General features: G+C 39.9%; 3 protein-coding genes across 3 annotated transcripts in view; 2 read left to right on the forward strand and 1 right to left on the reverse strand.

Annotated features, from left to right (window-relative positions):
* Positions 1–3,889: 3,889 nt before the first annotated feature.
* Positions 3,890–121,232, forward strand: LOC137258014 (protein unc-93 homolog A-like). The gene is made up of 4 exons (XM_067795548.1): positions 3,890–5,070; positions 32,426–32,561; positions 117,284–117,415; positions 120,870–121,232. Exons 1-4 carry the CDS (start codon positions 4,057–4,059, stop codon positions 121,166–121,168), a joined length of 1,581 nt encoding a protein of 526 aa, XP_067651649.1. The 5' UTR covers positions 3,890–4,056; the 3' UTR covers positions 121,169–121,232.
* On the reverse strand, positions 32,928–73,974 carry LOC137258583 (probable alpha-ketoglutarate-dependent hypophosphite dioxygenase). The gene is made up of 10 exons (XM_067796292.1): positions 73,921–73,974; positions 72,736–72,839; positions 68,853–68,898; positions 65,356–65,424; positions 63,086–63,162; positions 61,829–61,915; positions 60,759–60,845; positions 59,734–59,862; positions 58,317–58,496; positions 32,928–33,011 (listed from the first exon to the last, which is right to left on the reverse strand). Exons 1-10 carry the CDS (start codon positions 73,934–73,936, stop codon positions 32,928–32,930), a joined length of 879 nt encoding a protein of 292 aa, XP_067652393.1. The 5' UTR covers positions 73,937–73,974.
* Positions 121,233–141,597: 20,365 nt separating the features above from the next.
* Positions 141,598–144,179, forward strand: part of LOC137258116 (uncharacterized) — a 115,615-nt gene continuing 113,033 nt past the window's right edge. The window contains exon 1 of the mRNA XM_067795677.1: positions 141,598–141,898. The gene's annotated coding sequence lies outside the window, so the exon portion shown is untranslated. The remainder of the gene's footprint in view (positions 141,899–144,179) is intronic.

A 144,179-nucleotide genomic window follows, 5' to 3' on the forward strand; every position in this document is an offset into this window, starting at 1 on the left:
AGTCTTAAGCCTATCAATGGGCTGACATGCTGCGAATAACAGAACAAAGCAACGTTAAACCTAGATCAGCCAAAACGTTTTAAAGAACGCAGGTAAAAAGGAAGGCCTGAGTGTTTTCATGATTACAAGTGTGTTTGTGTCTTGAAATTTGTCTTGTCAAGCGGTCACCGTCACCGTCAACATCTCATTATATATCAACAATACTGTCATTAATTTGATAAGGGTAAGTCGGCGACGTGAAGTAGGTTCACTCTTATTACTACTACTACTACTACTACTACTACTACTACTACTACTACTACTACTACTACTACTACTACTACTACTACTACTACTACTATTACTACTACTACTATTACTACTACTACTACTACTACTACTACTACTTCCATACCAATGACATACAAGTCAAGGTACGAGATTACCTTTATGTTAAAATATTTAGAACGGAATACCACTTTCAGGATCATCTTTCATGAAACGTGTCATAGTGTAAAAATCTAAGTATCAGTATAATATCCAGAACAATGGACGAACGTAAAATCAACCTGTAATATAGGCTGCTGATACAACACAGTGGAGATCAGTTATAGTTGTAGCTGATTCAGCATATCTGAATATGCCCCTGAGCTTAGATGAATCTCGAGGACCCAGTTGAATTAAAGATAGAACGTCAGTGCAAATATGTACCTAGTCTAGACTATCATCAGAAACAATTTCCGGTTATTGTAAACGAAAATTAGCTGTGAAAATTATAGGAATGATCGCTGACAGTCAGTGATGACACATCACTGTCAAACTACTTTGACCTGGATGCATGTTTTGGAGAGTCACTGACCTCATTATTTACCTGTTGCTTATCGTGCTCAATCTCATAAACATAAGACAGGGCACTGGTTTAATTTCCTATCGGAAATGAGCTGGTTTATTTGCTGGATAGAATAATGAGTACACCAATGTTCTGACTTTCAGAGAGTGGCCTTTCCTGTGGATTGCAGCGAGAATACCAAAGATAAGCAGAGGGAAATGTATCCAAGTCTTGACTAGCTTCTTGAGGATTCCCCGACAGGGTAAGTGCGCAACCTGCTTCATGCATTGATTTAATTTGATTTGCCGCCAGCGCAAGACATGTTTCATATTTGCCTTGACAACGGTCTCATTATCTCGTCATCATTACCTACGTGTAAATACAGTGTTCTGGCGGAGGAACAAATCTTTGAAGCAGAGTGTCGTCCCCTGCTGTGTCAGGAACATGGCATTTTGGGTTAAAATCCCGGTTCAGACTAACCAAAGGTAAGGTATGTCAGGACTAGCACCACACCCAAGTCATGAACTTCAAAGACCTGCAAATATTGTCCATACCATCGTGTAAGTCTGCTCTTTGTTGCATACGAGAGCAAACATATCGGCTTAATATTTTTCATACGATGCCCTGGGGTAAAATATCACTCTGTTATGGTAACGTGACTTCTTGAACAATGCCGTGACGTCAATATTTTTTTGTGACGTTGCGTTGAACATGCGGGGACTCCGGGTAGCCAGCCCATGTTTAAAAGCAGAATTTGGTTTATTTTCCTCAAGTTAACAGCTTCGGTACTAAACAGAAAATAATATTGGTGCCCATAACATACTATGTAACGTGTAAGTCTTCTTTGTAATGTGAAAGCCTAGACAGGAGTACATGTACTCTAGATAGAGTCCATATCGGATGTCAATTTCCCAAATAATTATACTGGAACCTTGTTAACATTAGAATCTTTTCACGAACGATTTTTCAGTATTCCATGCATATGTTATTGATAGCTATGTTTCTCTTTGAACCAAACGGAATTTCTTTCTGCGGACAGTGCGCTAACGTTACTAGGAAGTCGCTTCTTATTATTAAAAAAAAACGTCTGAGGATGTTGTGGTAAACCTCATGTTGATTCCTCATCTTCAGTTCAGGTGCATGTTCATACATCTACACAGGTATGACATATACATTACGAAACGAGGGCCCCTTGGGTTCCACATCTATTATAACGGCTGAATTTCAAAAGATGCTTAACGAGCGGTGTTAGCAACCTTTCCAAAAATATATAATAGCTGCTGAAAAGAGTAATGCAATTAATAATGTATGCGTACTTAGTACTCACTTGAACTAGCATGTTATCGTAATTCAACGCTGACATAAAATGTTATTAGTCTGAGAACGTTCGAGGGTGATTATCGATCATAGACACCACATGATTTGCACGCAGCGGAAAATGTGTTTGCAAACATGGTTCAATACGTGTAGAGTCATGTGATGTTCGCTAGTTGACCACATGCTCATAATAAAGTAAAAACGACTGTTTCAAGATACGCACATTTAGGTCGTAAGTTATCATACTGATGAATGCTCAGGACATATTACTTTTCAGATGAAATGCATCAAGTGGTAAGCATTCTCTGTACGTTTCTGATGCTACAAATTTTAAGAATCTTTAACAGTTCCTACCAAATGTGTCTGCAAACATTGTTCAGTACGTGTAGAATCTAGTTCTGTCATTTTTAAGAAAAGGGGAACACATGCTGATAATAGAGTAAAACCGACGTAATAAGCCGTAAGCCGACCAGTTGATGAATGTATTAGAGATACTACTTTCTTCTAATAAAGGTGTCTTGTAGTCATTCATTGCTTCTCCATAAAATACACGAAACTTTAACATCTAGCATACAGAAGTAAGAGCCATTGTGCTCAGATTTATACGCCTTCTCTGCAGTAGATCTCAGGAAACTGTAAAATGGCTCACTTGATTCCAGTAAACCATGCAGCCACAACTTTTTGTCGTTGACTTCATTATAATGACATATACATTACGAAACTTCATTATAATGAAGTCAACTCGTAAAGATCCAGGTTGAGTTTGGCCGTTTCGTAAGAAGCAATTCATTTAATTGGATCGGGTGGCTGGGCTCGTGGACTTGCCATCGATGCAGGACATCATATTTCAGTTACGGAGTGATCGATGGTTATGATGTCATTCAAACGAGCACATTATCGTAGATATTGAAAGCACAGTTGCACTGTGTGACACCAATCCCCAAAATAGTTTCGTCCGCCCTTGATGTCGATTACACATTGTGTATTAGATATGTATTATCATTAAACGGGAGATCTATTCCTTGGCGAGGAAGAAAGCATTTTATTTCATGTGAAGGCTCAATGGACATGACTGCAGTTTCGTGATAAAAATAACAACAGCATTTTCAAATACCTTTAACATTTAAAGTTTCAGAGAAACATCGTTTCCAGAAGTATCTGGATTATACATAGATTGTAAAACTTAAATGTCATACTTAAACGTACACTGTTCTACCCACTTGTTCATTGTTCCACAACGTTGTAGTGGCATCTTGAGAATCAATACTGGGGCTATCTAGCGTACATAACTAAGTTATGTAGCATCTCTGGTTCACAGACTTCCAAGTCACAAAACACATCTTCCCCTGACATTGCTTTCCATCGGCACGCTGCAGTATAAACTCAGTCACATTATCAGTTGGTTTAACGAACCCTACGTTTAGACTAAATAACCACTTAAGGCAGGCAATTTTCAGACCTTGAGCAATAACGCATCTTGCGTCGTAACATTAGAGGTGTGTGCGTGTTTGCCGGTCATCCAAACTCAACATTAACACATATGCAGTGTTATCCCAATACGGGTTGCAAAAACAAATCCAATGATTGTTGAATTCTCTCTAAGAGATTTTGTTTCTGTCCACAGGCAGTTTGGAGAAAATCCAATCAAGCTAATTCCTGTTTGATAGTACGAGTGAATATTCCCATTACTACTCGCTATCGACTGACGACTTGAGCCTCATTACTGGCGAGCCTCTGCATTAGCTCTTCCGCGACACGAAACAGCTTGGAGGGATCCCTGACGGAGCGAAAACCAATCAAAATGACTGTGGTATGATCGGCTTCTCCGTATCCATGGCAACAGGAAGGGTACTTCCCAGCAAGCATCTCTCGTGATATTCTACTGGCTGTGACAAGATATATTTAAGTTCGAGTACACACCAACCGCTCAGATGGCAGTTTGGCCACAACAAGGTAAAGAACCCCCTCTGAAGCTTAACTTTAGCAAAGAGCTCGCTCTCCATAGGAAACTAAACATGAACGCGTTAGTAGGAGACGGTTCTTATAGTGGGATTGTACCATATGAAAATAAACGTAAGGGAACTTGGAAAAACTTTGTGATACTGTGCTTATCAACCTTTTTAAGTTTCGTGGCAGTGTTTCCCTCACGGAATCTGCAAACAAGTATACACAGTTCATACCGAATGGGAACAATATCTTTATGTGCTTTGTACGGATTCTATATCATCGGGTGCCTCACATCTAACATCTGCATCCAGCATTTCAGGGCGAAATGCCTTCTGTTGGTAGCGTTGATCTTTCACGTGTTATATTCAGTGTCCAACGTCATCCCTTCCATGTATACGCTTATCCCAGCGTCGTGTTTACTGGGCCTGTGTCAGCCACTTTTCTGGAGCATCCAGGAGATCACCCTTCTTGGATACGCTTTAAACTACTCTGCCTTCTCCAATATTAACCTGGATAGCTCGCTTCGTCTTTTCCAGACCCTAATAGTGATAACTGTCCACTCGGCCCAAATCTTAGGGAACCTTCTAAGTTCCGGTCTACTTTCCCTCTCTGATGTCGACTGTGCTGATATTTGGTCAAATGAGTTTTCCAATGGAACAGAACTTCAAGAAGTTGGAGCGTTTGCTAAATCGGAAAGATGGACATACACCTTACCCTTGATCCCTGTACTGACCCGGAAACTGTCCGACCACCCGGGACCAATCAACTACTACCAATTTCTGACAGTCCTCTACCTCTGTCTCGGGGTAGTGGCGATGGGTGGGGTCCTGATATTCTTTGAGAGCCCTGATATACTTCTGAAGAGGAGATCTGGCTCATGGAAAGAAAAGATGATAGAAGTAAAGGATACAGTGTGTGATGCCAAGGCATTCCTTGCAGGATTCGCGGCCATATTCACTGGATACATTCAAGGAGTCATCATCGCGGATATACTGAAGGTAAGAACTGAAAATTGATCTAATGTATATTTCTATATATTTGAAAACAAAACATGTATTAGTTTTTAAAGTAATATTTAATTGTCTTTGTCCCAGTTTCCAAGACTACAAACAATTGATTACTTGAAGAATATTTCATATCCTTATGCAGAAAACACGAATCAATGTGAGAGGTGTATGCTGATATGACTCTGCTTAGGCATTTTATTACACCCCAATAGATACCCGAACATTTTGATTAAACGCACTGAAACCAACTATTTAAAATTTGGAATATGTTTAAAACAGATTCATTTCAGAGCAAAGGAATAAACTATTGTTGTAACTGAAAAACAACATCTATAGTTTTTTTGTTTATTTCTATGTCTGTTAAAAATGAAAATTGTTAACGCATGCGAAAAACCCGTATCAAAATAAGTTCTTCTGAACTTGGGTGACGAAAGTTGAGTAAGACAAACAATGCAGTAGTATTTGCATAGCTTCAAAACAACGAAACACCTGCTACAAACTATCGGCACCAAACCTGCTTTCACCACAAGGTTTTATTTCAAATTGATAACGTTTTTCTCCCGCTGCAGCAAGGTATACGCGTCGTCTCCTATAGAGCGTAGTGATTTTGTAGATTAGAGGAATCCCTGGAGGCTTACAGGGAAATCTCAACTGATCTCCATTCTTTTCATCTTCATTTCTACTGGACTGTTTAGTTCTCTGTTTGAATAAACCTCTGTCGCTTTTTCACACAACTGTCTTGAGACTTTCTTGACCTTCAAAATACAAATAACGGATCGATTTCAGCAAAACATGGAATTTAAAAACATTTTTTTCTTTGTAAGGGCTTGTTAGAGCAATTCAAAGCACAAAATTAACCCCTAAAGAAATGGTAGCACAGCCTGGTATTGGACTGTTCACGATGAAGCAGAGGCAATTCTAAGATGGATACTTGTTCTTTGGGGAAAAGTTTTTTACCTTTGATTTCCTCGGATACTCGGAGAGCGGTGTCAGTGGCAAATGGGCAAACGCAATTCTGAGATTGAAGTATACCTTAGAAACATATTACATTATCAAATCATTTAGCCTAAACGTTGTACTTTGAATTGATCATTTAAAGTTACCGACACTAGGGTTAGCTTCATGTTCATGGTATTGTTATCATCATATTGCAATGTTGCTTTTTAGGTAACCTTTACACTATATCCATATGCCTATGTTTGACGTTCCAAACATTTTACTCATCACACAAGTGGGTAGCATCTGTATATGGCAACAATCTTAAAGGAGCAATACATAATGTGTGCACACAAACATCAAGAAATTCAATTTGGCAACCTCACAAAAAGTCCAAAAGTATCCGCTTTATGATATCTTTATTTGTTATGGATCTATCAGAACCATAGTGAAGTATGGCCATTTCTTCCTTACTCACCAGACCTGGTAAAATGAACACAGGTGGTTCATGACATCAGTGACTCCCAGGACACTACAGTTTAATGTTCCTCGACCAGACGAACAACCCATCTGAATCAGCATCGTCATTGTTGTTTCAATGTTGTTCGTCTTCGGAAGAAATCTATAGGTTCCGAACGTCACTGCTGTAATTCCTTACTACCACATAGACATTCTTCATGTAACGAACTCAGTGTCCTCGCTAATCCTTTAGTGTACTGACTTGTAAATACTAGTATGCGATTGTCTACAGGCCGACGACTATTTGCATGAGCATTGTTTGGCAACAAACCAGCTCCTAGTTTTTATGCAAAGAATGTGAATGGCGGGTGCCACCAGCTGTCATCGCCAATATTCAGTCATCCATTTATATTTTCTCATCCCTATTTTGTCTAGCACGAACTAAAGATTATGATGCGATACAGAGTCCATACTGATTGTTCTCCATCTTTGACGTTATGTATTTAACGTAGGTCTACTTCTTGTATTAAGGCATTGTCCTGATTGACTGGTGCATATGTACTTCAGGTGACTTAATGCCGGTATCAGTTCTTCTAACACTTAAGTTCCATGTTTCCCATTTAACTTATTGATTTCTGGAGATGCTCACACACTAGAACATATACTAATATTACGTGTTCTTCAACTGAAGCTATAATTCCGATATATGTCCTTCAGTTGGCTCATTATTTCCCATATACGTCCCTCACCATGTTCATTTGTTCCACGCGTGTGTCCTTCGCCATGTTTATTAGGTCCCTCGTGTGTGCTTCATCATGTTAATGTGTTCCCAATTGTGTCCTTCATCATGTTCATTAGTTCCCACGTGTTTCCTTCACAATATTCATTAGTTCTCACGTGTGTCCTTCGCCATGTTCATTAGTTTCCACGTGTGTCCTTCATCATGTTCACTTGTCCCACGTGTGCCCTTCATCGTGTTGATTTGTGCCACATGTATCCTTCACCATGTTCTTCATTCCACTCATTTAACAGGAATGTATGTTCTTTATCTGATTCATTAATGTCTACATATGTCCTTAGTGGGGGTTCATTAACATCCAACTGTGTAATTCGTATTGCTCACAATTGTCCATATTTGTTCTTCATGGAGCTCATTAATGTCCATATATGTCCTTCATGGAGCTCAGCAATGTCCACATGTATCCTTCACCCGCTTCAGTTATTCTCGATGTCCTTTATCAGGGCTGCTTTGCTTTTGAACATGAATTTCAGATCAATTCTACAAATCGAAGCGTGAGTTTAAATCCATATTTCGATGGTAATCTGAGAACTGGTATGGTAGCTCTACATTTGTTCAGGGTTCCATCTACGCCAGACCCGTGAAGAAACAGGTTAGAATTGGCCTTCAGCAACTCATCCTTCCGCAAAAGGCGACTGATGTGATTGGGTGATTAGGCGCACTGACTAAATTGACATACGCCATGGTAACCCAGTTGCGTAGAACGATGTTCATGATGTTGATCACTCAATTATACCTCAACTAACCCACACTTTAAGCACATAAACGAACAAATATCCTTTGATGCACTGAGACAAATAGACGCGGGGCAAGTATTGTATCACAACATCTGATCACTCCCAATAAGTCAACTTTCAGTTGGACACACACATGTGTATATCAAGGCTTATGGCAACCGTCACGCAGTGTCTTTTCTCATTGGAATGCCTCCACCACAGTACTCCTTTGATATCAGATAGGTTTGAATACAATCCTATTCAGTTTGTAATCCTATTTCCCAAACGACATATTGACATGTCATGTTTGGCTTCATCTTCCATCGGTGTTAAGGTGATTCTCATTTGTATGCCAAGTCATCAATCATCAGGGTCTGGATGGTGCCATTTTCGTTTTAAAAAGACAAACAACTGGGCTAATCCATTGCATTCGCTTTCCCTCTTTAAGAACCGTCTTTTCTGTATATACGTATAGCACTGTTGTCATCAAAGTTTCATATTAAGATGATGAATGATCATTGACCGTCTCCGTGGTAGAGGAGACCGGATAGGAGAGGCCTGGTGTTTGATACCTGGTCGCTCTCCAACATGAGACGTTCACTGATGGTAATTGTTGATACCCTGCCTGAAGATCGGCATATAGAAATAAGACAGGTCTAGCGAAGTGTATGTAAACGGATCAGGTGGTATCGATGATATACGGCTTGGAATCCCGGTGGGTTAGCACTATAAAACCGGTATTAGGTCGGAATAACTTAAGCAGCCAAACACACGAGTATGCATGCATGCATGCATGCATGCATGCATGTATTCATGTATGTATGTATGTATGTATGTATGTATGTATGTATGTATGTATGTATGCATGCATGCATGCATGTATCTACGCGAATGTGTATACATGCACGTATAACACTTTTTTGATTTACAAATGTTTCTTTGCAGTTTACAACTAAAGGCTTACATGATTTTAGCCATTAATAGATTAATACAGTTACGAATAGTCGTATGACAGAGGACAATCAAACCGCTGAAGAAATCGGGTTTAAACTCATTATATCTGGAAACGTATGCTCAAGTCACTTACGTACTTACTTACTTACTTACTCATAATTTTCAAAATATTATATCACGTGTTTGAACTTTACATTCCGCTAAGGATCACCTGCAGCTGCAGTACTTGCAATGTAGTACTACAGCTGTAGAGTCCAAGCAGTGCAATACAACTTGTACTATTTTCGTTTATAAAGAGTCCGACAACTGACAAACATCGAGTTGTTTACTATCAAAGTCTGTGTTGTCGCGATCATCCCGGATATATCAGCACATCACGAACCGAATATTTCAGGACATGATACATCTGATTTTTCAGTGTCTGGACTTAAAGATGTATTGGACATACGTCACTGTGAAAATCACCGATAAAAACAGAACCCGAAAAAGTAGGCGTGACGAGCGAACGGTTTATCCCGAAGGCTACACCAACCCTTTTAGATGAAAGTTACGTCAGAGTTCTTTGTCGAAAGTTGTATACCGCCTGTGTCGATTTATCACAGCTGACCCATTCAGGTCAGACGTCATTAATGTGCTTACTTTCTAACAAGATTATAGACAAAATCACACAATCCAGCATACACCAAATATGACAAAAGTAAAACAAAGGCAACTTGACAACTGAAAATTGTGCCTCAAAGGTGGCATTTTCGGGAATATGAGTGGGTTGTAAAGGAAACAAGAAATCAAAAGATTGTTATTTTTTGTTTTTTATACCACAGAAGGAACAGGATTCAATACGTTTGACATTCCTTGAAAACCACCTTGCAGTGTATACTGCTTGCCAGGGGAACCAGCATTCAGACAAGTAATCTCTAACATACATATATATGCGTATGTTTACAAACTAAGGGCAGGGAAATATATATTGTGGGTGTGTAAAGCCTATTGTTGATTTCATTTAAAAGGAAATGAGCAAGTTGATTTTGAATGACAAACGTCAGCTCTTAAATCAAATACGTTTACAGCTAGACTGAATCAGGCCTGTTAAACGTATGTGCATTATCAGACGGTTGCCATAAGTGGTGGGTGGGTGAGTTTAGTTTTACGTCGCACTTAACAATATTCCAGCTATATGGCGACGGTCTGTAAATAATCGAGTCTGGACCAGACAATCCAGTGATCAACAACATGAGCATCGATCTGCGCAATGGGGAACCGATGACGTGTCAACCAAGTCAACGAGCCTGACCACCCGATCCCGTTAGTCGCCTCTTACGACAAGCATAGTCACCTTTTATGGCAAGCATGGGTTGCTGAAGGCCTATTCTACCCCGGGACCTTCACGGGTCGTTGCCATAAGTTACGGCATCAAATATTTATGTTCACGTAAGCGCACCACGAAACAATGATGTCATAAAGAGATAGAAGAAACCGCCCACAAAATCTCTGCTACATTTAAATGGCATACTATCTGATAAACAACGAATCAAAACCCAATACATCAGGATTCAAATCCTAGTAGTTTTGCCCTTAATTCTCTATAGGACCTAATGAAAATGACAGCGTGATAGTAAAGAATCTTTTAGGTTTAGAGAGTTCAAAGCGATGCACTTCAAGTGATAACAAATTGTGTGCCAAAGTAATAAGATAGTCCATGCAAGCATATAATCGCAGCTCCAATTCTCTTGATCACAGCTTGCATGTATTGGTAATAGTGTTGGTGCTGGCAGTCACAGGATGAAACAGCTATTCAGATGTGTTATTAGATTCTGTAGGCTGAAGCTAATACAACTTGCAAGACAGCATTGTGTTAGAGCACCAAACGAAGGGATCATTGCATAATCGAGACATACTTTCGTCAGTTAAGAATCATTTTATAGTTACTGGAAAGATTATTTGTTCACAGTGTCGAAAACTGTACTTTTCGTACGAACGGGCAATGCGAATACTGTATTATTCCTTTCCGGTTTATAACACAATCACTTACTAGAAATATCGATCTGACCCCGATTTCTCGAAACAAACTTAAGTCTGAGTTTTGACTTACCTTCAAGTTTTTGCTCAAATTTGAGAAAATGCAGGAACATGCATTTTCCAAAATGAAAGGAAATTGGTATTCAGCTCAAACATAGTAAACAATCTGAATTTGGTGGACATATTTCTTTAGTTGTTTGGACTTTTTTAGTCTATAAAATGCAGTTGAGATAAAAAATCAGCTGTTTCAAATTGTCAAACTCAGCCTAAGATTGGAGTTAAAACTTAAGTTTGTTTCGAGAAATCGGGCCCTGCAGCCGTCCCAAACACCACTCATTCTCTAGGAAGATACTAGTTACAAATCATGGTACACATTTAAACGGTAGATTATATTCATACATGGATATCTGTGTTGTGCAAATAGAAAAAGCATATCTTCTTCGTCCTTGGATATTAAGATTGTTGTTGCTGTTTAACGCCGCAATATTTCGACTATATAGCGGCCGTCTGTAAATAGTCGAATCAGGACCAGGAAGCTCAGTGACTAGCAGCATGGGCATTAATCCATACAGCTGGAATACAATGACCCAAAGACATTAGGTTCTTCTTAGTTACCTGAGAAAAGTGTGCGTAAAAACTTTGCTCCCTTTTGATAGTTTCGGTCATGTTCTGGTTCAAGTTGCTTACGTGCGTTCTCGTCGTTTTTAACCTAGACTACGAATCCCCACTAGGATACCGGTTAAATATCAATGTAAGCGGCAAATAATTGTCCATAGGCATAAAATAAATTTGCTTGGACGATTCACTGCACGTTTAAATTTCCTGAGCAAGTTCAATTCAGTCAAAACGTGAACTTACTTAAACTTTGCATACCTGCTATTCCCCTTTCACTATACCAAACGAAAGGGAAAACTTCATTCCTTGATAGAGGGGGCTTTGTGACTTTAAATGCAGTGACATAGCTGTCATTTTAGGTTAGGGCCCCACTTGTACATAGCAATATCAGCGAATTGTCTTTGTGGAGTTTGTGGAGTCTTATCGCTAATGTCGTTTTGTGAAACCAGTCTCCGATAAATACACAAATGACACATATTGCTGCTGAAACAAGATGTGAAATGCTGGACGTCAACCTTGATAACATCCATGTAATATATGGAGATAATTCGTTCCGACAAGAGCCGTTCCAACATGCACAGATTGTGTTTCTGTTCTTCAGGATTAGTTTCCTTATTACATGAATATGAACTTCTGCTAGGATTGGCATAGCTATGGTAATTTCTCTGATTCCGTCACGAATAGAATACTGCTGCAAGCGATTTGTATCCTACGTTTCCACTGTATGGATTAATTCATTGTATATATAACATCAATTAAACAATGAAATAGCAACCCCTATCATTCTGCAATATTGCTGATTTACGTTAAATATAGACAACTAAAACATACATACACATGCACGCACACACACACACACACACACACACACACACACACACACACACACACACATATATATATAGTCTGGTTCATAATTATTGAGAATTTTTCTTCTTTCTTTGAGCTATCCTAACACCTCAACTGATTCACTGATACTTAAAACTAAGTAATGGTATAAGGGAGGTAACTCATCTTGGCCTACTGAGTATAGTACAATTAGAGTTACCTCCCCTGAATTTGTAGCAGACGTCATTTTCCTCAGCACTGTCAACAATGTCTGCTGAAGATAAAAGAAGGTTGATTTTTGAGTTGTGTAATCAAGGAATTGATGATGTAAATACATTGGCTGAGAGAACAGGAACTCCTCTTTCTACTGTGTATAGGATTAAGAAGAATTTTAAAGAGGGAAAGGATTTTGGGCACCAGAAAGGAGCAGGGAGACCCAGAAAATTGGACTTCTCAGATCGCGTCCGGCTGGGAATTTTAGCGTCTAAAAAGCAAAGGGCAAACATCTCCAACATCAGGTATGAAATGATAGAAAGGGGATCAACAGTTGTATCAAAATCTACAGTTAGAAGAAATTTGATTGATCTTGGATGGGAGAAAAAGACTGGAATTCCTTCTCCTCTCATGAAACAAGAACATAAAGACAGGCGTGTTGAGTGGTGTTTGGCACATGAAAACTATGACTGGGAAAATGTGATTTTTACTGATGAAAGCTCAATATGGGTATATCCCAATAATGTGAAAATATGGACAAAGTCTGCGTCAGCACCGTTGTATCGACGACCTAAATACAGCCCAAAGTTTCATGTATGGGGAGGGATATCCTTATTAGGAACGACCCCGCTGTGTGTGTTTGAGGGAAATCTGACAAGTCAACGCTACACTAACATATTAGATAATTTTCTCCTTCCAAGTGCACGTGTTTTATGGAAATGACTGGATTTTGCAGCAAGATAATGATCCTAAACACACCACAAAACATGCCAAGCAGTGGTTTCAGGAGAAAAATGTGACTGCATTACCATTTCCTGCCTATAGTCCTGACTTAAATCCCATTGAGAACATTTGGGGGATGATGAAGGAATGTGTGAATCAAAAGGGGTTGACAAAAATTGAAGACATGAAGAGAGAAGTGGTCCGATACTGGGACAGCATAACTCACGAGACACTAACCTCTCTGATAGGAAGTATGCCTACCCGTCTTAGACTGTGCCGTGAAGCTCAAGGAGACTTGATAAAATATTAAATTGTTACCTACACAACATGAAAAGGTCAGTTCACTTTCACAATACATTCAATATTATCTGATTTGTTCTCGTTTAATAATATGAAATGCTTTAGCTATTCTCAATAATTTTGAACCATACTGTATATATATATATATATATATATATATATATATATATATATATATATATATATATATATATATATATATATGTATATATGTATATATGTATATGCATATATATGTATGTGTGTGTGTGTGTGTGTACACATGTCTGTGTGTTATGCATTGATTTACTTAAGTTTTAACCAACATAACAAAAAGCGTCATACAATAAAAGACACATCTTTCTCTACTTAGATGAAACCGTGTCTGCTGAGACATGGAATAAATGCCTTTAGATGACGACTCCAAATAGCTATCTGATGGTCACAACTGCTGAGTGCGATGTTTCATGGAACGCTGCTCGACAGACAAGGCAACGTCTTAGAAGTGCTTATTTTCTCGAATGTCTGGATATCGACCGACAAATACAGCGGTTGGGAGTGTTTAGCATCGATACTTTTACGTTTGCTTATGTTTGCTTGATGCTGAAAACTTGCCTCACTCATTATAAAACATAATGACGATATGTGAAAGCATCGATTAAGTTTAAATTTGAAATGTTTGTCCTTGGTCATTGGCCTAGATGCCTTGGGTAGTCTAGTTGTTAAAATGTTCGCTTGCAAGTTTTATGTCCAAATTTGAGTCTTTACATACACTAGGTACCAAAAGGTACGTTACCCTCCTACCTATATGAAGTACTTACAAACTGTCAAAGATATGTTAGAAGGTATTAGTTTACAAGAAAGCGTAACAGCACAGCTTTTGGTGACTCTTGGTTCCATATTGTTTTTCTGTAAACTGCAGCAGAAAGTTCATCCTCAATTGAATAGATTTGAATAAGGTACTGGATCGTTAGGAGTTTGTTTTCAACGCAGCAGGAATTTGATAGGTAAGTCTGGAACCAACTGGCAAACACTGGTTCGACCACAGACAATTTTTCAGTCCAGTAGACCCACACACGTGTCCGAGTTTTATTACCATTGTGTCCGTCATAGACTCCGAGGAGTAGTTGCTTTCTTGCAAGTGTGTATAACGGCGTTTGTAGAAGTGATAGGATGAAGACAGGCGTGAACAAATGTCACCACCGTTGGAGCAAAAGGACCATTATCGATCTTCCCTGTGTCGACTGATACGTAGCTATCGAACCCCGAGACTTTCAGCCAATCTACCCAGCACAATACTTGTCCCCGACCATAATTGCTGATGCGACAACAGACAAATTGCATTTGTACATCACTTAATAGGCAATGCAAGATGAAGAAGTAGATTCAATTTCGATCAGTGGTATGTGTACGTGAAAAGAGCACCAATCTAATCATATGATCAGAGCGTCCCCCAAATGTTCGTTAGCAGGCGAGCATTGTATCGGGCTGATGCCATTGATTATGCTGTTCGCAGACAAGTGTTCAAATGGGAGTTATAGAGCTTCATCCCTGTCGCCATCTATCCAATAAGGTCGACATGAAAGCATATATTTGACTTCATAACAACTACAAACTACCAACTGCATGCATGTTTAACAAGCCCTTATTGGTTCTCGCATAACACTGCATTGCGCTGGGTCGTTTCAAGCGAATCAACACATCTGGCAATGTAGTGTTTAGTTTGTATTGAATTCTCAGCAACCTTGTTTGAATAAGTGTGTGTTGCCTTAATAGCTAATTAGTGCAAAACGTATGAATGGCTGCTCTAGGGCAGGTTTGTGGATTTGAGACCTACTTGAAAGTTAAAAGTCGATGACTAATTACAATATTTCATAGTTATGTGTAGAAAGCTGTCGAGAAAAATGAGTCGAATTTTTTTTCTTTTGGGGATTGTTTGTCCGCAGTTTTGTAAAACCAAGAGACGTAACAATTGACATTTTGGTCGGAGTTAAATATTTTAAAAGGGACAACGCACACTTTCTGTAGCAGAACATTTTCTTTTACACATTATTGAGCATTAATGTAGTCTAATAATATAACATTCCGATTTTCCACTTCTGTTTCCATAAAATTCGTCTCAGAATGTCAAAAGATGAGTCTTCCACGGGATAACTACCAAATCTGGTATCGATGTTCGGGTAAAATTTATTTCCGTTGAACATAACACTCATTCTGTATCCTAAATTCCGAAGATATTTACTGCTTCTTACTTCGTTTCGCATAACGAGATTATTAATACCGACTGTTTTCCCTTTAAAGCTGAATGTGATGAAACATATCCTAAAGCGTGGGATTGTACAGGCGCATATCTGAAAGCAGCGGTGTTTACTGAAAGACTTCCTATTTCTAATAATGCAATATCTTGGCAACAAAAGAACCTACGTTGTCGACATAACGTTATAGCTGGCGTGACGGGTGTGTTCAACCTTTATGGCTGAACAACACGTGTTAGACAGATCTCCTATATGACGCATTCTATGTCACATTGTGTGGTTTCTTCGATGACGTTTAACCCGTGACCTCTATTTCCATATACAGGAAATTAAAAGCATTGTTAGTTCCTTTGTGCCGTTATGAAGTGTCATAAAGGATAATGGGATGAGAAATGACAGTACAAACTGAAGAAAGGAGGCACTAGGGCGGACATGTTATTATACTTGAGCTTTGGAATCTTTACAAATGATACCAGACACAGACAATAGACATCTGAGAAACTGCGTGTCGGTTTCGGCGACGATAATCCTGCAACAACATGTCTGAGAACCTAATTGGAGTGTCCTATCATGTCCAGTCTGCTAGACTTACAGTTCCGAACGCATCCGTGACAGTAATTGATCTGGTGCAATTCACTACTTTGACTTTTCTTGTGTTTCTCTTGGACAAAAATTGTTTTTTCGCTTGTCATCCCTTTTGCACGTTACTCGCACGTTTTCGGGAACACCTGGTGTCATCGCTTTTTGATTGTGACTTATAAACAATGACACAATGGGCTTGGTGCACTGGATCTTCCCATTCTTTAGTTTAATTGAGTTTTTTTCCTATGTTATACGGTGTATCGTTGCTTTTATCAGTTGATAGTGATGTAAGTTGGTAGTGAAGTATGTCAAACCAGAAACAGACTACACTCCATTTTTAAAAGAAGATATTCTATAGACAAGGGTATTGAAGCAATAAATTTACACCAACAAGTTCAACTAATTGCCCAACAGCATTTCAAACATTTTCCTGAACACACACACACACACACACACACACACACACACACACACACACACACACACACACACACACACACACACACACACACACACACACACACACACACACACACTCACACACACACACACTCTCTCTCTCTCTCTCTCGCACACACACACACGCACACACTCGCACACACACACACACGCACACACACATACACACGATATGCAAAATGTTAATTAGGGTTGGTTCGTTTGTTGTTTTGCGCCGCACACCAATATTCCAGATATGACAGCGGTCTGTATATAATCCAGTCTACAAAGACAATGCAGTGATCAACAGCATGAGCATCGATCCCCGTACCTGGAATACGATGACATCTGTCAAGCATGTCAGCGATCCTGACCACTCGATCCCGCTACAACAAGCATAGGTAAATGAAGACCAGTTCTAGCCTTGATCTTCACGAATCTGTTTAATTATTGCAACCTATTGTTAAATGTTGCCTTGGCAGCTCACGACGTATATTCCATTTATCATATAATCACAATTTTTCTGTTGTTGACAATAACAACCTTTACCAGTTATTTTAACAAATAATCACAAATAACGTCTTTCTTACTGGGATCAGATCGTTAATAACAAACTGGGTTACGCCAGTGCATGATAATGTCATGTGTAGAAGGTATAGAAAACATCGGGAATATAATTGATATAAACCTAGTTTATCATAGCCAAATGTCATCCAAAATCTTGCTGCCCTACATACTTTTTTGTTGTTTCCACAGACAAGGTCTTGAATAGTGATTCATAAGCACGCGCTCCTGTTCTAATCGGAATCGTACAATCGACTATTCTTTCAGCAGAGATATGAATATGGAACGGTTCTGTCACTTTTATCGCACCATCGTGAAAAAGGGTTTAAGGTTGGGTTTAAAATGTAAAAACGTCATGGGCATGGTATGGGCATCACGTGTCTATGGATAAAACCATCAAATGCTTCGTTGATGTTTTTGAACAGAATCCTAAACATCTTTAACGTTACTGGGTTCTGCTTTCAGAATAGATCTGATGTTATTATGCAAAGGGATTTTCCTTTCAAATAAATATCCCATGCATTTGTTACAGAGGAATTTCACCTAGGGGTCTACGTCAGATGAAATTGATATCATGTCATAAAACTGTTAAAAACGTCATTTTGAATAAACTACATTCAACAGAAACCACAAAAGTGGCTCTACACACAAATCTGTGCAAGGTTACTGGGAGTGAAAGAGTGAGTTTTGTTTTACGTCGTTTTAGCAATATTACGGCAACATGACGATGAGGACACCAGAAATGGGGTTCACACATTGTACCCATTTGGAGAATCGAACCCAGGAGTTTGACGTGACGAGCGAATGCTGTAACCACTCGGCTAGCTGCGCACACGCAGAGTATCATTGTTGGGATTTTGGAGAACAACCTGGGTATTATCCTGAAAATATCACGTTCGTTGTTAAACATCACACTCAGGAATAACGGCATCTGCAGGTGCAGGGATACTATTTATGATGTAAATAAAATGGCTATGTATTGTGTCCGATAAAACATAATTTAGAAAGTAACCTCCAATAGTGTTACATGAAACAAGGTCATACAGTGTTATTGTGTAAAGCAATATAGTCATTTCGTAGCTACATAACAGCTACATGTCACCTCTAGAGAGTAACCCATAACCACTTGAGTAAGCATGGATTATGGCTTGTAAATCTTACGAGGCGCTACTGCCTGTACAAAGCTGGGTCCCGGCTCCCTTGAGATATGCGAGACTGGGCCCAGTTTACTTCCGGCACAAGATATCCGGTGTATATTCAAGAACCAGTTCTGGTTCCAAATTGCGCGACCGCAAGATATGATTCTCCTAGACCGGACCAAGTGTATGTTGTTTGAATACTGAGGTCGCCCCTGTTATCTAGATCTTGGTTATAGAATGCCAGTAAAGGTGTTGGGCCACACAAGATTATACAAAGGTATTTGAACTGATAGTTTATTGTTTGCCACCGTTTCAATATAAATTTGCATATTACTTATAAGCTAATATTACAATATGGTAATAATAGGATTTGCAGATATGTCTTAGGCTTACCTACGTGTGTTGGTGTGGGCTTTTAATGGCTCGTCGTCCAGTTCCGTACAAATATTGCATCTGATGTAATGTTGCAATACCTTGACATAAGAGTACTGATAGACATGACAGAGTGACTTCGCATCAAAGACTCTCACCTATTGGTGATGATAGTTTTGTCTCAAGTATAAATCAGTAATAGCTAAAAAGCTCCCTTTGGTCGTAAAGGGCAAACCAACTATGACAATGACGTGAAAGGGTATTGGAAACTCGTGATGACACCGGGTATTCACGAAACGGGTGTCCTGATTTGCACTTAACACCCCGCACTCACAATGACTGCATAAAAAACGTCAGGATTTGTTTGTAGTCTGAAGCCATAAAGTAGTAACCCTACTATAAGACTACCACCTGTAAACAAACCAGACATGTTAGTACAATAAGAGGCTGATTCTCATTGATCATATTCTCGTTACATTATGAGATATGAACTATGGCACCTTTCTCAAATTGGAATAGTGTTAATTTTATTCTTTATGTGATAACAGGCACGGGCGTCCAAGTTGCCTTGATGGCTACAAACACACGACCTGGTTCAATTGCATCATAAGTGTGTGTGAAAGGTCAAGGAAAGCCAGTATATACACCCGCCTGTACGTACGGTGGCCATATTGCTTAACAGTTGCGGTACTCATCATCGGTAAACGTAAATGGCAATTAATACATTGCTGGTTGAACAGTCATGAGTTCATGATTAAGAGGTCACGCTTTGTGTTAGCCTGAGCAAAATCTGTTATAGTTCATTTATTATATATAAATTAATAAATGCTTACTATGTCAAAATGAGATCAGCTGCATTTGACATACATGCGGGTGATATTTTTTAACTGGCTCACAACTGTTTCAGCAAACCGAACGTTTTACCATCCAAACATTTTTTAAAATAAAAAGCGGCAATGATCGGTGTTCGTCTTAGCACGTCCTGACCGAATTTGTTTCCCAGTTTGTAACCATTTCCTGTCCTGTTCAGAAAGCGTATTTGTTGTTCAAGCCACGCGCAACAAATGAACAGCTCTGTCAAGGCGGTCTCTAAATAATCGCGTTTGGACCACACAATGCAGTCACTATCATCATGAACATCGATCTGCGTAATTGGTTTAGATGACATGTCAACCAACTCAACAAGCCTCACCATCCGATCCCTGAGGTAGCTTCAGTCAGCAAGTATGGGTTTCTGAAGATCAATTCAAAACCGGATCTTCAGGGTTCTGAAAGAACGTTATACCATACATGAACACTTTAAGTGACACTTAAGCCTGACAAGTAACATATGATCGACCGATTAGACACTAACCATGTACTACATACAAACCGTGCCTAGCACGCAGGCACTTAGGCAGAATGCGCGTAGCGATGTTCTGAGATTAGCTATATATGGCATTATGATCTCAATACTGGTGTGCATATCTTCATATTGCAGTTTATTTGAATTGACTTGACAGGATTTAGATCACTAAAGATTGAACACGGTATCATGGAAATTAACTCGCCGATCTCGTAGATATGGCAGTGTCTAGACTACGAATCTCTCCATTAGTCATAGACGATGTACCTGGTTCAGTACATTCATCAGGCAGCACATTTCTAAATTCTAAATAATTTACTTACTTGGTTGCTCATGCAAACAGATTTCACAAAGTAGGCGGGAGAAAATGGTAACTCGAGGACTGGAGAAACGGTTTAGGTTAAGCTTTGTGTGGTGTTTTTTTTTTTGATAGCTCGGGGTTCAGTTCCATGCAAAGGATGATGATTACTCGCTTGTAATTATCCATCATGTTGAAACGTTATCACAACTAAACAGATGTCTTTAGCTATGAAACACGGAGTAGAATTACCTCTGTTCTGTCTCAAACTGGATTTTCTTGTTAAAGGGGATAAAGGGTCTGAGTATCAGTAAGTAAAATTATTATTGAAAATCGGCATATTCCCTTTCGATATGATCCCTCTGTAATACTATCTCACTGAAAGATGACATCAGCGAGTGTCTGTGAGAAATAGAAGCGACAAAACCCTTTCCACATACAAGAGAAATCTCTGCTAAAACAGGGTCGATTGCACAATTGTGACGATATCATGAGCACATATTATTCAGCAGCATTACAGCTGTGCAATGTTGTTTGTAAGCCAGTGTAAATACACTATAAATTTATAATGAAATTATTGATATACATATCATTCAACAATAACGGTATCCATCACAATGCATGCAAAGACACGTCAAATGTTCACTTGAATTTAAACCACGGGGACACAGGATACAAGTTAAAAAATATCGGACTTCATCTTAGTAACTGATGCGTTACGTTTAGAAATATCCAAGGCACGTTTACTAAACGACCGTTAGAAAGCTGATGGCTTGAACGTATTCATCCTCGATCAAACTTGTGACGTTCTCTGAAATCTTCAAACAAGGAGCATGCTCGGTTGTACTTCAAAAGTTTGTAATGTGAACGAACACCAAACTTTGGCGTACTGAAGGGCATGTTGCCTGGATAGTTTTTGTCGTTCTGGTTTTTACGGGTATATATGTAGCCGATGGTGCGTCTTCATTGGTGTCTTTAATCTGACGTGAGTAAATCAGCCAATGGGAATTGGCTGATTCACCATTACTGAACAACGTCTGATCGTCAATATAACTTAAGTTTCTGTTAACGTCTTGTCCAAAGTTTCCTTGCTTTGATTTCTTATCTCAGTTTTATATCGGAACCTTCTGATATGAGTCACATGTCTTTGGTACATGACACAATATTACTAGCATTTCATTGTTTGTAATATTGGGCCATACAATCGAGTGATTATTTTCATGAGCATCAGTCTACGTAATTGGGACTGGCATCAACTGAGTTGGAGTCAGGATGCCTGAGCTCTCAGTTTTATTGGTTGACTCTTACGACAAACATGGCCTGTTGTAGATCAATTTTAATGCAGATCTGAAGATCGACACTCGCCATTGTCTTACACGTCCTCTACAAGGTTCAAGCATGCTTGATATTAAACAGGACAATGATATCATGAAAAAACCACACTGCAATTCATCAGTCAGACAGAAAACGGTCGATAAACGTTTCAAACTCTTAGGCTTGCCGAGCTGTTTTAAACATCTATTGACAAGTGGTGATAGATGTGATGTCCAAAGAAGCAAGTATGAGATTCTATTTATCATACAAACCCATTCTTCAAAACTTCTTTGTGAAAGTTTATAAACATTAACAACCAGCTTCGGGGGCTAAGAGATAAGTGATTTCGGGTGACGTCTGTCTGTAGTTTCATATGTCGCAGTTTCATTTAAGTAATGTCAGACGAGGTCAGGTCTAGTTGATAGTTGTTATCAGTGTTATAATAATTTCTTAATTAATTAAGAATTTTTCTGATTATGATGAAAATGACTGGGTTTCAATTTACTTTGCTAAGATACTAAGTGTATTTAAGAGTAGTTGTTTTGTGAAGAGATTACGACAGGGGATGTTTGTGAAGAGATACTCATTTGAACCAACATCTCTTTGTGAGAGCAGTTTGAGCTGTTAGTGCTGTGCTGTAGGTCATGATATCTAAAACTTACAAATATGCCTCCCATGAATCTAAATATTATAATAAGATAAGTATAAATACGTGACACGTCTTGTCACACCTTTTATCCTTCGATGGCGAAAGTTGCGAAAGCGTGACGTCATGAATACCGTATTGATCGTCAAAAGAAATTGAGTTTTTAGAATGTGCATGTTATCACAGTCAATAAAGGAAGCCCCAGTGCAGTAATTACACATTGTTTGATCGGCATTCTAGAAGTTAGTGAGTCAATGAAGAAGCATAAATCAGCACCGAAACGTCGCTCTGTGAACAAGACTTTAACAATTATTCATTTGGCATGGTTGTTGACATATAGTTTCACCATTTTTTTCAATATCAAATCGTTTTCGCCGCTTCATTGCTGTATGTCAGATGTTACCTATGTCGGTTAATAGCTGTTTTCTAACCAAGGTTTTCTATTTTTAGAGTCTCATCATCTTGAACAAAGTAGATCAAAACCATTTTGATCTCTTCATGTGAGATCAAATTACTTCACGAATCCGTTAAAAATATACAGCAGTGTAATGTTTCAAATACAAAGACGACAAATCCTTTTCAACAGCCATAAGATAACTCTGCTAAGAGTACTTTGATTGTATAATCCCGACTGTATCGTGTCTATGAATCGCTAGCTAAGCAGCGCTGGCACCAGATGTTCGCGAAAAGGCGAGCGTGTCCTTGCCAAACAGCTCCAGACACTTACTGTCTGCCCATAACGCTACACAAAGTTATAAAACACTACAGCAAAAATGCTGTATTTTCATTGTTTATTTAGTGCTTTATGAGCTAACATATTGCGACAGTGTATTCCAATATTCGACCACCTCTTTCTTCATACCCTCAATATTTGTAATTCCTTTTTGATTTATTCTGTCCTTTTTTGGCCTCCACACATTCATAGCTGGGTTAAAAAATGACCCGTAACTTTAATATTTTCGTCCGACAACCACTGTTTTGTCTACCTCGCAGTGTATTTGCTGGCCGTTGGAAGGATGTGGTCGCTTAACATGTCAACATATCGTTTTTTCGTCAATTTTTCATTGAAAATACACCACGGCGTCACTCCAAGTGATTATATACCACCCCTTATATGATGTTACGTGCTATATTTTGGGCGTTGGTAGACAGGTGTCATGGTATATTTTGTCCAAATTGTCACACAGTTCTAGAGAGGCTAGACAGAACTTTTATCAGAATCAAAGGAATGCATTGTCCCAGTAGTGATTTTCGTGAGCCCTACACCACTTTAAAAGTCTTTCCTTGTCTGCATCATTCATCTATAGTGGGGAATATCCTGGCCTTTTCACCCAGATAAGTCTTTTGGATTCTTGTCTAAGGTTTTCATAACATACATATAGACTTCTTCTATTAATCATCTCATGTTTCATATTCTCAACGCTTTTTAATTTCCCCCCACGTACAATCTGACCAGGTCGCCAGTGATCTATAGTACTGGACTTTCTTTGTCTTCCTGTCATGTGCTCAATGATCCTCAATCTCAACTCCTGACTGAATAGTATTCAAAGTTCTATATACTTTAGACAGAGGAATGCACTGTCTACCAGCTAGCTCTTTTGCATTAGTCACAGCCGTTTCAATAGCATCAAGAACCAACTTACGTTTCTCTTCTACTGTCAAATCTGCCATGCCAACAAAGGAAGTCGTCTACTTTACCAGGGGATATAACTCTTGATGTAGCAAAGTTAATTCTTAAGCCTACAAAAGTTGCCTCCCATAGTAATTTACCTTACCTTACCACGTAACGCCTGTTTTAATTATATTATCAGTATTAGGAAACGAAGACTCTCTCAATAATTTCTGTGAAATCTTACCACAGTATGTCATGAAAGACAGCAGATTAGCATTAAGAACAGGAATATTTAAATAATAAGTGGCACATAATTGCTTAATGAGGATGATTGGATGAGGTGAGGAGGGAACTAAATGGAACAAACAGCAAGATGATGAAGCAATGAACAGGAGTGATGAAGTAGTAAAACCAAACTGCTAGGGTGCAGTGATAGGGTCTATAACTGATTGTTTCTTCGTAGACCGATTTTATGTAATAAACAAGAAGCAGTCATCCATGAACTGACTATATCACCGATCCAACAAGCTGTACGGTCCCAGACAATTATGTATCCTTTCCCAATACCCCCAACTCCACTCATAGACCTCAAACATGTTAATTGGTTCGTTTCTATTTTTGGCACCTAAAGACAAGAACGACCAATATCCGTATGTCAACACCTGGAAGCTGCTGATATAATGCTCCCTGCCATTCCCGTTGTATCAGAGACAATGGTTATACATTCTAGCTGTATCCAGATACCATCTCATTCAATACACTATTAGCGAGACTGATCCATTAGCACTGGTAATATAGACCCGTATGTACAATGTTGCATATGAAAATAGAATTCGACGTTATCAATCATGGAACAAATATCCCAGTATGTACAGAGAAGCCCATTTACTGTGTATGATTAGATTGTCAGTATTTCATGGCCGTGTTTATCCAATGACGCTCATGTCCATGAATAACAATGTATAGGGGTTTATACCGGTTGTTTGATCATCAGTCAAGGTTGTGTTCTCTGACATTCATTGACATGAAGTAATGATACACTGTTGGACTCTACATTAGAGTTCTTATATCAGGACGTCACGTGAAGAAGTGAGGGGGTTCGGTTTTACGCCGTTTTCAGCGACATTCCAGAAACATCACGGCGGGGACACCAGACATTGGTTTCGCACATAGTAACCATGTGGGGAATCGAACCGGGGTCTTTGGTATGCTGAGCGAACGCTTCAGCTACTGGGCTACCCTGCCGCCCCTAAAAACAAGTTACGTGAAGTTGTTACGTATGTCACAGGTGCTGTAGGGCATCTTACGGTTCAGTATTTACTAAAGCCGGCGCTGACCGTTCAGCTCCAAATATACAATAATGAGTAGATGAATCGCTTTCCACACCGTGGCAATGTTGATCGTGAATGGCATGAAAAGCACAAAAACCGATGAGGCGAAACGTTTTGCTTTTGCTATGAAAGCTTGGATCGACAATATAAACACGGGACGTTATTTCTGTTTGTTTTTCAATACACTCCCTAATGCAACTAATCTTTAATACCTAGATTACATTGCTAAAGAAGGGATTTCATAGATCTTATATATTGCGTTTTACAACGTTCATTTCCGCCTTTCAAAAGCTCTCTCCGTTTAAGAAAAACATGTTTTCCTCAAGCAAACTAGAAATTGGTTCAGCGAGTCCTTTCAGAGTCAACAGTTGTTCGTCTTGTTTCATCATCTTTCGGACTCTTGTTAAGCTGAATACTTGACGTGGCTTTACATTTGTTTGTGATGGTAACAACTAATATATTATATTATTGATTAGTAAACGCGTCCTGCGAATGTTTTTTCAATATGTCTTTCGATTATGGAAAGAGTATCATATCCCACAAAATTCCAAAGATACTGTTTTTGAACGAGTAATGCCAAACACTGGTGATATTTGTATAAACATTTAGAACTAGTTTAGAATGGTTTCACTTATGTCTGTTTATATTTGTTTCTTGTATACATTGATTTCCTTTGGTTCCTGATGGATGCGAGCGACACCAATATATGAGGATATTGATAGAAATATCTTATGTTCGCTGGCTCTATCAAAACAAATAATGAACATATGAATATCCTTAGCATTCATTTCGGAATTTTGAAAATGTTTTGCTTTATTATATCAAGTAGTAGTTCATTTCGGAATTTTGAAACTGTGTTGCTTTATTATATCAAATAGTTCCAGAACCACCTTTAAAAGAGATAAAGTTTCTCATTGAAATGTGTCCATATCAAGCATGTCCAAATTTACACATTCGTCTTGACATCAACGTCCTGGTTAAAAATGGCTCTGTTTTATGTAATCTCTTATGAGCATCTCCTTCCTAATGAAAACCAAGTCTAAAGAGTAAATATTTAACTTTAGAATTGCAGTTTATCCCCAGATTATGTCGCTGCATGAAGAATCGTGATATTGCTTTGCATTCTTAGAGTGCACAAAACGTTAATCCAAAAATTCACAGAACGAGTACAGTTAAAAAGACAAAGGAGTCTCTGAGACATGTTTCGGACAAAGGAATGGTCCAGGCCAGCTTGTGCGATGAATGAGTCTTAATAGTTGCAGCATAATCTAATTCTGTAGGGAGGTATCTGTCCTTTGAAAAGGACTGGTAAAACAAACAGTTTTTTAACTAACTGATTAGGGGGAAAAGTTATGTGTAATAAATACACCGTACAGTGGCATGCATGTCCTGCTCCAGAAAATGCTTAGTGTTTACATAGCAGGAGGCATTTACAGAAATCAATATGGAAACATGTGTTGGATAGAGAGCACCATGTTTCTAAATTTTCAGAGAATATGTTACCTCCATATTACCTCCCAACTACTCCAACTGCACTGCACTTCGAACTAAAGATTTTGGTACAAATGGCATATTGAGTATGCCTGAAAAGTCGAGACTTTTAGCTGAGACGCTTTAGCAGACTCAATATTTACGATTTTTTTTATTTATTGTATGATATTTATATATATCGTACATGTCCACGCAGCTAGTACATGCTCTAGGCGCTTGTATTTTTCCCTCGATCATTGGATGTCAGTCTCAACGGCACATCGTATTATCAGTCTCAAATCTCTGAGGATGATATAGCTCTTGCAGCCACTAGGCGCACCGAGTTATCGCGGCTTTCCTTCCTGGGACACATAGTGACAGTATCTTCGTCAAGTTTACTGCACGATGCCGTAGTTGTAACTAGGTGCTTGCACGTATTCATGTGGCCACCATCTGGTCATATATCAACGGATTTGTGGATTCGTGTACTGTACACGAGTGGTCATGACAAAACTGAAAGAGTCTGCACACACACACACTCGACTCTATGCTTTTACACCCGGTCACAGAGGGTTCGACCCCGACACCTTACACTTACTGGATCACTAGCTTGGCGCCTTAGACAGGTCGCCCACCATGCCCAACAAAACATTACATGACCTGAGCTCAACGGAAAAAAACCAATATACTTCATGAATATTAAATAAAAAACAAAATAAAACGATTTAACAGAAAATAAGATAGAGGAGTTCATCTGCCAAACATATCATACCTATGGGAGACATTCCCCTTTCTTGAAAAGCAGAACGTACTTGAATTGGACACCTTTTGTCCTACAAGAATGTTTCTGCTCACACAGCAATCCGAGTTCTGTCGATGAAATGTCTCCCTGCTCTGTCAATAAAAAGCAATACACAGAATGAAGCCTGTAATAGTGGAATCGTAAAAGTCCCATAACAGAAAAAGAACAATCAGACTTTGAAAACAGAGGACGTCATCTCCAACCATAATATCTCAACTATGCTCAACTGTGTGGATAACAAGTCCTCCAGGCCTAGCCTTGATGTGTTGTGTTTGACCATTGCTCCGATCAATGCTCTTAGATTGTACTTCTCCATCACCCTATCAAGAGAAGTCCCCGGCGCTGCTGCGAAGGGCCTGGGCTGAGGCGGTGTTGACGTGCAATGTACACATGATTGACTGAAATAACTATGCCATCAATACCATTTGCAGAACCAAATTGAGTTACTGTGTCTGCCTCATGTAGGGTTGGATTGAAATGTGATAATTGTTACAACATGATGACATTAAGGGGACCATGATGCGTCTATCATGTTGACAACGTCAGATTAGATGCACGACATATACCTACTAATTGCTGAAACTAGTCTAGGGTTAGCAAGGCTTAATGTTTATGGGTTTAATGTAAACCAATATTTATACAATATTGCTCTATGATAATTTCGAAGTGAGTTAGTGACCTATTATTTCCTAAATGGAATGATTGCATGGATACGATATTCCTACAATTATGTTTGCAAATAACATATGTCATTATGTCAATAACACATGCAAATATGTAGAAAAGGATATAATATAGATATCGTCGTGATTCTTTAAATTATACAAGACTTTAAGGATCCAGAATTCAAAGGCACTGCAATAGTACCAGTCGGGAATGTTGATCACAACATCAGCACAAATGGATCATATGAGCCCAACAAAAGCTTGGTGACACCTCGCCATACTCTTACATACCTGAAACGTGGCATTCCGAGAAGAACAAGGGAGAAGTAGAGAAAAAGCAATTTCAAATACAGTAATGTTTTACATGATTCTATATTCGTTCCCAGCGCAGGACGTCCTTTGGCGCTCGACGAACACCCGGTTCTTATCAGAGCAATTGAACGCTCGTTCTGTCTGTCTGTCTCTCTCTCTCTGTCTGTCTCTGTGTGTGTGTGTGTGTGTGTTTGTGTGTGCGCGCGTGTTTGTGTGCGTGTGTGTATGTGTGCTTTTTTGTCATTTTATTGTCTATGTGTGTCCAAAATGCACCTTTTCTTTTTCCCATTACGCATACTAGTTTTAATAGACTGTATGACAATATGGACTCCATAGGCTTGTGATAATAACCTACGGCTTTCTGGTATTGAAATCCAATAAATCAAGCCATTATGCTTAGGATTAGAAGAACTACACATACATTTACTTCAAGAGGCATTAGATCAAAGTCTGGCGTCAATGGTGTAACTCCACTCCCTTAATGGTTTTTGAACCTACGTGTGAAAGGTGATACCAAGCATTTCTTGTGCAATTACAAATTGCTGTTACCGTGCCTCTCTACACAAGATTAATCGGAGACTTACAACTGAGAGGATTCGGGACATTAAGGTGATGACTAATCAGGGCTGTTCAGTCTCCTGGATCAATGTACTTCCAAATGTAGGCTCCTATCTCACGTCGGCGGGAATTTGCCAATAACCAATTCATAAATCTGTCATCCCGTGGATAATTAACTCCGGAAGTGACAGGTAAGTGGCGTGCTTCAAGAGTAGATGCCGAGACTAGACCATAATTATGCCAACGCATGTCCTTTTCATATCTCAGTCTGACACTGCTTAGGTTGTTCCATCTGGTTCCAATCATTACCATTTTGAAGGCAATAAGCTTTGGTCATATGGCACTAGATGTTTTTGAAAGTTCTTGAAAAGTGAAAAGGGTTGAAGTGACTGTTTTAACGCTGCATCCTGGATGTTTTAAGACGGTCTGTATGGAATCGCATCTGGACAAGACAATCCAGTGACTGACATCGTGAGCACCAATTCATTGTCATTATGAAAACAGATAAATCTCAGATGCATACATTTCGTTGGTACTGTACAGAAAACTCTTGGATATAGTTGAGGTTAATGCTTTGACGCTGTATTCGGCTGTTTGCTGGATGTTTTTAAGGCGGTCTGTATGGAATCGAATCTTTACAAGACAATCCAGTGATTGACATCATGAGCATCGATCCATCGATCCATTGCCAACAGATAAACACAGTAGAAGCATTAATTCCCTTAGTCATATCAAACGTAAAAGACAAAGAGAAACCGTTGAAGCACCGATTGATTTATGGGAAAGATAACATGGACAAGGAAGGACTAATCCTAGCAAGGTAATCAATCAAGTTTAAAAGTGGACAGATGCAGAAAAATATTTAATGTGTGTTTAATCAGCAGTAATATATGAAGGTACACGCTTTCGACGAATGATGTAACGAACTGTTAACTCCTACCATTAACTATGTATTTTAGTCGAAATGTACATAAATACGATTGTAACGAAGTGAAAGTAGTGTTTGTTAGTTATAAAACAAATTTCATGTGTATAATAATCAACAATATTTTGAAAAATAATCTACAATTAATTTAAAGACGAAAAAGAGAACTAATGTGGTTTACGCAGACTCACATTGCCATGATATGAGGGGTCACCAATATCTCAGTGTTTGTTCTGCGGACAGTGAGTGAGTTTGGTTTTGCGCCTTCTTAATAATAAGCGAACGCTTAACTGCTAGGCTCCCTTCCGACCCATGTAGAGAGTGTGTGTTTCTGAGACGTGCTCTAGCCGGAAGAAATATATTTCCAAACATTTTTTAGATTTAGGTAACTGGGTCGACTCCACAGACTTACAAAATAAGAGGTAATGTATCTGTTAAAAGTGGAGTAGTAGCTTGTTATGCGAATTTCCTGATATCTCCCTAAACTATCAAAAGAAACATTGACACTTGATTTACAAATTTCCCTGATCACTGTCTCCCCCTGAGGCTTGCTGTCAAAATTTCACATAAAATACCACATATCGACATCATCCATATCTGAAGCCTGGATCAATATTAGATTTGAAGTCCTTTTACAGAGATATTTCAAGTTACCCCTGAGCACAGGGGTTAATAATAGTAATAATCTCTTGATGGCAATTCGGCATATAGAAAGAAAGTCCCATTTCCTATGAAGATTATATTGACGGTAATGTTTGCAGTTTATAGTGACGATATTGCCTATCAAAACAGTGGTTATCGGGATTCATTTAGTACATGAATGTGTGCGGGAGGACATTTCCTTGTAGCTATCGATAAAGGGGGTCTTTGTTAAAGTGATCATGAAGCGGTCCGATGGTTTATTTTAGGACACTTTAGGCACTAAAAGCTATCTCTAGGTCATAATTACACAGGAGCTGTTTTTATTTTTTAAGCCTCGTATCACATTTGCAATACGCTGGATTGGATAAGGACCTTGCTGGCCGTGCATTGATCATTATCTGCGCAAATAGCAAGCTTTTATTCGTTTTACAAACGTCATCACATTTAAATTGGAACAAGGCTTTGTGCAATAATTTGACATGGCTGTTACGGGTATTTTTCAAGTGTGTCGAAAAGACCGGTTTATGCACATAATATTAATTGAGTTTATTGCAATGTATTGTAATATACTGTAAACCCATCAGGTAGGGAGTCGACTGACAAGCGTCGATAAATACAAAGGAGCATTACGAGGAAAGGAGCCGGGCGACCTGGTTGTCAAAGGCGCTACTATTACCTGTGGGAAGAGGTGTCAGACGAACGAGGTGGAAACAATGGTCCAAGCCTGACTATGTTTGGACTTCTCCGACTGGCAACACTTGGCCATGTTATTTTATTTAAGTTTGGATTCATTTACATCGATGTTCTGACGTTCAGTAATGAAGTGGGGTTGGGGGTTGGGGTTGTCAAATGGTGGTCAAATATCATAATCCCAAACTCATTTCCCATCACTACAAGAAATGAAGGGGTGATGGGGGTAGCCTATTGGCTAAAGCGTTCGCTCGTCACACCGAAGACCCGGGTTCGATTCCCCAGATAGGCCGAGATATTGTTAGAATATCGCTAAAAGCGGCAAATGCCAAACTCACTCACTCATAAGAAATGAAGGTGGCCTATGAAACCGATTCATCTGTTTCATATTTACATCTAGTCACGGACATCAAGAGTGACAAAAACCCCTCTACAATACAGCATGATAAGATGCAACTTTCCATAAGTCAACTTTGTTTTCATGCCGAGCAATATTCAAGTTGCTTTAGTGTTGTTTACATTATCCAACTTTTGAGAATTAATCGACTATGCTGTTATATCATTTCTACCAATGCTATCTGACTCCTGCTCAAACGTTGTTTGCTCAAATAATGTTCAAAACGCCATTGAATTAAACTAACTCGTCCTTGAGAAGGATTCGACGAGACAGAACAATCTAGATGACGTCCCTGTGATCAAATATTGCCGTTAAAATCTCCATGAACGTCATCCAGTGTCGCTCTATCAGCTGATTTGCGTCTCTGCAAGTCCTCATTTCTATATTTAGCATGGATTTAATGTTTATATCTAGAACGAAACTGACTTCAATATCGTTTTCCATTTGACAGCAATATGGCACCGACGTCTTTGGCTGCTTCATAGTCGGTTACATGATGATGTGTTTTGGCACGGGGAATTTGGCGTCCATCTTGGCATTCGACAAGCTCAAGCACTACGGGTTGTCTGCCATCTCACTCTCAGCAGGTAAGATTGCAAATATCCTCTTTAGTAGACCATCAATCTATTGAATCACCATGGATGTGGTTACGTGTAGAGAGGCGCATGTTAACTGGCAGTGCAGTAAGGAGGCAGTCGCTATGGAAACAGCCATAGTTTGATGCCATTGGTGCTGCAGAAACCAAGGCATCGCATGTATCTTCCTTACATTTGTCGTGCTTTTTCAGTGGAAATTGCAACAAGAATTTGCTGTGAAGCATCCCGAAATTGTTTGGAATTCCTACTTGAAGAGTGTTTGTATTTTGTTTGGTTGAATCCTGCTCCTATTTATATTAATATATATTTAGTTACATACGTTATATGGCATATGACCCCATCATAAGATTCTGAACATTACACAATGACGTCATCATGTGGAAGGTCGTACAAAGCAGCACTTTTCTTGAATTCATCCTCATGCTCTGTTGTGTCTTGGAACTGGAACAGTTTGACCAGTGGTGTCTGAACCACTTTCAAAAAAGACTTATTTGCTCAGTTTTTTATTCAACAAGCAAACCTTTTGTTCAAATCGTACACCAGATTGATGAAGATATCACAATTAACTGGGGTGAGTAAGTCAGTTTGGACAAACGCAACATTGAACAATATTCCGCTGCCGTCAAGGCGTGATTGGAGGTTTAAGTTTAAGGTGACAGTAAGCCCTGTTATGTCATCTCCAATAAACCACACACATAAATCAGCTTTCAGTGTTATCAAAACTATTTTAATTCTTTGTAAAAAGTATAATTCAAATATTTTGTGGTGACTTTGGCGACCAATCACCAAAAATAGGAGACTTTTCGATTGCAAGAAGATTAGGGCTTCCTAAATTTAGCTAAACATCATAGAAGTAATAAATTTGCGAGGTCTGTCTTACTAAGATGGCGAAATAAAAACTACTTGATCACCCATGGCGATTCAGGAGAGGAGGATGGGGAAAAGGAAACATTTACCTTTGCCAGATTAGTAATCAGGCTCTGAAATGCAAAGAGGATGAAAATTGGAAAGTGAGGCTTTGATGTCGTTCGTTTCATGTTGACTAAGAGGCAGAAAGTTGATGTATTTGAACTACGGTAAACACAACCATCTTATCGCGTAATGAACACACAAACAAATGCCCTCGGGGTGTTTGGACATCTTTTGACCTTGTGTATTCTACGCACTTGTTGTTAGTGGTCACTCTGGACGTAATCGAAGACATGGCATCGTGAACTTGCGTCCATAAATCAATCTGCTCAATTTTAAACGTTAATTCAGTGTACATTAGGACTGAATTTGGCTAAATTTATGGCGTTGACCAAGACCATGTTTGATTGCGGAGACATCTGTGGACATAGGATTTCCCTAGAACTCTACATTCGGGTTGCAATTAGGATCCCAGCCACGGTTGTCCTTCAAGAATGTGATTATGAAAACATGAATGCCCAGCTTAATGGAGAAATTCGTTGGGTTGCAATGGTATTTTTGGATCGACATCTGCTCCATTACTCTGTTAGACCTCATAAAACGACCCGCAAGAATTATTACAGGTCGTCTGAGTACATGTTATTTCAATTTCACCAGATGAACGAAAAATCACATTGAAAGAAAACTCGATGTTCGGTGACGGTGTTCATTAAATTGTTTTCAATTGAGAGAGAGAGAGAGAGAGAGAGAGAGAAAGAGAGAGAGAGAAAGAGAGAGAGAGAGAGAGAGAGATGCACTACACCTTTAAGAATTCCCTTCCCATCCAATAGTTTCACTGAAACGGACGCACACATCCCTTAGTTAAAGTCATTATCACAATTCAAACACATCCCAAAACATCATAAACCACAGATTAGCTACAAATGAATGCATAATTGATGCATGCAATGCATGTTTGACAAATATTTATTCATGAAAAAGCAAGAGAAATGAACATATGTTCATAAAAAGTGAATGTGAATATTGTATTCCACCAGTGAAGGTTTGCCATTAGTTTCTTTTCGGACTGTGTTTTTAATGTTTTGCAATATGAAAATGCCTTTTCGCCAGAAACGCAAGATGCATTAAGATCTAATGGGACCCATTGACGCCATGTCTGAATACGCAATGACGTTAACGTCAAAATACAATGGATGAGTAAATCAGCCTACAGACATCCATAGAAATCATCCCACACCCAACAAGCACACGTACATAGGCGGCCCTGGTTGCTGCAAAGGCATAAGTAATGATGAAAGGCAATGCAGTCCCTCCCACGTGTGAAACAACTGACACACAGCAACAAACTGCATTGAACTAATGCTACCGAAGTGTTCTATGTCGTTCTGTGTGAAATAAAATATCATTGATTTTAAGAGATGATTCATACGCATTTGTGGCTGTATGAGCAGAAAAGCCAAGCTCTTAAAATCATAATCTCACATACTTGAAACATTACGACATTACCATTTCAAGCATAAGCTCTCGTGTACATTCAATTTGACATAAATCGGTTCAGGTTTCTCAACTCTTCAAGTAGAAGGAGCTCAGTTGCGGCCATTACCAGCATCCTATCTCATTGTGAATCCTTCCCCTACCTTTTGTATTAAAGACAATGGTCGATTGCCCTTGATGTCAGTAAATTTATGTTTATTTCATTGCATAGCCTGCAATACCAGATTACCCCGTACATGCTTTAGTGTCCGGCTGTGTCAACGGCTGGGCGATTTTTGTGCAATCCATGATAGCTTCATTGACACTGACTGTCAAGCAAAGTGAAAGTCCTGAATTTATCCTCAGCTAAGATAATGAATCTGATACCTTGGCTTGAAAGATCCGAACTGTCGATCATAATCATAATGAAAATGTCACACACCTCTGATCGCCTAACTGCAGTGTACACAAGGTTTACAGAACTGTTAGATGGAATGTCATTACATACTTTCGCTTTGACATTAGCACAGTGGGTGATGGGGTTTCATTTAAACGACTGATAAAGCTCATAAGTGGGTAAAAGCGTTAATGAATATGCAACAATGTATTGCTAGGTCTTTGGCCTATTGCTGCAAACCACAAACGCCTAGTTTCGTCAGTCAGAGCAATGCCAATCCAGTGAAGGACGAGATTGCAGGGACGATACTTGAATGACTGATAAAGCGAAACAAGACTTAGTTCACAAGTACCTGAAAGCGTTAGTGAAGATATAACATTGTTGGCATATTGCTAAAACACATCAACTCATTGTTTCTTCAGTCGGAACAGAAGTAGGGCACAACAAACAGTCATTCTGAAAGTACTGTTTGAATGACATTAAGGAAATCATAGTTCGTGAAATAAAGGGATTAGTCTAGAGAAGGGATCAATGTGCTAAGCCTAAGGTCAGACTGCCATTCAGTCTAACTCAGATGTCACTCTGAATTAAAACCATATGCGGCACAATGACGTATAGGGACTCTATTATTATCAGGAGCGGCTTCAGTGTTGTATCAGAAACGTTTTTAGCTACAGAAGTTGACTGGCTCCGGTGTCTGCAATCTACATGTTGTCTTTGACATTGAACACTACATCTAGTAAAGCCTTACACCTCCGTGTTTCATCTATGGAATGAAGGTCTTCACTCTACACCTGCATGCTTACATTGCTATCATCACTGTTATTTCATTTGCATTGGCAAGCGCCACAGTCAACCTTTATCAGCAAAAAGATGTTCTTATAATCATTGTACACACCAACTTTCCATTCATAACAAATGACTGACTGCATGTATAAATCGTAAAAGTTAGCCGACTTTGGATTTTATGCTGCTTTTACAGACAATCGATGTAAATGATGTTAGCATCCACTTTTAACAATTTCGGAATTTGAACCGGCACTTTGGCCGTATCAATGGAAACCATAATTGCAGGATTACTTATTGCATGGTCATCACAATATTTGGGGTGAATCATAATGCATTTTTATAAAGTTTGTTTGAGAAAACTTCCTTATTACCACAAACAAGGTAACAAGTAAATGTTACTTAAAAAACTTGACATGACCCAGTGCACATGTACTCTAGAGTTATCAGTTGACATCTGAATCTTCAGAACATCATCTGAGTCCGGTTCCCTGATGGGTATGGCCTTATGGCCTGATAGACGAGGATTGCTGGCTCGGTAGTAGCAAGGTCACAACACTTCGTTAGAGGTAAACTAGTCTTTGAACACACTCAACAAACCACATTGCACACGATGATAATCGGAAAGAAAGGCTCCTGTCACCGTTGGCGTTTGGTAATGCATCTCGTCCATTTCCATTTACTCCTGTCTTCCCAAAGGCAGCTTTAGGCTGTAATACGAATCGAATGTTATTCCAACAGAGGGAATGTCTTTGTTGCAACTATTGTATAAGCCAGGGGCAAGAGATCATGCTAAAATGTACATAGTGGTAAGTGTTTGTCCTGATCAGTTTCACCATCACAGGAGGTCATTAAAACAACGCCTTCACTGACTACATATATGCATGGCTATGATTTATGTCTATAATTAGAACGCAATTAACCTATTTCTATAATCATTAGGAATATGTCTTAAACGGCACAGAGAGATTATGATAATGGCGGTGAAGAGGTGAGCATATTCTCCCGATCGGTGCACCCGTAAGATATCCACACCATTCAAAGGCAACTCAATCTTCATCTGACAAAGACCCCGCAAAACAAAAGGGGCCCCAAAACAGTAAAACTACTAACAACACACCAACCTTTAAATGACATCATGTTTTGTATTATGATATATGCATTATGACATAGTTATTTCGCTTTTCTAACCCTGCGGGATGAATGGCAAACTCGGACCTATACTTACGAAAATATTCGTAGATAGTTATATTTTTAGCAAATAGAGTCAGTCAGCGACAAGGAGCACACATGCTTGATCATCTCAGAAACTAATTTCACAAGGCGAAAGGCAAAATGGCAGTGAAAAGAATATGAATACTCACTAAGATTCTGCGTTAACACCAGGTGTTTGAAAGTTACGATTCCAAAACCGCACTTAAAAATAGCTTTTACGACCAGTAGCCTGGAGGCCACCAGGGACACTCCGGACGTAATGGCTGCTTAGTTGGTTTCCATTCCGCATTCCCATGTCATGGCAATGGAATGTAATCCTTCTGGTGCCAAGAGCATTATCGTAATTTTCTTGCTGTATCAACTCTGAAGTGTTCAAGGAAGAGGCGACAAAAAGTCCAATTCCTCCTGACTTTGAAGTGCATTTACTTGAGCACACAAATAAGCTTCTTCCACATAATTCGTGTCTAAAACCTGTTTCTGGTTTTAAATGGAGCTGTTTATGAAGCAAGCTCATACCTAAAATTGAGTCTCTGGCTTTGTAGTGCGGTTGGTTTATGAAACAACATACAATGAAACCTGTCTTGGGTAGTTGTCTCGAGGAAATGTGTGGAAGACAGAACAAAATATTCACTCATGTAACTAAGTTTGCAGGTCTTTGGGCGTTTTCTTTCTTGTGGCTTCTCTTCACCGTGTTATCATTTCATGAGTGTGATACATTGAAGACGCGTTTTCAGTGAATTTGTGCACATCATTATGAGTGATGTCGAGATACACTCTGGTAAACATATCACAATATAGATGTTGCAAAACTGAAATTAAAAATCTCATGTCTGTCAAAAAGTATTGAGTTTTCGGTGTAGTTTATCCGCAGATTCAACCACGTTGAATCATTTAAAGCGATATTAAGATATAACAAATTCCATTTAGCTCACAAATTGTTTCTTTTTTCCATACAACGTAGCATATCATCCTTCTTCATGTGTATCATTTTTCTGTCCAAACTATGTCGTTCTAAGAAGCTTGGATATTGGTGTTAATTCACGGTTTCATTTCATAACCTATAATGGTATGCAGCACTCTTTCACAATGCATACACGTCTCCCTCTGGTCTTTTTACTGATTTGGAGTATCCTGTATCGAGCATATTTCATATAAAAAGTTAACTTTGAATTAAGACCTATATTTGTGAATGCGTGATGACTTTACCTCCTATACTCTGAATGAGTCAGACTACAAATCTTCATAGTAAGCATCCTACATTTAACAAGTAAACGTAATTACCTGGCTTGTTTCCTGCACTACATGATTAATAATGAAAGGCCATCCAATTACTCCCACCTGTACAAGTCAGCTACCACACAACAGCGGTACTGTCTTTTTGTGGGATCTGAAATACCATTTATTTTGAAAGATGCTTCCTATACAAATGTTATATTAACAAAAAAAAAGAGACACAATCTAGGAAACATAATCCCACATTTCCATTCCAAAGCGTAAGCTATCGTGTGCAAGGAAGGTGAAGTTGATCACGCGAATGTTCACGACTGATACCATGAGTCATTTGTCAAGTTAAAGGTGCTCACTTGCGGCCATTATCAGCGTTCTATCTCATTGTGAATCTTCCCAGTTCTTTTGTATTTCAGACAATGGTCGATTGTCCCTGACGTCAGTATAATTCATGTTTATTTCATTGCCCAGTCTGCAATACTCAAGTGTACCGTGTACATGCTTTAGTGTTCGGTTGCAATAACAACTAGGCGTTTTTGTATAATTCATAATGGCTTAATTGACATTGACTGTCACGCAAAATGAAAGTCCTGAATTTATCCTCAATGAAAATTAATAATCTGATACCTTTGCTAGAAAACCGCTGCTGATGGTGATGATGTGGACTTTTAACATAATATGACAACAAAAGGTTTATGGAAAGGTTAGAAAAAATGCCAGCCCATTAACCTAAATTCTTATGTTAACAAAGTGAAGGACGAGATTGCAGGGACGATACTTGAATGACTGATAAAGCGAAACAAGACTTAGTTCACAAGTAGCTGAAAGCGTTAGTGAAGATATAACATTGTTGGCATATTGCTAAAACACATCAACTCATTGTTTCTTCAGTCGGAACAGAAGTAGGGCACAACAAACAGTCATTCTGAAAGTACTGTTTGAATGACATTAAGGAAATCATAGTTCATGAAATAAAGGGATTAGTCTAGAGAAGGGATCAATGTGCTAAGCCTAAGGTCAGACTGCCATTCAGTCTAACTCAGATGTCACTCTGAATTAAAACCATATCCGGCACAATGACGTATAGGGACTCTATTATTATCAGGAGCGGCTTCAGTGTTGTATCAGAAACGTTTTTAGCTACAGAAGTTGACTGGCTCCGGTGTCTGCAATCTACATGTTGTCTTTGACATTGAACACTACATCTAGTAATGCCTTACACCTCCGTGTTTCATCTATGGAATGAAGGTCTTCACTCTACACCTGCATGCTTACATTGCTATCATCACTGTTATTTCATTTGCATTGGCAAGCGCCACAGTCAACCTTTATCAGCAAAAGGATGTTCTTATAATCATTGTACACGCCAACTTTCCATTCATAACAAATGACTGACTGCATGTATAAATCGTAAAAGTTAGCCGATTTTAGGCTGCTTTTACAGACAATCGATGTAAATGATGTTAGCATCCACTCTTAACAATTTCGGAATTTGAACCGGCACTTTGGGCGTATCAATGGAAACCATAATTGCAGGATTACTTATTGCATGGTCATCACAATATTTGGGGTGAATCATAATGCATTTTTATAAAGTTTGTTTGAGAAAACTTCCTTATTACCACAAACAATGTAACAAGCAAATGTTACTTAAAAAACTTGACATGACCCAGTGCACATGTACTCTAGAGTTATCAGTTGACATCTGAATCTTCAGAACATCATCTGAGTCCGATTCCCTGATGGGTATGGCCTTATGGCCTGATAGGCGAGGATTGCTGACTCGGTAGTAGCAAGGTCACAACACTTCGTTAGAGGTAAACTAGTCTTTGAACACACTCAACAAACCACATTGCACACGATGATAATCGGAAAGAAAGGCTCCTGTCACCGTTGGCGTTTGGTAATGCATCTCGTCCATTTCCATTTACTCCTGTCTTCCCAAAGGCAGCTTTAGGCTGTAATACGAATCGAATGTTATTCCAACAGAGGGAATGTCTTTGTTGCAACTATTGTATAAGCCAGGGGCAAGAGATCATGCTAAAATGTACATAGTGGTAAGTGTTTGTCCTGATCAGTTTCACCATCACAGGAGGTCATTAAAACAACGCCTTCACTGACTACATATATGCATGGCTATGATTTATGTCTATAATTAGAACGCAATTAACCTATTTCTATAATCATTAGGAATATGTCTTAAACGGCACAGAGAGATTATGATGATGGCGGTGAAGAGGTGAGCATATTCTCCCGATCGGTGCACCCGTAAGATATCCACACCATTCAAAGGCAACTCAATCTTCATCTGACAAAGACCCCGCAAAACAAAAGGGCCCCCAAAACAGTAAAACTACTAACAACACACCAACCTTTAAATGACATCATGTTTTGTATTCTGATATATGCATCATGACATAGTTATTTCGCTTTTCTAACCCTGCGGGATGAATGGCAAACTCGGACCTATACTTACGAAAATATTCGTAGATAGTTATATTTTTAGCAAATAGAGTCAGTCAGCGACAAGGAGCACACATGCTTGATCATCTCAGAAACTAATTTCACAAGGCGAAAGGCAAAATGGCAGTGAAAAGAATATGAATACTCACTAAGATTCTGCGTTAACACCAGGTGTTTGAAAGTTACGATTCCAAAACCGCACTTAAAAATAGCTTTTACGACCAGTAGCCTGGAGGCCACCAGGGACACTCCGGACGTAATGGCTGCTTAGTTGGTTTCCATTCCGCATTCCCATGTCATGGCAATGGAATGTAATCCTTCTGGTGCCAAGAGCATTATCGTAATTTTCTTGCTGTATCAACTCTGAAGTGTTCAAGGAAGAGGCGACAAAAAGTCCAATTCCTCCTGACTTTGAAGTGCATTTACTTGAGCACACAAATAAGCTTCTTCCACATAATTCGTGTCTAAAACCTGTTTCTGGTTTTAAATGGAGCTGTTTATGAAGCAGGCTCATACCTAAAATTGAGTCTCTGGCTTTGTAGTGCGGTTGGTTTATGAAACAACATACAATGAAACCTGTCTTGGGTAGTTGTCTCGAGGAAATGTGTGGAAGACAGAACAAAATATTCACTCATGTAACTAAGTTTGCAGGTCTTTGGGCGTTTTCTTTCTTGTGGCTTCTCTTCACCGTGTTATCATTTCATGAGTGTGATACATTGAAGACGCGTTTTCAGTGAATTTGTGCACATCATTATGAGTGATGTCGAGATACACTCTGGTAAACATATCACAATATAGATGTTGCAAAACTGAAATTAAAAATCTCATGTCTGTCAAAAAGTATTGAGTTTTCGGTGTAGTTTATCCGCAGATTCAACCACGTTGAATCATTTAAAGCAATATTAAGATATAACAAATTCCATTTAGCTCAAATTGTTTCTTTTTTCCATACAACGTAGCATATCATCCTTCTTCATGTGTATCATTTTTCTGTCCAAATTATGTCGTTCTAAGAAGCTTGGATATTGGTGTTAATTCACGGTTTCATTTCATAACCTATAATGGTATGCAGCACTCTTTCACAATGCATACACGTCTCCCTCTGGTCTTTTTACTGATTTGGAGCATCCTGTATCGAGCATATTTCATATAAAAAGTTAACTTTGAATTAAGACCTATATTTGTGAATGCGTGATGACTTTACCTCCTATACTCTGAATGAGTCAGACTACAAGTCTTCATAGTAAGCATCCTACATTTAACAAGTAAACGTAATTACCTGGCTTGTTTCCTGCACTACATGATTAATAATGAAAGGCCATCCAATTACTCCCACCTGTACAAGTCAGCTACCACACAACAGCGGTACTGTCTTTTTGTGGGATCTGAAATACCATTTATTTTGAAAGATGCTTCCTATACAAATGTTATATTAACAAAAAAAGAGAGACACAATCTAGGAAACATAATCCCACATTTCCATTTCAAAGCGTAAGCTATCGTGTGCAAGGAAGGTGAAGTTGATCACGCGAATGTTCACGACTGATACCATGAGTCATTTGTCAAGTTAAAGGTGCTCACTTGCGGCCATTATCAGCGTTCTATCTCATTGTGAATCTTCCCAGTCCTTTTGTATTTCAGACAATGGTCGATTGTCCCTGACGTCAGTATAATTCATGTTTATTTCATTGCCCAGCCTGCAATACTCAAGTGTACCGTGTACATGCTTTAGTGTCCGGTTGCAATAACAACTAGGCGTTTTTGTATAATTCATAATGGCTTAATTGACATTGACTGTCACACAAAATGAAAGTCCTGAATTTATCCTCAATGAAAATTAATAATCTGATACCTTTGCTAGAAAACCGCTGCTGATGGTGATGATGTGGACTTTTAACATAATATGACAACAAAAGGTTTATGGAAAGGTTAGAAAAAATGCCAGCCCATTAACCTAAATTCATATGTTAACAAAGTGAAGGACGAGATTGCAGGGACGATACTTGAATGACTGATAAAGCGAAACAAGACTTAGTTCACAAGTAGCTGAAAGCGTTAGTGAACAGTCATTTTGAGAGCATTCTTTGAATGACATTAACAAAATGATATAGTCCGTGAAATAAAGGGATTAGTCTAGAGAAGGGATCAATGTGCTAAGCCTAAGGTCAGACTGCCATTCAGTCTAACTCAGATGTCACTCTGAATTAAAACCATATCCGGTACAACGATATACAGTGACTCTGTTATTACCAATAGCAGTTTCTGAGTTACATCAGAAACCCTTTTCAACTACAGAAGTGGTGGCGTGTGGCCCTGTGCATGAAGCTCAGGTCACAATCAGGTGAAGTTAAGTAACGATTGGTGAGGACAGTGCTCGGATGGGTGACCAGCAGCTTGACTGGGTACCCGGTGAGATAAGTCATGTGACTAACCTTCTAGCGCCTAACAGGCAGCTTGGGTTATCCAGGGTAATAATATGCTTTGACTGTTAGCCCTATGAGCATTCACCTCGTGAGTGGGGTTTAGCGCAATATAAATGAACATATTATTTATTATAGAAGTTGAGTGGCTCCGGTGTGTGCAATCTGCACGTTGTCAAAGACATTAAACACTGCATGTGATAACAACTTACTCCACCTGGTTTTGTCATTGGAATGAGGTAATTTGCTTTATTACCCATACAGGGTAGGGTAGACAGGTGCTTATTTCGTGATAACTGAACATGTGCTTTTCATTGATTCTCAACGTTGATCAGCAAAACAGGGAAGAAATATGATTGGTTCACGGAACTGCTTTTCCCGAATTAAGTTTATCGACTTTTTTTCTGTTTCATTGATAATCAGAAAGTGCCTTCTCACACATTTCGAGATTAAAAAAAAGAGGTTATAGAATATGAACACTCTTTCCATTTGACATTATTTTGCAATAACGTTGCATTATAAATAGTGTTTGTTTAAGTAAAAGACTTCAGAAAAGAGACAACAGTCGTTTGTATATCGCTTGTAAACAAACATGGCCGCCATTTGGCTAACCGTGATCCCGAAAACGTCTCATCCATACCCTCTCTGACAATGGTGTACCACACCAAATCATCTGGGCCCAAGAATGTTGAGTCAATAAACAAGTACTCTACTATTATTGAAAAACAAAATCAGCCATTAATAAATTGTTGTCAAACCCTTTAGCTCCACCAGTCTGCCTACTGATCCTCTACATCAGACTGTCGCCATGACGTCACAGTCTTTGTCACAAGCAGTATCCTCAGGTCCAGTTTATGGTGGTGTATTCAACTTCAACATCTTGAGTCCACCACTGCCAGCCGACCTCCTGCGCCATGTTATTTTTCTCCTATAACAAAATGTTATTTAATCTTTTAAGTTGTTGCCTTCCTTGACAGAAAACTTTTTAATCGTTGACTTCCCCCAAAACTGACAGACTTTGACATACGTCAGACACGTCAGTCGTGAAAGAACGATGTTCCGGCGTACTGACTTGATGATCAAATTACGTTTTAGCTGCAACTTTGTTCAATGATACTGCATTTAAAAGATCATATGAACAAACGTTGATGAATTATCTCATAAAAGATATTTTTGTTGCATTTTAAAGCGATTGTACAAGGTACTGTTTGCCATAGTCCAGTTATGTTATTATTTCTGGAGAAGTGAAGTTTAATACGCGCATGAATACGAATCAGCTGTTTGTGGTCCCGTCGCCGGGTGTTTTTCATTTCAGTTTTTTTTAAATATCATTAGGGAAATAGATAGCATAACCAACTAGGTAGATTGATTACGGGAAATATACCCCCATTAAAATAATGTTCAGTGCCTTTCCAAGGCTCGGCACTGTGAACATTACTTCAACTCGGGTGCACTTCCCATAATCATCTATGGAATGTAGGACTTCACTCTACATTTGCATGCTTATATTGTTATCATCACTTTTATTTAATTTGCATTTGCAAGGGCTACAGCCAACCTTTATCGGCAAAAAGGCATTCATTTTATAATCATAAAGCATACCAACCTTTCACTAATAACAGATGACTTATAGCCTGACTACATGTATAACTGATAAACGTGAGCCGAGTCTGGATTTAGGCTGTCCTTATTGATAATCCATGTAGATGAAGATACCATAAACTTTAACCATTTTGGATATCCAACCAGCGCTTTGGACATATCGATGGAAGCCCTAATTACAGTTGCATGGGTCATCAAAATATTTGGTGTAAATCAGCAGCCATGTATTTTCAGAAGCTTTATTTCAGAAAGCTTCCCCATTACGAAACAGGCAAATGTTCCTTAGATCCTTAGTATGACCCTATTTGTTCAGGAGTTATCATTTGACGCATAAATCTTCAGAGGGCTTAACGACCAGTAGCCTGGAGGCCAACATGGACATTTTCATAAACCCTATTTCAAAAAATTTTCACATTACCATACAAAACAAGCAAATGCTATTTAAAAGCTTAACCTGAAAATTTGTTTTCTGGAGTTATCGGGTGACACTTGAATCTTCAGAACAACATCGGTCTTTGATTCCCTTGGCGAGTATTGACTTGTCTAGGCAATGGTTATGGCCTTGCAGACGAGGATTCTTGACTCAGTATCAGCAAGGTCACAACACTTCGTTAGAGGTAAACTAGTCTTTGACGGCACTCAACAACAAGCCACATTGCACACGATAATGATCAGAAAGAACTGCTTCAGTCACCGATGGCGTTTGGTAATGCATCTCGTCCATTTCCATTTACTCCAGCCTTCCCACGGGCGGCTTTACGCTCTAATACCGATCGAATGTTATTCCAACAGAAGAAATGTCTTTTTTTGTGAGATATCTAATAAGCCAAACGCTAGAGGTCATGCTAAAATGTAAATAGTGATACGTTTTTGGCCTCATTAATTTCACCACCACAGGAAGTCATTACAGAAAAATATCTTCATTGACATCATATATGCATTAGACTATGATTTTTGTATATAATTAGAATGCAACAAAACATTTTTCCATGGTCATTAGAAATATTTAAAAACAAAAAACAAAACAAACAAACAAACAAACAAACAAAACGGCGGCTAGTTTTCAATGCATAAGCATGCGTTTAAAAAATACAAAAACAAAAAAACAAAAAAAGATTAATTAAAGATGACTTGGGGTTGGGCGGATTCTGCCCTATGGTGCGGCCGGCACAAATAGTTTAGTTGTGGACGTCATTTTGCCTCCAATCTGTACGATCCGTACATCTCTTACACATCAACCGCAAATGATGATTCTTTCAGTTTAATTCTGATGAAACAAATTTTGAGGATTGACGAGAAGCACTCGAAGAAACAAACCGACTTTTAAATGACATCTTGTTGTACACTGAAATGGTATAGATATTTCGGTTCTCTGACCCTGCAAGATCAAAGACAAGCTCGGACATATACTTACGACAAAATTAGTAGATTATTATGATTTCCTTTGCAAATTCCGTATGTCAGCGAGAAGGAGCACACATGCTTGGTCATCTTCTGAAGCTAATTTCACAAGGCGACAGACGAAATGGCAGTGAAAAGTATTTGAATACTCGCTAACATTCTGCGTTAACACCAGGTGTTTGAAAATTACGATTCCAAAACCGCACTTAAAATAGCTTTTACGACCAGTAGCCTGGAGGCCAACATGGACACTCGGGACGTAATGGCTGCTTAGTTGGTTTCCATTCCGCCTTCCTACGTCATGGCAATGGAATGTAATCCTTCTGGTGCCAAGAGCATTATCGTAATTTTCTTGCTGTATCAACTCTGAAGTGTTCAAGGAAGACAAAAAGTCCAATTCCTCCTGACTTTGAAGTGCATTTACTTGAGCACACAAATAAGCTTCTTCCACATAATTCGTGTCTTAATTCTTGACTAAAAATTTGTTTCTGGTTTGAAATGAAACTATTTATGAAGCAAATTCAAACCTAAAATTGAGTCTCTGGCTTTGAAGGGCGGTTGTTGCACTGTGAAATAGGAAGTGCGCATATGGTACATTGTCGTTATTTAACAGCATGCAATGAGACCTGTCTGAGGTAAATGTCTTGAAAAAAAAAAAAAATAATTAAAAAATATAAATAAATAAATAAATAAATAAATAAATAAATAAATAAATAAATAAATAAATAAATAAATAAATAAATAAATAAATTATAGCCATCAAATGAGGTTTGCAGCTTTTCGGGTATTTTTTCATTATCATTCCATTTCATTTTTAGTGAAGTCGTCCACATCAGATATACATATATGCATATATCAGAGCCTGGTAAACATATCTCTGTTTAGACGTTGCCAAACAGAAATCAACAGAAGACAAACTGTTGTGTTTTCTGTGTAGTGTATCCGCAGATTAACCTACGTTGAAATATATTTGAAATCGTGTTAAAGACAGAACGGCACTCTGGGATAAAGTAAACCTCAAATTGTTCAATTTTATCCCTGAAGCTAAATAAAAAAAGACTTTTGGGTTGATGTATGTCGTATATCTGCATATCGTCACAAGTAGCTTGAATATGGTTGTTACTCCTTTTTATATCCTATCATGGCACTTTTCATTCTGTCAGAATATATAACTATATTTCCATTTGTCTTTTTGTGATGTAATACCTCTGACCAAGTGAGCGTTTGTTTTGCAAAATTTAACTTTTAACTGTCATTTGTGAAATAGAACATAGTATATAAATTTTGCTATTACTTAATATTGATGATTACTGGTGTTAAGGGGTAATGTCCACCTCTAGTGCCACATGTCACAAACACATGCACAGTCAGGTTAATTGCTCATCAGGTAAAACATGAGACCTATGGAACAGTGTCAAATATAGGATTATTGTCATCGATGAGTCGAATCAATGTCCTCCATGTGTCCACCATAAAAGTTTTGAAAGCACTTATACGTCTTTAAATGCTGCAAACGTATATTACTAAATCACATAAGACATATGGATACCCTTACAAGTAGGAACGTTAGGCAGGACATCACCTTAATACTTTCTGCACCACATTTGATAGCCAGTAGCCAGTCTTGCGGCGACTGAGTGATGACTGGTATCAGAAGATAAGTGCTACTAATTGCACAGAACAGTGAAGCTTCACTTCTGGATGCTAGTGTATATGGGCGACTGTTAATGATATAGCTGGCTGTACGAGGTCTTCCGTGTGTCAGCGGATATATATCCCCAAACTCCTATGAGCAGGAGACATATTACTATCCTCTTGGTAGGGCCATGCAATTTGAGTGATCCTGATATTTTGTTAGCAAATGACCACTTCCTCAGCGGCCATGGGTCAGTGAGTTTGCTTTTATGCCGTTTTCAGCAATATTCAACCAACATCACGGTCGCGGTCACCAGAAATAGGCTTCACTTATATTACCATGTGGAGAAAAGTACTCTGGTCTTCGGCGTGACAAGTGAGCGCTGTAACCACTTGGCTACCCCAAAAACCTTATTACAGTGTACGCAATGCACATGTACAATAAACTCAAAGCGACAAAGACTTGTTTTATTTGTTTGGTACTGTAGATTGGTCGATATATGAAATTATGTGCATGTCAGAAAATAGAGCCCACTACCCTCGCTGTACCCTTAGTCGTTTATAGCTCTTTATTATAATGGGATGAGTGCGGTGTGATTGAGACTGTGACAGAATTCTATTGTGCCCTCTTGCTCATTTATTTTTCTGATGATCCTCTTACGAAGCATGTCAATGTTCAAGGCATTTCACAACTGACATAAACGCGTCAATGATGTGAGACATAAGCTCAATGTCAGTTTTGAAATTGTTGATGGTCCTGTACAGCTGGACAGTTCAGAAATGACTTCAAAAGCAAGCGAAGTGTCATATGTTAAGTCTTTCAATGGAAGTATCTCCTCTCCAGTGTGATGGGGAGAAGTGCAGCCCTGTTGTACCCTTCGTTGGGATAAAGTCGACTGACCTAAAAGGTGAAACAGAAGGCATTCTTCTTTCTACTCAGGACCAGTCACTGTCCACACAAAACGGTCCATTTGTGACTTATCTATTGAGACTTTCCATAATATTATCAGCAGATGCACCACCTTGGCGCAAACAAAGCGTGGCTCGGTCGTTTTAGGCTCGCCTTTCCCTGCTTGTGGTTTTGACACAGATGACCTGTCGACCATCAATAAGTATAGAGTGTCATTTAAAATGACATTTCGTGGTCAGACGTATAGAAACCAGCAAACCTAACCTTGATAAATGAAGCTGTCTATACTTTCAATTGTGTGTCACTGTAATTGACAAGAGTCAGGAAAACACTGCAAATATGCGGACATCGCCAAAGAAATATGACGCTTGCATCCCAAGTACCAAATAATGTCCATTGCTTCTGTTGCCTTAGGTCTGATATCTACCAAGCTCTTGATTGAAACTGTAAGAATATCCGGTCTTGCTTCCAGTAAAAGCGCTTACTCTGGATAATGCAGAAGGCTCCAGAGACTTCATAACTCCGGAAAATTCTTTCTGGGTTCTATTAGGAAGGGCTTCCTGGGAGTTGTCCTATTCGCAGTCTGCGGTAGGTGTAAAGAGGGCAGGTGCCCTGTGCTAATGCTGATCCTAGGCCTCTTTCCTGCACTCATTTATTTAATTGTGTAAATTATAATAACTTCCGGCACATTCTCACTTAACAGATAGATCAAGTTTTGTCGATAATGTCTATGTACTTAAGTGACTTGTAAAGTGATTAGATCACATAAGTGACTTGTAAAGTGATTAGATCACATAAGTGACTTGTAAAGTGATTAGATCACATAAGTGACTTGTAAAGTGATTAGATCACATAAGTGACTTGTAAAGTGATTAGATCACATAAGTGACTTGTAAAGTGATTAGATCACATTATGTGCGTGTTTGAATGACGTGCATCAGCATCTATACGACTTTGAATGTGGTGGGTGCTCTTTCCGCTGCAGCAAATGATTTGTTGGAAAAAACGTTTTGGCATAATTTTAAACGATTGAAATATGTATTTATGCAATTTTATCACTGTACGAATATGTCGTGTAATCATTTTGAGTAAACGATCGTGTTTTGCTCATCACATTAAAACATGAATATATGTTGTCACACGAGGATGCGTTGGGGTGAAAACGTGCCCTCAGTGGGGAATGAGCATTTGCATTTTGCGGTCCGTGGTACTTTATCATAGAATCGTAAACTCACAAGCGTGATAACCCTGTTATCGCAAATCGTACTTTCTCAATTCTAATGTAATAGTTATTGTCATATTTAATCTCTCTCTCAAGAGCTACCTGAAGATTGCACCGTATCCTGGAATGTGCACACCAACAGAGTCCATCACAGTCAGTTGGACATACTTCCATCTACTACACTTCCACCTAACACATATTTGTAATCACTGAGTGCTATTAGTTTAATGATAGAATTATACAGTGTGTTTTGACATTGGCTATAAGTGGGATTACACTTTCTCAATAATGTAAAGTACTTTTGAGAATTTGAGTCACATACGAGATTCGAAGCCGGGCTTTCAATACCAGGCACCTACTCGCCAGCTCACAAGGTCAGGGGTCTAACCTGACCTTTTGGCCACCATAACAAGTCTAACTGGAAACATTCCCATTGTATTGATCTTTGCATCTTTAGATCATGATCTTTCTTTCTTATCCTCAAGGGCATTGTACACTAATGTCGAAAAATATTTAATATTGTGTTCACGTATCAACCAATATGTTTACGCGTGAGCAAAACCGTGTAGGGTTTAGCTTGTGTGTTTAAGAGTTAGTAAACTCAGTTAACGGTTAGTGCAATTTGCATTCGGATTAGTCTGTTTGTGACGTGAAGTCACTTTGTGGGTAGTTTCGTAATATAGTATATGTTTAACCAAACTGAGGTTCATTTGATTATGAGTCAGTGTATGTACGGGTTAACAGTTTAAGTGTGGGACAGCCTGCCTGTGAATGAACGGTCAGCTAATATACTTTTCAAAAAAGCTTGGATCTTCATCTTTTTTATTTACAACTGGAAATATTTCGGAGATTTATCGGAGTCAATCAATGCTGATATGATATTATTGAATGTTTTGAGAGTGCATCACCATCTGCAATTCCTTACAACCATAGTTATTTGGAATGTTATTTTATTTGGATTATTATTTTAAAACAAACGACTAGAAACAAACACTAACAAATGTGTGATGCAAGATGAGTGCCAAAATTAATGTTCTAAGTGATTTATCGACTTTCTTTGAAAATGTGTGAAAATCAAGAATGGGACGGTGACCGTCACCCCATGCATGTGTATGGGGCTACTGCGTTGTGGACGTGCATATCATGCGTTGTGTTTAGGGGTGGTAATAGACGGAAATGGTAGTGCGTTCATAAGATGTCTGTCCTTGAAACGTTTGTTAAAGTTTACACTTCCTGTCCAAATTGAAAGTTCGTTATCCCCTACCTTTTTTGAAGAGTATATATGTATGAACGGGTCACTGTGGAAAACGAGTTGCCTAAGTCAACGGGTTTATTACGATCCTCCAGAATATGGCAATCACCGTTTCAGTTGCAACAACTCCCTTTATCACAATAAGCACCATTACCATCTTTACCACTACTCGAACAATCATCCACAACATAGTAACTTTGCCGCAAACTCTGTCTAAAGTCGTCTATCCCTTAAGTACAAACACCCCCGTTGCAGACAAAAATCACACAAAACACAGTTTCAGAATAGTTACTTCGGGAAAAGTCCATATTGCAGAACTGCACAATCCTTTTGATTTTCTCACTACCATAAAAACAAAATTAATTCCACTGGATTACCATGAGGCCATCAATTCTGTCAATAACGTCATTAAAACAGGATAATCACTTCTGTCAATATCATCGCCTGATTCTTAATGAGCATTCTCTCATTAAGACAACAACACAACCTTCTCACATAAAGGCTTGATATTATATAACCATCGCCTGTTTTTAAGATAGCACTACCTTTATGGGCAAAGTCGCCAATATAATTTCCATCTGAAAATGCAGTAATCCTCCTCGTTGTCCACAAACGAAACAGCTTTAAAAATTAGAACATTCACCACGATTTCTTCCCTTGGGCCCAATACACGCTATGTAATGCTCAATGTGAGGTGATCAGAAACGACGAGTTCATTACGGAAATTAGAAGACGACTCTTCTGCAGTGCAGTATGGTTTCAGAGAGACCCTTATGACTTGATTTAAGGAGATGGCAGCCTTTGATTTTAATTGAATCACTGAAGGCGCCGTAAAATTAATCAAATCATGGTGGAATATCGGAGATAAGAGCCTTATATTCTGTTCCTGTCTATCGAATACAGTGGATCAAGTGGCGATCGTAAAACTGCCATAACTTGAGCACATGGTGTAACATTGCTTGGATAGACGATGTAAATCACGTGAAGGCTTCGCTGGATCTATGAGCTGAAACCCCTACACTGACAGTTAGCTTTACCGGGATAATAGGAAAATCTGTACCCATGTTATCAGGCATTGATGGACTCTTTGATGGTCTCATATAAAGTTGCATCAGAATGGAATGAATATGTATACTGTATGTGTTGGCTGGCGTAAGTGGTTTTGGTGGAGTGCAGTCTTTCAACGGCTGTGCCAAATTTACATCACTCGGTGGATTGAAATGGGATGTGCATATGCCTGGTACAGGTGGTAGAAAAAAGTCACTGACAAATGATGTTCAAAAAACCTGTAAGACAATTAAGTGTGGGGACTATTAAACTTATATATTTGATGAATTCAATTACAACCCTGCAAGACAGACGCCATTCCACTACAGTCCACCCACGAACAGGATACGTGAAAAGCTGCCCATTGATGTTGCAAATTGGTCCTTTTTTAAGCCGTCGTGCGTTGAAGCCAATATATCCCACTCCTTGTTTTAGTAATAACCGAGCTCAGAATAGTACAGTGGAGTAGTCAGTTAAGACATCAATGCAAGTCTCTTGGAGCTCTGCATGCGCAAAAACCAGTTTCATTACCTATGTCAATCCGTAGTTGCTGGCCGAACCCTCCGGTCAGTAAATTAGCTGCGACAAACCATAGTTTATTTCTTTCTTTTTCAAGCCCCTGGGTGTACTGCCAGCGTCCCATATCTATATAACCTTTTCAGGCATTACTTAGTCTCGATGAAACATGTTTTACGGATAAAATACAGAGTCCAAAGTATCTAATAAAACCAACCCGGAGTCTATCCATTAAATGCAGTAATGTTTTCTTGTTAGGTAGGCTAATTGAAGTTGTTGCATGAAATAGCCAAAGGGACCGTGGAGCACCTCGTTTTTAGATGTTTATTTCAAAGAAGAAACCGTAAATCTAACTGAACGTCAAGATCTGGATCAGCTTTTACACGAAGACATCGGTGCTTGTCGATAAGGGTAAGGATGATGGAGACTTAGAGGGAGGTACCAAACCTGGCTATTTTGTGGAGAAAGGTATTCAGTTAAGACCACTATAAGAAGATTGAGCTGTATTCCTGTGCTGAGGCCTGAATTTGGATTGAGTTATATGCTAGAGGGTAATAGTGAGACTTGGGTGATAGAAGCCAATTCCATTTTGCCCTTTATAAGACAGATGATATGTAATATACCTTGTTGTGTAACAGGGCGTCTGGATAATGTCGATAATGGGAAAGGCTTGGAATCATGGCTAATATAGATTATGTTATGACGCCTAGTTCTACAACGTGATCCTTGATCAAAATATGCTTTGACCTAGCAAGGAAAACATATTGCCACTTTGCCAAATTCACATGCATGAACCAAATTTGCGATGCCTGCTGGTGTAAGTGATACATAGGACATTATATGATATCAGTGTTGTGTGATAAAAGTAAATGTCTACCCCAAGTTCATCGAAAATACGAATTTATATATTCATCAACATACACCATACATCATTGGAATGAAAGGTGAACCTGGGTGACATTTTCCGGAACGTTTGCCCCTGCGTATTTGGTAGGTTTCGGTCTTACAAGAATTAATACACGTTACCTGTGGTGTTTCCTGAAACACGAGACTGTTCTTGCAGCAGAAAATGGGTACCCGGTAGTAGATAATCTTCTATGGCACCTCAGTCAGCTTTGGATGTATACTTACTTCCTTCATATGATGATATTGTTTGGTACCATTGACCAGATAGCAATTATTGTTTCAGATACAGTTTTTTCCGCCCTATGACTGCAGTGTTTTAACGTTCAATTTGAATTTCATACATGTTACCTGCGGTAAGAGAAGGAAACAAAAGTGCATTTCAAGGTACTATCTAAACTAGTTGACTGTGTCACACATAAGCGATACCTTGTTGTGAGCTTCTTTGACAAACTCATTAATCTGGAATGTCAGCATTAAAGAAGGCTATTCTCGCATGCCAGTTTCCAGTTTTACCTGTCAACTTAAGTGGACAAACGTACTATAATTGGTTTTGCAAGCGCCTCTGTTGTGAATGCTAGCTTATAACAAGGCAGTAGAAGGGTAATGTAGTCAATTAGAAGAATTGTAAAAAAACACCCGTAATGACCGACGGTTTGACAGCATACTGACATAGGATTTCCTGTATTATGAAAGCCGACGAAAACAGGTATTAAGCATAAAGTTCACGCCTAATAACTCCACAACATTGGGCTATGTTTGCGAGTTTTTGAAGACATGGGTCTTCCAAAAGATGAGTATGATTAGGTTTCCTGGAAGTTGAGTGATCGCGAGGGTTCCTGTAATAATTCAGAGGATTAAATGGACAGTCGGGGTTGTCCAGTAACAAGATGTTTGTTAATTAGGCCGGAATCTGAAGAGAAGCCTGACCGAGTTATTTTTCCTCCTGTTAAGGCGGAGACATTCTTCCAGATCTGTTCAAGGTGTATGTTTAGACGGGGGATTGGTGTTCTTGTCCTTGACCCTTTACCTTTGACATTTAAGGTTTCTGGTTGTTTATAAGTTGAAAATGGAAGAACGATTGTGATTTCTGTTTATTTGAAAATGTGACATAAATGTAATTTCGAACTTTGGAATTGGATTTGGTATCGCGAAGTCTACATCAATATATTGATTTAACGCATGTCAAATATTTGGGTCCTCGTTGAAGAATGATGTCTCAGGGTTTGTCTTGCCATCCATGGGTTTGGCCAGTCATGAGTACACTCTTCAGACCCTGAAAGTAATGACTTGTAGTATGAGAGGTGAGATAGAAGTGAGGTGAGATAGAAGTGAGATAGAAGTGAGGTGAGATAGAAGTGAGGTGGGGAGAGGTGGGATAACGTGAAACATGCTGCGATGAGTCGAGATAGAAGTTAGGTGAGGCAAGCTGAGGTGAATAGTGGTGTGATGAGTCGAGATGGAAGTGAGGTGAGATGAGGTGGAGCAAGGTGTATTGAGTGCAGATAGATGTGAAGTGACGTGAAGCATGGTTTGATGAGTCGAGATTGAAGTGGAGTGAGGTGAGATGAGGTGAGGTGAAGCATGGCTGGATGAGTCAAGATAGACGTGAGGTGAGGTGAGCTGAAGCATGGCGTGATGACTCGAGATAGAAGTGAGGTAAGGTGAGGTGAAGCATGGCATGATGAGTCGAGACAGTAGTGAGGTGAAGTGAAGCGTGGCTTGATGAGTCGAGACAGAAGTGAGGTGAGGTGAGGTGAGGTGAGGCAAGGTGAGGTGAATAATGGTGTGATGACTCGAGATGGAAGTGAGGTAAGCTGGTTTGAAGCATGGTGTGATGAGTCGAGATAGAAGTGAGGTGAGGTGAGGTAGAGCATGTTTTATTGAGTCGAGGTGGATGTGAAGTGAGGTGAAGCATGGTTTGGTGAGTCGAGATAGAAGTGAAGTGAGGGGAGAGGAGGTGAGGTGAAGCATGGCGAGATGAGTCGATGTGGTAGTGAGGTGATGTGAAGCATGGCGAGATGAGTCGAGACAGAAGTGAGGTGAGGTGAGGTGAAGCATGGCGGGATGAGTCGAGATAGAAGTGAGGTGAGGTGAAGCGTGGCGTGATGAGTCGAGACAGAAGTGAGGTGAGGTGAGGTGAGGTGAGGTGAAGCATGGCATGATGAGTCGAGATAGTAGTGAGGTGAGGTGAGGTGAGGTGAGGCAAGGTGAGGTGAATAATGGTGTGATGACTCGAGATGGAAGTGAGGTAAGCTGGTTTGAAGCATGGTGTGATGAGTCGAGATAGAAGTGAGGTGAGGTGAGGTAGAGCATGTTTTATTGAGTCGAGGTGGATGTGAAGTGAGGTGAAGAATGGTTTGGTGAGTCGAGATAGAAGTGAAGTGAGGTGAGAGGAGGTGAGGTGAAGCATGGCGAGATGAGTCGAGGTGGTAGTGAGGTGATGTGAAGCATGGCGAGATGAGTCGAGACAGAAGTGAGGTGAGGTGAGGTGAAGCATGGCGGGATGAGTCGAGATAGTAGTGAGGTGAGGTGAAGCGTGGCGTGATGAGTCGAGACAGAAGTGAGGTGAGGTGAGGTGAGGTGAGGTGAAGCATGGCATGATGAGTCGAGATAGTAGTGAGGTGAGGTGAGGTGAGGTGAGGCAAGGTGAGGTGAATAATGGTGTGATGACTCGAGATGGAAGTGAGGTAAGCTGGTTTGAAGCATGGTGTGATGAGTCGAGATAGAAGTGAGGTGAAGTGAGGTGAAGCATGGTTTGGTGAGTCGAGATAGAAGTGAAGTGAGGTGAGAGGAGGTGAGGTGAAGCATGGCGAGATGAGTCGAGGTGGTAGTGAGGTGATGTGAAGCATGGCGAGATGAGTCGAGACAGAAGTGAGGTGAGGTGAGGTGAAGCATGGCGGGATGAGTCGAGATAGAAGTGAGGTGAGGTGAGGTGAAGCATGGCATGATGAGTCGAGATAGTAGTGAGGTGAGGTGAAGCGTGGCGTGATGAGTCGAGACAGAAGTGAGGTGAGGTGAGGTGAGGTGAGGTGAAGCATGGCGTAATGAGTCGAGATGGAAGTGAGGTGGTTGAAGCTCAGTAAGATGAGTCGAGTTGCAGTAAGGTGAGGTGATAGGCGGATTGGGTTATACGTCACCATAAAACTTACACAGCAAAGTACGTGTGTGTGCGCGTTCGCGTATGTGCATGACTGCTTGTGGTAACCTGGACATATGCCCGGTTTATACCGTCAGCCCAGGAAGATACCATGTAGCAGTTTCATGCATAGCTTTAGTGTGATCAAAACAAAACTGATCCCGTCATCTTCCATGCTTAGTTTGGAAATGTCTACGTATTCGATATAAGTCCGATATGCCTCCGCTGCCATATAGCTTTAATATTAATGAGTACGGCGTAAAACTAAACTCACTCACTCTGGCATGGCTATAATACCTACAAGGAAAGAATACGGACTCAGAGCGCCTCGAGTGATTCATGATATGATACAAATATGATACTAATAGATATTGAGTTAATGAGTAGGATACGTTCGACGCATGTTAAAATAATGTTTCAATATATTGTTGAAACTGGAGGAAATATTATACAAGTCTTATACGTTGTCAACATCACTGGAACCCAGGATGACAGACACAGTGCTGACAAACCTAAAATATCATTGAGGTGAACTTGGATTCGAACTCACAACCATATTTCTGTGAGTGAGTGAGTGAGTGCCGCACTCAGCAATATTCCAGATATATGGCGGCGGCCTATAAATAATCGAGTCTGGACCAGACAATCCAGTGATCAACAGCATCAGTATCGATCTGCGCAATGGGGAACCAATGACGTGTGTCAACCAACTCAGTGACCCTTCGATCCCGTTTGTCGTCTCTTACGACCATTCTCTTCCCACAGAGGTTACTCCTGTCATATCTTCCTACGAAGAGAATGCTTACTACAAGCATAGTCACCTTTTTGGCAAGCATGGGTTGCTGAATGCCTATTCTACCCAAGAAATTCACGGGTCATATATTTTTGTGAAGTAAATGCCTTAAAGCAACACAGTGTATGTAAAACTGGATAAGTCAAATAACATGTAAAATGGTTACAACAAACAGGATCCGCAAAAAGGTCGACAGCAAAAATCCGTCATAAATACATTATGGACTATTTAACTTCATATTACCATACGAGTATGTCATTTTGTACAAGAACACGGCTGTTACACGTTACAACTTAACAGGTTAGGATTTAAGTATGAATATCTCAGTTTGGAATGAATCGTATCTAGGACGTATTAATTTTGTTGCAGTACTCATAACATTAATTATACATGAATCCTTTTTACTATGTGTGTGTCCTGAAATTGAAATACAAACCCTTTTTCCGTGGTCATGACCCGCACGTACAAATTCTTTCAACATGGCGGCTGATCTGTATGACGTCACAATAGCTCGTCTCATTTGATTGGTTGTATTGCCACATGTATAGTGCAGCGTACGGGCATGATGAAATGTACACGACCCAGCAGGAATTTCCACGCATACCATGTCGTCACTCTGGGAGGAAATAACAAATACATTGAACACTTCAATCGGAACCCCTACGTGTATTTAAAAAAAACTGAACAAAAGTCTCTTAAAAACCTGAACAGATTTAACCTGGTCAGACCATCAATAATGCGAACATAGCTGAGTTGCCAAACAACGATTTAAGATCCTGGTATGATGAAGGGAGGTAATTGGAACGACACATAATAATGGTCCCATAGAGTGAGTGAGTGACTTTAGTTTTTCGCCGCACTCAGCAATATTCCAGCTATAAGGCGACGGTCTGTAGATAAACGAGTCTGAATCAGACAATCCAGTGATCGACAACATGAGAATCGATCTGCGCAATTGGGAACCGATGACATGTGTCAACCAAGTCAGAGAGCCTGACCACTCGATCCCATTAGTCGTCTCTTACGATAAACTTAGTCGCCTTTTATGGCAAGCATGGGTTGCTGTAGGAGTATTCTACCTCGGACCTTCACGGGTCCGTATAGATGATCGGTTCACCGTGTGCCTACCAGGTGAACCCCTTTATTTGGACTGACGTTCTTAAAGAAACGTCCCACTGACTAGTGGGTTTAACTGTGTTGACACTAGTTAGAATTAACAGGTTAATCTCATACGTGTGTATGTTATATATAGTTATATGCCTTTAAAGGAAGGGTTGAGCTTATTCCGGTCAAATGAAATATCAAAGAGACAATTTCTAATAACGGTGCAAAAATTATGCGTCATGTTCAAATTGGAACAAAACTGAAGTCCAAGGGAATGGATCAAATGAATGTTTAAAACGGATTTTTCGATCTTCAAAAGAACATATAACCATCAGCCAATTTGAAAACCAACATGTTTGCTGTTGTGTGTTGGTGTACATTTAAAGCTACATTAAGGATATTTCGGGGACTGAAACATTTTTCATTGCACATCACTTGTACTACAGTTCTCACGCAAAGTCCAACTGAGAGTATTCATCACTTGCAGATATGTTTGCATAAGTGAGTCGCAGTACGCATTTACTGATTTCATATTTTCGGGGTTTTTATTAGCTTTAAAGTGTAGTCGATCCATATCATCTTTGATGCATTTGCATGTGGACAAACACTACAGTTTCAAACTGAAACTAGCTGACAGACTAGGCTTTGGAGAACGCTTTCATAATATGACCTTATTTTCATACGTTACACCGTCACCACTCATGTTAAAATATATTCAATATTGCAACCACCAAACATGTTGACAATACCTCATATGTTTCGCAAGAAAGAAGATGACACCCTTCTTTGACAGGCGTGTGTACACGCAACATTCCCTTATGAGATCCTCTCCCAAACCACATGCATCCGTTGTCTTTCACGGCATTGTCTAAAGATGTCTGTCAAAGAAACAAAACCTCGATGAAGTCTTAAGATGACATCCCTTTTGGGACAAGATGGAGTGACGTCTGTATCAAGGGTCTGTGATTTTTTTGTCAAGTCTGACAGAGCAATTTTCCCCCCGTGCATTGACATGAGAGGGTTTAGTTCTAGTTGGAAATATAAATTGGATATGTCATGCCCATTTTGTTCAGGAAGGTCGGTTCTGGTGTTTTTTACGCATTGCAAAGATCGTATTTCATTTTCAAGCCCATTGAGACCGACTTTTATTGTTTCAACTTATGCCAGCATATTGCATGATGTGACTGGTTGGAGGTTGCTTTTTATCGCTACGAGAGACGATAATGGAAATTGCGTCATTCGGAGCATTTACATACTTCCTATTGATTTCATTAAGAAGAATTTTTTACACGTGACTGCGTATTGTGAGTGTGTATTGTGAGTGCGTATTGTGAGTGCGTATTGTGAGTGCGTATTGCTTTTATGGGTATAGTGCTTCCTCCGACCAATCAGTAATTGTATTCTAAAATGTTGTCTGACACGAAACATGACATATTGCAATAATCCGACTTTTGTTGTACCTTCCACCAGCCCGGGGAAAGATTGGTTTTCGATCAAAGCAAAAGTATTTTGAAATATGAAGCCGAATTTGTGGATAACGATAAAGGTTCATGTTTTTAATTGCCAGTTCATGTTCTCAATTAACAATAGTTTTACGTAGGTAATCAGCACTTCTTGCGACCTTTTGTCAGATCGTGAGAGAAACCATTTCCACCATGATTATTTGTCTCACAGGCCTCAAGTTGATAGTTAACACGTGAAATATATGTTATCGATTGGAGCATAACGTTGATCAATTACGCCATGTAACATAATTAGTACTACTTTCTACTACCCAACACATGAGAGCTCTTTTGTCCGCCACATCAGGCCAATAGGCTTCGTCTTGATGCCAAGGGGTCATCGTGTCGGTGAACGGCGCCTACAGCAGGAAAACACATGCATCATTCTAAATATTGAATTATGAACAATCCCCTGTGGTAACGCAGGTTAATTAGGACCTCTCGTCAGCGGTGAAGTGTTTGAACGGTGATGGAAAAGTAGGTGCCGCACGAAACAAGTTTTGTGTAAAGAAAGTCGGGCTTTTTGCTACAGTAGCTCTCATATTTACCGAAAGCGTGTAAAGATTTTATTGAAGATTTTATTTGAACTTTGCTGAAACTTTCATTTTTGTAGCGTTCTTTTCGAGCTCACTACAGACAGGACTGAAAGAAGGTTGTGTCAGGTATTTTCCTGTATCGTTATAAACGGTCAGAAATGGGCTTCACACGTTGTGCCCACATGGGGGATCGAACCCAGGATTTTCGGCGTGACAAACGAACGGTTTAGCCACTAGTCTACCCACCGCCCCACTCATCAGCACCAAGGTCAAGGCCATGGGAAAATACCATGCAGTGCATGTAGAATCGTTACTGACAGAAAAGTTTTTATAGTCGAAAGCAGATCCTGTTTATTTTTAACGGAAATCATGCTAGGATTTATGGTCGCAGGGGAACTGTTGGCGCTAGCTGCGTGCATGTGGGAACGGCCGGGTGATGTTTTAGGGAGGCATGTATTGCCACCAACTGGCGTGACTTTTAATCATCTGCGACAACCACCAAGTAGATCCACAGGAATGACGTTCTTCAATCCTTGGTGCCATTCCTTCGCAAGGAGGAATGAACACTCATACAACCTGACAAGCCGCACGCTTCAAGGGTGATTCAGTATTTAATAGTTGCTCAGAACCAGCTCCCAATACCCAGCTCCAATTTTCAATCACTGAACAGTCAGGTGAGAAGACGTGAACAACAACCGCAGTATCGTCCACAACTGGTCAGCAGTGAGGAAGGAGTGGCGACAGACTGACCGGAACCAGAATACCTGCAGAATGCTTCCAGAATTATCGCCTAGACGAAACTTTACCTTCGCTAGAATCATATCGTGGTCAAACACGATGTCCTCCCCAAGCAGGCACTGTGCGATAGCCAACACTCGTCTATGTACAGGCCCCTGAAACGATTACCATAGCATTCTGGGATTAACAAACCACTAGCGGGGAGTGATGTCCATTTGTGGTGGACATTAATAACCCAGATGTGTCACCGAAAGTTTCCGGACTTTCAACGATGTGTGCTGGCTTTAACGTCGCGTTCATAAGTGGTTCAGTCATATCAGGGGAGAATCAGGTTGATGCTGACAGCCTAAAGTGATGCTGAAGTGATCCTGAAGTGATCCTGAAGTGATGTTTGACGTGTACTGTTGACACGAAACCTTTAGACTCTATTAAGATGCATTCGAAAATATCATCATTCATCATTCGGAATTTTGCTCATGGCCATAGGTGCCTCGTACACCAAAGGGAGGCAACTCTGGATTACAATCATTTTTCAATGTAGACATGCCAGAACCGTCTTCCTCTGTGTGAAAGATGTAGCTTACACTGCCCAGAATCAATTCAGCACTACCTCATCGAATGTCCAGTTCATGAAAACCCACGTAGGGCTCTTAGAGACACTGTGCTTAACGAAACCAAAAATACTTTTACAGTGAACCTTATACTAGGAGATAAGTTAATGTATGGTTGCATACGAACTGTATTCGACTTCCTCGTACAAACAGGTAAGTGTAACGTAATTTAACTGGACAAAAATATACCAGTTTGTTAAGTGATGGGCGCATATAGGCCTCTTAGGGTCCAAGGTGATCCTAAAACCTTTCAATGAGCATTAAGAACGACTGTCAACTCCTATACTGTGTTTATATAGTCTAATTCGAAACAAGTAAGGGACCGATAACAGATCAACCTCAACCACATGACGTCGTCTCTAACTAATATATTCTAGTTAAGAAAATACATAGAGCAACCTGTCTTTATTTATGAACCTGATGCCTTTAACGCGTGTACCCAGAATGAAACGTTAAGCGCCACCCTATTTCAAAACTAGGATGTGAAGCTGTGGAAATGTTAGACTGAACTAATTTGGAAGACCAATCCACATTTAGATAAGGTTCATTTTGTACAACACTATTAAACTAAGGTTTAACGCAGGTAAAAGATAATTTCAGTGATGATTTTGTTTCTAAACTGAAAAGTACTTTCTTATTTGAACCTATGTTGTCAAAATAAACTAGGTGGCGCTTAACTTTTTGTTCCTGGTATATATCATCATCTGCACCTACCTCATCTAAGTGCCTCACATACATGCTTGGCCAAAGTATCTGACAAATGTTCTCTATGTACGATTGCTTTTGTTCAGCTGGAAAAGAATAAAAAAGACATTGATCGATGAGTCCATGCTGCAGACTATCTTTGTTGAAAAATATATGAGGAAAAAATGAAGTTGGATTTTCGACACAGGAGAAAGTACAATAACAACTTGTGGAACTGACATTGTTGAAAATATATCTTGGAAGAAAACCACGAATCCACGTAGGGTGTCGGGATAATATAATTCTGTTAAATCGTTGAGCTAGGAACAATGTGCATATAGTGAAATCACACATTTGTGAAGACATAAAAGCAAGATGAATTCCCTCTATACATTCCTCATCAGCGTATACGTTTGGCAACGTTAGATCTATCTAATGCTGCAAAACTCGTGAAGGTCCCGGGGTAGAATGGGCCTACCTACAGCAACCCATGTTTGCCATAAAAGACGACTTTGCGTGTCGTAAGAGGCGACGAACGGGATCGGGTGGTCAGGCTCGCTGACTCGGTTGACACATGTCATCGATTCCCAATTGCGCAGATCGATGCTGAAGCTGTTGATCACTGGATTGTCTGATCAAGACTCGAATATTTACAGACCACCGTCATATAGCTGGAATATTGCGGCGTAAAACAAGACTTACTCACTCACTCAAATGCTGCAATGAGTAAGTATGGATTTACGCCGCCTTTTCCAATATTCCTGCAATAACGCTGCGGGTGATGCCAAAAATGGGTTTCACATATTGCACCCAAGGAGGATGGAACCAGAGTTTAACCACAAGACTATCCCACGGTCCATTTAATACTACAAAATGTATTACTGAAAAAGGAACTACGTTTTTGAGGTGACATGACATGGGGTTGAACATATAGTTGACGATCATTGCTCTTACGAAGACAAGTTCATGCATTGTATCTTTGCTTGCACAAGTCCGGTCTAATGACAGTTTTGTATACAGTCCCATCCCATTGGGTTCTGATACCAGAGTGTAACATGGATACCCACTTAGACACATTATACTATATTAAACATTGTGCTCTGTTCTTGTCAAAAACTCATTCCTGACGGAACTAGTTGCGTGTTACAAATGGATATTATTATAGCATTTTCAATTCTCAAATGCGTCTTTTGCATCCCCACATAGGTACAATGTGAGAAGCCAATTTCTGGTGTCCCCCGCCGTGATAGCTAGGGTGTCTTTAAAAGCGGCGTAATACTAAACTCACTCATCCAGCTTCAAAATTTACACTTGCGAGTGATATCTGTAGTGTACTATTTTTATTACTTGTTAGTAGTGATACGTTAGATCTTTGAAGGGCATTTAGAAATGGAATACATAAGAAAAGCAAGACTTATGGATGTCAACTTTTTTGTTGTGAATAACACAATGTTTCCCAACGTATGCTAGCTCCTTCATCACGTGACACCCATAAACTTGCTTTTCCTACTACCTATCAGGCACTAGCTTACACCGATGACCTATCCGGTCAGTGCAACACACCAAATGATTACACTGAAAGGGTATCTCCAAAGTGATGCATATCTTGTACAGCCGCTCTCTCATGTGAGTCGATGGACGATGTCTGAGCGAATCTTGGTCAACCGATTCGTCTTCTCAAAGTGACTGTACCTTTCAGGGAAGACGCATTGAATATTTGAAGTCGTTCATGGTCAGTCTGTTGTTTTCAGGAATACAGCTAAATTGCCTCTGTTGTTCTCAATGTGTCCGAGTTAACTGATTGCCACGTTACCAACGTTCCCCTTGGGAATGTAGGCCAATACAGGTTTCGATTCCTTGGTAGTCGTAAGAAATTACGGCAACGATCGGTTGATGCAAATTGTAGGAACTGGAGTACAGTAATTGTAAAAAGCCGAAGTCAATAGTTCATGCCATGCACTACAGGCCCAGCGTATACTATCGGACAAAGAAACTATACACTTGAATATACCGCCTTTGCCCCAACAGGTTCCTGCTTTCATTAGTTCTGGCTTTTGCTCTCTGAATTAGAGAACGCCAGTGTAGACCTTAAGCTTAACCCATTTATACTCTCTGACACCCGTCTGAATATGTATAATGTATTGTGCAACATTCCCTTTCCCTGTGGAGATACACTAAATCTATTTTACTACAGCTATTAATGGGAACGCTCACCTGTAATTAAGGTGGCTATTTATAGCAATTCGTTAATGCGGACATGTGAAGGTACAAATTTTATTCTGTAGAGAAAGGTAACTCACCAACGTTTCCAAGATCATGTCTATGAGTAGCTGTGTCGATGTCACCTTGGATCATCTTAGTACAGACATCTTGAAAAGAAATGGAAACAAAACACATGATCTGCCGCAAAAGACTTCCTTAGGCACATTAGGCAAACGCATGTACTGAATAATTCAATGACACTGTTGCACGTTATACTTTTTCCGAAACTGTATGTTCATCGTAAATTACAAGTAAATTCTGATTTTTTCAGGAGAAGAAACCTACATAAGAATTTTGTTCATTCTGATCAGTTGCCCATAATAGCAGTCTGTGTCTTTACTGGTTCGGACCCGATCATGTTGAGACCGCCTAAATACAGCTTGAATGTTGTTGGTCAGGGTGCCTAACATCAACAAACAAGACATAACCAGGCCAGGGTCCAAGGTATCAGTGATGGGTCTTACGTACATATTTGACTCTACATTCGAGTCATTAATAGCTTCAAGAAATAACATTTGTTTGACGACTCCCGTTGAAATCACATAGCATAGACCGGTTTCCGACAGTCGCAAATGCAAGTATGGTTAACAACAGCAGATAATTGGTATATGTTGTGATCATGTACATGAACAAACATCTGCTCAGCTAACTCATTACTTTAGTTTGGTGCCAATACAGTTACATGGCGTTGTGTCATCTACCGAGAGCCTAGGATACAAATCAGTTTAAGTTAAGCAACTTTGGTCACGGTAGGATCCTGGATGGTGACCGTGTTTGGCAGTCTGCTGAGAGACTTTTGGGGTCTCACATTAGATAAGTGAGTTTGTTCACAATTGCTTCTCTTTACTCAGCAGATAATGGGTACCCGGTGGGACGAGTCGTATGACTATTAACCTTCTAGCGCCTCACAAGCAGCTCGGGTTATCCCAGGTTATAATACCCATTACGTGGTATGCCCTTAGAGTTCAGTGCGATATAAAATGGCTTTCATTTTAATTATACAGTTTCATGTTATGGGGATTCTAGACATACGTCCTATGTTGTTAATCTCCCCAACATGCTTAAGTCTATACATCCGTGATCTGTGACGATCTAGCGTAGCATCGGTAATCGTGATACTTTATCGAACGATAAATATATCGATACTTTTTTGTATCGTGATACGTATCGTTGACCTCAAAATTGTTAATTGTCACTAGAAACACACTGTTATGCCAACATTAACATTGTTACTTGATATCAAAATATACGTTTCTAAACAAAATAACTGAACATAGCATATTGTGATGTGTATCGAATCGTATCGTATCATCCCAAGATATCGCGATACATATCGTATCGTGAATTGTCTGTATCGTCACAGCTCTAATACATGCATTACACATTTTCTGAATAGCACAATTTACTGATTTTTACTTGTGATAGTTCTGTATATGTTAGAGTTGAGGTGTCATGTTTAGAGCACTACTGGAACATACCAGACTACGAGCGGATGATCAGCTGTACCTTGCCAAAGGACTCCCTCGTGTGTTCATTAAAGTGTCTGTGTAAGACGCTGCAGATTAGCGTCTGACAAAAAATATTGCTTGGCTGGTTGTAAATATTCGTGGTGAGGGAATGGCTATTTGTAAACTATCTTTGGAAGGAGTTTGACTTTCAAACTGGCTCCATAAATTACTTTGAGTTGATGAATGCTTAGAGGGTTATGTGAGGGTTAAGACGTGTCTTTGTATATTGACCTGTCTTTTCAGTCTTTTACGCCAGACCAATCAGTGTAAAATGTCCTGGATATGCTCTGCCCGAGAACAACAAAGACAGTCAATGAGTCTACTGAGACCGATATTGATACGCCAAATAACAGTGTCATCCTTAATATTTATCACACGGATCTAGTTTGAAGTCCGGAGCATAATTAGCTACTCTACACAAATAGACAGAGCCTGTACTGATGTCTTTGAAACTTGTGTAGCAGGAGAATGAAAAAGTAAGGTCACATTAAGTCACGCTTAACGGTTGGCTGGGCGCCTGTCTGACTGTTGGCGTTGACCGATGTCTCGTAGGCTGCGATTGGATGACAGTATAATTCATTGGTCTTCGTTGAACTACGGGATGCGCTAGGCAAGATGTAAGCAGAAGTTTGATTTCCGCCCAAACCAAACCTAAATAATATGAGCATTTCTCCATTTGATTTAAGACGTGTAATCTGTGCGCCTATAATTTGATATACTATTTTGTCCTTTTTGTGGCGCTCAATTTTAGCTAAAAGCTTTCAGACTGCTGAATGAACCAAAGTTGCAACAGGTTTAAGCTGTTGGCAACGCAGGCTCTGAAAATCCTGTTACCTTACTGCTGAGTAGTGAGTGAGTATGATTTTACGCCGCTTTTAGCAATATTTCAGCAATATCACGGCTGTGAACACCGGAAATGGGCCCCACACACTGTGCCCATGTGGGACTCGAACCCGGACCTCCGGCGTGACGAGCCAATGCTTCAACCACTCGGCTACCCAACTGCAACGTAACTACGGTCAACGTAACTACGGTTCAACGTGGTTACGGACTGCACTAATCTATCTCCACGCATCACATTTATCACCTACATTGATATCAAGGGATGCTTCCAGACTAACGATGTCGAGCTGAGTTATGCAATACACCCATGTTCATTGATTCTTGGTTTATCTAAATGACACGAACTTCCACAGCAACCTGTTCCGGCCGTAATGGGATCAAATGGATCAGGCTAGCTTCCTTGATTGATTGCACGTCATCGTATTGTGATGGTACGAATCAGTGTTTCCATTTCGCTTGATTGCCTGAGCCAGGTTATGTACAGGTGAAAAACTGAAAGTGTGACTCTTAATACGTAGTACCAGAGTTAGGCAATCAGCCACTATAGACGACGGCAGACATTCGTTAAACATCGGTAATTTCCGTATATCATGGGCCGGAAAGTGTGTAGTGCCACCAGTGGAGCATGATATATTCACCTTTTCCCAACACCTGGTGTCTTCACCATTTGAAAGTGTTTCACAACCACATACTCTCTCGTCGTACTTCATAGTGTCAAACACTGGATTGTCTGGTCAACAGAATATTTGTGGACCGCCATTCACAACTGTAATATTGCGGAGTGCGGAGTTCGTCACACAAACAAACAGAAATGCTTCTGGTATGGTCGTAATCGGACCAACAACTCTGACTTTAGCAAAGAATTTGTAGGGTTTGGGCACTTAATCACAAGCAGCCACCATTGCTGAGTGCAGCATTAAACAACGCTCAAACCTAGCTGGTCTTCAGTAACCCATACTTGTCGTAAGAGGCCAATAACTTGATAAGGTGGTCAGGCTCGCCAACTCGGTTGACACATGTCATGGTATCCCAATTGTTTAGATCGATGCTCATGATGTTGATCATCAGATTGTCTATTATGGGACTCATTATTTACAAACAGTTGTTTTTACAGGGGAGAATATTACGGAGTTTGAAACAACCAACGCTTCGTTTTTTTATACAAACAACATACTATACATTACCTTGGTAAATTTCAAGCTCCGCCTTCGTCAAAAGGTCTTTCACAACCTATAATGAAAAAAGGAGAGTGAATGAGTGAGTGAGTCTAGTTTTACGCCGCTTTAGCAATATTCCAGCAATATCACGGCGGGGGACACCTGAAAATGGGCTTTACACATTGTACCCATGTTGGAATCGAACCTGTGCCTTCGGTGTGACGGGTGAACGCCTTAACCACTAGGTCGAATGTCCCGTAAGAAAAAAGAGCGATCCGCGAATCGCATTAGAAAATGTAAATAATAGTCTTGTTTTGTAATAGTATTTATTCATCAGAAATCTGACACTTGATATATCTCTTTCAGCAATTTATGGGAAAGATGAAAATGATGTATGAAATGCGGTTTGTTTTATTGAAATATTATCTAATGCATTTCCACTGTGTCCTCAAGCAAAGAAAAAAATGAAAATGCAGTTATACGATACCATTTTGTGTTCAAATGTTTCTGCAATTGCTGGTTTTGGAAAATGCAACAGTGCTATTTTTCCATGAATATAAAACATATCAATTGTCTTGTGACGATTACTATTCTTACATTTGCGATCACACTTACATTTGTCTATACATTTTCAATTGATGTGATCGTATTGTAAATGCTGTGTACGTAAATTGTGTCTTAATGCAAAACATGCTTGAAGCACCTATAGTGTACAGTGTAAGAAATAGGTGTTCCCAAGCCTGAAAAGAATCCTCTCTTGTCATCACCTAGGCCTGTCACCGCACATTTAAATTCTTATAAATTCCACTCTAGTAGTACGTAAAATGTGTGCAGATGTGGATGAGCTTAATAAAGATTTGCTGTTTCCCCGGTGAAATACACTATGCGGAGATGTGCAAACGAAAAGGTGTAGTCCGATTATAATTGAATAATTCTGCTATACTATGGAACGTTGTTATACAATATTCTGCTGTGGCAATCATGTACCTCATTAAAATTACACTTGATGTTTCTCGAACGATGCATTTGATGAAAAGTTCCAGCTCTCCTGAACTCCGGCGTGTTCACTCAAATCTCACCCCAGTCCCGATATTTCCACTCCACCCTGACCTCAACCCTGCCATCCCGCTACACTCACTCCACAACCTCGATGTGTCCCTTCCACCCCCACCCCAACTCCGACACCCCCACTCCACCCTCACCAGGACCACAACATCTGAATTCCACCCTCACCCCAACTACGACATCACCTCTTCACCGTCACCCCTTCCTCGAGATCTCAGTTCCACCCCCACCTCAACTACATCACCTCTCCACCCTCACCACGAACTTGACATCTCCACCTCGCCCTTACCCCATCCCCGACATCTCCTCTCACCCCCACCCTCCACATCACTCTGTCCTCCCCCCAACCCCGACATCCACACTCCACCCCAAAACGTAATATCTCTACTCCACCCTCGCCCCATCCCCGACATCTCCTCTCCACCCTCACCCTCCACATCACTCCGCCCTCCCTCCAACCCCGACATCCACACTTCACCCCAAAACGTAATATCTCTACTCCACCATCACCCCATCCCCGACATCTCCTCTCCCCCCTGACCCCAACCCCAACATTCCCGCTCCACCCTCATCCTAACCTCGACATCTCCACTCCACCCACACCCTAAAGGCATCATACCCACATCCCAATCCCGGCATCTCCACCCTACCCTCACCCCAACCCGGATATCTCCACCCCACCCTCAAACCAGCCCTGACATGCGCGCCCCACTCACACATTAATTCCGACATCCTTTTAACTCTCACTCTTGAACCCTCCATCCACCTATTTCCACTCCACCCTCACCCCAAAATCCAACAGCACAACTCTTCCGACTTCTTCATCTCCGCCACCACATTTTCTGTTCTTAACGAACTAACACAACGCTAACAAAATCAATGCCTGACGTTCTTCGTATTTATAAGCTTATTTCAAGAGTCTATATCAACGGTATTGCCATCAACACTGCCTCCAACTAAAACCACTGCACCGGCTTCACATCTAATCTAATGGCATCCAGTAGATCTTATCAGCTTCTCCATCGTCAAATACGGAAGACTGTACTTGACGTCAATGGTTTCACTGTTTTCAATATCAACGTCACGTGAAAATGATGCTGACCTTCAGGAAAAGTCAAAACCTATGGTGGCTCAAAGAAAGTGACCTTTAGCTGACCCGCGCCTGAAGGGACGAAGGAAGGGACAAAAACCCCATCTTTAAAGTTTGCGCTGCTTGTCTTTAGAACCCCAAATTGGCGAGTCCTGCTGGGGGGTATATCCTTTGTCAAATGTCAACAATGACTTCCATAGTTGCAGTCAGCAGCTACAAGCTGGAGTAGCCAACGAAGGGAACCATCATGAGAAGACGTCTCTAGGGCCAGGTCGGCGGTGGTTATACATGCATTTGTCTATTTGTGTCGCGTTTCTCGTTCCAGAAAACAACTGCCACAATCCATAATAAAAAATCTATTTCCCTTCCAACAATCCAATTTAAATAGTCTCAGTAAAGTCGTATTGATGACATTACTTTGTTGGATTGGGGTTGACTGTTTCCTTCATTGTACTCTGTCTGTGTTAATTATGCTTTCAAACAATATATTACTTAGACGGGGGTACAGTAGAAGCTGTTTAAACCGGCACACATTAGAACTGAAGATAAATCCGGGTTAGACAAAGTGATGGATTGTAGAGCTGATGGTAAATGTACAAGCCATGGATGGGGCTCAGATTTTGTGCCAGTGATGACAACTTGTCGGATAGGACAGATACCGGTTATGACAATTTCCACTGAATATATATATTCCGCGGTGAGACTGTGAGATAAAAAACATTAAAGCTAACACCAGTCTTTGAAACACTGCTGTCTTTAGATCAAAACACTTCCTGAACATCATTATGAAATGCACCACCATCGATTCCTGCTGCTTGAGTTTTCGCCACCAGCAAACATTCCTTCCTTTGACCAGCTGTCTTTATAATTACTTTATAAATACCAGCGATGGAGAAAGATTTAGAGCTTGCGGAAATTTAAGATAAAAAACCTATATTCTAGTTTACATCATTAATGTGTGCCGATATGTACGCCTTTGTTTCTGCAGTTTGTTTTCACTTACTTCGGGTTCGGGATTGAATTAGCCTTCAGCACCTCATGCTTGCCATAAAAGGTGACTCTGCTTGTCGTAAGAGGCGACTAACGGGGTCCGTTGGTCAGGCTCGCTGACTCGGCTGACACATGTCATCGGATCCCAACTGCGCAGATCGATGCCCATGCCGATGCATGGATTATTTACAGATCGCCACCTCTTAGCTGGATTATTTGCTGGGTGCGGCGTTAAACAACAAACAAAACAAATCAGAGTCATCGATGTTTACAGTCGTCAAAGACGTAGGCGTTAATTAGAAAGAGACGGTATGTTTACAAGGCGGCGCAATGTACTTGGCAGTCTTTTCTCCCTGCTAGTGGTCAGGAGCCTACGATCGAGAGCGTGTAGTGTTACCCCCTTCTAGTGATCATGAGCCTACGATTGAGTGTGCATAGAGTTACCTCCCTGCTAGTGGCCATGAGTCGACGATCGAGAGTTTGTAGTGTTCCCTCCCTTCTAGTGGCTAGAAGATGTGATCGAGTGTCCCAGATTGCCATGGAATGTTTCCCGTTGTGCTCATATTTCACTTGACTATTTCGACTCCAAGAGCAAGCAGATACGCAGTGATACACGTGGAACACTCTCACTTTGGTATCTATCACTTGAGACTGCTCAGTCACGTTAGGTCGACTCACCATGACGTAACTTCAGAGCAACGATACGCCCATTTGCTCGCTTACTTATTGGAGTTCAGAATGTTGTCAATGGCCATTGACTCTCACCAGATATCCGTCCTTCCCGAAAGTCTCTCTCCACATAGCTGTAGGCTTTGACTTGATCCATTCCATAGGTGAAGGTCCACTCGGCCAGATCACGGAATGTATGTCTGGGAAGCACAGAAAACATCATCAACTTCCTGTACAAGACAATCCTCTTATTCCTGACAGTAATGTTCTTGTCAAAATTCCGGAATAATATTTTCCGGGTGCGAAAGATCACAGATAAAGAAAGCCCTGTATGGACACATTAGGGACACCACGATTTTGTCCATGTAAATGATTGTGCTGAATATTCTGAATGTACAACTAACCAACTGTGGCTATTTCACACTTTCTTTCTATGTTATTTTAGATATTCCAGATGTAAGGGTGTAGTCTCTAAACAATCGAGTCTAGACAATCCGGTGACCAACATCATGAGTATCGACCTATCCAGCTGGAATATCTTCACGGGTTTTGAAGAAATTTCGATAAATTAGATATAAATCATAACATGCTGTTAATTGAATATGTTTCTATTACTTGATTGAAGTCTTCATATCAACCAACTTCGGAGTGTGTTTCGTGATTTGACGGCTCCTGGATGGCGAGGTTGTGCAAAACTTCTCAGAATGTGCACATCATGCCGATACAACTATTTATTTCCACGCCTAGGAGCATATGCCTTAAACAGATAGATGCTGTTATTCTAGAGGTTTGAATTGAAGTTTAAATGTGATTTTTGTCTAAATTGTGTCTAAAATCTATTGCTCTGAGCAACGGTTGACAAAGCAGGTGTTCAAAACCCAGTGAAATGAACTAGAACTGAGTCACAAGTGTTTTATTGCTGTGCGAGATATAACTGCTGTCTGAGATAACAGATTTAAGTGTAAATCAAATTTCATTCATTACAGTTGTATAATTCAAACAGATTGCACTTGAGAGACTGGGGAGAAGTGGTTAAATCGTCCGATTCCCCACAGAGGTACAGTGTGTGAAACCCTCTTCAGATATTGCTGAAACATTGCTAAAAGCGGAGTAAAGCTAAATCCACTACTCTCTATGGTCACTTGATTTGTCAATAACATACCGTCCGTATGGCCGTTGAATTCGTTATAGTCGCACTTTACTGTATTAAAGACAGCAGCAGGGGCATTTTATGCATGATTCAACCTTTAAATAGCACGAGTATAAGCACACTTTACCTACCATTTGGGACAGCCATTGTAAAAGACAACGCTTATCGCTGGTTCTGTTGCGTGTAAGCAAGGGTGTTTGTGGTACCTTTTATTTAGATGTCGGTCAGTCATGATAAAAGAGATTAAAGCTAAATTTGTTTTTTGATTAGAAAATGCAAATGCCCTCTGTGCCTGGGGCAGATAGTGAACATTGGTTTTGTATAGCCATTGTCATCATGCTTGCCACATGACTCTGGAAGCAGCTTAGCCAAACCTGTCATTCTTTGGGGAAGCTATAGGAGAGGGAATAGTGTCGAAAGGGCATGCCAGTCTGAAAACCAGTTCTTGTCACTGGGGAAGTTCAGGTGTCACTTGCATGTCCTCCGAGTATGTATTGGTCTAGTGAAAGTATGATCAGTTTTACCATACGTATGATCTTTGTTCAGCAGCGTCATGCATACCACTCAAACTAATACATTTACTAGACTTACATGAGAGCAGAAAGAGAGTGGAACATGTAAAATTTAGTTGAGCTTTACGCCGATTTTAGCAATATTTCAACAATGTTACTGAGTGGGCCACCATGAATGGGCTTCACTCATTGTACCCACGTGGAGAATTCAACCAGGACCTTCGGCGTGAGCAGCTAATGCTTTCACTAATAGGCCACCGCCATCGCCCCTCGTACAAAATGAACGACGTTACCTAACACAGCATGCGTCATTGAAGGAAGCAACATTTGTGAATTCTTGTGAACCTGACGGGTTCACCAGAATCGTGTACTATCCTAAATTGTTGCTTTTTCTCTCGGGAAATGCTCCACTCGTAAAACTCGTTTTCTTAATGTGATATGACACTCACACAAATGAGCCATTCTTTTGAAATCTCTTAATGACCCTCACGTCAGTTTCCATACACATACACACAACATACAGTTTCGTTCTTTAGAATTAGTTCAAACACAATTTATCGATTTTGTAAATAGTTGACAACCACCATGTCCTTTCTTGCCATTGTGTGTATAAAGTTCCACAAATCCTTTTATTCTAATTCGATGTTTTAGATTTTAGGTTTGTCACTTTGATTACTGCATTCTAGTGTGCGTGATGCCACGAAAATAAATTGAGGTCTTAATGGCTACATATCAACCGAAGGAAACAGGTTAATTTTACAGTCTAACAGACGCCTAAATGACAGTGACAGTTGAACGCTGCAAAATCCCAAATCGATGCATTCCAAAACGTCAGGGGGATCATTAAATGCTTAGGGAGCACAAAAGATCTGGACAGAAATGTGAACCTTGATGTACACACACTTTTGTTTACTGAACCTGAAGTAAAACACACTGGGCTCAACTCCTCTGGCTAGGTATGAGGAATAGAGACGGCAGGCGAGTGTTTATATTGTATCATCATTATCATCTTCACCATTATCATCTTAAGTGGTTTTGTGTCACATGTAGTGTCAATAAAGTTATAAAGCTTGCATATCATGGGTATAGGCACATGCACCGGTGTGTGGGGTGTGTGGTGGTGGTGGTGGTGGTGGTGTGTGTGTGTGTGTGTGTTAAGGGGGAGCTTAAGCCTTCCTTAAAAGCCAGTGCCCTCTTTTAGGTGCATACGTCACTGAGACACATTACACCGACTCCAAACTGAACAATTCTTGTTTTAACCCATTAAACAACAAATACCGTCTTATGGACACGAACCTCTGAGTTACCGCTCCGTGAACATATTATCCATCAAAACACATGTACACGTTCAAAATGTCCTGTACAATCATGCATCACAATCATCTACACGGATAAGAGCATGATGTCCCTGGTGGATCATATAGGGTCGTTCATATCAGTCAGCAATCTAATCCGAAAAAATAGAACTCCGCAGTTCACAAGAACATTACTGTAAAAATTTAGGGGATTGTTTTGTAGTGGATATTCTTATTCTTATTGCCATCACGTCCCAGTTGCGTTGGTCGATGCTCATGCTGTTGATCGCTTGGTCAAGACTGACTGCCGAAATGCAGCTGATTATTGCTGAGGGCACCGTTAAACAACAAACAAACAAATCATCACCATGCCTGTTGATCAATGCAAACAGACTGGGGAATTTATAAATGATATAATAACATAATATACGCCAGTGTGTAGAAGAACAGTTCGTTGAAACGCCTGCATTCCTTGAAAGAAGAAAAAATTGTTTACACCATATCATAGGATGTCATGTTTGGGATTTGATTATTGTCATATATCTGCTCCATCTTTCGCAACCCCTGAAGGAAATCTAATCTATAAAATTCTTGCGTGGCAGACGAGAGCTCTTTTACCTTTCTAAGGTATTCAGTAGTATCCTGGTCGCAATGACACTGGATGGTAAGTGCTGCCGCAATATGGCTGTACAACTGTAAGTATTGGCAGTGCAGCTGGCAATAATACCTTCAAGAAAACAAATAACCTAGAAAAATAATGTGATTTCAATACAGCCAAAACAAACCACAAGTAGCTAAATTTACTCCAAACAATCCCACACAATCACGAAAAGTGTAGTTAACTGTCGATAAAACAAACGACCTTTGGCAACAAAATAACCCCTTTGACATTAACACAACTGATTGTCAATAAACAATCGATATTTAGAACCTTTGTTACGTTTTCAGTTCAAAAACTGAAAGTCGACAAATATCGAATTAAGATTACAAGCTTTAAACGCGTAACAATGTTAACTGGTTCTGTGTCAGTTTATGGGTCATTCTGTTAACTTGGAACTGTGGTGTCTAGTTTAATTGTGTGTGTAACGTGATTCCTCTCGTGAGAATTAAAACGAGTCTCTGAAACGATGAAAAAAATTAAATTGCAAGTCTGGCAGAAATTCTGCAACAATTTGCTTGATTTTCCGTGAGTTATTTGCAATCTCAGAGACAGGGACATCTGTATTTTTATTCCTTGAGCATTACAAATCACATGGAAAGTTTGTAATATACTACTTTTCTTTCAGTGTTCTTTCTTTGTATGCCTTTGAACTCATGTATTTAATACTGACGGGTGTGATTTAGACTTTAGATACTACTTCAAAGGAAGAATAATGGTGCATAATCCTATCAACCAAATTTATATCACATATTCTTGGTTATTTACGGTATGGGTTTTGGGGATGTTATTAGCTTCGGATAGAAGCTGATGTAGAATTAGAATAAAACCCTCCACTGAAGTCTTTGCGAATCTGGAGGAATCATCTTAAAACGTGCTAGAGTAGAAGAAATTATGAGAAAATATATCAAACGTTGTCATGGTTTCCCTGCTATCTGTCTAATAGGATCCAGATCTTGATAATTTAAACGCTCGTAGCACCCAATTGTAGAAAATATATCTTTCTTTAAGTTCATTCCTTTAATGTGAAACGTAGGCATCAAACGCCGACTTGGGTTTTACTCTCCCGAAGTCCGTAAGTCACAATGTTTTTGCTTTGTATGGTTTGATAATTGTGTCCAAGGTGTCTGGTCGTAGATATGCATTCATGTTAACACTGAAGAGTCTTGGATTTGAGCATTCGTGTTAACATGTTTGTGTCTGACATCGCCAAGCGTATGTATATGCATGTCTTGACAATGCAACTGCATTCGTGTCAGTTAATGAAGTCAGGTGTTTTAATGAATTAACTGTTGTGCTTTTTAGCGGTGTTATGGCGTACAAAAACGTATGGTGATGACCAGTTTTGATAAATGCATGGACCGCTGCGGAATCATGGTGTCAAAAGTCTTGATAAGTGTATGGATCGTTTTGGAATCAATGGTGTCTAATGTGTTGATAAGTGTATGGATCGTTTTGGAATCAATGGTGTCTAATGTGTTGATAAGTGTATGGATTGTTTTGGAATCAATGGTGTCTAATGTGTTGATAAGTGTATGGATCGTTTTGGAATCAATGGTGTCTAATGTGTTGATAAGTGTATGGATCGTTTTGGAATCAATGGTGTCTAATGTGTTGATAAGTGCATGGATCGTTTTGGAATCAATGGTGTCTAATGTGTTGATAAGTGTATGGATCGTTTTGGAATCAATGGTGTCTAATGTGTTGATAAGTGTATGGATCGTTTTGGAATCAATGGTGTCTAATGTGTTGATAAGTGTATGGATCGTTTTGGAATCAATGGTGTCTAATGTCTTGATAAGTGTATGGATCGTTTTGGAATCAATGGTGTCTAATGTGTTGATAAGTGTATGGATCGTTTTGGAATCAATGGTGTCTAATGTGTTGATAAGTGTATGGATCGTTTTGGAATCAATGGTGTCTAATGTGTTGATAAGTGTATGGATCGTTTTGGAATCAATGGTGTCTAATGTGTTGATAAGTGTATGGATCGTTTTGGAATCAATGGTGTCTAATGTGTTGATAAGTGTATGGATCGTTTTGGAATCAATGGTGTCTAATGTGTTGATAAGTGTATGGATTGTTTTGGAATCAATGGTGTCTAATGTGTTGATAAGTGTATGGATCGTTTTGGAATCAATGGTGTCTAATGTGTTGATAAGTGTATGGATCGTTTTGGAATCAATGGTGTCTAATGTGTTGATAAGTGTATGGATCGTTTTGGAATCAATGGTGTCTAATGTGTTGATAAGTGTATGGATCGTTTTGGAATCAATGGTGTCTAATGTCTTGATAAGTGTATGGATCGTTTTAGAATCAATGGTGTCTAATGTGTTGATAAGTGTATGGATCGTTTTGGAATCAATGGTGTCTAATGTGTTGATAAGTGTATGGATCGTTTTGGAATCAATGGTGTCTAATGTGTTGATAAGTGTATGGATCGTTTTGGAATCAATGGTGTCTAATGTGTTGATAAGTGTATGGATCGTTTTGGAATCAATGGTGTCTAATGTGTTGATAAGTGTATGGATCGTTTTGGAATCAATGGTGTCTAATGTGTTGATAAGTGCATGGATCGTTTTGGAATCAATGGTGTCTAATGTGTTGATAAGTGTATGGATCGTTTTGGAATCAATGGTGTCTAATGTGTTGATAAGTGTATGGATCGTTTTGGAATCAATGGTGTCTAATGTGTTGATAAATGTATTAAAAATGTTATTTTTAATAACGGTGTAAGGTGCCTCGATAAACGTGTGTCTGAATGTTGTCAGAGTATGTTTGCTACCTAGAAAAAGGCATGCACGGGTTTTGATAGAATGAGGCTTGATATCTTGGTAAATACATGCATTAATGTTGATAAAATGAGACTTGGCATTTTGGTAAACGAATGCATTGATGTTTGTACAATGAGGCTTCAAATCTTGGCATATGAGTGAACTGACATATTAATGTCCATATTAATGTTGCTACAAGGATGTTTGATACCGTGTTAGTTATATGATTCCTATCAGTCAGTGTCCACGGTTGTGTCTGTAGTTTATCAGCCTATGTGCTGCCATCATGGCCATGCATGGCCATGCGAACTGCAAAGCTGATAATCGATACGGACTGTCTTTCTAGTGCCAGTGTCTTGCTAAGTTCATCATCTGTGTGCTCACTACACCAAAACACTGATGGGAACCTTTAAGGAATTTGGCCAAAACGATTTAACATGACAGCTGAACGGGTTCCGATCAATTTTCGATCACCTTCTGTGTGAAGCCCGAGCATTATCTCCGCCCAATTTCAAATAGATGATATTGCCTTTTTACGAGATACTTAGGACTCCCTTACCCTTAAGGGTCTCGTTTAAACGATTGACCAAATACACTAAGAGATTTAACGCGAACTGGTTCTGAATGAAATTCGAAACCAAAAATACCGAAGGCACGTGATGTATTTGGAACGGATATAGAAAAAAACGGCATTGGAATCATGAAAAAGAAATGCACGTTTATTAATTCTCATTCTTGGAGTTATCGTGGAATTAAATGTTCCCACTCACCTTTTTGTTCAAGTATGACAGAGGGGTAATTTGTTTTGGTGTCTTCCCGAAGGGGCTTGTTCAGTGGTAATAGTCTCAGGCCAGTTCAGTTGAAGCTCTTCCAACATGTCCTTTTTTTCACAAACCCTTTTCATATGCTCCTCTGTGCTCTGTGCGCTGATGCTCCTTCAAGTGGATACTGTGCAGCTCTTCTTCAGGTGACAAGGTGACAGCGAACAGACTGGACCCGTCTAATTATTTACGTTATTGTTACGATGCTCAAATGAAAGGGGTGAAAGCAGCTCACTTTATCGTTTTCACATTACCGTGAAACTGTGTACTCGAACACCGAACGATCGGTAATCGGTTTTTCAAGACGATATAAATTAAAAGTTCATTGAAAGCTTGTAGTGGTTTAAGATTGGAATTCCACTTGTTTCGAACAATGTCTGATACTGAAGCTGCGTATATAACTATGTCTGGCTTTTTTTCTTGCTTGTCAGTGTTTGAGATAACGTGAAACGATCTGACGATATTATTTAGACACATGCTACTGGGCTTGACCAATTAAGACACCACTAACAACGACCCTCAATGGGGATACATGTATTCACAAGTTGATCAGGGTTTGGTAAGATCTTTTCCACAAACATAAGTACCAGCAACAGAAGAAAAACAGTTCCACATCTATAAGGAATCAGACTAAAACCTAGAAATCTCTACAATTAACTGTACAAATAGTAGCGATACCAAGATTTGGTCAAAAGGTATGCACCCAATAGTGGCATCCGGTACATGGCGATTCAAAGGAAGGTCAACTGCTCGCCTGAAAACACGGGATCACAAGTCAAAATGGGTATTTGGAAATGCATTATTTTGTGTTCCAAATTTGGACATGTTGTTTGCCTGTCCACCATATTCGTTTTGAAAGCTTTACTGGGTCATTTAGAGTTGTAAGCATCATCAAACAACCTTTGAGCAAGAGATGAGTGACAGAAACGCTTGGTGAAAAGGGGTATGCACGAATGTGCGTCAAAACCTGTGATATTTAGACACTAAAGGTTACAAATGCTAAAGTATTTGAAAGTTGACTCTTGGAAAATCTTCTTAAGAGAAGCATGCTTGATTCGACTTCAAAAGCTCTGAAATATAGACAACCGAGATTGGAACTACTGAAATATCGGAAAGCTGACGCTAGGAAAATTTTCTTAGGTAGGGTCGCTCGACTGTACCTCAAAAGCTTTGAAGTATAGACACCAAAGGTTGGAGCTGCTAGACTATTGTAAAGGCGACCACTGGAAAAATCACCAGAGGAAGGACATGCTCAATTGTCCTTCAAAAGCATGAAATGTAGACCCCCAGTAGTGGAGCCATTGGAATATCGGAACATCGACGATGGGAAATTGAAGGTCCTTGCTGAGGCCTAAGCGTAGGTAAATCATGGGATCTAAAATTCATCGTACTCTTGAACACACTGGTTTGACGAGTCCATCACTGTTTTTATAAGTGCTAGTAACCTCAGCTGTGGGATAGGCTACATTTGATTAATTCAGTTTCTCCATATTCAACTTGCAGATATACGTCCTTGACAAGAGGAGAGGGAAATTACTTGAAAATTGAGACGTATCCAAAGAGTCATGTTGACACACGCTAACAACTGTTAAGAATTATAGCGTTGGGCCCTGATTGAGTCATTATTTTAAAAAAAATACCCACTACACTAAGGTCATATCGACTTCAAGTAACAAGTGTTACTGTTACCTTTGCCATTGTTTGTTGTGTAAAATCACAATATTCTATGAGTATGACAGCGGTGAGTAATTGAGTCTGGACCAGCAATGCAGTGATCAAAAGCATGAGCATCGATTTACGCAATTGGGGCACGATGACATGTGTCAACAAAGTCAGTGAGTCTGACTACCTGATCCCGTTAGTCGCGCTTTTCTGTACGACAAGCATGGGTGCCTAAAGACCAGTTCTAACCCGTATGTTCACGGGTCCATGTTCAGGATAAATCAGTGCTGAAATAAGAGTCGACAGTACAATTCCGACTGGAACTATATCATGTGTGTATGAATTACTCACTTTGTGACCCCGGTGCTCTAATAGGTAAGCATAAATCCTTCCTAACTGGTGGCACCCCTCACCCAACCCCAACCCCAACCCCACACCCCCCACCCACCCCACACACACATGATTGGTAAAAAATAAAACACCACTATTTTTTTCTTTTTCATTTCGTGGCGTGATATACCAGGTTGGTGCGAGCCTATTGAGGGCGAATGACAAACATGGTGGACCCGAGTACTCGATACCGCTAATTTGGATTTATTCGAAAGGGAATTTACCTGGCTTTATTTCAGTAAGATTTGCGGATGCATATGCCAAAATGTCCCACCCAGAATTCGAGCATAATCGAGAGTGGGGTGTTTGACAATTTTGTGCGCGTTACATCCCTTTCCTTCTTTATATGTATATGGATATCAGTGTAGCTTGCTGGACCCAGGACGTATTATTTTCAGCAATACCAAGCCCCTGTTCCTAAAAGCGTATCTAACAGAACGGGCGTAGGTGTCAATTAACTTCATGTCATGTCGAAATCGTTCAGTGAAACTACCTGAGTGCATACCTTTTTCCACTCAGAGATCTCCCAATGATCGAAAATCAGTGTTGGATACTGATAATAAGGAATGGCTCTGAAACTTTTGGAACAAAATTCTTCGAAAACCTATCGCGTCTGTGCATCGTATTGTACTGCGCTTTCACCTTTGTTTCTGGCACGGTGGAAATGACCCATAGATGACCTCCACAACATCCTTGACCTCATCTGGAAACGGTATTAATTTTCGAAACTGACACCCTGAGGTTTCACAGCAGATGACAAACGATATATTTGCATTGAAACATACTGTTCTCAGGTCATTTAAGCAGTCTGTTAATTAACACTACAAATATCACACAAACCAGCTACGGAATACAGATTTGCGTCCCTTCGCCGTGTATGGATCCGCTTATATAGATATAGAAGATTTGCGTTGTTTAATAGTCATGTTCAACCGGTTACTGATTTGAAATAAGAGGTAGACTTTACGGCCAGCCTTACATTTGGTTTGCTTCCCACGCACAGATATATCTGTTGAAACAGACCTTCACTCCCTCCCACGCGATCACAAATACTGAAGATACATGCAGAAACAAAACATGAAATCAGGTATTAAATAGGTGGATCAATTGTTTCCATACGCCGATACTAACATTTGAATCAGGTTCGTAACGTAAGGCTCTTTGCCGCAGAAAAGAGCTATGTCTCTGCTATTTGAATAAAATCATTAGTCGGGGCTGGTGCCGTCACTGTATGTCATTCAAACGTGCACACTTTGAGGTTACCTTACACGTACAGAAAGCCTCGTCTGCTATCAGCACTGTTACCGTAACTGTATGTCATTCAAACGTGTACATTTAGAGGTTACCTTACACGTACAGAAAGCCTCGTCTGTTATCAGCACTGTTACCGTAACTGTATGTCATTCAAACGTGTACATTTAGAGGTTACCTTACACGTACAGAAAGCCTCGTCTGCTATCAGCACTGTTACCGTAACTGTATGTCATTCAAACGTGTACATTTAGAGGTTACCTTACACGTACAGAAAGCCTCGTCTGTTATCAGCACTGTTACCGTAACTGTATGTCATTCAAACGTGTACATTTAGAGGTAACCTTGCACGTACAGAAAGCCTCGTCTATTATCAGCAATGTTTTTATCAATACCAAGATGCATCTGTTGTCGGTGGTGTGAGCTGTCAGAATCTGGCACAATGCCAACCTCTTTGGCAGCTATAACAGCAATATATCAGTGAGTATGTCACTTACAGCTTGTATGTCACACTTCCTGACGTGACGCCCGCCGGTGACAAATCTCTGATCGTAAAGTCATCTCCCGCGAGACCCAGGAACACATGCAGTCCTTGTCTCTGAAGTGTCATCGAAAGCCATCTGCAACATGTCGATGTCGTTGCTAATAGAACACTGGCTTCTGCCGTCAAAAATTGAATGAACCAGTGGTATACATAACACACCAGTGGCAATCTCCAGCCAGCTAGCTAAATAAAGAAGATAGGTCTGGTATTTGGTACCGTTGGAAAGCTTGGAATCTCTAGTTTTCAAAATTAATGTCGCCACACTTAAAGGTGTCAGGCAACGAATCATACTGGAACGTTTCGATGGAAACCATGCTAGTTTTCACAGAATATTAAGGCTGTATATAAATTTTTAAAAATCTTCTTTATAATACAGACTGTATCATGTTTGGGAATGCGGGTTCTGATCTATGCATTGCCAAGTAATACAGTCAAGGTCAAAGGTCAAGGTCACAGTAATCAGATTTGTTGCTATTCCTGTTTGAAATTCTGACGATAAGATCCCACACACATGTCATGGGTTGGTCCAGATTTTGACCTGATTAAATATGAAAATATAGCAGTAATTCCAAGAGGCCATTATGTTTTAGACGCCAACATGACACCTTTTCGCGGTTAAGGTTTCATATTGTTTCTCTGTATACAAAAAGGTCATAAACAGGTCACAGTCATAACATCTCAACATGTGCACCGTCTCAAAACAGCATCATCGCAAATGTTTAAATATATATTTAGATGTGGCTTTTAATGTATATGATTACATTGTGATTAATACTGTACACAATAGCAAGCTTGGCGTTTTTGGATCCACCACGTCTGCTCAATATATAACACAATAACATCTCAGTAACGTCTGACCCCTAAATAATCTTACACACAAGTTATCAGATATACCTCGGTGACAGCTAAAGCATCTTAACCTGATTTATGTGGCGAGTTATAACGCATGTTGTACCTGGAATATAGCTAGTGCCACCACCAGCAACAAACGACTCTTAAACACGCCCATGCCTTCTCAACCGTGCAGCGATTATTTCTCTGGTAGGGAATTGTTTCATTTGAATCTAAATCCCAGTAGCTAATTCCCCCTGTCTGTCTGTCTGTCTGTCTGTCTGTCTGTCTGTCTGTCTGTCTCTCTCTCTCTCTCTCTCTCTCCCAACGCAACCTAACCGTACAACCCATCTTCTCAGAAGTATTTGAAAAGTGATTTTTAAAATTTAATTCATTTTAAAAAAATAAGGACTTGATCAAATATTCCAACCACTTACTTTGATGTGACCTTTCATCGATTTTCCCAGCAAAACATGAACATTTCCTTCTGTAGCCACGTTATGACAAGCAGACATAATATACTTACACTTTTTTACGATATCGATAAACGTCTTTTGATGAATAATTCATACATAAACTCATAATTCAAATGGATGTATTTTATGTAAATATTGACAGTAACCACACAGTTAAAAATAAGACCCTAAAGGGCAGGAGTCGCAATTACATAGCAAACATAACGTTATGTAAAGTTGTGGTACAATGTGGGACATGTAACACTCACTCTGATAAGCAAGTGACACACGACTGAGTTTGGGATATGATGATTGTAGAGCTCTATATTGAGACAGAGGGCAGTCTGGTTGCCAAGTGGTTAGGGCGTTCGCTCGTCACGCCGACAGCACGGGTTCGATTCCCCACATGCGTACGAGTGATGCCCATTTCTGGTGTTTCCTTCAGTGATATTGCTGGAATATTGCCAAAAGCTAAATTCACATTTTCACCAACCCATATTGAGTCTACGTCTTGTGCGTCTTCTTAACATCCTGATCTCGATATATAAACCTAACGAGTCCTAATAGACAAGATCATAGCAATATGATGAAAAACAAACGTTAAATAAACAACAAAACAAAACATTTCAGTTGTGGCGAATAGTTTCATAGTTGTCAGGGTTTTCGAGGACGTAGCAACACAGAGGTGTGATAGATGAGGCTGTTGGTGTCTTTGTATCTAACACAGACAAAGGTTGATTTACGTCCATCACACGTTGTGATCAATAACATCACTGAGCAGTCACGATCAGATGCATGTCCTAAATAAAGTCCAGATGAAGCATGTGACAGTGATCTTCATCGTGCCGAACAATGTCGTAGTTGCCGATGTTGTCGGGGAGGTAGTATCCCAGAGGTGTGACAGATGGGGGCTTTTGGTGTCATTTTGGCTAAGGCAGCTAAAATCTTGATTCACTGTTAAAAGTCTTTTGAGAATTTTGTATATCTGGTCATTTTCGCATTTGTTTTGCCTCTGTGGCAAAATTATTATCCAGCAGGGTCGGTTAAAATCTGGATTATCTGTCTTTCGAAGGAACAGCACTATGCACACCATTGACAAAGCTAACGGCAACGTCAACGCCTTCATTAACGCTAACGTTAACACCAACACTAGCGCCAACGCCAACGTCAACACCAACGCCAGAGAAGTCATCTGCGAGTCCACGGGGCGCATAAAACAAGACGATGGCAAAAACCATTTGATTGGAGCACAGAACTACATCACATTCTGAAAAAAACCCTTGATTGATTAATTTTTTTTCATAATGAACACCACACAAACATTCTTAAATGGGAATGCAGGCAATCTCGTAATCTTTTTCTGCCATAAAACAGATTGTGAGACATGAACCCAGTGCCAATTGCCATTAATAAATTTTACAATCGCCCATTAAGTTTTACTCCTTCAGAAAATGAACACGCGCGGTTGATAAAGGATACGGGGAAACTGACAAGGCAGAAGAGGAGAAGTCAGTCAGACACACCACGCGGCGACACAGGGTCTATTGTTACGAATGATGGAGTTGGTTGAAAGCCAGTAGGAAAGAAGGTTGGTTTCTACCAGCCCAAAACAGTTAATACGAGAGGATAGGTTTGGCTCTGGCTGGGTTGTTGATGTATGTGGTTGTATGCACGGTAGACAAATCGTGGTGACGCCGAAAGACCGAATGAGTGCAGGCTCAGGGCCTGCCTAAACTGTATTTGTATTATGAGGAATCCAAAAGGATTCGAACATTATCGGATTTACCGGTTGATTCCTCATGCCAAAGCGTGAGTTAACGAAATCAATTATAGCCTATCTTTTAAAGAAATCTAAGAGAAGTAGAATACACGTGTGATGCATGCAAACGTTACTTTTTATGGAAATTGCATATTCCTGAGTGCAAGGGGTCAGTGTAACAGCAGATTTGTAGCAGCATCACGCCGGTGCTTTAAACAGGTAGATACTGCAAAAGAAACATTATGTGCATGGGTGTCTACGTACAGATTGGTGGTGGTGGTTCTTGCGTTGAGGACCGTGAAGATCCAGTTCAACCCTGGCTAGGCCTTGGTGTCTGTCTCTGGCCCACGTCCGAGGGGCTCATGACGTGAACATTTAACTAATACTCATTAACTGATAATACATCATGCTCTAACCTCGACAAGATATTCAAGGCCGTCCTATAGGCCCTGTTGTATTTTGTATCGACTTCTTTAATTGAAATGTTTTAGTTTTTCATGCTAGTTCTATACTTACATATTTGACTCTCTAGTATTTCACTGTTCATCGTTTTACATAATTGTCCACAGGTTTTACTCTTCAGAATGTTTTCATCTTTATTATCTAACGATATCGCTGAGATATTATCTATGTGACGTTAAATATTAACTCACTCACTCACCCACTCCATCCAAAGATGATGGACAGATTTTCCAAAACCGACTTTGGCCAAACCTTTTCTTATTTTAAAATCCAACTGCCTTTTTCTGATCACACAGCAAAATTACAGTTTGCCTCTTGGCATCTTAAAGAAGTTATTATTTGGAGATGACATAACGCTAGATTTTATTCACTTTAAAAAAAAGCATGTTTGTAAGGAAATATGTTGTAGCAGAATCAAAAGTTATTGTTATGCTTCGAGTCTGACATTTTGGATTTTCAGATGTTTGGTTAAAGACACACATAGCTGAAACATGATCGGATGAAGCGCATTACAACAGCCCCCCCCCCCCAAAAAAAAAACAAAACAAAACAAACAAACAAACAAAAAAACAATAGATACATGGCGTTGATGACTATCTAGTTTCGTAACATTTGGATGAAATATCAAAGTGTCAGGTTTGTTCGTGCGTGCATGTAGATATGAAGAAATATATCTAAATGCTACATTGCTAGAAATATGTTCATGCCAATAAATAAGTTCAGGCTGAAATACTTAAGCGCCTCCAACATGATATTCCTGTGGTTAAATATATGCGAGCAAGCAATTTTGTTATTGTTATGTTCATGGTTGGTTGATCCGTGAAAGAACCACAATTGTTCTCCTCCAATTCTTTACGACAATTGCGCAAAATGCTACTATGATTGCAATCCTCTCAGACGTATCTCAGATGCACGTCCATCCCGTATTAGTAGACAGTTCCGGTGGGTGATATTATTACTAAAACTCTAAATGACTCATCTATTTCTCTTTTCTGTTGTCCCGAAATGTGCTTAAATGGTTTACAATCAAGAGCAAGCTGGAGAATTCACCTTTTGTCTTTAGTATGGCGTACAAACGCCAAGGAAGGCCGGTTGTGTAAGAGGAACTCTAAAACAAGACACCGAACAAGTTTCACAGTTGAACACCAAGGAAGGCCCTTTGTGTACTAGGAACTCTTAAACAAGACACCGAAGGTATTTCACAGCTGAACACCAATAAAGGCCCTTTGTGTAATAGGAACACTTAAACCAGACACCGAAGGTGTTTCACAGTTGAACACCAAGGAAGGCCCTTTGTGTAACAGGAGCTCTTACACAAGACACCGAACAAGTTTCATAGTAATATGGCTAAAACACTAGACAGATCCACTGACATACGATTAACTATGGACTGATCAAACATCAGTCAGTGTTTAGACAAATAAAATGGACGAAACTGAAATGGCATTATTAGCTGTTGACATCACGAATATTGCCGACAGCTTGAAAAAGGCTCTCTTTTTCTTGAATAACATGTTGAGGAATATACTGCCACTCTGGCTGGAGTGCCAAAGCATGGCACAGATGTTCAGTCAGAACTCTGTTGATCTAATATGCGTGTAACACCTGTAAGTTGGTTTGTATTGGGATGGTACAGCAGACACGTAAATTATGAGATTGGGCGTTTGGTTAGAATAGTCACCTTTGGCATTAATGAAAGGGACTCAGAAAAATATGAGATCGACGTCGTTTTGTTGGACAAGCCGCCTTTGGTATTAATAAACGCACGACGTCGTGTCGATATCGGATCCCACGCTGTGCACCTGCCACATCTTCGAGACCCGTCCTGAAGTCTTGATGAATATGCCTCCATGACGCTTCTCAAACTAAATGAAACTTCACACAATTTAGGGTATGAGGGTATTTCGTTCTGTTAGCCGTCTGTAGACGCCCATACAACCATCACCGTAGTCAAAACGACTTAGCTGTGCAATAACCGGTCATCTACTTTGCACTTGGTCCTCTGTCTGCATCATTCCCGAAGCTGGCGAGGTGGTGTTTCGCTGCAGTGTCGCATTGGTCTACAGGCAAAAGGCAATTGCCCACAGTCTGATTCAGGATTTGGGGAAGCACATGGATTTGGTTAATCGTGGATGTTGTTTTAGCGGTTCGTTCGCGTAGATGTCGCAAACGGACGTAATGATCCCGAGCAGCGGTAGTTACTCTAGGTCGACCTGACCTTAAACCGTCATTAACACTTCCGGTGTCCAGATCTTGGTGATAGACTCTCTGTTCTGCATATAGGTGGCTGAGATTCCCGTGGTTGCAGTCAGTCAATGCCAATCTTGACACTGTACTGTCATCTTGTGACGCTTTGCGTTGCTCTGATTGCTCTGCCCTTTGATAACCAAACAGAGTAGATACAGTACGTCATGATGTGCAAACATGTTCAAGTGATTGCGTTCTGTCGATTCACTAGTGACTCATTTACGGCATTGCATGTTGGTTCTATTCGTCACGTTTTAAAGACTACTCGATATGTTTGTTTACTCATATGCACTTCAGTAATTTGTTTTACCCGTTTCTCCCAGCTAATTATCGACTATGCTGAATATTTCATGTTGAAGGACACACGAATGGGATATTATCATCTGACATATCACATTCTTCCTTAGTAACTGCCAGTGTACTGCGCGTAAAGGGTTTGGTTACGGAATTGGTATCTTATGTCAGTCTAAACGATGGCATTGTGTACAGTTTCATCGTTCATCGTCTCTGACAGAAAGAGACAACATAGCGATAAATTGTTCCAGATTCAACATTAATCAACTGATGCTTAATTAGCTGATGTATATTTTGATTTTGGCAAAATAAGACAAACATTTGATGATATATAAATCAGTAATCAAAGGCATGACATCAGATCTTGGAGCTCATACAAATCAGATTAATCTGAAGAGCACACTGACACTTTGTAGGTTGTATAGGCTTCAAAATATGTCGAGGAAAATTAGGAACTAAAATAGCCAAGATTGTAAGATTTATTACTTTGTAAACATAAGTGTATAACTATAAACAACGTTTTAGGAACACATTACAACATGTAGTCAAAGACGATGTTGTGACCGTCATGGGTCGTGAAGGACTGTCTGGAAAGTGAGTGAAACATGGGAAACTTAGCAGAGGTTTTGGATCCGGAGTGGGTAATACTACCATCAAACATTTCCTCAAACATGTATCAAACATTCCTTCACTTGGTAGTCAATAACACTGATGAACATACCTCCCTGGCATGTCCCGAGCGCGGTCGATTTTGCAAAGGTCAAGACTCACTGCTGGCCATGGCTTTCTGCGTATGATGTGAGGTGAGTATTCACGATTCGTGCAGCGAGGAAAGCCCAAACCACATGCCTTTTAAACAAGGCAATAAAGGGAGTCCACTGTCCACTGACCCTCTGTTTAGTTTTACGCCGCTTTTAGCAATATTCCAGCAATATCACGGCGGGGGACACCAGAAAATGGGCTTCACAAACTGTACCCATATGGGGAATCGAACCCGGGTCTTCGGCGTGACGAGCGAACGCTTTAACCACTAGGCTACCCCACCGCGCCTTCGACGCTACGAACACCATTGATGTATGTATGCATTCCAGGGATTTTTCAGGGATCACACATCACGTGGCCGATACACACCCATATTGGTCGCATGTAGAAAATTGCACTACAGGGGTCTAATACAGGTCTGCAACAAGTTGCTTTTCATTGAGCCGCATTAGAGATTAACCGATTCTGGACCCGTGTCATGGACGGGTCGAATGTTACCTTTTTGGTTTTGTTCGTACCTGCTCCGCTGTCTGCTTATCAGAGTCCGTGAAACATTGAACAGACGTGCGCTGGCCACAGTAGATTGATTTTTGCCAGTTCCCAGGGTGTCAGGTATCAGTTGACGCTCTCCGCGTTGAAGATGCCGCTTTGTAATATCATACACATACCGTGATTGAAATCAAGTAAGTCACAAGAGCTGAAGATTCAACAGGATTGACAGAAATGATGGTCCAGAGAGATTGAATCATTTTTAATGTAGGTGTTCAACTCAAGAATTTCACCCCAGTCTCACTTGACTTCCAGAAGCTACGACTACGATTTTGACCAGCATGTGTTTCGACTCTGGATCAAATAGAACTGATGCTTTTTATTCGTGAAGGTTTTATGTGTTCATCGTTTCTTGCACGACATTGTTTTCCATTTCGCCTTGAGATGATATCGTTACAAAACTTGAATTTGAAATGAAGGAACTTTCAAAAACAGCTGCATCAATCAACTGAATATGTCAGAGGATGGTTTGCAAGATTGACAAATCATATCAAAGTCAAATACGGAAGCTTATGTTGGCGATTTCCTCTTTTTCACATAAAGAGGGACCCCAAACAGCATTGTCATGTTTTAATATTCGCCGTCTCAAATATGTCTGAGGGCATGCGTTTTCTGCATGGTATTAATGCCTAGAGGAAAACACATTTGTTCATTCCGTGTTTATGTCCAACATCCCTTCCTATTGATGGTATCAATAACACTCGTGTTATGAAAAAGGCCTATTTTCAGTCACTATTGAAATCTTAGGCCATATAAGTGAATCTTTTCATTTCATGACCACAGTGTTCAAAGGAATAATGCAGTTGGTAACACTGTGTAAAAGCAACTCGAAGTTATTGATAAGAAAAACTTGAAACATAATCCTAGCGTGTATTCATCGTTCAAAGCTCTTATCTTTTTGTGGAAAATGGATGGCGCGTTGGTACTGATGTGCCCAGCTTTGATGTTGGGCGTGAACAAATAGGGCTTATCGCTGAGATATGGCTTGATGCCGAGACGAACACTGCCTTGCACTTTGCATGTATGTTAGGAGCAATCGGCACAACTAAGAATGTCCAAATTGCGCTTCATCATAGAACAACCCTTGAAAATGAAGGGAAGTAATTTTCACTATGTTTATTCGCTATTTAGACTGTCTAGACATTTGGGATAGAGTTTGAGATGTGTCTTTGCAAGATTGATCATTGGATTTAAACATAATCGGAGAATCATTTGGTACTTTGACCCCTTCACTGCCCTTAAGTAGGACTAAGCCGCTATGCATTGGATAAGGTCTTTAATTCTACATAAGACGTGTCAAAGAAAGGTCTTGTGTACATATTGCCGATGCCGCCATTTCAAATAGATGAAGATGGTGATAGACGAGATAGTGTAAGATCCGCAACGTTGTGTACATGTTCTCACTGTGTCCACTGTTTGAGTAATGTCGCATTGTTTATGACCAAATATACATATTTTAGTGGTTTCACGTATCTTATTACCACCTAGACATACTAAACAAGTGATTTCATGTATTTTATTATAAACTATGCATTGTTTCCGTGATTTCACTTGTTTTACAACCAGTATGCATTATATGTGTGATTTCATCTATTTTATGACCACTTATACAATTTTTACTGACATCACATATGTTATGACGTCGACCAGATATTTACAGCGCATTTTGTCACCTAATATGTATTTATGGGAATCGGTAAGTCAATGGTATATGGTGGCAAACTAAATAAATAAACCACCTGAATACTTGATGGTGATGCATTTGGTACTGGTTTCAGTATTCTTGATTTGAAGTGTCCATGTTTTCATTGTAATATTTCAACTTTCAAGGGGCGGTGGAGTAGTCTAGTGGTTACAGCGTTCGCTCGTCACGCCGAAGACCCGGGTTCGATTCACCACATGTGAACACCACATTCATACAACACGTGAAGCCCATTTTCTGGTGTCCCCCGTCGTGATATTGCTGGAATCGATAGAAACGAAAAAGTGAAATGAGACTTCAGCTGTTTATCTTTATTATCAATACTAATTATAGTAATGGATGATATCTGAAAGTATTTCTTTGGAAACAATATCTGTTTATCTTATCTCTCTACTGATGTTGATCGTCGCTATCAGTAAATAATTACCGCTTTCGTAAAAATGCTTCAGAATACTTCGAACGTGTTTGCCATATTTTCATTGATCCTTGTGTCTCGCATGCAAACCCAACACAAGCCGTCGAAGAGCTGTCATTTGTACGTCAACAACAATATAATTAAATTACATAAATATGATTATTATAATACAGACTGCGGATAATTCCCTTTTGTTTGAAACAGCGCTGTGGTGATTCAATTGTACGAGTATAACTGCTATGGTTTTACCTTCACTGACATTTGGGAACAATCCCGTTCTCTCACGTTGTCAAAGTGAGTATCACTTTCTCTGGTTTCGCGATGTTTAGAATGAGTCCGTACGTATCGAGGCAATGTTTCTCCGAAGCCCTACCGACTACCGGTACTGACCTCCGGGAGCGTGGTGACATCATGGACTCTGTGGGTATACTGTTTCTATTTTGTTCAACCGCCTTTGTGGTTTAGTGGATAGAGTGCCAGATAGGAGAGGGTTCTATCCTTGATCGCATGGTGGTGCACATCGTTGGTGCTCAGTTCGGAAACAAACACGCAACGTTTGGTTTGAAATGCATGATGTTGAGCTCTGCTCTCAGCAATATTCCAGTTTAATGATGGCGGTATGTAAATAATCGAATCTGGACCAGACAATCCAGTGATCAATATCATGAACATCGATCTGCAATGCATATTCTGGTCGGCGTGGTGAGTGTGGGAAAGAATTTTCAAAACTGTGCCATTAGTTTTTATTAGTTCACTCACACAACGCGTGTGTCGGTAAAGACTTAGGCCCACTGCGAAACCATGCCACTGATTAACAAGGTTATCTCTTGTATTAGTCGAACACTGGATTGGCGAGCTGTCTAAGGCGCCAGGCTACTTATCCAGCAAGCTTGGAGGTGCCGGGACCGAGCCCACCTGTGACCGGGTCTAAAAAACCTTGGAGTCAACTTTGTGTGCAGACTCTTTCAGTGCTGTCACAACCCCTAGTGTTCAGTACATAACCCTGTGCAGTTAAAAGAACCCACGAATCCGTTGGTAGATGACCACATGGTGGCCACAAGAATACGTACAAACACCTAGTTGCAGGTACAGCAACAAGCCGTAAACATGGACAAAGTGCATTGACTATGTGTCCCAGTACACCCAGTTGTTAATAGGTACCTCGTAAGGATGGGAAAGCCACATTAACTCGGTGCGCCTGGTAAGGATGCAAGAATTGTAAGATCCCAAGGGAGTTGAGATTGAAAATACGATGTGCCGTTGTTATGGACATCCAATCATCGATGGGAAAAAGCGCCCTGGAGCAGATGAACTAACTGGATATTGGCGCTATACAAATATCTAGTTGTATTGTATTGTATCAATAAAGCATCCTGCCTGAAATGTAAACATTGTTATTTTGTTGGTTTATGCACACTAATTGGTACTTGGTCAAATGCACAGTACGTCGACCTTTTTTCTTACCTCAACCGTGACATTTTACCCAAAGGTCGACGTCCTGTGCAGACACCATTTTGTTTCATTGTAGAGGCCGTTTAATATAGATATAAATTTCTTGTGCACTGCACTGTTGTAAAATTTCATTAAGTTCGCAACCGTACTTTAAGCGAATAAAAACACGAAGACCTATGCTGAAGCGTTGTGCGTAATTCCTAGTGTAATGTTTTTTAAATAGTTAATGCTTTCCTACAGCTTAGAATCGGAAAAATACGTACCCTGGCCGTTTCCATGAGAGGAAATTATTAACCTACTCACTGGCGTTCCCTAGATCGTGCCAGAGCATAGAAGTGCCTATTTCTTCCGATGAGGTACTTTGAAGTCAAATCTAAAGAAATTAATGCTGAAATAATTTTGTTTGGATTCACCTCTCAACAATGGTTCAATTTCCATACGAAAATATGGCCTGATGAAGTTACGCTTTTTGTGTGACAGCAAATTAAATGACACCTGTTTCTTTTGAAAGACCCTAATTTCAATTCCTTCCTGTTTCATTTCCAGAACAGATATTTATGCTCTTGCAATTCATTCCTGCGTGTTGTCGAATACATGGACTCTTTGAAACGCGTCGACTGTGAAGAAATATGCCGGTTAATTCCTCAGCGAATGAACACGATTCAGTCTTGATACAATGCACTACCTTCCTCGCTGGAAGATCCTCGTCAACATGCAAAGAAACAACCCGCATCCAAAACATGGCTTATATATTTAGTTGAATATTTATGTACGCACAGGAAACCTTGCAGTTGTTATGACATAGAAACAGATATTGGCGAACAAACATATTATGACCTCCTCTGTGTATTCATATAGTTTTTTTTCCAATATATGGAACGCAATAATCTAATATATATTCAATAACAACGTTAATACCGCTCTTCTCAATTATCCTATGTTCCCTGAGGACGCCAAGTGACAAAACTTGTTTGGTGAATTGTCTCTTTTGATGAAGATTCCATTGGAAGTTCAGCAAAAGCAACACTATGTGTGTCATTTCTTTAACTGAGAAGGTTTCTGTTCTCGAAACCTGAAGTGGTTCCAGCTTGAAACAGCAATCGTGTGCTCTGCAGTGTCTTGTTAATATGGAAAGCATAGAAACACATTCATTAAGACACTTGATCCAAACTAAAGCCTGCGGCAACATCAACGTAAATTTAAAATACTGAGTTTTCTTTATCCTCTCAATGTAGTTTCTATCAAACTGATACAAGTTGTATGACGACGTTCGTTGGGTGTTTTATGCCGCACTTCCAGCTATACGGTGGCGGCCTATAATTAACCTAATCTGGACCAGACAATCTAATGATCAACAGAGTGAGCATCGATCAATGCAATTAGAATACGATGAGATGGACAACCAAGTCAGCAAACCTGACCACCTCTTCCCGTTAGTCGCCTCATACGGCAAGCTTGGGTTACTAGAGACCAACACTAACCTGGATTCTGTCTTGGATACAACTGGCCAAGATTCCGAGAAGTGGTTGTCAAACGATGTACTGAATATAAATGACGTCTTCACGGGTGTGTTCAGTTTCAACTCGATAAAATACTGAGTACAAAAATAGGATTGTACTGTTAATGCCATAAATTATTCCAGAGCGTTCCCATGAGACCTGGTTGTGTAAGAGACAAGAAAGCGTTCCAGATACCAAGATAATGAGTTTGAATCCCAGTTTAACCCTGGTCGCTATATATGTTTGCTAGTTTGCATCATCATTGTGATCGTGGATTTTTCCGAAGAAGTAAATGTCTAATGGGTGTATTACTTCGGGATTTCCTCCCACAAAAAGCGTAGCCGTTGTGATATACATAATCCTAATTCCAATGAAACCACATACGTATGTACACATGAAGAAATAGGCCATAAGCACATGCATTATAGGCAAAAACTGGTGTGGATACGAGTGGGACCAGTTCCCCGTTTCTCCGCTGTGCCAGTCTTGTGATCGATTATGTGAATCGCGCATTGACAGCAACAGGTCCACAGATTATATACTCGCGGGTTCCTCAAAGTGATAACCTGCTCTAGTCTGTGCCGTTCCTACACATCTACCTGACACGCCATGACATAACTAAAATTATTTCAAAGCAGTTTTCATTACGCCGAACAGATTTACCAAGTTTTCTGAATACGCGTTTTTAGGAAAAATAAGTATTTATTCAAAGTACAAAATAACTATCCTTCTTACATCCTTCTAAAACATAGTTTGCACTATAAAGGCATTAAAAAATTTGTATCAGAATTATAGTTTTGTCATTGGTTTGTTTTACCCACTGCAAAACAGGTGTATTTATTTCTCGGTGTACCCGGAGATTAAGAATATGTTTGAAGTCAGGTTGGAGAATTTGTCGCGAAATTATTACCCCAACCCGATATATTTTTAAAACAGCGAGATTTTGAGTTTTCAGATTCATAATGCTATCCTCGTATTTCAGGATAAATACTGATCATCACAAAACCTTTAATATGAATGTATCAACCATTATTCTGCGTACGCACACTTACTTGTAGTCAATCAACAAATACTCGTGTCATGTAAATAAATATTTGTCATTTGACAGTGTTTAAACTTACGATAATCAAGTCATGACCAAACAATGAAGTGATTGACACATAAAGCAGTGATGCACTAAATCAAAGAGCCTGACCAACCGATCACGTTAGTCTACTCCTACAACAAGAATGGCTATGGAAGACCAATTCTAACCATAATATTCACGGGTAGTACATACAAAGGTTTTCAGTTTTTCGTTGTACACTCTCTGCCACATCTCGTACATTCATCATTAGTATTATAGGATATTTATACAGCACACATATCCAACTAGTACTAGTTCGCTGGTATTGTTGCCCTCGATCATTGGATGTCAGTCTCAACGGTACGGCATAATATCAGTCTGTGCGGTCTAGTCTGTCTAATGCAGCCGGAAATCCCCACAGGATCATGTTATAGTACTACGGGTCGGTGGGGTAGACTAATAGTTAAATCGCCCGCCCGTGACGCTGAAGACTCAGGTTCGATTCCCAACATTGGTACAATGTGTGAAGCTCGTTTCTGCAGTCTCCCCCGCCGTGATGTTGCTCATAGCAGCGTAAAACCATACTCACCTACTATAGTAGAAGTTAACCAGCCTTCACTAGATGGCAACACTTTGTGGAGCCCATTTCTGGTATCCCAGGCCATGATATTGCTGGAATATTGCCAAAGCGGATTGAAACTATATTCATTTTCCTTCATTGAAAGACATTTTCCCTGTTCTGTCAATCGGTGTAACTGTGTAGCGTAAAACCAGATGTGTTTGCATGGTAGTTTACACTGTTCCTGATTACATCAGGGCGTGTAGCCAAACTTCAAATAACTCGAAGTATTTACGTAGTAATCTTCAACGTCGACACAAGGGAGTTTGGTTGCACTTAGTTTAACGATATGATTATTCTATGGTTAGGTCACGTATTTATAAAACGTTGGAAAATTACATACTATAAGTAACGTGTTACACATCATCAGACACCTGTAAAGCGTTGTAACTGTGACACTGCCGAGACAACTACTTCCACCTTCCAACTTCCAGATGCCACTCAAGTAGGTGTGTGTGTGTGTGTGTGTGTGTGTGTGTGTGTGTGTGTGTGTGTGTGTGCGTGTGTGTGTGTGTGTACGAATCAGTATCAAATAGTGTAGTGATGATACTACGTGTTCTGGCCGTTAGGACAGCCTTTTGGTTCAAGCGTCCGCTCGTAAAGCCGAAGGCCAGGTTCTATTCCCAAAGAGTACAGTTTGTGAAGTCTATTTCTGGTGTCTCCCGCCGCGATTTTGCTGGAATATTGCTAAAGGAGGCATAGAACTAAACTCACTCATTCACTATCACATGATATTCTTTCTTGAAGTCTGTCCGACCAGTTGAATGACCCGGCCGGTGAAGTCGACAATAGCCAGTCGGAAAACCCTTTTCCGAATTTTACGGCAGTACTGTTATGATAGAGACTTATATCCGTGGCTTGATTTAAAAAAAAACAGTTCTCTATTCAAACTTTGAAAATGAACAAAAGAGCACTTTGAAATGTCAAAAGGACAGCACAGACTAGATAGCAGTCTCTTCCGTTTCAACTTTCTCGGAGGCCATGTCGGAATAGCTGGTACATCAGTTAGACGTTAACCTTTTCCCCAGTACAGAATTAGAAAACACATTAAAACTCGCACGTTCGCCATCTCATGAGAAATGATCTCATTGGTCGGATCAAAGGTCGTTCTGACGTGACCTGTAATAGGATATCTTCGTATCTTAGTGAAGCGTCAGCGAGTACTCAGATCTCTTATCAACAACATTTGGAGTGTTCGAACTAGCAAAAAGACCTTTCCAGTGGATTTACTGTTCAGGTCAATACCTACAGCTCACGTAGTTGTAGCTGAACATCGGGAATGTTCTGGGTTTCGTCTTTCTCTTCTTGAATACAACGTTGCAGGGCCCCGTCATCAGGTAAACACTGAAGAATAACTCTTTGCCTGATGATGGGGCAGAACAATTCCTGCAACGTTGTACTCAGGACAAAGACGTAGACGAACCCAGAAAATTCTCTATGTTCAACAAATAGCACCTTCCATAATGTCAATCAAGGATATAGCCGTAGTTGTCTTCTGACATCTTCCTATGAAACGAAAACTGATAAAACAGTTAATCTAACGCTCTGGAAAGCAGAAGGTGAAGGCCTCACTTCCTGAATGTTTATCTCATATTGCTCTGCTTCAAAAGTAAGCTTACTTTTAAGTATGAGAGGGATTATAGCCGTAGTACCGACAAGTGTTGCGGACGTTATTGTTTTGAATTATTTTTTTTAAATAATGTGTAAGTGCAGATTGTACAAGACTTTGTCGATGATATTACGCTCTGACTTAAACATCAAACAGATGCAGAAGAAACATGGAATGCGAAAAGAGCTGAAAATTGGATCCACACAGAACAAAAAGTGCCAACGTTGGCAAAATGGAGCACCAAGAAACACCTGCGTCTACAGTGCTGACATACGTTGTGTATGGCGTTCACGATTACATGTACATGTACACAGCTGAGCTTAATATACACGCAGATGTTCAATGATGGCTAGAGGCTAGGAACAAAAAGAATGGTTATTCGATGATGATGTTTTGAATGTGAGCATCAGAGATAGAGAAGGATAACAGAATGTGGATGAACAACTTCATCATACATGTATAAAGTGTACGGTATTAGAAAGGCTGTTGAATGTCTTGGGCAGATTTAGTTCTGATTTCAATCATTTTGGCACTCTGTTCTGTTGACCTACTGCTGTTTATTGGGTGTATGATGTTCCAGAAATGGAGTGAGTGAGTGTGTTAACTTTTACGCCGCAGTCAGCAATATTCCAGCTATATGGTGGCGGTCTCAGAAATGGAAGAGAATACTAATAGTTGTAATCCCTAAAATGGAGCAGAGGTTATCCTTATGTATGTCTTATTCAATCGAAAAATATATTGGTAATACTGACGTATCTTAATGTTATCTAATCGTTTCATTTTAGCGATATAATATGCTACAAACAAACCGTATGGGAACACCGTCAAAAGATTTTTTAGTCATCTATAAACTTTAATATGGTGAGGTCATTTATACTCTAAAGTAAGTGCAATTTTCTGTGTGCTTAATGGAAACTTTAAACGACGTTAGAATATTCAGTAAAGCAACTGATTCAAACTTGAGACAATGTCAAGCACGGCGAAAAACAAGGGGGCTGAAAAACACGAGCACCATGGTATAACAACACACGCAAACACATCAGAGCAGTGGAAAACAGACGTCCAATGGTCTGGGAACTGGCAGTTGTGAATCGGTTCCAAAGGGCTAGGAGCCCAACTTATCGGCCATCTGCCCTTGATTGTTTTCTGGCCAGGGTCTTCCAGAGCAAAGCCTTTCCTGTACTATACCAGTGACCTGGAACCTGTCCCTCAGTCTGTGCATGACAGGGAGACACCTGAAGACGGTGAGCAACGCTTCTTATGGATTCACTATCCCATGCAATGACCATGCTTCTGTTGAAGGCCCTTAAGGGTCTGCGCTGGTCTGGCCGTGGCACGGTGAAGGAACTGTGAGGTTTCAGTGCTGTCTGTAGATGTTTTTAATGGAAGCTGCTGTGGAAGTCTGTCTCCCATATGCAGTAGGCTTTTGCGTATGGGCGTAGGAATCAAACACTGGGTTCGAGTGTTTCAGCACTCTTGTTTTTCGCTGTTTGACACTATTTCATTGCACTGAAATTCAACGAATATTGTAACTGTGACTCTGCCAACACAACTACATCCAACTTCCAGCTTCCAGATTCCACTCAAGTAGATGTCGAAGTCTGTTTTGCTTCTGTAAAGTAAGGTTGAAAGGTCAGGGGTCACATTGTCACATACCTTATCGCGTATCGTTGTGACGTTATTGTGTATGTACTTCCGTGAGATCAAGGTCACAGATGCCTGTAAAACATAAAGATGAACATACGTATTTCAAAACTATGCTTGTTACCAAGAGAGGAATTCGAATATTTAATATGCAAAATATTAATGTCGAAATGCTTATAAAATACTAAAAAATGTCAGTGACTCTACATAAAGAGACATGACGTCTGCCATCACCTGCATACATGCAGCGAGAGAAAAACACGCCCTACAGTGTACAGGTATTAGATTGATCAATATTAGATCAATATGAGATCTATGCACAAGAAAAATGAATACAAAATACACATATCTGACCATGTTGACGAAATAATTAGTAAATTGTCCCTAAAAACAGGAACTGGACACAATAGGCAACACGCATCACCTCTGATATTTCAGCACATCCACTGTAGTTCACAAGACCCCATGGCGCTGGTATTATTGTGTAGCCGGGGAGAATGTAATGGGCATGTTTCACGACAAACAGACACAATAGGTCCTGTCCAAGTTGACCTTTCAGTCACAAGAATATCAAACATCAGTGCTACAATCTAATTACCTTGGCGCGTTTCATGACGCTCAATCACTCCCCATTTAAATCAGATCCTAAAGCTTCCCAAAACATCATGAAAGGACGAGGTAGTGAAGTTCCGCTGTTTGCATCGCGCCAGAAACATGGACATCATGTTTTGATGCTAAAACAGTTCCATGTATTTTCGCATGATTAATGCCAGTTGAATGCCTCAGTTGCCCATAAAGGTCACCTCGAATTGAGAGCCCTGGGTTTTTACAGAAAAATGAAAATGCTCTAAAAGAATAATTATTGCTCATAATGCTAGACAAATGAAACGCACTTCCACTAAAATGCATTTCAGCAAGACAATCTTTTTGAATCCAAATATTTAATTTACAAATATATCCGATTTCGAAGCTGTGATAACGAGTCTCAAAACAAAACCAACCATTTATCTCTACTGGCCTAAAAGCTAAATGAATAATATGTACGTGTAACAATTAAAGTTATCAGGCGGTAACAAAGAATGGCCATTTAATACAATTACATACAAGATGTGGCAGTGAGTGTACAACGAAAAACTGAAAACCTTTGTATGTACTACCCGTGCACATTCGGGTTAGAATTGATCTTCCATAGCCATGCTTGTTGTAAGAGTAGACTAACGGGATCGGTTGGTCAGGCTCGCTGAGTAGGTTGACACATGTCATCGTATTCTAGGCTCGTAGACTGATGTCAGTGCAGCTGATTACTGGGTTGTCTGGTCCAGACTCCATTATTTACAGATCCACAATGCGACTTCATGTAACCATTTATTGTCAGCAAGATTCGGAGTTCGAAACCATACTTTTTCACTCATGTGTTAAGCTGGTTCTCATGAGTTCCGAATCTGTCTTGACGAGTTAAGGTACCAATTAAACAAAATGCCACAAATACTGTGATTATCTATTTGTATTAGAATTACATGACATCAAATAATGCACAGTCATTTATTCCAATATATTACAAATTTAACCATCCAGAATTTCGTTTACAGGAATGGCAGCTCTTTACGGATGATCAATGTTATTCTATGGTAGAGACTTATCTGTATAAATGCTTATTCCGTTTTCAACTATGAATAGGTAAATGGTTACTTACTGCAATGGATGGAATGAATGGATATATTTGGATAAAACTTGTCATCCCTATTACTCGCAAGTTCTAGAATGTCTCTCAAACAGTTCGTCTCGTTAAGGCTTTGCTTTATGCTTCGAACACCAAACCTATCTATAGTTTTACGAGACAGGTTGCTATGTTACGTTACACATGTATCCATGATGTGCTGCACCAGAGACACATGTTAGATATGGAACTCTTGCTCTTCAGAGCCTGAATGTCAGAAAGCATTTTGAAAGACGTCTTTCATAACCTGCTTTCGCGGGGATTGAATCGTGAAAAACCTTATCTAAAGATGATTTATGGCTACTTCTGATGAAAAAATCGCTAATGTGCAGAAATGATGTAAAAATATTGTAAGTTATTACGTTCGTAATCTTCCGCGTAGACTTTCCTTGTGATGAAAAGTTTGAAGGGAGTTTTATGTTTCATTAGGTTTAAATTGTTGTCAAAGAACTTGCAGGTCGGATGGGGTGGAACTTAATTGGACGGACTGTTATATGAGTTTTGCAGAGTTGCGTCCCGTAGCTCTGCCACGCTATGCTTGAAGAACTGAATCCCATAATTTCCTTGATTTTGATCACTGGTCTATTAACGTATCTTAGAGAGATGGTTTTGTGGTAGACTTTCGAGTGAGTGAGTAAAGTTTTACGCCGCTTTCAAAAATACCCCCTCGGGGAACACCAGGAATGTGTGTAATCGAACCCCATCGCCTCAGTAGCCTTCGAAGCATGGTTGAGATGGCGTCAGATGCTTTTTATTTGTTTACTTGACGTGTCTTGACGTGTGTTTGTGACGAGTATTTGTGTGGGAGGTTGGGAAGCTGGAGCTCATCCTTTAGCAAGAAATATTTCACAGCGAAATACAGATGTTGCCTCATGATGCATCCTTACAGATAGCTATGGAAAGAGCTTAGTCGTTGCTATTGTTGAAGGTCTAAACTTCTAAGATGTGTTCTGCTTATAAAGCCACCATAATGAGCATGGTGACCTTTTCAGCTTTCCGTCTAGGTCTAATGTCTTTATCGTGACTAGATCAAGTCATGTTTCACAATTCTTCCAGTATAACTCAGAAACGTCAGAGGTTTTTTGTATTGTTTCATATTTTGCCAAAGAAAATCGTGCACATGTCAGTCAGTATTTGAATCTTTTCTGTGCTGGGAATTTACATAATTTCATTCTGGAACAGGAGTAAGCAACATAGGTGGTGATTAGTTTACTTTTTCAAGTATGTTTGAAGATAAATATGCTTCAAGTAAAATATAGCAAGTATGCAATAGAAATGATCAAATCTTATCACTAAATTTTCCATGTTACATTGTTAACTTTCAAAAGCTAAATTTTAAGAAGTAACCTCCTAACCTTTCCTTTGGGGATCTAAAGTATGTTCCTGTTTCATGTCAAATTGAACCTGACAAGCTTTCTGAAATTGAAATTAGAACTCATATTAGAAGTGTACCTAGCATCTCTACATGGCGTTTATAGCAAAATGAGACATATCTGAATATTTTCATCATTATTATACATGAATGGGCAGTTCTTGTGAGTCGCTACAATATTAACAACCAATTTGGCATTTCATCCTATCGGGTACCGATTTACGAATCGTATGATATTGGATGAATACTATCTGTAAAAATAGGAATAAGTTTTGGGAAATAGTATTGTAAGGTTCAAGTATAAATGAGGCATTTATAGAATTAGATAAAGAAAAAGTTGGCAAATGACTTCTCATGAACCGAAAAACATGATCACTAATTCCATATTTCATAACAGACAAATAAGTGACATTCTGGTCGGTTCTGTTTCCATCTTTCACATATGACAAGACGTGTGGTAGACTGTTGTACCTTTGAGATTGGTCATTAAGGAAACAAGATTACTAAACTACATTTCTCTTGAGTATAGCAGGACGTTCGACCTTTAAATTATTAGCTCGTAATGACTGGATCATTCCCTACGCTATGTAACCAACTAAGCGAAATGTGGGTGTGTATCAATGATAGAAGGTGTGTGATCGTGCTCCTCGACAGTAACCCATCATGATGTGCCTCACACTGTCAGTTTGCTAGATGAGCCGATGTTCTGTCTCAAAACAAATACTTCATTTTAAATATTGATCCAAGCAAGCTTCCAAAAATCTAAAATAATCATCACTGAGCGTTTTATTTGCTGAGAAAACTATCATCCGAAATTGCAATATTTCCTTGCACGGAACGTGAGATTTGTTCCATTTAGTTAATCATTCGTTTTGAGTTTTGAATGATAGCAAACATTTAAACAACATGGGGGTAAACGAGTTGTGTTTTTGTTTCAAGGCAAATTTGGGTTATTATTCAGATGTCAAACGCTGACTGGGCTCTTTGAAATTACTGACTGGGTTCTTTGAAATCACTGACTGGGTTCTGATTCCAGTCATTCTTAGTTTTCGGAAGAGTTCTTAGATAAGTGATAAGTGTTGTAACAAGATCTCCTTCCTTTGCTTTCACATAATTTTCATTCACAATGTAATATACATATGGTGGTTCCTGGTGTGTATAGCTGTCAATCACTAACCGGTCACTCTGTTTCTACAAACGCCAGCTGCTGAAATTATTCTGATATAGAGATCCTTTCAGTGACTTGTAGCTCCCCCAATATCGAAGTATCAAAGTGGAGTATCTGGTTTTCACTTTATAATTGCCCTTCTTTCCCTACAGCCATAGGGCCTGTCACACACAAGAAGGGTCATAACTCATTCATCCTACTTCGGTACCAGTTTACAAGACAAGTGGGTGAAATTGCGCATCTGAAAAAAAATACACAGAACACGTGATCATCACCTGCTTCATAACGTTGTTAGTATCTATACCGAAACATCGAATTCTTTAAGTGACTTGTTTTTTCTTCACCTTTACACAAATCCTACAATGCCTCTGAAAGAAGTTCGTAAAGCTTTGTGGAGGGCACGTTGATATTGAAACAATAGAGAAAATGTTGATCTAAGCAATTCTATATTTTGACTGCAAAACATGCTCCGATGGTCTGACAGATGAACAGCTGACTGGTCTTTGAATGCGTTTGAGACGAAGGAACGTTGGCGCAGGATTTGTCTTTTTGCCGAAAATATATAAATATATTAAGACGAAACTAATACTCCTGGAAAACTTCCACAATTCACAAGAAAACTTGATTGAATGACATTAGTTTTACGCCACCTTCAGCAATATTCCAACAAAACCACGACGGGGGACACTAGAAATGGGCCTCACACATTGTCAGCATGTGTTACTGACAGAAAAGTCGGTTGTGCAATTCACACTTTGTCATGAGTATGCGTCCATGAATCATGCTCGAACAGGAGTACGTTGTAGAATTTTAACTCCCTCACACACTCAAGCAGGACATCAAGCGATTTCAGGCTTGTGGAAATCCCGTTTAATATTGCAAACATATAGAAGCCCCATATCGGTAATAAATATAATTTACAGAAAAGCATAAAAAGAATTAACGCGAATACACGTATTCTATGGTAATTTGGATAAGTCAAAAGCGCATGGAAAACTTGTTTGCTACCATTAATATGTAAATACTGTTGAATCTTAAACTCAGCCCCGGAGCCATGTTGTGACAAAGAAATGTTCCTTCACCCCATCTGTCTATCGCCTTGATTCTTTCACAACAGAGTATTGATTCCGAAGATACATAACAATGTTAAGAGATTTCTGCAGAATATCTAATGGAATTTCACTTTTTCACCTGAAAGATTAGGCTATCTCCCATCTCAGCATGATCAGATTAGCCTCTTTTTATTGGGATTCCTGGAAGTCTTTTACACCACAGCATCAATGATTAAAGTACGAAACGAATTTATCAAAAACATTTTGGAAAGGTTTTCTGTTGATGCTTAAAAGTGATTAGTTATTTTTTGGGATGTCTAGGAGTCAATTTGAAAATCGACGTGAACCTCATTTTGTTTAGAAACGCTACAGAAATACTCGTGTGTGATTATTATTTCTATATTTTTTCAAATCCTATTTTTTTAAAAAAAATAGAAACAATCAATCTCGTCTTTATTATGGAGCTGCAAGAACATAACAAGGCATTCCTTTTTTCAATACACACGCACATATTCTGATACAAATGGATATTTTCTTTAAAAGCTCTAAAATAGTGATTGATACAAAGATCGCCATAATCCTCTCCATTCAACTTCACGATAGCGACAATGAATTCTTTTCGTCGCCCAGTGTGCACTGGGGACAACAGAATGTGCTCAGTATACGTGACATACGTGTCTTAGGAAACAGATATGTAGTTAGGTTGATGGTTGTTTTTTGCCTGCTGTATATAGACGAATCGTAATCTAGCCATGTGTTATTAAGCTGTTCCAGAAACTGTTTGCCGGTACACCAGGTCTCGCAGTATACAAGCGTTGCAAGTTTGAATTGTTCTTCTTTGAATGGCAATTTTTAAGTTGGGAAGTACAGTGTAGAGCAAACTTCTTTTATTTATTTCCGTACAGATTATTGTACGGTTGTCAAGCACATGCACTGTATCTTTTTTTAGTTTTATGCTTGACAACCGTAGAAGAATACGTAGTACTACCGTGCAAGAATACGTATGTCGTGCTCACGTATAAAAGAAGTTCTTATCTATAAAGTTTGTTCTATAGTGAATTACTCTGTCTGCAATGCCATGCATTCTTGTGGTTCATGCATGTTCGTGGCTCATTTAAAGTGCAAGACCGTATTTCGCTGTTGATTCATTTGAGAAGGTTAATGGTGGAAATAAAGAGAAATGTATTAAATACTTGCTTATGTGCCACCATGTTGGATACAGTGAGGACAGACGTGGATGTTGGAAGGTTCTAGATAGTATGACGTTGTTAAATCATTCCAGAAAGTTATTGGAATAGATTCTGAGAAAAAAGTAATAAATGGCTTATCAGCATGATACAAGACGCTATCCCATCCTTGAACCTTTTCATGGGGATTCCACTCTTCCTTACTCTCTGGGGCGGTGGGGTAGCCTAGTGGATAAAGCGTTTGCCGAAGACTTGGGTTCTATTCCCCACATGGGCGTAATATGTGACGCCCATCTCTAGTGTCCCTCACCGTATATTGCTGGAATACTTGTAAGCGGCGTAAAACTAGACTCACTCACACCGTACGCTCTGGCGCGTACTTGAAACTGACTGTGTTCGTTGGATGACATCGTTGGTAAGTCAAACCCCTTCCTAACGATGTGAATGGTCCTGTCGTTTTATTCAGTGTGACGTTAAGCCATAAAGTAACACAACTTTGTTCATGGAATTTATACTGCTTGGTGTTACCTGCAGAAATGTTCATGGTGACCCTTGTAACAAACCTAGGATTTCGAGTTGTCCAGCCATAATAAATGTTTTTCTGATATTATTTTACCATGAGCGCATATTGGAATTTGTGTCTCGGTAGGTAATCGAGACTGTAATTCTCTGGCGTCGAAAAAGTATTCTTATTGTGTGTAGGTTATTTTTATAACGCCATGCAGCTTCTCGAATTCTACATATGTCGTAACTATGATATATCGTCGCGGTATTCTGCGTGATACAATCATCTGAAACTTACATCTGTGGTAGAAACAATATCCCCAAGAAAAACGACGGATATTAATTTTATTTTTACGGTAAATCGTGCTTCTGTAGATTGGTTTCGAGGATACTTTCGAGGTCTTGACCCGAGTCTGCTGAGGGATCACAGTCTACCTGTCTTAATGAGAAGTAAAATATAATTACAGTAATTGCTTATATTATCAATCTTATTCACATCATTACTTGTTTGTTTGTTTATTGTCTAACGACGCGCTAAGTACAGTTCCAGCTAAATGACGATAGAAAAATACTCGAATCAAAATTGGATTTCACTCAAACGAATCGCCTAGCCGTTAGTTAGCTCTTACGAAAGTTAGCTCTTACGAAAAGGAGACCAAGTCGTACCCGGATGTTCACGGGCATTCCATTAGCACATGTATTAAGACGGTTATGTATGTCATTAGCATCCATTTATTGACACGATATTCCTCCAGTTCTAAACACTTATAATATTTCCGCAATCGTGTTTTTTCCTTTCATACGCTCATTAAAATCTGTTTAGACACATCATCGACTTTGTCTATTCCAATGACCTCTGGTTTTCTTACATAATAAAAAAATACATCTCAAATCAAAACACTAAACTAACAGTATCAACCTTGAATGAACATACAACGCATGACAAAGATGAAAGTAATCAAAGAAGAACTGTTTCTGAACTCCTGAAACGTTAATTTCCAATAAAATGCTCACCTCTGACATTTAACCATACTTGAAAATCAATGCATGTCATAGGTAAAACCATTACTGTGAGAGCACCATGTTCGTCTCAGATCCATTGGATATCGAACCACTTTATCTCTCTTGGAGTATGATCAAGTGAAGTTTACATCCATCTTGTTGCCTGTCACGACGTTCATCATTCAATAAATCTCGATCAATACGTGCGTGTATCTAGGCTATTATGGCCATAAACCTCCTTCTTTCAAATCAGCAAAATTTACGCTATACAAGTTAAGTTAATACGCACTCAGGATTTCGACGCTGAGCATTTTCCAAACCACATGATCATGTGCGCTGATGTCTAAATATTCCCTTCGACACTTACCCGCAGGCTTATGAAGTGCATCCATCCTCGGTTAGTCTGTCAGTTCGGTGTTTCCATTTGTTCACATGATAAACCACACAAATGAGAATATATCACGGCTGACAAGATCGTTCCGATAATGTTGCTACGTTAACAGGAACGTCGTCCACCACCACCACCACCACCAATGGTCATGTTGCCCGTGTCAGCCTCATGTGTAACCTAGGAGACGACCTTCTGATGACATGTGTACCCTCGGAGACGACCTCCTGATGACATGTGTACCCTCGGAGACGACCTCCTGACAACATATGTATCCTCCAAGACGATCCCCTGATGGTGTGTGTATCCTCCAAGACGACCTACTGAAGACGTGTACCCTACAAGACGACCTCCTGATGACCTGTGTACCCTCCAAGACGACCTCCTGATGACATGTGTACCCTACTACACGACCTCCTGATGACATGTGTACCCTACTAGACGACCTCCTGATGACCTGTGTACCCTACTAGACGACCTCCTGATGACATGTGTACCCTACAAGACGACCTCCTGATGACCTGTGTACCTTCCAAGACGACCTCCTGATGACATGTGTACCCTACTAGACGACCTCCTGATGACATGTGTACCCTACTAGACGACCTCCTGATGACATGTGTACCCTACTAGACGACCTCCTGATGACATGTGTACCCTACTAGACGACCTCCTGATGACATGTGTACCCTACAAGACGACCTCCTGATGACCTGTGTACTTTCCAAGACGACCTCCTGATGACATGTGTACTCTACAAGACGACCTCCTGATGACATGTGTACCCTACTAGACGACCTCCTGATGACATGTGTACCCTACTAGACGACCTCCTGATGACATGTGTACCCTACTAGACGACCTCCTGATGACATGTGTACCCTACTAGACGACCTCCTGATGACATGTGTACCCTACAAGACGACCTCCTGATGACCTGTGTACCCTACTAGACGACCTCCTGATGACATGTGTACCCTACTAGACGACCTCCTGATGACATGTGTACCCTACTAGACGACCTCCTGATGACCTGTATACCCTACTAGACGACCTCCTGATGACATGTGTACCCTACAAGACGACCTCCTGATGACCTGTATACCCTACAAGACGACCTCCTGATGACATGTGTACCCTACTAGACGACCTCCTGATGACATGTGTACCCTACTAGACGACCTCCTGATGACATGTGTACCCTACTAGACGACCTCCTGATGACATGTGTACCCTACAAGACGACCTCCTGATGACATGTGTACCCTACAAGACGACCTCCTGATGACATGTGTACCCTACAAGACGACCTCCTGATGACATGTGTACCCTACTAGACGACCTCCTGATGACATGTGTACCCTACTAGACGACCTCCTGATGACATGTGTACCCTACAAGACGACCTCCTGATGACATGTGTACCCTACAAGACGACCTCCTGATGACATGTGTACCTTCCAAGACGACCTCCTGATGACCTGTGTACCCTACTAGACGACCTCCTGATGACATGTGTACCCTACAAGACGACCTCCTGATGACCTGTGTACCTTCCAAGACGACCTCCTGATGACATGTGTACCCTACAAGACGACCTTCTGATGACCTGTATAACCTACAAGACGACCAGCTGATATGCGTATACGTGTTGTGACATGGTTGTCAGTTCGGAAGCACTACTGCAGTGATGAAACCAATCGGCACACCTCGGTCATGAGCTGATAATGGCGCACACACAATCGGAGGCGATCGTAACCCCTCAGCTCACCCTCTTATCTCGTAGTGAGTTTAGTTTTACGCCGTACTCAGTATTCCAGCCATATAGAGGCGGTCGAGTCTGGACCAGACAATCCGTTGATCAACAGTATGAGCATACATCTACATATTTGGGATACAATGGTATATGTTAATCAAGTCAGCGAACCTTGCCACCCGATCCCGTTAGTCGCCTCTTACGACAAACATTTCATATCTCGAAAAGAGCATGTCATCATGAAACCTTTGACATTTACTCGTAGTGATATTAAATTTCCATATTAAGTTATGCACTATTCTGTTCTATGAAATGGGGTAGCCCAGTAATTAAAGTGCTCGGTCACCATGCCGAAGACCCGGGTTTGAATCCCCACGTGGATCCAGTGTATAAATCCATATCCGTGTCCCGTAATATTGGTAATATTGAACTGCTAAAGGCGGCGTAAAACCATACTCACTCACACTGTAAGAAGGGAAGTGGGGAAGCCTGGTGGTTAAGGCACTCGCCCACCGTGCCGAAGACCAAGGTTCGATTCCCCATCACATCGACTCGCTCACTGTATGCAGACAATCAGACAGAACCATAAAGAATGGGCTTTGCAAACTTTACAACTTAGTAATAGATGATTGACTAGTCTCCATCAGAGTTGGCAAAAACTATGAAAAAAAAGTTAAGAAAGTTTATAAAAGTTTATAACTACTTCCCAAGCACAGTTCACGAAATTTGCAATTTTTCAAAACGACTGTAAAAACTTTTCAAAATGATTTCCTAACGATTTGGACGTTGTAATTTCCTGTCGCGGGCTCAACAAGAAGGGCAGGCAGGGCAGGCGTACTATTGAACAATGTGTGCCATCGATGATACCTTCAATATGCCTCATCTTCTTACACATATGTACATCTAATTTAATCTGCTTGGGCAGATAAATCAAGATAGATAATCGGGAATAACAATGCGATGGGGTCGACGGTCCATATTTTTTGTACATGAAAATCACACCAGCGGCTCTCGTTTACAGAATTTAAGAATGAGACATTCATTTATCTCGATGATTCAGAAGATAGATGCATGTTTCAGACAATGAGTGAGCATGGTTTTACGGTAAGTGTACCAATATTTCAGCACCTGTGGCACCAAAATTCGGTCTGACACACTTTACCCCTGTTTGAGACAACGCGCAGGTTAACATCGGATTGTACCCTTCCAAAATAGGCTTGCCATGTTCTACGGTGGAGAGCAAACAAAGGAACGAAGCGTGTTTATTTCTCCACAGCCTTGTAATAAATACTTTAAATGTAAGGCACAGACTCATTCTTATACCCACTTTCAGCATCAGCGGTCAGTTTTAATATTTAATTCAACAGAGCACCTAGTCTGCTAGTCTAACGAATCTGGCATGTTATTCTTGGTTCAATTAACTTGTAGTTGTAATTAAAGCCAGATATCAACCCGCAGGGAGATTTATTTTAATCCGTAATCTGTAGTTTCGAGTTTCGAGTTTCTGAGACCGATAATGAAATCCAAACTTTTTGGATTGTTTGTGTATGAAATTCATACTGAACATCTGGTTTCGGTTATTCGATTTACATTGAATTGGTTTCGGCATTGGAACATTGCTTCGGTTTGAATGCACAGTGTCATTGGGTGCCTGACTAGAGTATGAGGTGGGGCGGTGGGTAGCCTAGTGGTTAGAGCGTTCGCTCGTCACGCCGAAGACCCGCGTTTGATTCCCCACATGGGTACAATGTGTGAAGCCCATTTTCTGGTGTCCCCCGCCGTGATATTGCTGGAATATTGCTAAAAGTGGCGTAAAACTAAACTCACTCACTCACTAGAGTATGAGGTACTACAACCAGTACTTTATTGAGAAAGTGTAATCCCAAATATAACGTATTACAAATAGTTTCCTCCACAGCTTATTACCAGAAGAACCAGCTTCTATTGGTGCTTAACACCTAAGTGAAGTATCCTCAGAATTTATTCTGACATGACATATGGAAAGCCAAGCATTTCAGATTTCAGGGTAAACCTCAGATGCCATAGTGATTTGCTTTGTTTTTGACTAACCTTACTGGAACTCTATACAGGTTACCTGTTTCTCTAGACGCCACATTAAGTCACGATGGATCAAAGAATTTCTTCTTTGGTTTCCCAGTCGGAGTGGTGTATGCAAAATTTATCATTCTTTTTGCATTTGTTACCGTTCATGTCTCTCTTGCTGTGAATAGAGTCGGAAAAGTCCGACCAGGATTTTGTGTAAATCTTTGAGACTAGGATTTGATGGTATATACACAGGGGTTTGCAACGTCAAAATATGACATCAACACTGACGACATTGACATTGACCTACTCCACGCTGAAATAAGCCAGCACTGTTGGGACATATTTTATTTATAACCAATCAAATCGCTGACTCTTTTCACCGTGGAGCAGGTCAAGGCCAGAGTTCCCAATGGCGACGAGGACGACGCAGGCCTGGGGCCCGTTTCACGAAACTCTCGTAAGCCTAAGATCTCGTAACTTTTCTCGTAGCATCCATAGCTCCTGTGTTACAGTATAGCAGGTACAATGGCTACGAGAAAACTTACGAGATCTTAGGCTACGAGCGTTTTTATGAAACGGGCCCCAGGTCGTCTAAGGCTCCTGACTGAATTCGCAATAAAGTGCGTGGCCTTATGGTGTACAAGGTCCTTGTAGGTTCAAATCCCAGATATGTGAAATCATATATCCCTATACCTTCGGGTAACTGGATGGATAAAACTCTTTTTCTTACACTCAGTGTTCAAATACATTTCGGCGATGAGTGATCTAAAAGTTTTGTTCGCAGGTTTTGAAAGTTGTATTAAACATGCATTAAACTGAGTGCTATGTCCTTGACATTTTTGAGAGCTTATAAGAATTAATGACTTAAAAGGTATTTGCTTTTTGGCACGTTCCTTCTCTCTGACATGAATGACTTGGATCACAATCGAAAGAAATGGCTTCATTTTCCCAGATGTCCTTTTTCAATTCCTTGAAATAAATAAGAACATTTTGGCGCTGGTTTTGAAAAATGATGCCTGTTCCATGTTGGATTGTGGAAAGTAGATTTGCAGAATGAATTCTAAAACCAAATGTATATAACTGTTTTTGTGATCCCACTGCGGGATAGCTATGAGATTTATCTCGGTTCTATTTCATCAGAATCGCAATTATAGAATGACAGTCTGGTTGACGCATATCATTTAGTTTCATAACACGCCTGAAATATGATCATTTAGCTTCAAGCCAACGGAAAGAAACCCTGAAAGTAGGATATACAGCGAAGTTCTATTACCAGATCTTTTAACAAATAGAAACTAAAAGATAATGGAAAGCTCCTTTTTGTCCTTGTATTTCGACTTTTTGATTATTCATCTCAGTAAGATGAATCCAAAACCATTTTTTTCTAATTTTTCTAAACTATGTTTTGGTTTTGGTGATGACATCAATTTAATTTTTAGTCAGTAAACTCTTCAAACGTCAAAACCCTCTTACCAAACGATACCACTCCCTTGCGTAATATCTACCTTCCCACATCCGATTTCCGCCATCTTACCAAATTGGACTGGAAAAAGCTCTGACAGTTCTCATAATGTCCGCCCTTTAAATCCGGACAGACAGGAAGAATCCCGGACACAACTAATGGCACGTGAAAGTTGATGCTATTAACGGTATCTTTCATGACCCAGTGTCATGCAAATATTCCCAAAGACACACGTCAAATGCCATGAGAAGTACAACATGGATCTATCAATGTAGATGATGGTTGAGGAATTGGTTGACCGGTGTTTTATTTTAAAGTTCCTATGAAACGTGATACACAATATTTGTCGATGTGGCGATGATGTTGACGTTGCACACGGCGTTGCTGGTGGTGATCTACAATGGCACTGATGGGCAACTGAAGGATGCTGCAGCATCACGATCTGCGTGTTTGTTTCATTAGTGACACGTTACACAAGAACAATAAAGCCAAGCTAATCAATAATGTGATCAAGTATTATCAACATGTCCTGCTAACTACACACAGGATCTTGTCCCATTTGGAATGAAAAGCGTTGTTTAGATGTAAGGCGATATTGTAAAACATTTGTTCCGTTTGGCCAAGGGCACACCACAGGCTATGGCGTTCTTACCCTTTTAGCGAAGGTAATCGAGACGGATGTTTCTCTGGTTGTAGCGTATTACCACTTCACCTGCAGTTCTCTGGTGCCAGGGACATAGAGTCTTTTAATGGATCTTATGTTGCTAATGTGTAGTAGGAGTTCTGTATTAATTTTCAATACATTACAGGTAGGTAGGTAGGTAGGTAGGTAGGTAGGTAGGTAGGTAGGTAGGTAGGGGATGGATGAATGATGAATAAATTGCATGGGTGGGTGAATGGATGGATGTGTGAGGTGTGCGTGCGTGCGTGCGTGTGCGTGTGCGTGTGTGTGCGCGCGCTTGTGTGTGTGTGTGTGTGTGTGTGTGTGTGTGTGTGTGTGTGTGTGTGTGTGTGTGTGTGTGAGGAGGGAGGGAGGAGCAATCAATATAATTTAGAGCCGTGTTTCATTTTCCATAGCCAATTAGTTATAGAAATCTAGTTTTGTGCATCGGACAGTAGGAGCTACTGGTGTGACAAGTTTACCATGAAGACATAAGTGTAAATCTCCGTTTACAAAAAACAAAAAGAAAAGAAAAAGGTAACACCAATTTCATTGGATTAACAAACAAATCCGTACTTCATTTCTTATGAATGGCTAGTATTCCATTAACTGAAGTACCTCTACCAGTCTATTATCTTTTATTCAAATCCTTTAGCACGCACGGCTAGGAACTTGAGACGGGGACTGATGTATAAAACTTCTTATGGTGATTGACTTTTTCAAGAGCAGCGTAATGGAACTGACACATACTGCAATGCGATGTAGGGAAATATGTCCTTTATGAACTTCTTTCTGCCTACCGTCTCTCACCCAGATTACAACCTTCACAGTGTCTAGGTTGCAGTTTACCTGTATTGTTACAACTATGTTCAGTAGTAACCAGTTTTCATCTCGGAAGGTCAGATTTCAAAAGTAAGGTGTCTGGTGGTCTGACAGATATTTTCTACTTCCTATAGTCAGTATTTCATAATATCAGACATTTTCTGTTGTCAGTTTGAGATGTACCTTTAGTTTCCCTAAACACGGTGCATTGCCTCTTTGTGTTATATAGTTCACTGCGATGCCTACAAAGAGTGAATGGAGCTTGCGAGAGTTGGAAATGGCTGTCGAGTTTCATTGTTGAAAACCGGACAGACATGCAAGTTTGTGTCCGGACTGGTATTTTTCAAGGTTACCAGTCCGAGTTATGAGAGTTTTAACACTGTGACTATCCACAGAACTACCCCCATCTTTCAACTTCTAAAATGCCTGTCAAAGAAGTTAGTGTATGTCTCCTGGGATGGACACGAACACATTTCCATTGTTGCTCGCTTGTTATCCCTTACGTGATGACATCTAATTGTGACGTTCATGCCTGTGTGTGGTTTCACAGTGTCACAGTGGTCAGAAACAGCGTGGACATTGCTAAGTATTAACAAAGTCTCCCGTGCTACAGTTTGGTCGCCTTATGCATTAATTTTGCATGCAATAACAACGCATCAATATGATCAATTGCTTGACCAAGTAATGATGAATGTGATCAGATTGGGAACAGAAACGAAGAATTGTTCTCGTGAACCTTAATCGATGCCATGCAGCTAGCCTGCAGACAACAGAAAGCCCACATCAATGTTAGTTGCTGTTCACAATACAGTAAAAAGAGAAATTGTTCATTGGTGGTGATATATTTTCTGTCACACCATACTGCATTTTGAGCTTTACGTTTGCCGTGTTTTTGGGCGAGTGTTTTCAATCATGTAACATTTTCTTAACGTTTTTAACAAGTTGGACAAGTCCCATTTTCAATCGTATACTGTCTTTTGTCCGGTAGTTTACTTACAACCATGGGGTATTTTCGTTGGATTACTGGTTGCCCCTGATTGTATACACTCATCGACTCTTACACTGAAATGTTCGTATTTTTCCAGGTTTCATCTTGAACACAAGTATTCTCATCACAGCGTTTGTGTGGCGACCTACTTCATCTCAGTCAACAGCATTATTGATGTATCTGGCGATGTGGGGAGCCGGTGATGGGATTATACAGTCTCAACTACAACGTGAGTTTGATTAGAACGTCTCGACAACGACCTCCATTGGTAAAACGGACTTCCCGACTAATAGCATTAGCGGTGCCACCTGATAATGAGTTTTACTGATTTTTTGGCATGGAAACATTTAAGAGCTGACCAAAGTACATGGTGTAGTTATATGCATGCGTTTTATGTTCCATTTCTGTGTCTTGGTCAGAGAGTCTGTGGTTCGATCCCCGACAGCGTTAGTCTATAAAGGATACATGTTTTCACCTTGCCTGTTGCTCAACATTTAGGCAATAGGTGAGTGAGCTTAGTTTTACATCGCACTCAGCAATAATCCAGCTATATGGCGGCGGTCTGTAAATACTCCAGTGGTCAACAACATGAGCATCGATCTGCGATATTGGGAACTGAGAACATGTGTCAACCAAGTCAGCGAGCCTCATTGCGTGATCCCTTTAGTCGCCTCTTACAACAAGCATAGTCACCTTTCATGGCATTGGTTGCTGAAGGCCTATTCAACCCTGGAACTTGACGGGTATTAGGCAATTGGGAGTGAGTGGGTTAGGTGTTTCGTCGCTATTAGCTTTATTAGAATAATGTCACGACGGGGGTTCAGAACGGGTTTCAAACGTAGTACCCATGTGGGGAATCGACCCTGGGTCTTTGGCGTGGCGAGCGGACGATCTGATCCCATCTCTCCTATTTAACCATTAGAGCAAGGGTCGTAACAGTGAATACTGCAGCCTATTATCGTACGATTCTTAAACTATTTTGTCTGTTTGCTGTTTAACGCTTTACTCGTCAATATTCCAACGATATGGCGTCGGTCTGTAAATAATCGAGTCAGGACCAGACAATCCACTGATCAGCAGCATGAGCATCCATGGACGGATCCAGCCACACCAACACCCCACACACACCCCTGGATCCGCCACTGGCATCGATCTACGTAACTGTGATACGTTGACATCTGTCAGCCAAGTCAGCGAGTCTGACAAAAGGATCCCGTTAGTCGTCAAGCATGAGTTACTGGTGATCATTCTAAACTGGATCTTCACTGGTCTGCTGAACTATGGAATGGTATGCAATGTCACACACACATGCCCCCGCAGAATGAATAATCTTATATCAGGAGGAATATTCGTGATCTCTGGCGAATGTTTCCACCTGTGGGATAATAATGCAGAAACTTCGCCTCAAAGAAGACAGTCAATGCTGAAGGAAGTCTAACCCATTAACATGAAGACCGATAGGGTATGGATTTCATGGCTTCTAGCAATATTGTAATATCATGGCGGGAACACAAAAATAAGCTGACATTAATGAAGGGGTGTGACTCACTAACGTGGAGACCTTTCTCCCCTGACTGTCTGGCCACCGCGAGTCATGTTCTCTGTCACAGCGCCTCTGTGCGCCGATGCCCAGTTCGAATCAAAGATGGATGATGGTGTTGGGGAGAAATGTTCTGGTTCAGACATACGTTCCAGCAGACGTTACACCTGTGGTGTCACTTCAGGGAAGAGGTATGTCTCTTTAAAGCCTCGTTTCACCAAGCAGTGCAAATGGGTACCCGGTAGGAACACAAGTAATGCAACCGTTGCCCTTAATAACCCTGTAGATCTAATGACTGTCCATACAGCTCTGGTCACATATTCCCATAGAGTTCAGCTGCTCCTTTGACAGGAGTACACACAATGTTATACCACTTTTCATGAGCGGCAGCTACGACTATGACGGTCACGAAAGTAATTGTATCGGTGTGGACGTCACCGTAATCGACGTAAGGGGATCCCTTCGACGTTGAATTGACGTGCTTTGTCACTTGATTCAAGCATTTCTATGGATTAGAATGATCTAATCTCATCAAAAAGATCCAAGTTGATGTTTTTGTGACATCTGTCCTTCCGTAATTGCTTCTGAAGAGAGACCATTTGAAGCAATCTCTCTCGAATACATCTCATTGCTAGCAAGAAACACCAGCGACATTTCTTCCTTTGTGTTTCGTGGAGCTTTTTCATATCCAAATCCAAGCTTTCAGATAATACCTTTCAAGTTAAAATGACCTCCTGCTTTTGAGGAATACGTTCAATTACGGTCTGTTTAACGTCCACAGTCAGATTGTAATTCATTAATTGATATGTCTGAAAATTTGGCGTAATACCTACGATAGAATTTTCACGTTTGCATAGGAATGATTTCACTCGCTAGTCTCCCGTGACAAGATGTTTGAAGTACTTCGAGGTAACCAATCATGTTCGTGATATGAGGTGGGGTCAGTGCCCAGCATCCCCCACCTTGGCTAAAACGAGACAGATCGATCTAGTCTCCATTAACTGGAGATTTTGCTAATACGAAGTTGTCTCTTGTCACCTGTGCTTTCCATATTCCTTATTTGGGGTAGACCTTTTCCCGACTTATAAATGCTCTCCACGTTCGAATCAGAACTTGTCCTGAGTGACCCATGCATTCCATATTCGAGATGGACCTTGCTCCGAGTGACCCATGCATTCCATATTTGGGGTGGACCTTGCTCCGAGTGACCCATGCTTTCCCTATTTGGGGTGGACCTTGCTCCGGGTGACCCATGCATTCCATATTTGGGGTGGACCTTGCTCCGAGTGACCCGTGCATTCCATATTCGAGATGGACCTTGCTTCGAGTGACCCATGCATTCCATATTTGGGGTGGACCTTGCTCCGAGTGACACGTGCATTCCATATTCGAGATAGACCTTGCTTCGAGTGACCCATGCATTCCATATTTGGGGTGGACCTTGTCCCGTGTGACCCATGCATTCCATATTCGGAGTGGACCTATTTGGCGATGACCTTCTCCTGTGCTATTCAGCTTTTTTCTGGTACTGACCCTTTTTTGAGGTAGTCAGTGTCTCGAGTGACCGTATTCGAGATAATCTTTGTCCCTTCAAATCCAGCTGCCTTTCCTGATTCAAAGTGGTTTTTCCGAGTGACCCATTCTTTCTTAATTGAGGGTGGACCTTTCCTGATGTTATCCATGCTTCGATATAGACCCTGTCTCAATGTTCGTGGTTCGAGGTCGAAAACGGTTACATTCCATTGCAACATGCTTACCTTGATTTGATTCGCTGGTTTTGTGATGCTCAAAATCAGATTCAAAGCAAAGGACAAAACAGACGAAAAGCTGAGTTTTTCATTTAATGATTTCTTTTTTTCATTTCCTTGGGTTAAACTCAATTTAGAAGCCATCTGCGTCTCTTTTAGGGTCAAAAGAAGCATGTTGCGAGGATTAATATTGATTCCACTTTCAGTTTGATATAAAACAGACACAAAAACGGCGTAACAATTCAAGAACCACACATCCTTAATTTACATAACTGAATCTCTTTTTATCTTAATTCAGAAAATGTAGCTCCCCAATCTAGCTCCATTACCAAACCGTGAACAGATCCCAAAATAATAAATAATATATTGATTTCATCTGTTTCCTTTTATTCCAGTGGCCATTCCGAAGTACACGCCCAAACTCAAGGAAACGGCATTAATTGCTCTCCGCGTGTGTAATGGGATTGGCTTGGAACTGAGCTTCATCGTGTCCCTGACGCTGAACAGTCTGATGACGTCCCTGTATATTGCAATGGCGCTCCACCTCATTGGATTCCTGGGCCTGGTGCTGGTGGCATGTGACTCTAACGGTCGAGACGAGGAAGCTTCCACGGAACCAGAACACTTAGAAACAGCGGTGCCTATTACTCAAGACCCACCAGACACCACAGAGTCGACAGAATCACTGGCATAGATTGATTTTACTATTGCTGTTTTTTCGAATGCTCGCGCAGTTGATATTGTCGCTTTATAACTCCTTGATAAACGTGAACAATTTAGTCAACACCTTTTTCTGGCTTTTACGATTTGAGGATTCAAATGTGAGGAATGGAATGATACAAAAGACCACACTGTTTTTTTTTATTTTTAAAGATTTTTTGTTAATAAAAAAGTTTCATACATTCACATCCGTAAACAAACATCTTTTTAACATTAAAATTGATATTTACTCTTCCCTTATTGATTACAGTCCGTGAACCAAGAGTATATAAAAAGACTATAAAAGTCTATTTGAAAAATAACAGGTTGTTGATATGTCATTAATATCTATATAACTGCAATGTATTTTAAACGGAACAATTGGCGTCTTCTCCATTATATTTTTAATAACTCCCCTAAAAAATCAGTTTGTACAATTGCAAGTTTGCACCACATTTTTAATCTCTCAAATACTCTCGACTTTCTCAATTTCTCAAGGAGCCGTATTTTTCATAAATTACAAAACAGAGCTATAAGAAAACCGGAAACAGATTTAAGACAGATTCGAAACAATGTTTCTGGCTCTGTGATGACCTGTGATGTAACGTGATGTGGAGAAGAATCGAGACGTGATGTGTCATCAAGTTTCCTATAGAATAAATGAAGACCATTTATGTGTTTATGGAATCAAAACAGTAACCAGGAAATGTCCGTGTACCTTGTACTGCTTTTGTATCTCTACACTCCTGGAAACCATATATTGAATATTGTGGTAAAACATTTCAGAAACAAACAAGACTTGCGCAACTATGACCATTCCATATCCTGTAATATTTGTATATAATGTGTGTCCGTTGTTGCATGTAAAACCATGACTGGTTGTGACGTATTTGTGGCGATTTCATGCCACAGAATGTTGGGAATAATGTTTTGAACTTGAAACCGACAAGACTTGAGTAGTGCGTACCACATGAAACCTTATTTGTGAAAGCAAGCGTACTCAATACAATGTTATCAAATCAGTTTGAATTTGTATGTAATGTCACTGTATGTTTGCAGAGAAGTGACATTTAGTGCAAATGTAGCTTTTGTGTCAACTACATCATGATATATTGTGAAGTTTAGATTGGCACCAAAATGGTAACGTTGGAGATCTGCATTACTTTAGTTTTCCTAAAACAAACCGTCATATACGGTAAACGGAATTCTGTTGAAAACGGCTGTTCAGATCACTCCGAAATTAGGTGTTTTATTTATCACTTATTTAAAGTGATGCGATGCACATAAATCCTACCTTTGTAAAGTTCTGTGATATTTGAAATATTCTAAACTTACCCTGATATAAACTAGGGGAAATCGTCATTTTGTTCACAACTGGACTTTTTATAATGAATATTATTTTTAAAAATGAATAGTTTACAAGTGGATATCAAGACTGTATTCAGCTTTAATACTATAAGCTGGTCTTAGTTATTCAGTGTTTTCACTGAAATACGGTCAGTTTCTTCAAAGACCTCAAAGTAACTATTTGTTACAAGTACACATAAATTGTGATGTCATTAATTCCATTTAGAGAATATCTAATGGCATTTGCTGCAGACTTTAAACCCCAAAAGAGTATCTAAGTCGTTCAAATTGGATCTCTGATGTAAGAGCCGATAGTTACAGTTTAATGAACCATTTTTTTCCATTCACAGCTGCTATAACATCAATAAACTATATAAGATCACACTGTCGTTCTCGAAACTGAAATAGCCTAAGAACATTTACATGTTATTTATAGCTTCATTTGATCTCCAAGAACAGTGGTTCATCTTAATTACGATGGAAGCTTAAAGGAAAGACTGAGGATTAACTGTCCATGTTCCCATCATCTAGGGATTGTACCGGCTTGAGGCCCATGGTGGTCCTTGAAGGACATCCGCTGAAGTGAATTAAAGGATTCTAACTTCTTGACTCTCCTGAATGCTATTTTTGACTGCTTCGTCGTTTCTTGATGCTGTCTGTTTACTACAGCATGCTTAGTTGACTGTGCTGTTTGTGTTCCTTGTGTCTATTCACGTCATTTGAAATTAGCCACGATTGTAATGAAGACTACTTTCAAGACAGTTTTGAAGGACAGACGCATATATTTTGTCTTACTGTACTATTTTTCATATTTGCAAGATTAGGGTGGAGTGAGTTAATATTTAACGTCGCATCGGCAATATTTCATCCATATCGTGACGATGCAAGATTAGGAAATGAAATTAATTACCAATGTGCAATAACTGCATATGTCTTTTTAACATGCTTTTTAACAGTTTTTTATTTGATAAAGGTAGTGGAAATATACAACATCAAATAGTGATGATAAAATCGTTAGAGAAGCTTCAAAACATATTTAAATGACTTGAAACATGCAGTTTTTTGCACTTGGGAATATGTGAATAATTTCAAAGAAAACATACTTGTTCGATAGTTAGAGGCATGCAAATATTGGATATCAAATGATTTCACATGATGAAAATGTAACATGTATGTATTAGCCATTTCTTATTCGTTATTGATGTCAGTGATGTAATATATGTAAGTCTGCAATGCTGATGAATTTGTACATTTGCGATTATTATTTATATCTACTTTTAACCAAAACGGCTGAGCGATCTGATTGATGTGTATGGACATGTTTGTTTGTTGTGAGGATAATACGAGATCACTCACATATCTATTCACATCGTCCTTTGTGTCGACTATTGAAAAAAATCGTCATCTTTCTGAATATATTTATTCGAAAAGTCAAACGTCGTTAAATAAATAAATAAATAAATGTTTGGAAATATACCATTCAAACAAAGTACGGGATATTCCGTTTTGCGAACATACCGCTAGCCTATGCCAGTGTATTTGAGGAATATATCATCAGTTTTGTGTTCACCTTGGCTTCATCATTTGTATCGTATCTATTTTATAAATCCCCTACTTTTTTCAATGGTATATATCAAGGTATTGAATAGTATATATCAAGGTATTGAATGGTATATATCAAGGTATATATCAACCGTTCCATACGTGGTTATAGAACTACGTGGGTATCGATTCTGAGTTATCGTTGCATTTCGTCTTAGACGATATGTCGAGGTAACTGAATTCGACATGGTAGAACTGTACATAAATATATATGTATATGAATGTTATTGATATATTTCTGTAGCCTCGTGAATGTTATCACGTTCAGAATTTTGGTCTGCTGTAAGCAACAATCCACGATGTTAAATCGTACAGTAAACCACCATTATAACGGACTCAAAACGGTGATACAGTTCGACACGTCCGTTATAAATATACTGAACAGCAAAAGAAACACAAGTTTCAAACAATGAAATTTCATAAAAGTAAGCGTTCATATGCATGAAAACTTGACAAGAAAACAGAGTTGAGTGTCTTTTGGTGTTCATTGTAGCATTTACAGACAATGGCCGAGACAAGAAACACACTTCTTTACATCCATCGGTTCGTTACAGGCGTGTTCGTTATAAAGGCTGTTTACTGTAAACGTTGCTATTCTTGTGAAAAACAACTTATGTTTGTTGTTCATAATTATCTCTTTATAAACTAGTGGTTCTGTACATGCAATACACGTTGTCATGCCTCATATACATATAATATAGATATGTATACTGAACAGGTAAAGAAACGCAACTGTTTTTGTCAAGTGTTAAAACAGAAGACAAGAACGTGAACGCTTACCTTTAAGAGATTTCAGTTTTGTCGAAGCTTGCGTTTCTTTTGCTGCTCAGTATACGTCTAGTTAGACTCAACTACAAAAATACTTGCTAACACCTATGTATATACAGCAAGATATCAGCATTGTTTTCAGAAATCAAAATGTGTCATTATGATGGTGCTATATGTACACATGTACTCGTAAATACGAACATTATCATCCAAAACATGAAAATAATATCGCACACGTATTCATAATTGTCTTTCTCAACTGAATCAATGGAGACATGAAAAACCATTAAATATTCCTGAAAAACAGAAAATTCGTCCAACTCTAAGTACATCATTGATCTGAACCATTTGTATATCTTTAAGAAGTGTTTTGTACTGGAGTGTGGCACACATTGGACCCGTTGGCACTGTTGGTGGTCGCATCAGACACTGGCTATAGCGGAAATGAAATATTATTAATTCACGTGAACCTTATTTGCGTTTCTTAGGTGTCTCAGAGGTCGTGTAAATAGACATCGTATACACCGTGAACAATGTACATAAGGGAACAGCGATTAATATTGTTGGAAGGGGGCCAGGGTTATTTGTTTGGGAAACACATATAATCATTTCTTGTAGAGCTAACATGTTTTCCAAGATAAAAGGAACCGAAATGTCCACAATCCTTGTTCTTTCCATGACATACCATTAAAAAAGTAGGGGCTATTCCATTTTGCGAGCATACATCTTGCCAATGTCAATGCATATGAGATAACACAATATGTATCCATAATGATGAAACATTTCCAAAGGAATAAATTGTCATATTTTACCTTAATTTGTCTTCATCATCAGTTTCCTCCTAGGCTCCATTTACAATATTGCAAATCCGATATTCCCTACTTTTTAATGGTACATAAAGCAGGTTCATTTTACAAAATGTTGAAGGACAATTGTCATGGTACAGTATTTTGGCATGTTTCTTTACAGAAAGATCCCAGACATCTATGCTACCAAGAAATGGTAGGATGCATTCCTTAGGTTGCAGTGAAATTAGTGATATGCATCAACGTGGTACGCTTCACTATGATGTGCATCCTGCCTAGCTTCCATGTAGTCGCTTACTGAGGACGCTGTCGTTGTTGTATGATGTTGGTACATGTTGGTACACGTTGGTACATGTGTCAGTACACATGTGTCTCATTTTATACCGGGCTGGCACAATCCATTGTTACTGTTTCTGTTGCCAAATTGTGTTGAACAGCTTGATCCTTTTTACGTTTAGCAGAAATAAAACAAATGTGTTGATGTCTTTGTCGTTTTGGTTGTTTGATCACGTGGAAATATGTTCAACAAATTAAACATTCAGTTTGGTTACTTTATCATATGGAAAGTCGCCCAGCAGTTTCAACACTATTTACATCATTTGACCATGTGGAAATACTTTCAACATTTTCAACAGTTTCTTACTTCATATTGCCAATGTAATTTCAACAGGTTCAATTGTCTTTGTCTTATTTGACCATGTGGCAATATCTTCCAGAGTTTCAACTCTTCAAATTTTATTTTACCATTCAGAAGTAAGTTTCAACAATTTAAACACTTCCTTGGTTATTTCTTCTCCTGGAAATACTTTCAACAGTTTCCATTTCAGCACTCACTTTGTGATTTGACTGTGGAAAATTAATACTTTCAACAGTTTCGACTTCAACGCTCACTTTGTGATTTCACTACGTGGAAATACTTTCAACAGTTTCAACACTTGGTTATGTCATATTGTAAATGTAATTTCAACAGTTTTAATTGACTTTGACCATGTGGAAATACTTTCAACAGCTTCAATACCCCGTGTCATTATTACACAAGTTCCAGTGGTACTGAGCACCGTATAACAGTCGACACAGATTATCCATCCAGATATATCCCCCATATTTACCCCGTGAAGATTGAGAGTTAATTAATACGTCCCCATCAAACTATGCTTGTCATCAGAGGCAAGTAAATTGCTCAGAGAGTTCGCTGATTGACTCATGTCATGGTATCTCATTTGCCATATCGACGCCAGTGATGTCTTTCTTTCACAATATGGCGTAACGACAAAGCAATATGCGAACCTATAATGGATTTATAAACGAAACCGTTACGATGTATACAAAACCGACTGAGAAGAAGTAAACCTGACAAGTACTCGGTTAGACACTTAATTTCTCTGACTCTCATCCTGCAACTCACACGATACACATATACGTTCACAATTTACCAAATTCGTCCTCATAGTAGATTGCCTATCTTACGTTTGTGAAAGTTCAACGTTACTGCCAAACGTCCAATAAACGTATCGCCATGCGTGAAACACTACCATGCACATACTATAAACAAAGCACCTGTACGTCACTGCTCGAGTAATGCAAGAAATTCATTCTTAACAAAATATCGTAGAGCTGAATTATACATTGTAAGCCATGTGTATATACTATGCACACAAGAATTTGTTTTGGTGATTTGAAACCATTCAATAGGGAACCCTATTTACATAGAAACTATCGAGGCATGACATAAGGGAGGTAAATCGTGATAGGTGGACATGGAACATAAAATCACATTTTTCTGTTTACTTCATTTTAACAAAAATCCATGAAAACATTTAAGTCGTTGTAATGTTATACTGTGTCCCTTTGTGTCTAGTCTGTCACAAGATGGTTTAACAACAAAACCAAATACAAAATAAAGATGAATTTATAAACTAAAGTATTACAATGTACACAAACCAATTTAACGAAACATTAAACATTCATTTCTACCAACTCTCATCTACCAATCACGATCCACGTGTATTTACGTTGACAATATACCATATCGGTCCTCCTCCTTCTCGTACCACATCTACTACAATACTACAGATACTACCACGACTATACAACTACTATACTACCGAGCCGGATACAGCGTTTTGAGAAAGACAGGGTAGGATGACACACTCTTGAGAAAGAGGGAGCGCACACTTTTTCCACCGGTTTTTAATGGTCAAGTTATAAATGTTCAGGACACAAAAATGGGGAAGGGGGCGCACCCTCCAGCCCCCTCTAGGTCTTTCTATGTAGTACTAAAACTACCAGCAACTACTACCATCACTACCACCTCTACCACTACAACATACTACTACAACCGCCATTACCTCATCCTCGACATCTCCAGGGTAAACGTTCCGATAAGTCTCCACTATACCCTGGATGTATCTTTTATTACCTCCCTTTGTTGGCTTCGTATTCTCATAGTAGCCTGCGGGCTCAAGGAACACAAACAAACCTCTAGGGTACATAAGCCCATGGCGCCTTCGTGACCAATGGACAACTTATATAGTCAGCGCCTATCATGCATGGTGCCATACAATGCCAGGAAAGCTCTTCTTGAATAACGTGAGATTCTATAACGCCTCAGTCAGGTGCGCAGCCCCTTTTTGTTGAAACACTCAACTACCCCCTTTCTCAAAAAAGCTGTATCCGCCGACCAACCAACCAACCACAAGTCTGATATATAACGACTAAATCACCAACCAGATCCAGCAACTAACCACATATTCAAGCCAAGATGAAGCCATGCAATGGTTGTATGTTTTTTTGTATGTGTTAACATATTATTTTATCAACTCAAGACCATCCAATCCCCACTCTAAGAGCCGAGTGAGGCCGATAGTCAGAAATGTGTCAGCTGCTCAACGACAAAAAACATATCCATATTCAGGGGATCAATTTCAACCCTCAGCCAACATAAGACTCAGCATAGAATATGCATCGAAAAATCACTTTCAATAGTGTTTCCGTGTCAGATACAACCTGCGGCAGAATAATCACTTCATTCCATGTATCACCTCTTCACCGCGATGCACACATGCTGTTGTTCCGGTGTCAACTGTTCGAATTGGTCATTTCCAAAAATAACGTGAAACTAGAAATCCCATTTTGGTAACATTCCAAAGATTCCATCGGAAACTGTCATGGGTTTCATTTGCTCCTGTAAACAGAGTCGTAGATCCGGAGATAACAGACAGGAAGAGTCTGTTTGACTCTGATCGTCGGTACAGTCAGACACACTGACATTGATTAAGAAATCATAATCGTCTAATCTCCCACGTGTAGGACTCGATCTCTCCCACCCCCAACTGGGATATGTCCCGAGTGATTCTCTGTCACATTTAACGCTATCCTCGGCCTCTTCGATAGCACGTCTGAACTCCCCACAGGAAATGGACCTTCCTAAACGGCCATTCCTTGGAGGACGTCGCCTGACCCCATTGGAAACGACGTCCGTGTCCCGGTGAAAGGTGGCGGGCGGTCGTCTACACTTCTTGCGGTAATGCCTCTTCCTGTGTTTCTTTCCCTGTGAGTCTTCTTGCTCTCTAGTGTTAGTGGCTGCACGTGTCATCGTAGTGTGCTATGGATGGTTCCGCTGTGAATGGCCTGTGTTTGGTCGGCTGTTTAAATACCAGTATATTTTCGTTAGGATAACGTTAGAAATACACTGCTTGACGTCTACAAACGTTGTTTCACTGTCTGATGCAATACTACACAAATGCTATTTACGTTTATGATACGTTTGTGAAAGATCAGCAGTATTACCCGTGACGTATATACTATAAATAGAACAGCTGTCCTCGCTTGAGTCTTGTGCTGGCTTCATTCTAGATAAAGTCCTGTAGAACTAAAACTATACATTGTACAACCAGGTAGAAATGCTACGTTTACAAGAATCTACTGGTGACTTCAAACTTTTCAATGACACTTTCAATGGGGGCTGTTTACGCATGCAAGATTGAAACGCGATATAAGGGAGGTAACTCGTGATATGCTAGAAAGCAACGTAAAATCATTTTCTATCTGTTTACTTCGTCATTAATAGCGACAACTGATAACGACTTATATCGTCTGATCTGTCGGTAGATCTTTCCTTGGTTGTATGGTAAACAATAAAATCAAACTTGAATTGTATTGTCTAAACTCACTACTGGCGCTGCCGCGGGTCAGTACTTAGCAAGCGCCTGTCCTTTTGATGAGTGAGTTTAGTTTTACACCACACTCAGCAATACTCCCGCCATAAGGCGACGGCCTGCCAATAAACGTGTCTGGATCAAACAATCTAGTGGTCAACAGTATGAGCACCAATCTACTCATCAAAGGGCTTGAGAAGACTACACTTGTTTGCCTCAAGGTGTCAAGGTGACAAATCTGTTAGGCGTCAGTATACGATACGTAGAATGCGTTTTTCCCTGTTTATCGCCGCACTCTGCAATATTCCAGATATATGGTGGCGGTCTGTAAATGATAGAGTCCGGACCAGAAAATCCAGTGATCAACATCATGAGCATCGATCTACACAATTGGCATACGAGGAATTGTATGAACCAAGACAACTAAACCCAGAAATCAACAACTTATACTAAAAATTCTGTCATTTAGCGCAAAAAAAGTACAATAGCCAAAAAAAGTTATATTAGAGGAACAGCTTTATGCAGTTACAGTAACTTGAATTGGGAGAAATGCAGAAATTTAAGCTAAACCTGCATTGCCTTATACTTGAAGCGGTTGTAAAAGACTTGTGAACGAATGTGAGACCCAACGAAGCCAGCAGAATAGCATTTTCCGTTTACTATGTGTTGACTGTGTTGTTGGCGCCAGTGACTCCTCTTAGTAGAGTGAGTGAGATATTATTGCTCAACGGTGCATCATCGACACAACAACTATTCGGGCTCCCGAGCTTTCTTTTTATTCAATGGTCATGGCTAGCCAAGAGGATGCTCGTTCGATTGGGTGTTGTATGGGAAGTTCATTTCCGATCTCATCTGTAAAATTGATTAATATAGCTAAAAGCGGCGTAAAATAATGCTCCCTCTTTAAGAGAAACAGTTGTTTGTATAGCATAGTGTGGAATAGCTCGGAATAATGTGTAATATAAATGCACAGTACAGAAAAATATTCAACGGTGCGACATATTGTGGTAGTATGTTGAAAGGAGCGGAATAATCGTGCCTGGTTACAGAGAGCAGTGCGGGGAATTGCTGAATTCATTTGAAAATTGAATTCTGTAATATCATATTGCAGCATGTTTGATGAAGATAATTCGCAATCACAAAGCGCCTTACTAAAGACTTGATATCATCATATTACAGTGTATTGGTAGAGATGTCAATATGAAGTAGTATCTGCTAGTAACTGTCGTGAACATATTTCTCCAGAAATAAGGATTCGTGAATTATAATCATAAAATATAACGATAAGGAGCCACGAGATTTTCTTCAGTTTCATTTCCTGACACTGATGTCCATTTATATTGCCCTAACGATTGCCCAGATACATATTTCATAGTCAATTGCTCAATGCCTAATGGTTTTGGCGGTTGCGAAACACATTTCTCAGACGGTTGCCCTGTAACAAATTGTTCTGATGGTTGCCAAGAAACAAACTGCCCTGAGGGTTGCCAGGAAACAAATTGCTTCCATTTTCGCCTTGTATCAGTGAGTGAGTTTAGTTTTACGCCGCACTCAGCAATATTCCAGCCATAAGGTGGCAGTCTGTAAATAATCGAGTCTGGACCAGACAGTCCAGTGGCCAACAACATGAGCATCGATCTGCGCAATTGGGAACCAATGACATGCGTCAACCAAGTCAGCGAGCCAGACCACCCGATCCCGTTAGTCGCCTCATGATGTATCAACTTGCTCCGATTACTGCACAGGCGTCCATTTTTGCCAAGTGACAAAGTGCTCCTATTATTACCCAACTAAATATTTTTCCGACGGTTTCCCAGTAACAAATTGCTCCGACTGATGCCTAGGAAGACACAGCACTTAACGACCCTTGTCCCCACAAATGAGGCTGAACAGTTCTTTGTGCACATAAAACCCATTAGCATGTAATGTTTTCCATTTATTTCAACGCGTTGTCCCTGTCTCATAACCACCACATTTCATCAATATCACAGCACCAGGAGCAATCAAGACTATGTCTAATCCCACACCGTAACAACTTCAAACCCAAGACATCTTTGAAACTGAAGGCGATGCCCAGGGCAAAGTCGAAATTCACTTGGTCACAGCTTCATCAAACGTATTCCAACCTCTGAAACAGATTGAGGATAGGTCATAATGAGTACAGATGCTCTACCTAAACATGTTTTTATCCGGGGGTGATCTCTAGGTATTGGTGAACATGTTCAATACATCATATCATGAAGAAGATAATATTAAAAAAAAACATTTGAAAAGCCGACTTGAAGATCAATCAAACGTTCTGATGAAAGTAGACTACCTATAGACGCGAGACTTCATAGCATGTCGGTTTTCTTTGTACGTGTAATTATAAGCTTATGTGAGACCTATTCAACGCTGAAAGGGGGGCGCTTTCAAGTTCCTTTATAGCAGACTTATATTTCCGAGTCCAGCATGTGATGGTGACCTTTACAAGCACTTTCTATTGCTTAGCCGCGTTGCAGCGAACCTAGTGCTTCCGGTCGCTTAAGACGGACGTTACGATAAGGACGATTTCTGGGGCAAGGCCACAGCTATAGTGAAGTGAGTTTCGTTTCCCTATACATCTGACATATAAACATACTTTGGCCACGTGAAGAGTGTGCTGCAAGGGATAGGGGAGTTGCATACAGAGTTGCGTCCCATGAATGCCAAGAACGTCCTCTTCAATTGAAGGCGCGGTGGGGTGGCCTTGTGGTTAAAGCGTTGGCTCGTCACACCGAAGATCTGGGTTCGAGTCCTCACAAGAGAGCAATGTGTGACAACATTTCGGTTTCCCTCGCCATGTAATTGCTTGAATGTTGCTTAAAGCGGCGTAAAACTAAATTAACTCACTCTTCAGTCAGTAGAGCTACGTCTTACGTCCCTTTAGCGTGACAAACTTGGTGGTACGAATCCCAGTTCAATATTATTATGTAGTAACTCCACAGTTTGTCGGCACCATGCTTCTGAAAGATATATGCCAATTTGGGCGCCTAATTGTGCCAAAACATATAATTTCAAATTACGTTACCATTGTGTGGAGAATTATTATTCAAAATAGGTCATGCATTCTGTGATGTCATTCATATCAGTTCCCTCTTGTTTTGAATTAAACAGGAAAGTAAAACAGACTCATACATTCTACCACGCCCTCCACATGTTCCTATAATTATATCGACAAAACAAATAAACGAGATTAATTCCTTAAACATTGTTCACGTCAAGCTCAAGATTTCACACAATTACCCAGCATACAATGGTCAAGATAACACAACTTTGCTACATCCGTTGATTAGTTACAAGGAAAGTTATCTCGGATAAGATATGGTCTTCAAACACTTCCTGGCTCCACTTTCCGTGCATTGACCCCCTTTGCACACTGTCTGAAAAGTATTATCAAACGTTAGTACAAATTTCTAAATAGATTCGAATTGTTTTAAAAATTAAAGTTCAAAACGTGTCCAATCACGGACTTCACTATTTACCTGCGAAAAACGGGTTTTACAAGGGGTTTTACGGTAAGGTTGTTTGATTATCATCATGCAATTCTATGGACAGAGACACTAAAGTTAGAAAACATAAAACAGCACTTTCCTCACCAATGTCGTCCAATTTCTACAGGTATTGAACGCTAAGGAAGACGTCGTTTCAAAGTTAGCCTTCAATAAATCTCGTTTTAAGTGTTTTAATTATATGTTCGGTCTCACGGCCACTTACAAGTCTACTGCTTTTAAAGAAATCACTGAGTGGTTTGAAGTAGTTGAACTTTTTAAATACTCAACGTTTCCTAGATAAGTACCTGCAAGTGCAAAATGATTTTTGAAGTCATATTCAAACGCGGGGTATTTCTTGTGTGTATGCATACTTATATAGGTGTGCGTGGCGTGTTGTAAGAAGGGGACGATTATGATTAGGAGTATGTGAACATGTGTGAGTGTGCTTTGAGTTTATGTGTCTAGATCTGTGTGTGTTTGTATCTATGCATGAATCTCTCGTCCATCTACTCACTCACTCACCTTGCCTCACAGACTCACACACGTACAGGGGTTCTGCCATTACCACCCACACTGTAATAGTTACATTAGGGATAAACCTTATCTACGGTCAACTGAAACCTATGCCCTCGAGAGCTAGTCAACGCAGTAAGCAAACCTGACAACCCAAACCCTGAGGCGCTTCCTATGGCAAACATGTTTTTCTGAAGACCAAATCTAACCCGGATGTCTTTGTCTGATACGATCAGACTTTGTCATCAGCTGTAGAAGAAACACATGTGAGCAAGGTCATATATTCGGGAAGGTCAAGCCATAAATTCAAATTGATACAATGTTCACTTTATTTTTAAACGCCAGCATGTTTCCTTGTTCTGACACATGCATATCCTCTATTGCCATGTCTGACAAAAATGTCATTTTAAACATTCTTGTTACTCTCTTTATTGAAATAATTTCCAGAGGGTTTGCCCTCTAGCGCCTGCTTTATAAAGGCGAACTCCATGTGTTCATGGGGACACTATGAAAACTCTATGGGGTCACTCGGTGTTAATGCGTCGGCATCGCGAATAACCAAGAGTCCCAGACAGTAATAAAGATGTCAATGGTGGCTGTTATACCCGGTTTTCGAAATAACGGTAAACCCATTCGATTCATTGGTCCCATTCTTGCATAAAATCATTTATATTGCCCATTAGGTTTGGGGGTCATGAGTTTGAATATTATCAAACCGTCGCAGTTAATGTGACTTTGATATCAAAACATGTGTAGTCCCGATACCTCACCGTTCGTGACCATTAACCATGTTCGTGACCATTGACCAAACAATATCGGGATCAGAAAATAAATGGGTCCAGACCAATATTTACCAATCTAAGGAGGTCCAATAAAATTTGGGTTCGGCTAAGGGCTAAGGAGGTCTCACATATGATAGTGAAATCCTGGCAATGAGATCCTGCACAGTGAAATCCAGTCAATGAGATCCTGCACAGTGAAATCCTGGCAATGAGATCCTGCATAGTGAAATCCTGGCAGTGAGATTCTACATAGTGAAATCCTGGCAATGAGATTCTGCAGAGTGGAATCCTGGCAATGAGATCCTGCATAGTGAAATCCTGGCAATGAGACCCTGCATAGTGAAATCCAGTCAGTGAGATCTTGCACAGTGAAATCCTGGCAATGAGATCGTGCATAGTGAAAACCTGGAAATGAGAACCTTGCAGATGTTTGAGGGGCATGTAAAAGCTGGAAGTTGGTATGGACTTGCAACTTCTTTATTATTTACAACACAAAGTTTCTGGGCTTCTTCTTTACTAAGGAAGTATTTGAAATCTGTGCCATACGTTCTTATGAGATCCTAATACATACCGAAATCTTGACAATGAGATCCTATATAGAGTTATCCCGACAATGAGATTCGACATAGTGAAATCCTGAAAATGAGAATATAGGGTCATCCCGACAATGAGTTCCTATATAGTGTGATCCCGACAATGAGATCCAGTATACAGTAATTCCAAAAAGGAGATAAGGAGATCCAAAATAAAGTCATTCCGAAAAGGAGATCCAGTACAGGAGTCAGGAGTTATGCCGACAATGAAATCATATAAAGAGTAATCCTTAAAATTAAGTCCGGCGTGAAAACAATCAAACTAACCTGGTCATGCATAGTTAAAACCTTGCAGTAGGGTCCGATATAAAGAGATCCGAGCTAGCTTGGTGCAGCATAGTGAAATCCTTGCAATGAAATCCTATAGAGATAAATCCAGTCAGTTAAGCCCGGTAAGAAGAGAACGAAGCTAACTTGGTCCTGCATAGTGAAATCCTTGCAGTGGGGTCCTATACAAAGAGATCTGAGCTAGTTTGATTCTGTATAATGAAATCCTGGCAATGAGATCTACATAGAGAAATCCTGGCAATGAGATCTACATAGTGAAATCCTGGCAATGAGATCTACATAGTGAAATCCTGGCAATGAGATCTACATAGTGAAATCTTGGCAATGAGATCTACATAGAGAAATCCTGGCAATGAGATCTACATAGAGAAATCCTGGCAATGAGATCTACATAGAGAAATCCTGGCAATGAGATCTACATAGTGAAATCTTGGCAATGAGATCCTGTATAGACAAATCCCGGCAGTTAGATCCGGCATGAAGAAAACCAGCTTGGTTTTGAATAGTGAAATCCTTGCAATAAGATCCTATGTGGATAAATCCCGACAATCAAGTCCGACATGAAGAGAACCGAGCTAACTTAGTAATGTATTGGGAAATCCTTGCAATGATTTCCTGTATAGAGAAATCAGAGCTGACGTGGTCCGGTATCAAGAGTTCCGAATCAACTTAGTCCTGTATCATGAAATAGATACAGGGCTTAAATAGAGAAATCCCGGAAATGAGATCAGATACAAATTGTACGAGCTACCTCAGTCCTGTATAGGGAAATCAAGGCGATGAGGTCCAAAACACATAATTTCGTGCTAAAGCGGTCCAGTGTGAAGGGATCTGAACCGGCTTGGTCCTGCATACTGAAACATAAGTCTCATTAACCATAGAGCTGGGACGATATATCGTACTAATTACGTAGTAATCATGATACTTTATCGAACGATAAAAATATAGATACATTTTTCGTATCGTGTACGTAGCGTTGACCTCAAAATTGTTAACTGTCACTAGAAATTATGTCAATATTTACACTGTTACTTGATATCAAAATATATGTTTCCAAAGAAAATAACTGAAGATAGCATATCGTGGTGTGTATCGAATCGTTGCGTATCTTCCCAAGATATCGTGAATTTTCTATATCGTCACACCTCTTAGACAATGGACCCGTGAAGGTCCCGGGGTAGAATAGGTCTTCAGCAACCTGTGCTTGCCATAAAAGGCGACTGTGCTTGTCGTAAGAGGCGACTAACGGGATCGGGTGGTCAGGCTTGCTGACTTGGTTGACACTTGTCATCGGTTCCCAGTTGCGCAGATCGATGCTCATGTTGTTGATCACTGGATTGTCTGGTCCAGACTCGATTATTTTACAGACCGCCACCATATAGCTGGAATATGGGTGAGTGTGGCGTAAAACTAAACTCACTCACTCACTCTTAGACAATGACCAGTCTACTTTCCAGCCGATCCGAATTTTCTCGTGTGAAAGTCAAAATAGACACCACAAACAACCCTGGCTACACTGAAGTCAAGTTCCTTGTTTCATGAAAAAAAGGTATTTACAAATAAATTTTTATTTTAAACTTTATAACACCGTATTTCTATAGGTTATGTCAAGGTTAAGGCACCATACCTTAACTATGAAATCACAGGCTGCCCCTATTTCATGAGGCCATAAAATGATTCACAATGCATCTGGCTCATTGGTCATACTTGACATGTGTGTTTTGCGCTTTTCCAGTATGCAGAAATATGTAACAGTGATCAGGTCGTATCTAGAAGTCGGTGCTAACGGTGCCTAGTGTACATAAATCAAAGCTAACGATGCCGGTGTATGCAAATGCCGGGTATCACTGCACTATATAGAAATAGAGTCTAACGAGGTCCAGTAGAGAGGGTTCCGGCCTAGTGAGGTTTAGGAGCAGTTTTACCAGATTGATTCATTAAGTAACCACATTGAGGGAATGCTTTAAGGAGGTCCACTTTAACAAGGTTGCAGTGTACACAGACTCTTAATTCAAGTATAACATTGTTCGTATAGTCATTTTGCTGCAGTGCATTAATCATTTGACTGGACTAATTAATTTCACAGTGTTTTCACTATTACACGTAAAGGTTTCTCTAATACTGCTCAATCCAAACATCTGATCGTTATCAGTCACCTCGGCGGTAGGCGTAGCCAATGTTTGCGATGTCATCACGATTGTTTTGTTGTCAATTTGATATATTTGATATCTCTCGGGCGTGGTCCAGAAATAACAACGTTTGTGCTAGCAAAAATATCCTCGGGCTCCGAAACTATTTCAGCCTTAGCTACACCGTCTTCCCTTTCTCAGTTGACGGGAAATACCCATATAACGGGTTTGTGACATCTGCTTGATGCATTCTGAGATTTCAGAAAAGCCTAAATAACATAAATGGTTGGTCGGTTTTTTTTGTTATGAGTCATCGAGATTGAAGTATATCGTATTTGTCCGTAAATTGTTGATGAGGCCGACCCAAGAAAATAATTTATTGTTAGTCACATACTTCAAAAGATATTCATACAAATATAATTTTTTCCAAAGTTATAGAAAATAGGTAGAACAGTTAGTTCCCACAGAAACATAGCACTCAGGTATTAGGTATTATGAGGTAAGAATTGTTAAAGCGGTAAAGAGAATATCAACAGAGAATTATCTCGGATCGAGCATTTATGAAGTCGAAACTTTTTCAGTTACTTATGAAATAATAAAAAAATAATTGATAGATATATGTCGAGCGGCGATCCCACCGCTGTTCCCTTGAGACTACGTACAATAGATTTATATCATCAATATATATAAATCTACAAAATAGAAATCACCACTCCAAACTTGAACTAGGCTAGATCTCTAAGATAGGACGTGGGAATGGGGCGTAATGATCAGAGCGTCATGATGAAGATCACGGTTTGATTCCCCACATGGGTACAATACGTGAGGCCCATTTCTGGTGGCCCTGCAGTGATAGTGCTGAAATATTACTAAAAGCGGGATAATTCAGCTCTGTACAGTGTTGAGTTATGAGCTCCAAGGTGCGAAACACCGGTTAATTATCCCATTGCCTATATCATTACTGAACATTAGTCATACCCTAAATCGACTATTCGCTGGGACGTGTAGATAACCTGTTCCTTAATCCTGTTTAAAGAGAAGTTCGTTTTGGTCCTTACTTTATGTTTGCAGTTAGGTTTGACTGGTCATCATGCTTAAACTGGTGAAATCCTTGACGGGTGAAATGGTGTCAATTTGGTATCACTCTGAGATGTGTGAGTTTGAATCCCAACGGAAGAATACATATTGTGTTTTAATCAGAATACCTCTTACAGATCTGACAGATTTTTAAAATTATTTTTTTGTACTTGTTTTAAACGCCAGGCGACAATAGTTGCACATGGAAGTAGAATATTATCCAAAAAAAAACCAACAACAAAACAAACAAAAAAAAACAAGCAAAAAAAAACAACAAAAAAACCCCGAAGCGCCAAAACACAGCCATATCCGAATGAAATACATCCATTTGAATAACTGTTTCTTCTTTGTTCCACTTTCTGCCGCCAGGCTGTCAAGCAGGCTGTCTGTAAGCAGCCAGGTTTGTACACGGGGTATAATTTAACACTTTTCTATGGTTTCATTTAATGGCCTTCAAGTCAGCTACATTACCTGTAATTTGAAACTAGGACAAAGTAGACACCATCGGACTATCTTCTTTTGTTCCATTTGCTAAGTATAGAGGTAAGCTTTAACTAACGTTGCTAGCAAAGCAAATAACTTCTAAAGCTTAAGAATTCCACTTAAATACAACAGGAACCCAGTGAGAAAGGAAGTTCAGAAACTATGGAATATTCAGACCTACAATTGGGATGTCGTGCAGTCCTTAAACCACATTATAACACACCTTTTAAAGAGCAAGTGATTGTTTTCTGAGGAATTGAAAACACTTGAGACGAGAAAATATCCCACGAAAACAGTTTGTTGGCTTTATTTTTATATAATTGCCGAAAAGTGACACAAATACAATTGTATGAAACCTAACTAAGTTCAATTGCTATTCATTATATCCATCTTGTTAGTAATTTGGTTGCAGACAGATTTATCTTACTCTTTATTGGTTAATGATTAAAACAAATTCGACTCAAGGTACTTGTTTCAAATACGTCAGATATAGAGCTCCCTGTTCCCAGATTCCTACAACCCTGATTAAATGGCACGATTGTTTATTCACAAGGGTGAGGGTTAGATCGATGATGTATCATACCCTAGGGAGCCTGATAGTTTATTGACTGTAACTCGATAACATCTATGTCTGTCAGTTATCTCATCCTAGTGGAGAGACAATGACGGTTTTCTGTCACGCCAGTCCGATAGTCGTCACCTGGACACACACTCCTGTTGTCTTGACGATTTGAACAGTTTGACGTTGTGTTTAAGGCTGCCTACATGGAAACTTTTGACACACATCACTTCAGCGAAGGTACAGTGACATTTGATATTTTGTTTAGTTTTCAACTTTTGGGTAGCTTAATGGTTGATGCACCCTCTCGTCACGCTGGAGGCCTGGGTTCGATTCCACACGTAGGTACAATCTATGGAGCCCTGGTGTACCCCGTCGTGATATTGCTGGAAAGTTTCTAAAAGCGGCGTAAAACCATAGTCAGTCACTCACGTTTTAACTATAAACACAGACGCTCTTGTACTCAGCAACGGAGTCATTCGGTTGACTGTAAATGTAAATGTTGAGGTAACATCAATAGGCGTAGAGGTAGAATAATAATTTCTCGAAGAATAATTATTAGATTTGTCATACGCTCATTCGTCAGTGTGAGAATATTGAGTCCCCTCTTAAATGTACCTTTCATTGTTATCTGAAGCCCATTTCTGGAGTCCATATTAAAAGTGGTGTAGAACCAACATCACTCACTCACTCACTGTATATCCCGAACCGGAGGCGGAGGCGAGGGGAATACAACCTTAGGAGGGACTGATAAAACCCCATATTTCCCTCGACACGATGTGATAACTTATATTCTACCCCGAGACCTTCAAGGGTCACAAAAACTAGGTGAGCTATGGAGCTGTAGCACATATATGTATTTTACACTTATTCTATTTTATACGTACTGACGCATTGATGTATGTCCTGAATTCGTTGTGATGCTAATTTGAATGCAAAATTCTTTTTACTCGAATACAGCTGAAAACCTCACATGTTGCGACGCCATCATAGAGGTTACTAACCATATTTTTCGACACATCCAGAGTGCATGACTGTAAATACACATAGTTGTACAAATCGTTTTCTAGTAACCATGATCATTCACTTTATGTATATATTTCAAATTTTAGGAATTATTCATTCACGACGTTTTCTGCTTGAATTTTGTTTCTTGAAACGTATTTCAACTTTTACACATCCTATTCAATTTATAATGCGCCCGATTCTCAAAGGAAGTACTTCACAAAAGATTATCTTTGACTAATATAAGTCACTTCATGCTCTTAATCCACAACTTTAAACTTCTAATCTGCTTGTACTTTGTAAAGTATGTAATCTTCCGTAACAGGTCAGTTTTGAAGAGTGGTAGTGGCACATAGCATAGCGGATAAGGCGTTCGTCACGCCGAAGGCTCGGGTTCGATTCCCCACAATCTGATATCGTCGGAATATATTGCTCAAGGCAGCGTAAAACTAAACTCACTCAGTTTTAAAGGAAGATAATAAGAAACAAGATGGTGTACACTGGTCTAATCCTTTGGCAGGACATTTGATATCGCTACAGCCTCATGCCGCCGTGAACACAAAAGTGCAATAACAGTAAACATTGATGACTGTATGCTAAACGAATGTATTCCTCGCAAAACAGTAGTAACTGTCGACTGATTCACGATTATTTCTAAACAAATAATACCAGCACTGTCTACCAACTCAGACCAACTAACTCTCACTTTTGGACACAACAGGGTTATTTGTATAATACATTCAGCAGATATCGTACGCTTGACTTCCGAGAATGTTAAGCCCCCACACAAGTACGACCGCTTTACACCGCCGAGCTACAAGCCCTGCTTGTCGCTGAAATAACTACAGCGTACCATTTGTAACATGTCAGTTGAACGGTTGGCGAGAAAGCCTGACTGGGGTCAGCTGATTTCTTCAATGAATGTCGGTGTTCATGGGCGAGGAAATAGCTATCGAAGTGTCATTGACAAGGATGTTACTGGCCGCTATAACAACAGCTGTCAGTGCCGTGACTGACGTGTGTTGATATTGACATCGTTCTCTTGGGGTGAAATATACAAGCGGTAGTGTTGGAACGCTCGGCTGAAGGATTTATCACTGTTCTGTGAGTAGATGTTTTCTTTCGTATGCTGTATGTTATTGACTTTTCGCGTTGCACGGGGTGGACGATTACAAAATATAGTGTAAAAGTGAAAAGGGTTATTTAGTGTGGGTTGTTAGCGTATGGGTAGAGAGTTTTAGAGAGTTATAAACGCAATCAAGGATTGTCACCGTCACACCTGGGTTAGAGACTGACACAGCTTCAGGCGCGTCTGAGAAGCGGTTCATATTTCCCATACCTTCCCTACCCTCTAACCCTGGGTCATGACCGCTGTGTTAAATTTAATTTGCATTCAAATAAGGCCTTGAATTAGTTCGGATACTGTTGACAAAGGCATGAGATATTTCCGTCACTGGGTTTCGTCTCTGAAATAATATTCAGCAAATATCACAGCCTATTAATAACTGTAGTTATTTACAATTCACTTAACGTGACGACCTCGGAAACCAGGGCTGTCAATCAAACTCAATAGTGAAAGAAAAGTTGTGGTTATTCAAGTACGCCCATGCACTGAACTGGTATTAACGTGCCTCTGTGCACGTTGACGTCAGTGCTATATTATGACGTAACTCCTTTCATAAACGGCATGAGTCATGTTATAAGGTTGACGTTTCAAGCAAAGCGAACTTGAACCAAAATTATATGCTTTAGATCTTAATATTTTGTGTAGTCCACAAGTATTCTCGGTGCACCTGAATGTCAATGCTCTATCATAACAAAAGAACACATACATGCCTCCATGCTGGAAATTTAATGAAAAGTAAATTTGAAACAAGTTTTCATGCATCAGATCTTAATATTTTGTTGAGTCAATAACACGCCTTCTTGTTTGGTTTGTGTGGTGAGGGTCATTTAGCGTTGTCGGTGTGATCTGTGACATATTTGTCTCCGGATGTATTCACGTACCTCGATCCCGGTCGAATATATTTGTCATGCGACAAAGACACGAACACGCTTGTCTGACCGCATGATTTACAATGTAGTTTGAAAACTGAAGATCACTCCCTCGTGCGCTTAAGGTGCGGTGGGATAGCCTAAAGCGTCACGCCGAAAAACTGGGTTCGCTTCCACGTCCAACCATCGTCAGACCGTTTAAGACAAGCAGGCGAAACACGGAACAGAGCAGGGCGGAGGGGTGGCCCAGTGGTTAAAGCGTTCACTCTTTCCGCCGGAGACCTGGATTCGATTCTCCATATAGATAAAATATGTGAAGCCTATTTCTGGTGTCTACAACCTTGATATTGCTAAAACCTTGATAAAGCGATGTAAATACATATGCTATACCACACTATTATGATTATCACTCAAGCAAATTAAAACGCACTTTCAGAACAATGCACCATTAATGCTTAAATTGTGTTTAATATTTTCTTATTTAACATTTAATGTTTTTTCCACCGTCAGTGAATAATAATGTCCAATGTTCTTTTAAACTGCAATGTACATGACTTTGAATGTCATTGCAATATACATCAGTTGAAAGGGAATATGGTGTTCTCATGTGGCATGTTTATCAACCTCCCGTGAATAAAAATGTTTATTCAAAATTGATTAAACCACAAAGTACATGACTTTGAATGTCATTGTAAAACACATCAGTTGAAATGGAAGATGTTGCCTGAAAAGCAAAATTAAACACATTTGAAAATATAATATACAAACCTTCGAATACGCGCGCAGATTGTTAAATAATACACACAATTGTATACACAGACATGTAAACACCACATGCAGATTTCAGCAACAGGTTGACGGTATTACGTCATCACGACATCCCGGCATCTTGAGTTACTCAGTGAAATGAAGGCCTCACTAGAGCAGGCCCGGAGAAGGATGTATTGACGGATGAAACTGGAGATACCACAACATAGGTCATCATATACGTCAGTGGCACACTATGGTCAATATCAGGAAATGTCACTCTTCCCGTACTCGGGAGGCCAACTTAAGCTACTGATCACACTTCCTACTAAGTACAAAGTTTAGCATATCGCAGAAAAATAAATTTTGGCTCTCATTTTTTTAAAAAATGTTGTTAGATGTGACATTTTCTATACTTGTCTTTTTTTATTTGTGCGAATAGCATTGAAACATAGATGTAGGCCATCAAATTGTTTTGGAAAATGGTAAACAGGACAATTGTCTAGATTGTTTTTCTGCTTGCGCGTAGAGTTGAAAAATTATTTTGAATGGGAGAGAACTAGGAGAATTTAAGACAGTTTTGTTGCTATATTTTGAGGGATTTTTGTGTTTGAAATTTTATCCGAGACTTGTTGATGTTATT

This window comes from Haliotis asinina, chromosome 12 (assembly GCF_037392515.1).
Source record: "Haliotis asinina isolate JCU_RB_2024 chromosome 12, JCU_Hal_asi_v2, whole genome shotgun sequence".
Taxonomy (NCBI): domain Eukaryota; kingdom Metazoa; phylum Mollusca; class Gastropoda; order Lepetellida; family Haliotidae; genus Haliotis; species Haliotis asinina.

Bases quoted from the DNA above. Each gene is read 5' to 3' on its own strand.
- LOC137258583 (XM_067796292.1), bottom strand. The intron at 59,863-60,758 runs GTAGTAGAAAGT...TTTCTTTGACAG, and splicing joins AAAGAGCTCTCATGTGTTGG to ACATCTTTAGACAATGCCGT. The intron at 58,497-59,733 runs GTATTGTCAACA...ATTTCCTCCCAG, and splicing joins TTTCTTGCGAAACATATGAG to AGTGACGACATGGTATGCGT.
- LOC137258014 (XM_067795548.1), top strand. From the start codon at position 4,057: ATGGCAGTTTGGCCACAACAAGGTAAAGAACCCCCTCTGAAGCTTAAC. The intron at 5,071-32,425 runs GTAAGAACTGAA...TCCATTTGACAG, and splicing joins TCATCGCGGATATACTGAAG to CAATATGGCACCGACGTCTT. The intron at 32,562-117,283 runs GTAAGATTGCAA...GTATTTTTCCAG, and splicing joins TGCCATCTCACTCTCAGCAG to GTTTCATCTTGAACACAAGT.